Source organism: Glycine soja, chromosome 1, assembly GCF_004193775.1.
Source record: "Glycine soja cultivar W05 chromosome 1, ASM419377v2, whole genome shotgun sequence".
Taxonomy (NCBI): Eukaryota; Viridiplantae; Streptophyta; class Magnoliopsida; order Fabales; family Fabaceae; genus Glycine; species Glycine soja.
The window spans coordinates 53,955,004-54,060,533 of NC_041002.1; the positions used below are offsets into that span (position 1 = coordinate 53,955,004).

General features: G+C 31.2%; 10 protein-coding genes, 2 long non-coding RNA genes, 2 other non-coding genes and 4 pseudogenes across 18 annotated transcripts; 7 read left to right on the top strand and 11 right to left on the bottom strand.

Moving 5' to 3' along the window:
- Positions 1 to 5,804: 5,804 nt before the first annotated feature.
- LOC114422991 (tobamovirus multiplication protein 2A-like) lies at positions 5,805 to 11,003 on the bottom strand. Of its 2 annotated transcripts, XM_028389575.1 has the most exons (7): positions 10,852 to 11,003; positions 9,994 to 10,309; positions 8,947 to 9,046; positions 8,675 to 8,755; positions 8,479 to 8,583; positions 7,115 to 7,327; positions 5,815 to 6,246 (listed from the first exon to the last, which is right to left on the bottom strand). In XM_028389575.1, exons 2-7 carry the CDS (start codon positions 10,236 to 10,238, stop codon positions 6,139 to 6,141), a joined length of 852 nt encoding a protein of 283 aa, XP_028245376.1. In that variant the 5' UTR covers positions 10,239 to 10,309; positions 10,852 to 11,003; the 3' UTR covers positions 5,815 to 6,138. The 2 variants fall into 2 exon arrangements, with proteins under 2 accessions (XP_028245384.1, XP_028245376.1); XM_028389583.1 differs by lacking the exon at positions 10,852 to 11,003 and having other exon boundaries at positions 5,805 to 6,246; positions 9,994 to 10,265.
- A 4,986-nt stretch (positions 11,004 to 15,989) lies between these two features.
- Positions 15,990 to 22,644, bottom strand: LOC114423004 (two-component response regulator-like APRR2). Of its 2 annotated transcripts, none has more exons than XM_028389601.1 (12): positions 22,467 to 22,644; positions 21,583 to 21,786; positions 20,787 to 20,866; positions 20,339 to 20,405; positions 19,984 to 20,030; positions 19,792 to 19,869; positions 19,147 to 19,689; positions 18,264 to 18,404; positions 17,839 to 18,108; positions 17,667 to 17,735; positions 17,445 to 17,522; positions 15,990 to 17,008 (listed from the first exon to the last, which is right to left on the bottom strand). In XM_028389601.1, exons 2-12 carry the CDS (start codon positions 21,710 to 21,712, stop codon positions 16,835 to 16,837), a joined length of 1,677 nt encoding a protein of 558 aa, XP_028245402.1. In that variant the 5' UTR covers positions 21,713 to 21,786; positions 22,467 to 22,644; the 3' UTR covers positions 15,990 to 16,834. The 2 variants fall into 2 exon arrangements, with proteins under 2 accessions (XP_028245402.1, XP_028245394.1); XM_028389593.1 differs by having other exon boundaries at positions 22,369 to 22,643.
- A 10,024-nt stretch (positions 22,645 to 32,668) lies between these two features.
- TRNAK-CUU lies at positions 32,669 to 32,741 on the bottom strand. Its single transcript has one exon. It is a non-coding gene; the product is annotated as a tRNA-Lys (tRNA).
- Positions 32,742 to 33,934: 1,193 nt separating this feature from the next.
- On the bottom strand, positions 33,935 to 38,299 carry LOC114423017. Its single transcript, XM_028389614.1, has 10 exons — positions 37,984 to 38,299; positions 37,068 to 37,195; positions 36,873 to 36,944; positions 36,607 to 36,746; positions 36,385 to 36,499; positions 36,220 to 36,300; positions 35,716 to 35,853; positions 34,973 to 35,060; positions 34,563 to 34,670; positions 33,935 to 34,470 (listed from the first exon to the last, which is right to left on the bottom strand). The coding sequence occupies exons 1-10, from the start codon at positions 38,216 to 38,218 to the stop codon at positions 34,442 to 34,444; spliced, it is 1,134 nt and encodes a 377-aa protein (XP_028245415.1). The 5' UTR covers positions 38,219 to 38,299; the 3' UTR covers positions 33,935 to 34,441.
- A 3,024-nt stretch (positions 38,300 to 41,323) lies between these two features.
- On the top strand, positions 41,324 to 43,685 carry LOC114423024 (50S ribosomal protein L11, chloroplastic-like). Its single transcript, XM_028389627.1, has 4 exons — positions 41,324 to 41,629; positions 41,710 to 41,882; positions 41,981 to 42,044; positions 43,330 to 43,685. Exons 1-4 carry the CDS (start codon positions 41,428 to 41,430, stop codon positions 43,536 to 43,538), a joined length of 648 nt encoding a protein of 215 aa, XP_028245428.1. The 5' UTR covers positions 41,324 to 41,427; the 3' UTR covers positions 43,539 to 43,685.
- A 6,072-nt stretch (positions 43,686 to 49,757) lies between these two features.
- LOC114423033 (vacuolar protein sorting-associated protein 55 homolog) lies at positions 49,758 to 52,274 on the top strand. Its single transcript, XM_028389638.1, has 5 exons — positions 49,758 to 49,912; positions 51,111 to 51,245; positions 51,352 to 51,391; positions 51,506 to 51,587; positions 51,755 to 52,274. The coding sequence occupies exons 2-5, from the start codon at positions 51,147 to 51,149 to the stop codon at positions 51,945 to 51,947; spliced, it is 414 nt and encodes a 137-aa protein (XP_028245439.1). The 5' UTR covers positions 49,758 to 49,912; positions 51,111 to 51,146; the 3' UTR covers positions 51,948 to 52,274.
- Positions 52,275 to 53,739: 1,465 nt separating this feature from the next.
- LOC114423042 lies at positions 53,740 to 54,279 on the bottom strand. The gene has a single exon (XM_028389649.1). The coding sequence runs from the start codon at positions 54,223 to 54,225 to the stop codon at positions 53,911 to 53,913; it is 315 nt and encodes a 104-aa protein (XP_028245450.1). The 5' UTR covers positions 54,226 to 54,279; the 3' UTR covers positions 53,740 to 53,910.
- Positions 54,280 to 54,747: 468 nt separating this feature from the next.
- On the top strand, positions 54,748 to 58,649 carry LOC114423059 (annotated as a pseudogene).
- Positions 58,650 to 68,704: 10,055 nt separating this feature from the next.
- On the top strand, positions 68,705 to 71,252 carry LOC114423049 (annotated as a pseudogene).
- A 929-nt stretch (positions 71,253 to 72,181) lies between these two features.
- LOC114423077 (haloacid dehalogenase-like hydrolase domain-containing protein Sgpp) lies at positions 72,182 to 75,352 on the bottom strand. Of its 3 annotated transcripts, none has more exons than XM_028389706.1 (5): positions 75,203 to 75,352; positions 73,421 to 73,538; positions 73,112 to 73,263; positions 72,754 to 73,015; positions 72,182 to 72,672 (listed from the first exon to the last, which is right to left on the bottom strand). In XM_028389706.1, exons 1-5 carry the CDS (start codon positions 75,232 to 75,234, stop codon positions 72,487 to 72,489), a joined length of 750 nt encoding a protein of 249 aa, XP_028245507.1. In that variant the 5' UTR covers positions 75,235 to 75,352; the 3' UTR covers positions 72,182 to 72,486. The 3 variants fall into 3 exon arrangements, with proteins under 3 accessions (XP_028245507.1, XP_028245500.1, XP_028245493.1); XM_028389699.1 differs by lacking the exon at positions 75,203 to 75,352 and adding an exon at positions 74,887 to 74,937; XM_028389692.1 differs by lacking the exon at positions 75,203 to 75,352 and adding an exon at positions 73,661 to 74,187.
- A 3,601-nt stretch (positions 75,353 to 78,953) lies between these two features.
- Positions 78,954 to 81,827, top strand: LOC114423099 (expansin-like B1). Its single transcript, XM_028389723.1, has 5 exons — positions 78,954 to 79,878; positions 79,967 to 80,073; positions 80,613 to 80,794; positions 80,899 to 81,031; positions 81,428 to 81,827. The coding sequence occupies exons 1-5, from the start codon at positions 79,740 to 79,742 to the stop codon at positions 81,632 to 81,634; spliced, it is 768 nt and encodes a 255-aa protein (XP_028245524.1). The 5' UTR covers positions 78,954 to 79,739; the 3' UTR covers positions 81,635 to 81,827.
- Positions 80,305 to 80,430, top strand: LOC114368742. The gene has a single exon (XR_003657404.1). It is a non-coding gene; the product is annotated as a U6atac minor spliceosomal RNA (small nuclear RNA).
- Positions 81,828 to 81,836: 9 nt separating the features above from the next.
- Positions 81,837 to 84,067, bottom strand: LOC114423114. Its single transcript, XR_003668794.1, has 2 exons — positions 83,895 to 84,067; positions 81,837 to 82,419 (listed from the first exon to the last, which is right to left on the bottom strand). It is a non-coding gene; the product is annotated as an uncharacterized LOC114423114 (long non-coding RNA).
- Positions 84,068 to 84,274: 207 nt separating this feature from the next.
- On the bottom strand, positions 84,275 to 85,505 carry LOC114423091 (BON1-associated protein 2-like). The gene has a single exon (XM_028389710.1). It carries the CDS (start codon positions 85,203 to 85,205, stop codon positions 84,678 to 84,680), a length of 528 nt encoding a protein of 175 aa, XP_028245511.1. The 5' UTR covers positions 85,206 to 85,505; the 3' UTR covers positions 84,275 to 84,677.
- A 636-nt stretch (positions 85,506 to 86,141) lies between these two features.
- On the bottom strand, positions 86,142 to 89,189 carry LOC114423067 (annotated as a pseudogene).
- LOC114423108 lies at positions 87,083 to 87,669 on the top strand. Its single transcript, XR_003668793.1, has 2 exons — positions 87,083 to 87,197; positions 87,311 to 87,669. It is a non-coding gene; the product is annotated as an uncharacterized LOC114423108 (long non-coding RNA).
- A 1,658-nt stretch (positions 89,190 to 90,847) lies between the features above and the next one.
- Positions 90,848 to 94,371, bottom strand: LOC114423122 (annotated as a pseudogene).
- Positions 94,372 to 95,427: 1,056 nt separating this feature from the next.
- Positions 95,428 to 99,007, bottom strand: LOC114423130 (ras-related protein RABH1b-like). Its single transcript, XM_028389759.1, has 6 exons — positions 98,775 to 99,007; positions 97,880 to 97,950; positions 96,979 to 97,067; positions 96,441 to 96,552; positions 96,157 to 96,247; positions 95,428 to 95,857 (listed from the first exon to the last, which is right to left on the bottom strand). The coding sequence occupies exons 1-6, from the start codon at positions 98,889 to 98,891 to the stop codon at positions 95,714 to 95,716; spliced, it is 624 nt and encodes a 207-aa protein (XP_028245560.1). The 5' UTR covers positions 98,892 to 99,007; the 3' UTR covers positions 95,428 to 95,713.
- Between the last annotated feature and the right edge of the window lie 6,523 nt (positions 99,008 to 105,530).

The window sequence follows — 105,530 nt, forward strand, 5'->3', positions numbered from 1 at the left end:
AAAGAATGTGTTAAATAGAGTATATCAGCTCGCTACAATTTAAAATAATTAATTGTTTATTTTTTAGAGCAAAGAAAAACATTGATAATTTTTTAAAACAAGATAAGTTGTTTTTCAAACATGATTGAAATGTTATATTGAATGTCAATATTATTTTATTTATTTCATTTAATAAGAAAATACTTTTATCTTAAATATTATTTTTCATTTTAATAAATAATTAAGAGATACAATTAATGGTAATTATTATTTAATTCTCAATGTTTCTTAGTACAGCTAATACCTTTAAATAAATTAAACTTTATATAAAGAGTTAATAAAAAAAATTCAAAAAACCGCCGCAAGCAATTAAGAATTTGCATCTTCACATTAAATGATATTGTCAAAAGTCAATTAAACGTCAAAATTAAATACGTCAAAGTTTATTAAGAGACTGGATGCTCACATTGCATATTCAGTTACGCAACATCTTCACATTCGGTGAAAATGGAGCTCATCATACTTGCATTCATCTTCACTTTTTTGTTCATCTTCATAATGGTTGCTCTCCTGCGTTTTGCTATTGTTCATTTTCACATTTCTACTTTTCGACTCCCTTTTGTCCATACTGATATTGAGTGGCCTCAACCAACACCTATTGCAGACTCTATTGACTATGTTGCCAACTCCACCAACTCCATTGTTGATTCCACCAACACTGTAGTTGACGTCTTCTCCACAACATCTTCACCGCCAATGTTTGAACCACGAATTATAGCGGTTGGAGAAAGAATTTCAGCATGGGAGCAATGCTCGAACAACCCATATGAGGACTTTCGACAGTCCATCCAAGAGTTGATTGAGGTCTATCCCGAGCTGGCGAATTCTAACAACATGAACATGCTTTTTTTCCAATACCTTGAGTACAACCCAGAGAGCATGCACCCTTACATTGTTCGTGCTTTTACTGATTTCTTTTTTGACCTTACTTTACAAGGTGTGGTTTAAAGTCTTTGTAAACAATAATTACTCTTATGGGTAGGTTTTTCATAAACCTTTATTGGTATGTTTTAAATGCCTACCTATAATGTTGAATTTTATGGAAGTATTTTGTTATTTTCTTCTATGGTATTTAGTTGTTTTTTGCTCTGCCTGTGTGGTTTCTTTAGCGATTGAATACGTCAGTCGCTAACAACGACCAATTCAGCGACAAAAAATAGATATGATAATCAATAGAATTAGCGACGAACATAGCAACTGATATATTACCATAGAAAGTTGTGCCTTTATATCCGTTTTTGAATAGTTATATGTTTTAATCTTTTACAATCATTTAGTGACCGAAATTACACTGAATTCTAATTAAAATTAACAATAAAATTTAATCATTGGTAAGCTATTGACAATAATGACTAAAATAAATCCGGTCGCTAAATTGACATTAAATGAACCAATTTCAATCACTAAAATGAGTAACTATATAGATAATAGCGACCAAATAATATTCCATGTTTAATGACGGTCAATATAAAATTTCATAAATGACAATATAAAAAATAATAAACCATCTAAAAATTAAATACAATTTTTTTTTTATCTTGTGCGGTATGTAAAAAAATTGTTAAAAACTAAACACAAATTAATCACAAAAATTATAAAATGTAAAAAAACATTTATCTTGTGCAGTATTCAAATTAATATCTTAATAATTAGTTAATTTTAAATAGTATTTATTATCATAAGGGTATATATAATTTTTAATCTTAAATTGATCTAAATATATTAATATGCCTTTAATATGTTTTTTTTATCAAACCTTTAACATGTTTTTAGAACCTCAAATTTGGGGTAAATTTATTTTTGGTCCCCCCAAATTTAAAATTAGTATTTTTAGTCACTAAAAAAAAATGTTTTAGTCCCTTTGTCCCAATGACTTTAGAGACTCTGCTTAGGTGAGTAATGAATTGCAAATTATTTACGTGGCCACCCACTCTGATTTTGTATTTTTTTTTTTTACCGAATATCCCATCACATGTGTGTTTTCCTTTCCAAGTATTCATTTTGACCATGTTTGGGCATAGAACATTTGGGCACAAGGATTTTTTTTTCTTCTTACAAATTAAGGAGACAAAAAAAGATAAATTTTAAATTTGAAGAAAAAAAAAACATATTTAAACCTATAAATATTATTGACCTAGGTCCAATTAAGCTCATTATAGCATTGGTGATTGACAAGGTTCATGTGTAACACTAATATTGATCAAAACTCAATAAGATCAAAGTCTAACACTCATGATTTATCAAAATTCAATAAAACCTAAATGTAACATTAATGATTTATTAATGTCAAATTTCACTTAAATGTTATACTAATAAATTATCAAGACCCAATTAGATGCAACAATAATGATGGATCAATATTCAATTAAATTGAAGTATTTATCAAATATCTTTGATGAGAGTAACATTTTCAATAATAATATTTTCAGGAATATTATTTTCAACAATATAATTAAATTCGTAAAACAAATATTTCAAATTGTTTTTATATTTATATGAACTTGCATAAACTACATAATTGATGCTCATCCAGATACAGGCTAACTGGCTAAGTATGCGTTTCAATGTAATTATCAAACTCTAAGTTGTGGAATTAAGAATTTTTTTTTTATATAATTGTTTTGAGCTATATTAAAAGAGCATGTGTTTGACTGGGCATTTGTAAAAGTAAATTTGAAATAAATTGATTTTGTAAAACTAATCTTGGAGTGACATAATCTATGTTTGAATATTTTTATTTTCAAAAATTAATCATAAAAATAAATATATATTTTTTTATTTAATGCAAAATTAATTTCTCAACATGTGACCAAATAGGTAAAAAATTATTTTAAATCATATTAATTAATATTTTAAAATAATTTTAATTATCTAACGTGAATTCAAACAAACACTAACAACTAAAACAATAGGACTAGAATTCATTGTACATTCAAGCGAGAAAATTCACATCCCAAGCTTAGAAATATGCAAATAAGTTGATGATAATATTCTCTACGCGACTACGCATACTCATTAAGGCCAACCAATTAAATCCCCACTTGAAGTTTATAGAAAACAAAAACTTATAAATTCCAAATTTTCAAATTTCAATCAATAAAAGAATTCAAAAATTAAAATCATGGATTCTAAATCTAATATAACTTGGTTACCACATGTGGGAATTTATTGGATAGATATTAGAATTTATAACAAAAAATTTATATGTAGCTTTTGAATATAACTTGTTCTGGTCAATTTACATTAGTCTATATACTAATATATGTCATGAGCAAGATCTTTTCATTCAACATCTCCTTATACAATTGACTTCTTTGATTGAAAGAGTGCTTAGTCAGAATATGAAGAATGTAGAGGGAAATTTTATATTTGTGTACCTGCAACCAAATTGTTTTGGGGAAATGCATAGGTTACTGTATCACTAAAACAGGACTGGCCACAATTAGTGAATGCTTGACAATACATGAATCAAATCAAGATCTTTGCATAAACACAATTCAATCTTGACAACATAATCAACCATCATTAACAATATTAAACTTGAATCATCCTCAACTCTTTTCTCCATTTTTCCTTTTATTTATTTTTTAAAAAATGTCTTCCACAGTTCCACTTGTTTACGTTTTTGGATGCTAGCTAGCAACCCATACATAAAAGAATATTGGGATAGGTTTCAGAGGATAAAAATAAAATTTAAATTATTCAAAAAATGCAACAAAAGATATATAAGACTATGAAAAGAAAATTTGAAAGTGTTATTCAGCCAACTTGTCATTAATCAAAACCACATGAAAAATAAATAAATAAGGGGGTCAATATCTTCACCGTTACACGCGCAATAAAAAATGAGCATCTGTCCTTCTCTTACAAGGAAGAATCGCATAACATGATTAAAGAAGCCTAAGAGAAAACTAGTAGACTGGCTAGAAAATATATATATTGCTAAGATGTGATTCCTAGCTTTGAGTTACGTGAGTGAGTTCATTAGGAGCATAATAAATATTGTATTATGCATGCCATGGACATATGATGCATGGTTCGTGCAAAAATTAATTAAAAAAGTGATAACGTAAACATTCAGCATACTTGATAAATTTCTATATGAAGAGCAATTGTCTGTTTTGTGCATAAGATTCTTCTAGACCAACGCGGAAAGGAAGAGATGTTTAGAATAATAAGCAAATAACGTTCCAGAGCCTTCTCAGACATATTTAATTAATTCATAATCCAAAAGACTTATTTGATGGCATAGGGCAAAACTTCTAAACTCAAACGAATTTGCTTCTACCTGGACATTCATTTTCAACCTCATATTAATATTACTATTTTATTTTATTTTGGTACTTCTTTGTTTATTTTTCAATGTGAGATAGATAAAATCAATTAGACCTGTGTAATTTTAATAATCATTATACTATTTTTATAATTTGACATAAAATGTGATTTTATTGATTCAACCATTAAATTATATCTACATATTATCAAGATCGTTTGGGTCAAATTTTATTAAAACTAAACAATAATAAAAAGATAATCAAATGTTTCATATATTTTTATATTGTGAAATATTTATATTATGTTAATTTTGGTTCATATGAATGAGGTAGTAAATGATTTTGGATTAATATGAAATTTAGTATATAATATTTATATAAAAAAATTAATCCAACCGTAAATTTTTAAAAAATATTATCCAATTAAAAGTTATAAAATAATATAATAATTACTAAAATTAGATCCATATAGATCCATACTCCGCCACTCACACCTTGAAGAAAGAAACGGGAAATATTATGGTGAGACAACACAGCCCAAGTCTTTACCACTCTTAGGAGAACTAATTGTTCCTTCAATAATTTAATAGATCTCAACCCAATAAATTAAAAAATAGTCCAGAAGTTCACTCTAGTCTCCTACTACTCGATCATATTGCATTATTCATGGCCAGTCAGTATATGGACGGAGGTAAACCGTGGCATAATTTACTCCAAATTGTGCTGTTATAAAGCAGAAAATTCTTCCGTCATAAAAAAAAGCAGAAAATTCTTCACAGCAAGAAAAAAAAAAAGCAGAAAATCAACAACAAACATGCGAACGTAACCATTTTTTTGTTTTTTTTCTGTATATATATAAAAATACACTGTACGGAAAATGTAACCATTTTTAGGGATTTATCTACCTCATTTAAAGATAATCAATCTTCTCAAGTGAGATGAAAAGTTTGATGTCATATCAGACAACCTAAGCCAGTGAGGTGTAATGTACACCTCTTAAAAACCAATCATTATTACAAACAATTATAAGTTGTTTCACCAATTCTAAAAAGAAAATCTAATTTAATTGAGTAAAATATTTAGACGGCTATAACCTGCTTATATCTATTTTTTATTTTTACAAATAAAAAAATTTCTACTAATTAATTTTAGGAAATACTAAATTCTTTTTTAAAGCATCTTAATGTATAAATTTTTAAAAACGTTATACTAAACAAGATTTTTTTTTTATCACAACACAAATAAAACAGCTATCAGGTGGCATATTTGAAAATAGCCCCTTAAAATCACTGACCAAAAATAAACATTCATTCTACTTCGGAAAAGATTGGATTAACATTTTGAGTCCTATAAAAGATAGATGACTTCAATTTAACCCTTCGAGGCTTCAACTATAAAATATGTTCCTAGACTTTCTCAAATAGATAATACCAATTTTCTATAATTAAGGGACTAAATTGATGCTAGTTTTTTATTATTAAAAGACTAAACTAAAGTCAACTTTTTTTAGAAAATTAAATTGATGGTAATAGTAATGTAAATCAAATTAATGTCAATCAGAACTTTTAAGGACTAAATCATAGTTTTCCCAACTACCGAGTGATGGTCACTTAAAAACATGGGAGAAAGAAGACATTGGCTTCAAAGCGATAAAATGGGGCATCTAACGACTTCACTACTCACTTCCCCTAACTATGAACATAAGCAACACCAGAGTAAATTTTTGACGTCTCAGCACAATATTACACACTATCATGAAGATGTTGCCATGCCATGGAGTGATGCAGTACAGCAAGAATTGTGTACACAAACTCTGCAAAATATATCACATTATAGTGCAGCGGCTCTTTTCTTCAGTTGGCTGCGAGTTTACTTGCTGGAACCTGTTCGACTCAGATGGGTTGTAAGTAAATTCCGAAGTATCAAGCCCATACTGAATAACAACGGTAATAGTGTTAGACAGTAAAAACCACATATAACACCATAATCATCTGACAAAACGAATAATAATGTGTGTACACGCATGTGTGTTTTTCAATGAATCCTAGTACAAACAATAAGAGAGTTAAAAACCCGAAGACTAATTGAATAATATAAAAACACTGATTGCTAACTGACAGTTTATTGAAACATGTCCTATGCAAAAGAGGTGTCCTGCTTTGCACTTTGTGTGACATCGGAAAAACATTAGATATACAGGTTTAGCCAATCTTTTAAGACATGAATTTAACAGAATGATGTAGACTGAAAACATCATAGTCTCACATGAAATTCTATAACAATGCTATTTCAATACTTACAATATTTTTCTGACAATGGAATAATATTATAATCTGGAAACTCTTTTAAAATTAAAATGCTCAACAAATACATAGACCGAAAGAAACTTGTATATATAGATGATCAAAATTAAAGTTAATTGATAATCACATGACCACTTAAAAAGTAATGTACATTTATCTTTTAATCTTGATCATTCATAATAGACCCAATGATTAATATTCATGCATTATTTTCATTTCTTATAATATTAAAGTTATGTTATGTACTATGTATGTATAAACATCCTGGGTAAAGATCATATCTATTGGCTCTTATGACCTCAACCTAGATAGCCAAAAAGCGGTGTTTGTAAGGGGAAAATGTTTGGTAACGACAAGGCTAAATAGCCAGGATTGCACCAGACACACACAAGTATGGTACAATCCAGGAGCACTCAAGTGTGTTGAGACAAAAAAAAACACATGAAAAAAATGCATAACAATATTAGATAAAGTCAACTGAAGAGAAAAGGATTGCACCTTCTCCCTCATCCGTGTGCTCCATGCATCATTTCTGCTTGGACGCTGGTCCATTGTTCCAGCAACCGGTAACCCTGTTGCTGGGCTTGCTGCTGGTCTGTTGAGCAATGGCTGTCGTACTTGCTGCCTTGGATTAATGAACTCCTCATCACTATCATAATCTGCTGGCCTATTTGCAGCCCTAACAATAAGGGCTAACAGGAAAAGAAGGGCCTGCAATTTCATACACATTCCTTAGATAATACTCCTACTGTCCCAAAATAAGTGTCATCCTAGGTTGTTTTACACAGACCAAGAAAAGCTAATATATAGATGAAAGAGAGTATAGTTTTACAAAATTAACCTTATTAAATAGGCGAAATAGAGTAGTATTAATATTAGATTCAAAAACTAAAGTGACATTTATTAGGGATATTGGTGGAAAAAAGCAATTATTGTTAATGTGACACTTATTTTGGGACAATTTTTTTTTCCAAATGCGACACTTATTTTGGGATGGAGGGAGTATATGATAAGAATTCTACCAAATTTTATGTTCTACAAACATAATGTAGGCACATTACATCACACACATGTATAAGGCTCTTTCATTATAATAGACCCCTCCTCTCTTCTTCTGGTGGTAGGTAAGTGGGGATAGGATAAGACATTTTCAATAAGCTACTCAAGTACATTTTGAGAACTAGAAGTAACATTGTATTATATCACAACAGGAGGCTTCTCACAGGCACATTGTTTACAAAATTCCTGAATTTCAAAGTTAATTGTTACTTAACTAGCATATTTCAACCTTCTCAATCCCTGATATTTTCTCACTTTGTCTCTTCCGGACTTCTCTTTCTCTCCTAAATATGTTGGTATCAAAACTGCATCTTCATTTTTTTGGGTCAAGAAATTAAGTCCTTAGATATACCCCTATCACTCCATTTCTCATCAATAAAGAAGCATTACAAAAAGTTGGCTAATGAGTACTGGGCCAGATCTTAAAATCCAAGTATCCAAGAAAGGGGGCAGGGGAATCCTATTGTCGAATGTCGATGATGATTGACGAGTGACTCCCATGAAATTATTAACAGGATGGTGGTAATAATCAATTCATTTTCCTTGTCTTCCTGATATCTATATGTTCCTATCAAATATCAAATTATCAATTAAAAAAAAAGTGTATTCTCCTCATCAAGAGTTCAAGCATTCCCAATCTGTTATTGGCCCAATCTAGTTAAATCCTTTATAAAATGGATGGTATGATTAGTGAATTATAATCCTAGAGACTATTTATATGTGGGCACAAGCACAAAGACATATATGACTGCAAACACAATATAGCTTTCTTTCAAATGCCAATCATACAACTTCTTGCTTACCTCAAAGATAACAATTCCAAGAGCAACCCATTTCACGATATTCCAATTCTCAATCAGAAATCCATATATCGCATCAAAATCTCCAGTTTTGTCTGTTGGAATTTCCTGAATGAAAATTATGAAATATAATTATAAGATGACATATACATCTTTAATTAATTTTAGATCGCATATTACCACAGACAAATTTACTTACTTCTTTCCAGTTTTTGTCAAAGAATATAAAGGCTGCACATCCCAGCTCTACCAAGATCAATAATGCCACCAAAATTGAATACTTTATTGACTTAAGGAAACAATTCCTTTTATTAGTACAGATTAATGCATATATATATGCACACACAGCTGCACATATACACAGGGAAAGAAGAGCAGAAACTAATACTCATGTTTTCTTTGTATATGAGTGGAAATTTATGAGACCATGAAATATTTTTTACTGTAGCATAAGACATGCTAATAGGATACACAGCTCAGGCAGCATCCATTTCGTGTTGCAGCTCCAATACAACCAAAACAAGAAAAAAGAAAGAGAACCACTCCAATACCAATAAATAAGTAAATAAACCTGCCAAAAAATGAAATAATAAATTAGAGTGAGATTGGTCTTTTTCAACTTCAAAAGTAATGATATGTGTTGAGTATGTGTACTAACTGATTACTGATGTATTATGACTGAAAAATGGGGCAGTTTATTTTATATAAATGTAATATATCAGTCATAACTCAAGAACGAACAATATATTAGAAGAAATAAAAGGACAAAATACTACGTGTGATATTTTATTGGTCATTTTCTTTTTCTCACACAAATAGATTAGTCAGTAAAAAAACACTATACCATAACTAATAAAAGTTAATTCAAATTCACATTTTGTGCACCATTCTAAAAAGTGCATAAATTTGATTATAGTTTATTTTCTTAGTCAATGCCAAGAACAATCAATGATGGACCAATCATGCCAATGAACGAAGCATGCTTAGCCTTAAACTTTACCTTCTGAAGCTCCAATTATTTCATAACCACAAGTCCACATTCTATTGACCAACCATTCCAAAAGTTTCATGTTGTTAATCTCACTAAACATGACCAAATTCAAACATAATGATATAGAAGTACACTCTTAAAACTAGAGGTCATGCCTTAAAATCTAATTAAGAGGTCGATTCCAACTCCAAAGCCCTGTTATCTCTGGCATAAAGTACTGAATGCATTTTACCCATATTTTTTCTAAAGCAAGCTAAACTTGTTTTAACTTAATTATGCATTTCATACAATACTGATTATTACATGGTTACGAGTCATTCAAGCTAATTCCCCCCTACCCTTGAAAGAAAAAGAAAAAAAAAAAAAAGAAGCTTTGTCAGCATGAATACAACCTGCAGCCAAACTAGATAACCGATAGCAAACTGATGCAGCAAATATAACCAAAAACCAAACCATTAGCAAGTTAAGAATACACATAAATCAATCTATATGCCCCAAAAGTAGCAAGGAGAGAGCAGCATACATACCAGGCACGGGGCAAGTTATCAAAAAAGTTGTTGGATAGAGACACGGCCATAAGCACAGGCCGGCCAAGTTGAATCAGAGCAGAATCATCACTGACGGGAGAAATTGCAGGCGTGTTGTCATCATCCGAAGCTTTAGAGAATTCAACAAAAAGATAGATTCCGTAGCCCACAATGGCCAGACCAGTGAGGGTCAGTATGAAGTTAAACAGCTTCAAAAGGCACTCCCAGCACCCCCTACAAGCCATCTCTACCAATAACGGTACTTTAATCCCTCAACCACAATTCGAAAAGGAGACCAATGCACAGTATATATTTTCTGCAGAAACAGACAGGCACATTCCTATAGTATCAGATAAGAAATAAATAGAAACTATTACATCAACGATAAGTCGATAACACCTGCAGTTCAATTTGAATTTTAATAGACATGCTAACTTCAACTTGTCCGTTTACACTTAACAGTCTCAAAAAGACAAAAAAAAGTAATATGCATGTTTGAATTTCAATTGAGAGAGCTAAGAAGTACTTTTTACTCCGAAAATGGCAATGTTTGCCTTCTTCATTTTTCACTGGAATTCAGAAGAATTAGAAAAAGTAATTTCTCTAACTTTTATCCAAACATTACTTCAATCGTTTGATTTACAAAAGACAGAAAAACATTTCTAAAACGTAATAAATGCAAATTCACATCCCTAATTCCTTTTTTTTTTTAATGGTAAAGTTGATTAGAAAGCAATTGAGCCCTATTCGCAGTAAAGTGTAGCTCAGAAAATTAATAAGAGCTCTGGCGATTCATTAAACGAAAAATAAACAAAGAAATAATAGATGAGCGATTGGGTCTAAGCTGCGAGAACTTACAGAAGAAATCGACGAATTCGGGTTGAAAATTGCAAAGGTTGGCTTTCCAAGATTGAAACTGAAAATCACTACCCACACAAAAGAGAATAGAAAAGAAAAGAAGACACAGAAAAAGTGACAAAACACAAAATGCCACTCTGGCACGGAAAGGATCCTCTACAGTTTCCATAATATTGTAGCCGATCCCCACCTTTAATTTTACATAAAAATTGTGAACCATAGGATCTCTTAGAACGGCACGATTCGCTTCGCCCTGGTGAGTGGTGAATGGTGATTGTTACAGCCAACCCATGTGATGGACTTCCTCTTAAATGACATGTATGCCCTTCTTCTCTGTTCTTATGCCACACTGGCATAGCAATTTAATTTGTGTTTTAAATTATTTATAATTATAATCAAAAGATTTTTATAAAACAAATGTTTTTATTTCACAAAATACTGAAAATAAGAATAAAAGTATGTTTGTTTAAAATTCAGAAAATATTTTCTCTTGGAAATATTTTTGAAAACAAGCTCAAAATTAAAGATAACAAATCAACGTTTTTCTTTTATGAAGAATTAAAAACGCTTAACACCTTAAGATACTTTCTTTCTTTTTGATTTTCTAAATCATACAAATTTAAAAATGAAAATTATTTTCAAAGATAAAAATAAAAATGCAAAAGGAAAACAGTTAAACCCAGCCTCACCTAAAAAAATCCTCTTACCAAACGTAAAAGTTATTCATCATTCAAATCAATTTTATATGCTTGTTAATTATTGCTAGTGGGACTTAAGCTGTCGTTTTGAGTCGAGTAGTTTCAACGCATTCGTGCATACAAAAGATCTGTAAACATTCATTTTATACTTTAGAATTTAGATAGATTTGTACTCTTTTACATTCAACACATGCTGTCAGGACATTGTAAACATTCATTTCATACTTAAGATTGAATTGTACCTTTTTACTTTCTTGTTGTTCTTTTGATTGATAGCATTAAGAAATATTCATCCCTACAGAATATTTCAATCCATCAACAAGGATTATTAGGCAAACGGATCCTATATTTTAACTTCACTCTCTCTTTGTACTTTTTTTTTCTCCTTCAAAAATCATGCAATGCACATGTCACTTCGAAATCCTAGTTTATTAAAATTTCCTTACCTATTCTAGTATGGTATTGCTGCAGTTTTAGAAGACAAGTAAGACGTTGTTTGAAGGTAAAATAAATTAAATTACTCTTATAAACTAAAATAAACTTTTGCATTTTAATTTTATAAATGTTTTCTCGTTTAACTTCTTTAAAAATTAATTTTAATATATAGCCAAGTTAATTTTAATTTATGAGAAAAATTTAATTCATTTTTCTTCTTATTCTTTTATAAATATTTATTGAAAAATTTGTTAAAAAAAACTAAAACATGCATTATGCATGATGAAATAAAGATGTTGACGTGACTTGAAATCGGTCTTGTTCAATAATTCAATCAATTAGCTTACAGATTTTCAGTTATTCAGCCCCTAATTTATTAATTTATAAGCTAATTTTACCCAATCTTGTAATGAAACTCGAAAGTCCCAGGGCAAAAACCTAACTAATACAATGTTTAAAAACTATTCTTGACCCTCATTTGACGTGAAAAACGTATTCACAAAAGAAGCTGCATGTTGCTTCCACGTTTTTTATCCTGTGGACGTGGAAAAATGTGTCTTCGATTTTTTTTTCCAAACACCCACTAGGAGTTTGAATTCTGCAATCACATATCCGTATCTTTCACCTTCAATTTCTGTTTGAAAATACTAAATTATCATTTTCTAATCTTAACACTTTTTTATTTGTGTGAACTACTCTTAGGAAGGTATTTCTTTTACCCGCAATAATAACTTTTTCTCCCATGGTAATCTCGCGACCTCCTCCTCACTAGTCACAACGCCACAGAACATCCTCCTCCTTCTCTTTCCTTTATGCGTGTCACCATTAAAAGTAAAAATGTAATCTAAAACATAGTGTTTTGTCTTTCAAAACAATAATTCAGAAATATTTTTTTATTTTCAACCATTATTCTAGAGACATAATTCTAGAAGCTATTAGTAGTCTTATGGAATGGTCATTTCAGAACATAGACTAAGTTTCATAATAGGCTTTCCAAAATACATAAGATATTTTTTTATTCTCAATCATATTTTTTTTTACTATTATGAAACGGACATTTCGAAAGTTATTTCTTATTGTTATGAAACACCTATTTTGGAAGTCATTTTTTACTGTTATAAAAATCTTAACTTGAAAGACAAAATTATTTTTTAATGTTATGAAACACTCATTCCAAAAACTATTTTTTATGTTATGGAACACTTGTTCTCAAAGGTGATAACTATTTTTTATTGTTATGAAATACCTATTTTAGAAGTTATTTTTTTACTGTTATGAAATACCTTTTCGAAAGACAAAAATATTTATTATTATTATGGAACACATATTTCGGAAGGTAAAACTATTTTTTACTATTATGGAATACCTATTTCGAAATTTATTTTTTATTGTTATGAAATGCCTATTCTAAAAGCTATTTTTTACTGTTATAAAATATCTATTCCAGAAATTATTTTTTTACTCTTATAAAATTCTTATTTCAAGAAGATATAATATGAAAATAATAGTTTAAGATTTTAAAAAATTTGGAGTACAAACAGAACTTGTTATGGGTGTTGTTAGGTGCACCCACTATTATTGCTAGTGCACCCAGTAATTTAAGTGAAGTGGCAAAAATGTCATTTACTTAAATTTTAAAAACCATCCCTCCCCTGCATATTCCGTACGCCGCTGTTACTATTTTTATTCTTCCTTCCTTGAAGCGTTGTCTTCTTCCTTCACTGGTGTTTGGTTGTGTCGCACCGCCATTGTTCGGTGCTTCCGTTGCTGGATTTGAGGAACTCTCCACCACCGCCATGCCGTTTCCGCCATCGAGATAAGCTTTGTTGTTCTTCGTTAATGGCTTTAATGGATGCTTCGTGTTTGTTGGATTCCATATACTACATACGGATTACATAATTCGTATGAGTTATATGGATTAGGTAATTACAAATTAATTATCAATCTACACTTCTTTAAAAATATTTAAAATAATAATACGAATTAAATTTCAAATAAACATATAAAAAATAACTTTTTTTTGCACATTAATTTAATATTTTTAACAATCATACTAACATATTTATAATTTAAAAAAAAAAATAATACTTTTTTATTTTAATTTTTTTTAAAAAAAATCGTATAAGTCATACAGATTAGTTAATCTGTAAGTTATATTAAAACTTACGGATTAGTTAATCCATATGTTACACAAACAAAAAAAATTAACGGCGGCGTACCTCCGATGTATCTCCGTTAACAATCAAACTAACCACCACAACAATCACCATCGACGTATCTCTATAACACTTTCACCTCGACCAAAGCGACAATGTGCACCTCTCACAACAATGAAAAACCAAGAGGAAATGGAGAAAAAGAAGAAGGAATGAATGCATAAAAAAAAAAAAAAAACTTAAAAGGAAGAAGAAAGCAAAAGGGCATTTTTGGAATAAAAATAAATTTCAGGGTGCACAAGCAAAAATGATGGTGCATCTAGCAACACCTACTTGCTATTCATGTATCGTATATGGACCCGGTGTCTAAACCGACATGTAGTTGGGTTCTTCCTTGCAATTAATTCAAATTTGGTGTATGGGCTATCATTGGCCCACATAATTTGTGTGTCACAAGTAATACTGTTCATTTTGTTTGTCCGTTAATTCAGCCGCAAAAATTCAGTTGTAAATTCTCTTTCTACGTGTACGAAACATTTTTTGTTCTTTTAAGACCCAACTCTTTTATTTCAAAATTTTAAGAATTATAGTTAAAAGAAACAAAATTTATATAACTATGGTTGTGTTCGTTTGTAATGAAAGAATATGAAAGAAAGTGTGGATAAAGAAAATGAAAGAAAAAGAGTGAAAAATATAGTTGTTCCGGTGATGAAAGAGATAAAATGAGAGAAAAAAAAAGTGATTTAGTAGGTAATAAAATAAAAAATATATAAATACAGCATTTGTGAAATTCCAATTATACCCATGGGTTGGGTTTTTTTGTTTGCTTTAATATTTTTTAAAAAAAATTATTTTTTACATGTTCTCTTTTACAGTTAAATATAAAACATTTTTTATATTTCTTTTATTAAATAACATTACTATTAAATACAGTTAGACACACAAAATCCATTTGTAGGCATATTCGAATGTCCCATACCCATATTCGATTATACTCCAGCACATTCGATTATATAATACATTTTACTACCAAAGGACATTCGAATTTTTGCCAGCCATATTCGATTATTGCAAACCCATAATCTAATACGGGACTATCCAGTTTCTCGTGCATTTCCCACATCGGACAAGAGGATAATTTTGAAAAAAAGTTCGTCTTTACTTTCTTCGCAAATCGTCTCACTTTTGTGAGGAAAGATTTGGCCGTGGACCCCACGTACAAAAATTACTGTTGCTTTCTCCTCTCTCAAGCGGTAACGAACGAATGAAAGCTGCAATTTCTCTGCTTTTGGTCGCTCTTCTAAGCTTTTCTTTGCTTGGAAACGAACAGGGCCTATATCTTTCATAAATTAAATGTTTAAATAATTTAATTTGAAAATAATTAATTCTTTTTTTTGTTTGCTAAACACTATTTTATTCAATTGATTAATGGTGTCATTAAAGTTAATTTTTCCTTCTTTTTTTTCTTCTGAAATTACAGCAATGAAGTTTATAAATGACGAATCAAAACATATCAATGCTTAAAGCAAATTAGTATCCAACGAAAATTTTACTCCAAGCACAATTTTTTTTTTGCGACAACATTAAGCCCTTGGCATTGTTATGTTTCACTAGCATATTCTTTTGAGAAAATAGACTATACAGTACAAAATCATTTTATATAATATTAACTTTGAATTCAATTGAAATATATTGACCGTCAATCTATCATGCAACCATGAATTTTATACAATTGAAAATTATTGAGTTCTATAATAATTGTTTAAAAATCATACTTGGAATTATTTCTAATTTACTCATAGCAATGATACATCAAAATTAAACTTACTTTAAAAGAAAGTAATGATCATAGCTTAGAATTATTTTCAAAACGTTAAAAAGATAAAGTGAGCAAAAACAACTGAACATGCACAAAGTGTTGTTCTCAATGCTGAACTTAAGCTAAAATAGCTGAGTGAACAAATTGAATTGGGAAAAGAACAAGTTAGCATAAACCAAAGCCTGGACTCATTTTTTATTCACAACACTATCCTAACTATCCTTTTTTTCCATTATTAGACCTCAACTAGACCCCCTCCCCAACAACACCAACAGAACCAAGACACCTCCAGTCCCTGTCATGCTATTTTTACATGGACCCCGAAGCTGGTCACTTACAACCAAAAACCCCTCACCACCACAACCATCAAAAAGTCCACATTGTTATCTTTCTTTCAGCCACAATATTTTGTATAAAGCTTCAACAAATGCGTGGCCAGTCCTTAGTTTCAACAAATGATGCCATGCACTGCATTGAAACTGCTGAATGCTGCTGCATAGCTTAACCTTTTTTTTTAATGTTATTTTTAGCGTTTTGTTTTGGCAAGTGGCCATGGAATAGGATCAATGTATTGCCCATTTGTGATGCATCATGGTGGTGTATGACCTGACCTGATATCATATCATATCATATCAACCATCATTGCTCAGCAGCTTAAGGAGAGACATCTTGAGTGGTTGGTGTGGAGGCGGGGATGGCAAGGCAAAGTAAATGGTCCCAACTTCCAGCCAAATCTACCACTAGTTGCAACCTGGGAGGGAAATTTGAGAAACAAAATAATTACAAGAGTCAACAGGGCGTTGATATGTAACTGGCTGGCCCCATCATCAAAACCACTACTCTGTGGGACCCAGTGGTGGGGTCGGTCATACATGTCAGCGGAGTTTAGGAGTAGAAGAACGCTTGTTGCCAAGAGGGATGCCGGAAATGCCTTGTTTGGAGAGCTCAGCCAACACACTATCCATGGAAGGAGGTTTGAGTCCTAAGGGCAATGGTAGCCATGGCTTGCTTATTGCTTCCTTCACAACCTTGTCTACCACCTCCTCTGCCTGCATGCATGTATGGAACCACATTGTATGAGGAACACTTCATTTGGACCTTTTCAAGAAAAACCATTTATCTACATGCATAACTCAAACATTGGGCAAGTTCATTAACAAATGGTTCATTCCCATGCAAATTCAATTAGAATAACCATTTATGTTATTCAGCACTTGAATAATATTGATCTAATTACACACAATTGGTCACCAGGCACTCTACAAAGTATTTAGATAAACAGCTTTATACATGCATTGTGATTTTAAGATACACACTAGATATTTGAAATATTTTCTCATCTATGAACCTTGCTAGGTATTACAATTCTGTCAAGGCAGTTAAGAGCACTAAATTTTTCTTATTTTTTTCTTATTATTTGTCAACTAGAAAAACAATTTCATCATGACATGGTAGAAGGAAACTGAAAGGAAAGTACTGCATTACCGGATGATGCTCAAAGGAACTTTGTGGCATGCCGAATCTATAGTCCACTGCTTTAGGATTGTGCAATCCAGGTATATTCTGCGGTTTGATGAGAATATCTAATTAGCATCACTCTGGCAAATAATTTAATTAACTAGAAAAGTCAAATTATGCACATGTTATATTTAACATATAGATTTAGCATTGAGACGAAGTTCAAATGTTCAATTCATTGATACTTACTTGATTGTAAGGAAAACAAGGAGCTTGAGGGGCTGGCAACAATGGGCATCCCCAAGCATCCACATGCACCTGAATCATCAAGTTAGTAAACATTAAACTCAATCCACCATTTCTCCATAACAGACCACAATGCAAACTGCATCAAGAATTTGGTTCTGAATAAAAAGAATACCCCCTGATAAGGCTTCCAGTGCCAACTTTCTGTAGGATGCCATATGTGATAACCAGGATGGCCCCAAATCTGTACACCAGCTGTTTGACTACCAGGTTGTCCCCACATAGGATATATAGGAGCTGGAGAAAGGGTGTGATTTGAATGATATGGAGGGTATGCCATGATTGGTCTTTGCATATAATAGTTCCTTTGCATTGCATCCCTTTGATTATGCCATTTCCGATCTTCTTCCCCGGGTGCACTTTGTCTCTTGTGTATTCTATATTTCTGTTCAACACAAAGTTGTTACTAAATCTTACCAATGAGAACATATGTATATTAATTTTCTTTACTATCAGAAAGGTGTTGAAAATAAAATAGTCATTCTACTTGCAGCTTTGGAATAGAAACTGATATCTATAACCAGCAAGTAAAATAAGAACCTGAAGATGGCTTGCCACATTGTGCCTTGTCAAGCCTTCCACTTTCATTATCTCCAATATTCTAGAAGGAATGGCTTGATCGATACCTAGTTGTTCGACAGCCTTCACAAATTTTTTATGTAGCTCAGGAGTCCAGTCTACCTGAAACCGAAACCAAGTACCATAACTGTATTCAGATAATCATACCAGATCATTTGTACAGCCTTAACAAAAGTTATATGGAAATATAAGGATAAGATGCAGTTCATGGATATGATTTTACAGAAATATTAACTAAGACCCTGAGACCAAATCAAAGTCTTTCAGGTGAAATAAAAGTCCATGGATAAGATGCAGTTGAAATATATATGAAGTTCGATAATTGTGTCATTTTCAAGTTGAATAACTATTATGGATATATAGATCATAAGATACAGATCCAAGCTCCAGAATTTTGCCCTCACCAGCCAACACATTCTATTTAAAACTGAATACAAGGAAAGAAGATGACAATTAGAGCCATGCTGTTTTCTCAAGCGATTTTAGTAGGAAATCCATTGGAAATGTCCTTCTAAGATTAAAAATTATAGAACAGTTAATATTTGGCAAGTCCATTACAAAATTTCCTTTACTCACTTCCTGGTGATTGAGAGTTGTCTGGTACATATGCTTTCTTTAATAATTCAAAGCACGCAGATATAACACGTTGGAACATTGACAGGTTAAACAAAATTTTAAATATTTTGTAGTTACATGTGTCAAACTAGTGCCATTCATATCAACTTTATGAGCATGCATAAGAAAATCATACAGGGCAAGAAGGAAGGGAAAGGTAGTATAGTGCTAATGTTGGTATTTTGCAACTTATATGATAAGAAGAACTAATAGTCATAATTCAGCTTACTTTCATCTTCTTCCGATTAGCTTTAATCTCACATGAATCATTAAGTACGCCCGTTCTATTTGGAGATGTATTACCATCGGCATTGCTGAGAAACTTTTTATTATTTGGACTCAGTGAAACAGCACTCTCACCCCTGGAACCATTGGCAAAATCCTCTTCCTCCTTAATCAGAGTCTTATCAGGTTCCCTTGGTTGAGGAGAACTTTCAGCATTCAAATTCTCACACAAAGTTTCGACAGATTTACATTCCCCATCATGTTCCACACTTTCTTTTTCTGTTGAGCAATTAGTCTGATCATGGCAATCTCCATCATCCAGTAACCTTGTCCCCTGCTTTAATTGAGGGGTTGACGGAGCCGGATATTTATCACATACAGCAGACTGCTCATGGTCAATATCACTAAACCTCGACACATTTTCTAAATCAATTGAAATCCTACTTTTATCTTGTCCATTTTCTGTTTGAAGCTGCAGCATGGATTCTACAGATTCTTTGACAGGTTTTAGTGATTCAGACAGGACATTTGCCCCAGCATTAAATGCCTGCTTGAAATTCAACTAAATTAGAAACTACTTTTTTAATGTTATTTTAATAATAAATGCCATCATAATGTTGCCATCATAATGTTTCCAGTGCCAACAAACCTTGTGAACAACATGCTGCCAAATATTTTTGAGCTTGTCCTCAGAGAGTGGTTTACTGAGAAACTCAACTGCACCAAGCTTAAAAAGGAAAATGGATCAGTGATTAAAGAGGTATGCATCAACAATCAGGAGTATAAAATCAGATATTAACTCATACATACATTACTTGGGATAACTAAACCAAAATCTTACCGCAATGCACTTCATCATGGTGTTCAGGCACTGGTCCTTTGAAGTCACTACATGAAGAATTGTAAGTATCACTGGTTAGAAAATTTACAGCAAAGTGAAACGGCCTTAAAGTAACTTTTTTTCTCATATTTCCGATGTCATGCTACCTTGTAGATCACTCATCCATTTCAATTGTTTAAAGCTTCACAAGGAGAAAAAAAAGTTGCCAAATTATATAAAACTAAAGCAAGCAATGATCACAAAACAAATACTACATTAAAATCAAATTGATCTTTTTTTGTTAGGAGAGGGGCAAGGGGGTCATAAAAATTACAAGAATTTAAACCAGAAAAGTTAGGATTGGCTCTACGCTTACTAATGGTAGGCAAGTCCTTTGAATTCTCAAGAAATTTGAAACCTCCAAGGCTACAGCTTGTACTCACCTATAATTCAGATAGATGCACAAGGTTACAAATCACATCATCAAGGATAAATTACTATAACAACGTAAAAGAGATCAATTACAAGTACAAAGTGAGACAAAAAGTGCCAACATGTTGTTAGAGCAAAATGTATAAGGTGAAAAAAGTTTTCACTTATTATTAGCATTTCACAAATTACAAGATAAATGACTCTTCCAATGAAAGTATGTTTTACTTAGTAAAGTTTGGAAGCACCTAACTATAATCAATAGAACTATCTACTTCCTGATATTCACCTCATTTCAACTAGCACACTGAACAACATCTATTTTTCTTTTCTGTTCAAATTTTACAACTATAACATAATGATTTGTCACTTATACTGAAAATAAAGCTCATTACCTCCACTATAGCAACATGGAAGCCTTCAGGACTACTCGAGAGTGCTGACAAGGCTTCATTCTCATCGTAGAAAGTGGAAACTGTACAGAAATTCTGAGGCTTACTAACAAATTAAAGGAATAAACAACGGGCATAGAGAAAACAAGGGTGTGGTAGTAGATGAAAATAATGCTGTGAATTTAATTATATGAAAGTCAAATTATACTCAGGTTGGTTCTCAAGATTTAATTAATTAATTTCAATTACATTTGGATTTGTGGAAACTTTAGTTTTCCATTATAAATTCACATCTAATGCAGCCACCTAATTCATATTTGCTTGGAAATTAAAAGGCCATCAAAATCCAAATGCATCAAAAATAGAATAGATTCAGTAATTCAAAAAGTCGGATAGCTGGCCATTCTTTTATCCATAATATCTTTAGAATTTGGACCACTTCCAGTTTTCATAACACTTAGGGGCATATAGTCTAAAGCAAAAATGAAAAGTTTTACACCTTGACAAACCATCTAAAGAAATACCACAAATGGTAACATCAAGCATCGAGAAAGGAGGGCAAAATCTTGAATTTTTTTCTAACCTTCAATGAAATAAAACCTCAGGCCACAATGTCCCAAAGAAACAAATAAGGGCTATCTAAAGAAGTGCCACTTTAAAAGATGCCATTCTACAAGATGGGGACCAACTTTACCCACTAATTAAGGAAAGTGGGATTATCTAGGCCGTAATATCAAGTGGATGAGGAAGTGAAACATACCAAAAAAAAAAAACTAAGAGGGGATCCAAAAAGTCTCACCATTATAGTCCACGGCCTCAAGTTGTTCTCTTATCTCAGCAGCAGAACTACTATCTCCTTCAAGCAGAAGAACTCTAAGTCCCTTTGGGAAATCTTTCCATTCTTGTAAATCATTGGCAGTGCAAACCATAGCTGGTTTGGCATTCTTACTCGGTCCCCTAGTTAAGTAACAGATCAATATTGCTGATCAACACTGGATCCCTTCTGCAAGATCCATGAGATCACAAGTTTGAATTTTCCACAGAACACAGAAAAACAAAGAAAAAAAAAGAGAAGCAGAAATCCACAGAAACTTAAGCTTGTTCACAAGGTAAAAAGCTTCCAAATGTGGAACACTAGCATGACACCTAAACTCAGAAGTTAAACTTAAACCAAAACAAGGTTCAGTTTGAAAATCCCAAGTTCTGATCATTCATGAAACAACTCTGAAATAAATAAACAAAAAAACAACAAAAGATTCCTACTCATTTTCCAGCATGTTTCCTCCGAAGAAAGAAAATCAAAACTTGTACTTCATACCATAAACTGTAAAGATCTCATTTTCTTATGACATGAAACCTTCACAGAACACTAACACAGACAAAGACATGGGTGAGATAATTAAGATCTTCAACTACCACAGGAAAACTTGACAAGAAACCGGGTCAGACAGCAACACAAAACCGTGAACCAACCCAGAAAAGAAGCAAACAAACACCTCAAAGTGGCAAACATGGCATGCCATGCACATATTATAATCCAAAAAAGGCAAAGAGAAAAACCAAAGCAAAAACAAAACCAACTCACTTCTCCAAAACTGAACACATGAATCAAGGTAGAATCAGCATGCACACGGAAAGTGGTTCTTTTCCAAGCCTTTTTTTTTATTGTTTCCTAGCTATTACCTTGGCTGAAAAGAAAATGCCCCACCAACTACTCTGCCCAAAGTTGTGTTCTTTTCTTTCTGCTCTTATTCCATTGAAGACAAACAAAGCAAATAGAGTGAGGGAAGGGGAAGTGAGTTAGGAGGTTTAACTACGGTCGTTGAAGGGTGTCTGTGACTACTGAACAGTTGCCATCGCTCCTTAAGAACCACATAATATGCAGAAAAAGAGTCTCTCACTATGGTCAATCATGGTTCATTTTCCAAATCTACCCTCATTTCTTACCATTTTTTTCTATAAAAAAAAATTACATGTTGTTTCCTACAGTATAATTTGAGTTGAAAATAAATACATTGTCTTCTACTATATAAAATTTGAAACTTCTTTTCTTTGTAATGAAATTTAATAGTACTTTATTTCTTGAATTTTTTACTCCAAAATTAGTTTGTTCCTGTGCTCTATTTACCTCTTTCTGTCTTGCATCATTATGACATAGTCATCAATATATAATTTCCCTTCATTTCTAATAAAAGATGTATGTTAAAAGTGATAATAAAAAAGCATTTTACTCTTTGCAATTTGGTTTAAATACACTTTGTTACGAAACAAACCAACATTGTTTTTTTTTTCAATTTTGTACAAGCTTTTCAATTTTATTTTGTATTTTCTTTGTGATTTTATTCTTCCTAGAAAAACTAAACTTTATTTTTATTATATTTTTTGTTTATAAATTTGTTTAATACCAAAGTATTGATTAAATTGTTTGCTTTTTTCCTTCTAAATTTGAGATTATCCAGCACAATATTTATCCTACGTACGTAATCCAAAGTGTACGGTAGTACGGTAATAGTGAAAAAAATCAGATAATTGTATAATTTCATAACTCAAGAAATAAAGCACTTCCAAAATACAGTGCAATTGGGTAAAATACTAAAATGTAACACAATATGTCGTTATTAATGTGTACCTAGTGTTAGAAAATTGCAGAAAAATACACCAAATAGGGCGCCTATGTGGCAACAATGCAAACCACGGGTAGATAAGAATGCTAATTTTATAGCACAGACAAAAAGTTTTCAAATCAAACCAGATCAAATTTTATAACAGAGAGAAATGGTGTATTTGGCAAAATCAACACATGGTTAACTGACAGTTAAAAGCTAGATAAAGCTCAGAGTTAGCATGTTAATTAATTAAATTAAAATTGTTTAACAAAAATAGTTATAATTTATACATAGTTATAGTTTACACTTGAAAAACTATATATTTTTAATAATAATAATTTTTTATATTTTGATTTATTTCAAATAGTTTATCATTTTAAATCAAATGAGATAATATAAAAAATTCATATTATAAAATTTTTTGTATTATAGACAAAATATTTGATGAGAGAGAGAGATGTGAGAGTGTGTGCATGTGTTCTTGTTTTTTTTTTTTTTAACATAAGATTGAAAACTGAAATGTAAATTATGTGTGTCAAATACATTTTTAAGTACTTCTTGTTTTATCCAAATGACAATAGGATAAAATGCTAAATTCCATATATGAATTTCCATTTAAAAACTAATATTTGTATTTAATGAATTTGGTATAATTAGTAATATACATTTAGCTTGTGAGTGAGATTGAATTTGATTTTCTATATAAAGTATATTTTGATAGGGATGAAGAATTTTAAGTGTAAGTAAGTTTTAAACCAATCAAGATTAATGTTGCCCAATTTATCCAAATAAAAATGGGATTAAATCATCTTATTACACATAATTAGTCCAATTAATACCTACAAACCATTATCTTAGTGTATATAATCTCATTTTTACTGGGAGAAAGTTAAACAATTCTTTTATTAAACAAAAGAGTTAAACAATCATATTAAAATTAGTTCATGATCAATTCAAAGGACAAAACATCGATAAATTAAAACCCTAATAAAAAAAATAAAATATACATGTTTTTCATAAAATAAAAAATTATGAGACACTTAATTGTAATGTTGTTAGAATATGATCACTGAACCGATCAAGACAATAGATCAAGGTTTAATAATTCAACTGAGGTTAAATCGTTTTTAATAAAATACATTTTTTAAAATAACTATATAATATATTAAGCAATATTAAACAAAAAATAACATGATATGTATAAATTTATAAACAAATTTATAATATTAAAAACTATACTTCACTTTTGTGATAAGTCATAACATATAACAAAAGTAAGTTATATACAAAAGCAAATATAATACATTATAATATTTAAGTTTAACAATAACAAATAAAATCAATTAATCAAAAAAAATTGTGATTTTCATCAAACTGTCAAAACTAATATAACTTTCATTTTTTCTTAACAATTTTGCTAATTTATGACTAATTCAATTGCACATCAATTTTGAAATTTAAACCAATGGATAGGTCATCGATTTCCAATTGAACTGCATAATGCGATCCAGTTAGGACAATCATCCTTAATTGTGAATTTAGATGAGTTGGGTTGCCAAATTGAAAGTTAGGTGAATTTGGTCTGTAAGTTTGAATATTATACTATTTTATGTGCATACAAAATTAAAATGTTTTTAAAAATTTATAGTTAGTTTTTAAATTAAAATTAAACATAGTTTTTTTAAATGGAATAAAAATAGTTTAGACTTTGGATCATCACACAAGTAAAATACTTTACAAGAAATAAAAGGGGAAAACGTATAAAAATAGTTTAGACTTTGGATCAGCACACAAGTAAAATACCTTACAAGAAATGCATAATTAAATATTTTGTTAAAACACTAGCTTATACCAAATTTGGATTAAGGAACGAGTGGAATTGCATACCCACCACTACCCGTGGAATAACGTGTTTTTGAGTCAAGATATAGATTTGGAAATAGATTGTAATTGATTTAAAAATTAAATACTTCATTCACTTAAATTTTTTAATTATTAACTGAATAAAATTTTAAATGCTTTTATGTTTTTAAAATCTATAAGCTATAAGAGAATATTTTTGGGGGGTAAACGTTGGGAAGTAAATAATTTTATCTTAGCAATTTGAAATGAAAAATGATGATGATACAAATTCAACTACAACATCCATAATGCCGAGCATTTCACGCAATCCAAATGAAGAACTTTACACAAAAATACGCACATGCTTCTTCTTTTTTTTTTCTTTTCCTTTTACAAAGTATTAATTTTTTGTTTTAAAAGCTTAAAAACCTACTAAATATCAAACCAACTCCCCAAATTGAATTTGCCCCACCCCCAAAAGGTGCAAAAGGAGAATATTTTTTCCTGTGGCAAAGTGGTCTCCTCAAAAGACAATAATCACTATTTTTTCTTTTCTACTAAATCAATGTAACAATAATTGCAAAAAGAAAATTGATATGACTTTTCACCCGCCTTAACAGTGTTTTGCTATCCTATTTCGTCCCATGTGACTATGATGTAAAATTTCGAGTGAGGCCAATGCTAAGGGGGTTTCCCTTTTCCCACAAAATACCAGAAGACTTTTCTTAGAGTCTACTAAAACTAATCACGTCTCATAAGCCAATATAGATGTAAAAAATTGACTCTCTGCTGCACATGCAATAAATCATGAAGTTGATGGACGCTAGAACTAGATAAACATGCCATGGGACAAAGTTTTGTACTAGTATAAATTAATCATGATTTGTCACATTATATCAATACAAACACGTTACAATACTATTGTAAAACAACAATTAAAAAATACGGTACAAAGTATAACAGTTGTTTATAGTGTATTCTACGTAACTTGTATATTTTACATAATAAAATAAGAGAGTGTGTTTGATAAAATATTTTATTTTTAAAATTTTTTTATTAGTTAAAAAAATTATTTAACTATTTGATAAATGAGTTTTTTTAATAGTTTTTAGTGATTTTTAAAATGTTAATTGAAGTAATATTTTTAAAATGTTAGTTTTTAACTTCTAATTTTTTATATTTATTTATTTTTGTCCTTAAACACTTATTAGATTTACTTTTTTAGTCTCTTTTACTTAAAGTAAAATTTTATTATGTTTATCTTTTGTATAACTTTATAAATTTCAATTATTTCAACAAATAATTTTACTAAATACTTATAATTTAATAAGATAATTTTTTAACTTCTAGCTGGATTTTATCTATCAATTAGTTTTTCAACTTATAACTTATTTTTCAACTAATTTTTCAGCTACATATCAACTATCAATTAATTTTTTCAGCTAATTTTTTACTAACACTCATATTTAACATTTGTCTCGGGAGGAAGAAAATGTTAACCAGTTATACCGACACTTGAAAGCCATGGGTACGTTCGGAATAATAAGGGCAATTTCGTAATTGAAGAGCTGGTACTTGCTAGCCCAAACTTGAAGAGTTGCTTAGTTTGTTAATTATAATGTAAGTTAATTGCAGTAATCACATGCACCTCCTTCCACTTCACCTGTTTTAAAATTATTATTTTTTAATTACCATAATTGCAACATTTGATTTCTTAGGAAAATCTTAAAATATTTTCACAAATTTTCATCATTTAAATTGATTATATGACTAACTTTTAGTGTGAGATTTATTTATACTTAAAAGTTTATTGTTTTCTCTCAAGAATGTATTTGGTGGGAATGACTTTAAAACTACTTTAAATTTAACTTTTATACCAAATACAAATTAAAAATATATTATATATGATTTTTTAAAAATGATGTAATTATTTATTAAAAAATTAAAATTTAAGAAAAAAAATCCTTGAGGTTTTAGAGAACTTATTTAACTACTATAACTATTTTTAGGCATGTTCTTAATTAAAGGCTTATGTCATATGAGGGCCTTGAAAAAAGTTCTAAATCTAAAAGTTTTAAAACAATAAGTTTAAGTCTAAAAGTTTGAGATTACCTAAAATGAAAATTAACTTATTAATAATTTAATAAATAAATGGTATTAGTAGTTGTATGTTATTTAACCAATGGTTTATAGTTAAGTTGAAGAAAAATGAATTCGCAAAAAGATTAAAAAAATTAATTTAGCCCAAGAATGCTATATAAAAATTAAAATAGTAATTTTTTAATTCCTGTAAATAAAGTTAAATTTAGTTTTATAAAGAAGACTAATGATAATCCTCCATTCGGAGGGGGGAAATTGAAATCCTCGCTAGAGAGATATTTTTAGACAGTCCGTAGTGTTTGAAATTTTATTGTATGGTATCTTAAAGTGTGTTTGGTTTTGTAATGACTACAAAATTCAATTTTTCAATGTGAAAATCTAAAAATTATAAAGAGTTGTGGTTTCTTTAACGTGAAAAAAAAAACAATAATTGATTGTCTTTTCGCATATCACATAAACACAACCAAACACACTATAGTTAAAATGGAGATCATTTTTTGAATTTGGTCTTGTAATTTTTTCTTTCACATTAAGTATTTCACGTTAAAAAATGATTATGCTATATTCATTATTTACTTTTTTTTTCTCCATCCTTAATATGGATGGCAAGTAGACTCAAACTTAATAAGTGTCCATAAAAATCATTTGAATAGGTAAGCTAACCAATTAAATGATTATAGGTCTATGGTAATTATCTATATAATTGTGAATGTAAGTAGGTACAAATGTACAATGCTACCAAATCTTATCGATCCATACTAATAAGATAACTCTATTAGTTTAATAAATAGCGTTTTTAAAACACTAATTTTTACCTTATAGCTTTTTTAAGTTTATTCATCTTTTTTTTTCTTGAAATATTTATAATATTTACTTTTTTACTCTTTTCGATATAAGATGAGATTTTATTATATAATCGTTTTTTCATATATAAGGTGGGATTTTAATAACGGTAACTTAATTTTCGGTTAATAACTAACTTTTTTAATAAGATGGAATTCTTGTCAGTTTTTAACTAATTATTCAATTAATTATGCTAAACATAGCTTACCTACATAATTACTAACTATTTTTCTATAACTAAAATTAAAAAAAAAAGAAAAAACTAAGTAATCTAAAGAATTTTGTTTTTAATGTTTTATAATTAAGATTTGTCTTTAAATATTTGTCACTTGATTTATATATTTTATTTTTTTAAGTAATACACCTTTTATAAATTTATCGTTAATATTCATACTATAACTAGTAACTTTTATAATTTATTATTTTTTTAAATAAACACAAAATTGAAGTGATATTTAAGTTAATTAGTAAAGCTTCTATTCACCTAATGTGATTCATTGTCCCGGAATTAGATCGTGAAACAAACAGTGGAAACTCCACTGTATGAAAATACATTTCAGAGAACTCTGGTTTTTCCTTAGAGTTAGAAATTTGCAATAAATCGCTTGACTATAGTTCCACCCACTACGATTGGCTCCTTGATATCAATATTAAGCTACGTGTTCATCATCCAAGTCACAAACAGTCATACCAATTTAGGCATGTCACTTTTCGGTATTACAATGACGTACTAGAAATCCAGAAAAAAATAGATAAATGCTGAACCCTAGAGCAGTGACTTACTCATCAATCTCAGTACTAACCAATCCAACCATCAACTGTTAAACGCATCAATTAAATTGATATGAAATTATTTTAATTTGAATATTAATTATAAATAATGAAGAGTATTGTTTCGGTGAATTCAAATTTAAATCCTTGGTATTTATTATTATAATAATTTTGAGTTCAAATTTTACTTTTATATCTATAAAAATCAAAAACAGATATCAAATTTATAATAACTCATTCATTTGATTCAACCAACTTAGCTTAGACTTGCTTGGGTGAGTTCGAATTGTCGCACGTGATAAATTAATAATCTCACTCTATTAAAATAGAATTACCTTAAAAAACTCTTTACTCAATGAAAAAAGACCAAACCATGCATCGCCCACAGTTTGTAAGGGTAGATAAAAACAAAAGACTTTGCTTATCTAATTATCTTCTCTCTGTTGCTTTTCTTTTTATCTTCAAGGTAGTGGAAGTCCCACATACACGATCATCCATAGATCTTTGTCTCCTCCACCCCCTATTGTCATTGTTCAACATTGTCAAAGGCTCAATCATTTTCACTGTTTTGAGATCCAAGAGCGTTCTAGGAGCATATGCAAACACCCAGAATTCAAAATGGTGCCTAATTAAGGAACGTGTCCTTGTCCTTTCATGGTTTTGATAGTTTGAATAAATTAAAGAGCCTCGTTTATTTGGTTGATTTTCTTGCCACATAATTACCCTGCTTTTTATTGGGCTCTTAATTTCAACCTCTTTTTCCACTTTGCTTCAGAACCACATTTGCCATTGCCAACCGGGGGATTTTTTTTATCTCATGTTTGGTTTCCCTTTTGATTGCTTCTATCAGGAAATAATCTCACGGATCAAACCTTTCAATGTTGGCATAATAATGATATTGTCGATGATGCTAGGAATGTAATAAAAAATTAGTCTAGTTTAATTGAAGTATTTAGAATTGATGATTCATACTAGATATAATTAAAGATTCTTGCGTGAGCGTACATGTTAGAAGTATAATACAAAATTAATACGCAATGTATGGTTTTGAAATTGATGCTTCATGATACGACATTAATAACATATTAGAAAATGAATGAGACTTAAAGTTACTTTCGGAAGAAGAAAGTATCCAAATCTTGTAAAGAATATTTTGATCATATTCATAATTAAAGTAAGATATTTTAACACAAACTTCTTCATACCTGACTGAGACCGTACATCTACAGTGTAAAATTTGTAAGATCCGTTAGACATTTATAGGTGACTCAATATATTATATCAAGATTATAGAGACGGTGAAAATACATGAATTGTTTAATGTTATATTTTCAACATACTTAAAAGAGAAATAATCATGGCAGCTTATCCCTTATGCAACCATAAAGTTTGTCTTGTTTGGTGTCCCAATATGGGTAAAAAGATGAGTAATGTGTTTAGAAACGCGTTACTGAGTTACGTTAATATGCTATTGAGGGGAAAAAATAGAGATCATGAGCTAGAAGCTATAAGAAAATGTTAATTAATATTTTTAGAATATTTTTTAGGGAATTAAAAAGGAGAATTTTTTTTATTGAAATACATAAAATTATATTGTCTATAAAATTTATTTACATTCTTCTATAATTTTTATAATAAATATCTATTTATTTTAATTTTTTAACTAATGTTTTAAGATTATGGGGTAGTACAACCCAAGTTATAAATGTAGCGTAAATTCTCTCTCTCCAATTCCAAAAACCACTGAATAAGAAAAGGTTTGCTTGTTTCCCGAATAAAAGTGATATTTTTTTAGTAAAGTTTTTATGAATGTTTCAAATTCCATCTCTCTAATTCCAAACAAGCATTGAATAAGAAAAAGGTTTACAGGTTTCCAGAATAAAAGTGATATTTGATTTAAGTTTTTAGAGCATTTTTAATAGGATTCTTGAGCTGAGTTATTGAAGAACCAAATTTATCATTATACATGTTATGAAGATTTACAATATAAAGATTGAATTCTCCTTAAGAACTTTCAACAACTGTCATCTTTTCAAAAAAATATTTTTTATTTAAGTAGTGTCTATTGTGTAATCCATAAAAATGGTTCATCAAGAACCAAAAGTGTAATCTATCAGAAAAAAATTCTTATTATATCTTATGTGATACTATAAAACCTAAAAAAAAATTAATAACTCAAGTTTTACACTAAAGATACTGATATGAATGTTTCAATTTACGGTTTTTCACGCTCACGTTAACACGTTGTAGGTCAATGCAGCTTGCGGTTGCGAGATGTTTAGAAACACGACACGAGTTGAAACTTGAGAGAGAGAGTGCAAGAGTATAATTTTAAACTGATAAAAACATGAGAAGATGTGCGATAAAAGTCAATAATGAGTATAAAGTAGAGAAACTAATTAACTATAACTATTAGGTAACGCAAAATAAACTACTAACAACTTAAATATGTATAATTATCTAAAGTAATAAGTAGCCCAATTATACTATAATATTAGTGTAATATTCGTTGCCGTTGTACCAAAAAGGAAAGGAAAAAAAACTATAGTATAACACGAGGTGTTGATTTTGAGGTTGCATCCTTGTTAGTATAACACAAATTCTAGCTATTACATATCCTAAGAGACCTTGCAATATGAATGTTAAACATACTTTCAGTTTCATTGTCTGTTGGTGATGAAATAATACTGAAATTTAACATACTTTTGTGCTTTTCTTTTTCTCTATTTATCAAGAGTTTGTGCGGATTTATTGACTTGTTAAATTTCTTCATCCTTCACTTGTGGTGAATGAAGGTCATCATTTTACATGTTCCAAGCACGAGAACAAGTGTGAGAAGTTGTTGCCCGAATTTATGAAGCATATTTTAAACCTTTAGCATACATTTAATTAATGTCAGTTTTGTTTTATTATTCAATGAATTCTACCAGAATTCGAATTCTCGATATTTATTAAATTTCGCCCTCTCCTATTAGTCCACTTATGAAGATAAGAACAAGGTGTCGCACCCGTGCTTCTTCTTGTGTTAATTTGTAATTTATTTAAATTTATTTGTTGAAATAAATGTTTGTTTTAATAAAATAAATAAATTTCAATTTTTTTAATGTGTTTGTCTAAGTAGTATCAGCTAAGAAAATAATTTTTTATTTATTTTAAGAAGTAAATTTTATCTATTTTTTTTAAAAAAATACTTATATAAAAAAGATTTATTTTAAATTTTTTTTTTTTTAAAATTTAAACAAAATCACCCAATAAAAAAAATGGTAATAATAGAGAGGTTAAGAAATACGTGACAGGGTTGACGCTGCTATTGAGAATGGACCAGGCAATGTATGCACGTGAATGAATTAAACGGTTCATAGGATAGGAGTATATATGTGACCATCAGAGGGAAAATTAATTAATTGTCTTCATGTTTTTCAAACATTTAATGTCGTGCATTGGTTGGTTTGTCTCGTGGTGGTTTTATGGCAAGAGGGGGATGTCGATTTGCTTGGTAACCTATAAAGTCGAGAATAAGTTGGCTACTCCTACATTGTAGAAAGTTTTTTGGTAGTGATGCACTGAATACTGAATAGGTTGTCTTTTTATCCATTTGTTGGACATGCATGGCATCGAACGGATGATACTATGTAGGAGACAAATCAAGAGCAAAAAGACACTGTCGCGTTAATCACTTTTGGCCCTTTTGGGAAACTCACCGACGGGGTTTAAAAACAAAAACGCCCACCGTGGGGCTCGAACCCACGACCACAAGGTTAAGAGCCTTGCGCTCTACCAACTGAGCTAGACGGGCACTTATTTATAAATACTTGTTCAATACTTGCTATTCCTTAGTGTACTGTTAACTATTCGAGTATTTTTTTTATGCTCATTATGGATACTAATGATCCCAATTCTCTGTAAACTAGAAGAAATAAAAATCACATCAAATGCAATTTTAAACACAACAACTATTGTTTGGCATAAATTATTTAATTTACTTCCCAAAGGACCTTTTACATTTTGCATTAACAATTTAACGAATTAAAACAATTCTTACTTCTAGTGTCTTTAGATACCTCCTAAAATCAATTTTGACCCCAAAATTATGATGAAAAGTTAAAGTAACTATTTGTTACTTTGGCCTTCAACGTGCTTTTGGAATTAATTTTGGTAAAATTAAAAGCTAATCTAAACGCACATGAATCCCCTAATAGTTCTACAGTCTTTAGGATCTAAATTCTAAAAGAAGTCTGGCTTAAAATTAATTATACTTTGTTTGCGATGAAATACTTGTTACATTATATAAATACATTTAATCTAATATTTCTTTAATGGTCCTATGAAAATTATTTAAACAATATAAAAGAAAGAAAAGAGCCAAATGTTGATATTCACCACTACATACTTTATGAGTAATTTCAAATATAGGTAAAATATTAACAAATATAAATGAAAAATATTTTAAAAATAATATTCATTTAATATATGAAACATTGTTTTACTTGATAATATAACTAGAGATATTTAAAACCTTCAATTTTAAAAACACCCCAAAAATTAATTCAACTAATAAAATATTGATTGGTTAGTGATTACATATATTACTTTATGTTTAATTTTTTAAAAAAAAATCAAGCATTGATAAAAAAAATCAAGAAAACCAAAATTCTCATTTGAATTATTAACTAATTAAAGAAAGAAAAAATATTAAATTGAAACTAAAAAAGCGTATCATTAAATAATAAAGATAATAGTTACGTGAAAAGGAGAGTACGAAGGTTATCTCGTTTTTAGTTATAAGGATTTAAATTACTATGTAAAAGTAGATTAATTTAAGAGTAAATTTGTGAAAAGAACAATAAAACCAATCCGCAGATATTATAGGTTGTGTTTTTATTTTATAATAATAATAATAACAATAAAAGACCAAGTTTTTACGTAGATAATAAAATGAATGCTTAGGTTCATATAAAATTAACGGGCGGAACGATCAGTAAACAGGTCTAATATGCTAACTCCGCAAATATAATGGGTCCGAATTCATATACATTCGTAGTCACATCCATATGCCTTGACTTTACTACAATGTCATACCATATCATTCTTTATATGAGTTAACATATTGGATTGTCTTTCACAAGAAAAAAAATGCTTAATTAATTTAGTTAGCACCAGTACATGTTAACTAGTTTGTTAGCCGTCAATCCAGACCCGCAGATGTAAAGGAGTTTCAAGGACGTGATTTTCCACCCTAAGCTATAACTCTATAAGCACATTCCGTAATAAGCATGCAGGTCCCATGAATCTAACACTTGTTTTGGTGAAAAAATGCAGGTCACACTTACAACCAATGCCGCACATATTGCCCTCTGCTGCTGTAAACATAGACAAGATAAGCTTACCCAGAATTCTTTGTACAGACAAGGTAAGACAACACTTTAGTCTTCAGCTGAGTCACAAGTTTAGGCCATCACAAATACAAGGGAAAGTAGTCACCGTTGGGAGGAGTCTTCAGATAAAAAAAAGTGGTTCCATAGGCTCTGCATCAAATTGATGGCACAACAAATCAATTTTACTACATCAGGAAACAAGCATGATTTTTAAACAATATATTAGTAAGACAACCACTGACCTGTTCTCATTGCAGGGCGGTGTTGATGATTCAGGTCTGTGCTTTCGTTGACCCTCGTTTTGCTTGCATCTCTTCTTTTCATCTTTGAGAAGCTCAGGGAGCCTTCAACTGTAGAGTATGGGGTAAGAAAACAATATAATTAGTAATTCTTAAGACAAGTAACCAGAATGTTAGCTGAAAATACTGCCTCGCAGCAGTTCATTAAAATTTTATCAGTATATTAAATTGCTCGAATTACTGGATGCAATAGATTTTAATTATATTGTCTAACAAATTTATATCACAATTCAGCAGTGAATTGAATAATGAAAATAAATTAACTAAAACTCCCCATTTTAATGTAATTTTATTTGGATTCAGAACCTCTGCCTTGCATTGACTACTCTTAACATGTCAGCACATCCATGTACCTTGCCATTCCCATACAACTTTTGATTCACCCTTCACCAACTTAGGATAGCGATCTATCCGAGAATCTTCTTGAACCATTTTTTCTACCTGTAATCCCAAACAAAGTTATTAAACAACAAACATTAGTTAAGTTAATTGAAAAATTCTTTGAAATATTTAACTTTAATTACAGGACAAAGTGATTTTCATCAACAGCACCTCAACAAATAGTTGGGCTCAAAGATAACCGTCATCAATCAATAAGTGGAATGAGAGAAAGAAAGAAAGAATAACCAACTCTGTTGAGTTACAAGGATATGCCATAAGAAAATCCTTATTGACATCCTCAACAATGGAATGGCTATTTTCCACTGGAAGGTTAAGCAAAAGGAAAATCAAAACCAATGCCCTAAGGAATTTTTAATATTTTCTTAAGTAATTGAAAACAATTAATAAGATATACTAAATATTTCTTAAACAGATCCCATAAGGAATTAGCAGAACCCTAAACAAAATGTGAATAAGCATTGAGAGTGAGAAAGCAGAATCTCAGCACAAATAAAAATCCTATGCTGAAACTTGATTATAAAATCAGGCCTATGAATAAGGGTAACTTCTGCAGAAGTCCAACTGAAGCATGGACACGGAGTCAACTATACCAACAAAAAGAATCAACTTGTTCTGCTTTGATGATTGACTAATTATTATTACAATAAAACGGGATAATCAAGTGCAATGAATTCGAAAATAACTTTGAAGCAACCTTTTTCCATAATAAAGGGTTCTTCCGCTCTCTTGGCAAAAGCAGGTGATCGCGTAACCTAGAAGAAACAACCCAGGGTTCACATTCACCATTTGCACTCTTTGATGTCAATGCATTCTCTTCAAGTATTTCACAGACCTAAAACATCATCAACAAAGAAGTTTTAAACAGAGATGGAATCAGAATAAATGCAATTAGCTATCCAGTCAAAGAACCTGCCCACAACAAATGCAAATGTATTTGTACTTATACAGAGTGGGGACATATAAACCCTACGGTTGCTGCACACAGAACTTCCCTCTTAACAGATATCACACTATTTTGTTAACTCAAACTAACATAAGTATCCTATTAGAATATATTCATGTGCTTCCATAACAAACATTCTTAATCAAAGGCATTGCCAATCACAATTTAAAATCACACTTGTTAAACTGGGGGGAAAACCATCAATGAAACAAGTAATAATCACTCGTGCCTGTGACTGAGTGTATCTCACCATACCTTATTGTAAAGCTCCTCAATTCGTCTTGACATGCATAATTTCTGTCGTACACTCCAGAGCAAAGCTGTGCATCCAACAAGCTGTTAAATCTCAACACAATTAACATGTTTACTCATAGATAACAGAAATATATGCATTAAAGTATGCCTTTAGAGAAGGGATACCATGGCACAAATGGGCAAAACAACTAGAATATGTTGTGAGATCCACTGACGAATGCAGCAGGCATATGACTTGTAATGCTCTGCCAGCTGATCTGGACACTTAAACTCCTTCATCCTGTATGAGAAATAAGTGACATTATCAGCAGAAGTTTTGGCCTCTTAGGAAACATGTAACAAAAAGCCCCATTTTACTTTATTAAAAAGTAAAAGAAGATGATATACCCATGAGAGCTGTTTAACCTCGTGTCCAATAATTTGCCCATTGTCTCAAATGCCTTTTGTTTTGTATATTTATAAAGAGCATTGTCCACTTTGACATTTCCCACTGGCTCAAAATAATTCCATAAATCATCCTCACGAACCTGAGACGGGAAGTTGGAACCAGAAACACTAAGAACAACTCAGGCAGTAATGTATACAGGTAATCATACAATACAATAAATACAAGTAAACTACAGAATCCAAGGGTTAAAAGTGAGGAAACTAACCCAAATTGTTCCAGTTCCAGTGCACAAAAATTGAGCATATTCTTCACAGAGGTGATGTTCCACTCTCTCCAACTGTGGTCAAATGCCAATCAGAAAGATACAAATAAAATGCAAAGAAGAACATGGAAAATGTGATAGACAGTATTTATTTCCCAGAACTAGTAAACCACAACAAATCAAATTCTAGGGACACACAAGTTTTCGAGCTGATTCATTAATATCTCCATCTTCTACACACAAGTTCCCATGCCTTTGGTAACCCTGAAGACATTTCAACTTGCCATCATTGCATTCTCCATTACTTGGACAAGGTTCACAAATATCTGTAACAATTCCAAGTCAGGAGAAACTATACACAAGAAACAAATAATTTGCAGACTCATACACAATGAGACTACAATATGAAACAGTGGGGTGAGGCTTGCATTAGAAAGTCATCACTATCCCCACCAAATTAAATAAAAGAACAAAACAATGTATAACATTTGAAAACAATCATCAAAATACATAAGAATAGCAACAACCATGCATAAAACCATAGCATCTTACAAAGAAAAAAGGAAAACAGATGAATTTGTTCATTTTCGTTTGTAACAGCTATTTAACTCTTTATCCTTATAGTATTCAGTCCTGAAAGAAGGCTATCTTATTCTAAATTTCCTTTTCACGGTATTCATTCCCTCTTCCTAATATGCTTTCTTATTTAATAGAATAAAATTTCAATTTAACGAGTATATTGAATTGGCCATCATTGCAAGAAAACTCAAATGCACAAAACCGCCAACGAGAAACAAATAAACCAAAAAATAGGGAAAATGATACAAAATAGAATAAAATCGTCCTGAGAATAAATGGAGACTTGGCACTTGTCATTCATCGTTCAGTGGCAGACTGAAATTTGCTAAATCAAAGTTCAATTGAACAACCTAGACCTAGTGGAGTGGCTTGTTGAGTTGTAACAGTACATGGCAGAACAATAAGTCACCACACCACTAGACTTAACACATAACACAGTCACATCAAATGCATGACATTCACAGCACAAAAAGAAAGTGAGGGAAATTAGAGAAGCAAATGAATGAAAGAGAGAGAGAGAGAGAGAGAGAGAGACCGGAAAAGTAATCCGGAGAGTGGAGGTTGGGGTCGCAGAAGGGTTTGGAAGGGGTGAAGAGGAAGTTGCAGGTCCAAGCAACTAGCGATGCGAGTGCAACCACAAGGACAAGTCTGGGGAAGTCGTGTTTGGAAGGTAACAAATTCTGAGGGGGTTCTCTTCCCATCAATGAGAAAGAACAACTTTCTGAATTCGAATTAGACAAACACTCCCTTCGCCGATCATTCTGCTTCATGTTTCAAGACTCATCACTCAACAACAAAACTTGGAGTACTTCTCACTTTCTTCCGTGCTTTTCGCCAGTTGTTAACATTAAAACATGGCTAAACGGAAAGTTTGCTAAATATGTAATTAATAAAAAAAAATAATTATTAAGAAATAGGTCGGTTAATTTCAAATATACAAATTTGCCAATAGGAAGACTTACTTCTCAATTGCATCAAAAGACCGTTTATCTTATTGTTTTTTAATTAATTTTAATTCACTTTGTTGAAAAAAATATTTTTAAAGAAGGACGGGAATTCAACTTTGTCAACCGGAGGAAATGTTTTAGCTACCATCAAACCTATTTTATACATTCTTAGCAAAATTCTCAAGAATTGACTCTGTCCAAAATTATGATTACTTATATGAAAAACTTCTCTTTTATCAAACGTTCATAAATGTATATGTATCATGAAAGTTTTTTTTTAAAATAATATAAATAAATATTTTGGTATTTAATTAAAATTATTAGAAATTTTTAAAGAAAATGTCAAAATCTAGTTATATTCAATTAACCTTTTTATAGTTTATAAAAAATCTCCTTGGTATTTAAAGCATATAAATTTTGATAAATTATTTTATATGATGGATTTTGTGTGATAGTATAATGTATAAATATTGCACCCATTTAACAAATCTCATTCAAACTTTAGAGAATTTTCTAACACCAAGAAAAATAATGTTAAAAACGCATAAAGACTTTTGGATACTATCTTTTTTATGCTCGATCAAAACAAACAAAGACAATCTTCTACTTTATGGTTGGGGATAATTATTCTTACATTCTAATACTCTTTCTAAATAATCTTTCAAAATATACAAAACTTTATTGTGCAAAAATAGTTTGTTAAAATATCAATCCAAAACCCTCCCTTAACTGTAAAATTTATAATGTAAATTAAGTTAAATTGTATTTTTCGTCAATTATAACTTTCAATTCACAATTTTAATCCCTTATATTTTAATTATGCATTTTAATTTCCTAATTCTGTAAAATCCATTATTTTGATCCAACGGTTGAATATTTGTTCAATGTTCATTAAAATTGTAACTTTGAGGATAACAAACTGGTACCTTGTTGCACTTGGAGCTGTTGTGCCTGGTGTTAAAGCGTGGGTATTTTATATTCATTAAACAAAGATCGACTGTAATTATATAGCGGTATGACACTAAGTAGAAGACATATAAATTATTTAATAATGTTTAGATTAAATTATACTTTTAGTTCTATCAATATTTAATCTACAACTTTCGTCTCCTTTTTACTTACTCAGTCTTAATCCTCCAATGAGAATTATGATTTAAAAAATATTTAAATATATTTTTCCGACAATTTAGTGTTTTTTCGTCATCATTTATATACTTTTTATTAGTCCTTCTAAAATATATTTATTTTATCTTTTATCCTTAAAACATTTTAGATAAGGATAAAGGATGAAAATAAAAAAATGTTAAATGATAAGAAAAAATGTATTTATACCTTAAAAAATGATAAAAATGATTAATTAGAAAGATTTGAACCAATTTATCAATTCTGTTATATAAATAACCAACTTTATATGAATAGTTTAAAAATATAAACCAATATAATTCTGAAATCACCCACCACATCAAAGAACTTTCATGTCAACAAGAAAATCAAGGAAGAATTTTGGCTCAAAATTTGCATGGATTTGTATTATTTATTTATAATTTGTATAAGCTTATTTATAATTTTGCATGGAATTTACTCGTTTTATTCTATTTTATCCTTTAATATTTTCAATTCATGTTACCAAAAGTTATTATAACTAATTAGAAAGAAAGTGACATATCATTTCTTTTATATTTAATGATTTTCAAATAGAGTATTGCTATCATTTCTCTTTTCCAATAAAATTTTCTTTCCAAAAGCAAATGTTATTTATTTGTTTTCTCTCACAACTACATAACCAAATTAATAATAATATAACACAAAAATGTTCCATTTTACTCTCAATTATTTTGTATAATATAAGACTTTGTTTTTTACGTTAATGAGCCATGCTGTATCAACATTTTATTAAATCGGAAAATCTCTTAACACCATTAGCTGTAAGCAAACATCTCCTATATTTTTTTTATCACAAAATCTCTTATATTTAAATATGTAATACATTATTCATCATTCAATTCTCATAGAAGGCTGGATTTTAAGGTTAATTATAGTGAAAAAATTCTTATATTTATATTTAATAATATTGACATGCTATTTATTATTATCTCAATGACTACATTTTAATTAAATTGAGGTTCTTAATTATAATATGTAATTGTTAGTTTAGTATCCTTCGGTCTCAAAATAATTATCGGCCTATCAGATAAAAAATAATAAATAAATAAATAAAAGAGAATAATAATTTTATAAAATTAAGCTTATATCATTAGTAATTTGTTTATAGATTTTATAACTTGTCATTAATATTATAAGAGATATGTGTGTGAAAAAAAATAATGTTATATTAAAAAACTAAAATAATAATTATTTTGTAATAAATTATATTTTTTACACGACAATTATAATAAGATATAAAGAGTATAATTTATAATTATGAGGTGTTGATTACAAATTTTAATGACAATGCCATTGTTTATTAAAATTTCAAATTATCTATTACTAAATGAAAATTTTAATACAAATATTGTGTTTTATTATGACACAATTGCCAACCAAATAAATTAACATAACATTCCCGGATTCGAACCCATGATCAACAAGTCACCAAGGCACAACTTTAGCGCTGCTGCACCAGGGCTCGCCCTCCTTGATTATTCTGATTAAATATAAATAAATAGGTGTGCATGTGATACCTTATAAAGTATGATGTTTTGGGATAAATCTATCATATGTCTTTTATACCTATAAATAGGTTATTCTTGTTGAAAAGAATACATAGAGTTCTGATTCTGGTCATAGTGTTCTCTTCTCTACTTTTCTCTCTATTCTTATTTTAGTCAACAACTATTAAATTTTTATAGAGACTAAAATTAAATTTTGAAATAATTTTCTCTAGAAAAAGAAATAGGCATTAAAAAATAAGGCCCCGCCCCATTAATACGAGATATCGTTGAGAGTTTTTACAGGCCTGGTTCGGGAGACTATAGGATACGGCTTTTTATCCGAACTGAACTCTTGGGGAAGGGAATTCCACCCACTCATCAATGGCATCTACTCTCTTCGCTTGCCCGTCGTTGTGTTCCTCCTCTTCTTCTATATTTTCTACTTCCGTCAAATTCTCCTTAAACCCGAATAAAATTTCTCTTCCGTTCGCCGGAAACAAAAAACCTCTTTCGGCTCCAATTCGAAGGCGGTTCAATGTCATTGCTATGGCTCCCCCTAAACCCGGTGGGAAGGCCAAGAAAGGTGATTTCTCTCGTCCGTTATATATTTACATCACACTCCCTCACCTAAAATTAAGGATATTTTTTGTTTGGTGTGTGCAGTGGTTGGAATTATAAAGCTGGCTCTTGAAGCTGGGAAGGCTACACCTGCTCCTCCCGTTGGCCCTGCTCTTGGTTCCAAGGGTGTCAATATTATGGCTTTCTGTAAGGATTACAACGCTAGAACCGCCGACAAGCCCGGTTATGTCATTCCTGTGGAAATTACAGTCTACGACGTCTGTTCTTAGCTCTGCTCTGCTCTTTTTTATCTTCTTCTTTTTTCCCTTTCGTGAATCGCAATTTGTATCATATGTTTTACTTACAACCCTTGTAGGATAAAAGCTTTACTTTCATATTGAAGACCCCACCTGCTTCGGTTCTACTTCTTAAAGCCGCTGGTATGCTCTCTCGCCTCCAAGCTGTTTGATATTATGTTGTCCTCTGTAGTATAAGTTTGAAGGTTCAAAAGTATAAATTATTTTAGCCTCCTTTTACTTTACTTTTCAATTTCCTGTGATTTTAAGCTGGATTTGTACATGCGAATTTCTTGTATATTCTAGTCTAGTGTAATAATCTCACCAGTTGAGATCTGTTACGAACCAAGAATCACGAATACAAAATAAATGATGGATTTTATTGAGTTGCATGAAAGGAACTGAAAATAGAAATCTCTCCTCCAAGGGTTTACCTTTCACAAAGAGCCAATTTTCAATTTACAAATGAAATAATAATACATCTCTCTAAATCCTTCCATCCTTCTTCCCTTATTTGTATCTAATTAACCCCTCTAACTAATTAATATCCTAACCGTCTTATCTAACTCCCCTTCTCCATTTTTTCCTAATCTCTGGGACCAGGAAGTCAGGAATCAAGAACAGAATTGAAAAAGAAAAGAAAGACTTTTTTGAATAGGATGAAAAGAACAATGAATAGGAGAGAAATTTCTCATCCAAAGGGTTCCCATTCACACAGGGTCAATGTTCCATATACAAATGACTCTAACTAATTAATATCCTAGTCTCTTAACTAACTCCCCCTTCTCCTTATATCCTAACAAGATCTGATTTAAATTTTATATTTTATAATACTTTACATTAATCCAACAATGTTATGCAATGTCTTTCGTCTCATATTGCATAAAATTTTCTCCTACACTAGAAACAAACGAGTTCTTCTTTGTGAGGGTTTTATTTACTTATTTGTTTATATTGTGGTTATACAACGACGTGTTCTTAGCTATTACACCCTTTGAGTATTTTGGACTAACCTCTTGTCATGGGTTGACTTGCCTTGGCCACAAGGGGTGCTTTTAATGGGTGGAGAACTCTGCGTTGCAGTACCTAAAATCTGTCTATACGGATTATGGAACTAAGTTTGCCTTTCTTTGTGTGAAATTTTATTTTCATTATACTCATGATTGACTTCATATAGGTAGATATCGGTGATTGTAATAGCGTTCCTGGCATAAAATGAGTTTTACTTTCGTTAGCTGAAATTCAGTTTTTGAGCGAGTAGTCTAGCTTCGTTATCCTCATAATCAATCTAAATAAACAAAATGCAAGAGACATGTTAAGGTTATTATTTTGATAGAGCATCTGGCATTAAAATACTCTACGCCAAGCTTATTGTGTTTTTCAATGTTCAAAGTTTAAAGCCGTCTAATTATATTGATTTGCTATTTAGGGGTGGAAAAGGGTTCAAAAGACCCCAAGGCGGAAATGGTAGGAAAGGTCACGATTGATCAATTGCGTACAATTGCTGCTGAAAAGCTACCGGACTTGAATTGCTCGAGTATCGAATCAGCTATGAGAATTATAGCGGGCACTGCGGCAAACATGGGGATTGTGGTTGATCCTCCTGTTCTTGAACCCAAACAGAAGGAATTTGTGTAGAGAAATTTCAGTTTGGCCGAGTGTAAAATCGCGCAGGACATATTTACTGACTTGTTTTGTCTTCTAAACAGCAAGGGAAACAGTTCTTTTTAGTTATTTGTTATTTGCATGAATGATATTTAATTACATAGCATATCATCATAAAGAGATGTGGCAACTAGTGTTGTTCACTGGGTCATTAACATGGAAATTCAACTCAAACTAAATTAATTTGGTTTGTTTCGAATTAGCAAGTCAGATTAGGTCAAATTCAACCAAACAAATCAGATTTGATCATTAAAAAGTGAATATTAAATTAGTTAATATAAAAAGTTGGAATTTTGTAGATGGGTTTCAAAAGTGAGTTAAAAAGTGAACATTTTAAATCAGTTGTTAGGTGTAACCGCAATCAAACTAGAACATCTTTTTTTATAACATCAACATTAAAATGTCTTCCTGATTGTACTATAAGCTTATCTCAATTAGATAGGTACTTTCCTCCCTTTTGTGTTCGTGGATGGATCAAGTCTGGTTAGTGGGTAGTCAGGTGCAAAAGATGGTTTCGAACAAGTGTAGATGGACAAGTTCGGTTTGAAAATTTCATACTCATCGGTACCTGAACTGATCCGATTGCATAACATATATAAAGTGGATGTAATAGATTTGGAATTCATTTTACCCTAGTGCCATTGTGGCCTCTCATTCCGATAAATCTTAGCGTGCTCTGAACTCTTTTTCTCATGTTTGTTGTTCTCTGTCTTGTGTTGTTCTCCACTTCTCCTTGAGTGATATGCCCATTTGGATCATTTTTACAAACTTTTTATTAAAATGGGTTGATTCTAAAACAAATTAGTGGCATGGGTCTATTTTTTACTAAGGCAAAGGTGAAACAACTATTTTGACTTGCTATTCTATTGTCACGTATTTTTTTGGTTTAGAAAAATTGAGGAAAGCTTCCATGTAAACCCCCAATTTACAATTGTTGGTTTAAGATTGTCAAGTTAGTTGTATTTTGTTAGATAGTTGAGACTAATGATTGACTAATAATGCTTCATGAAAAAAAAAAAAAATACATAGCAGGTAGATGAAACACAAACAAACAACAGCCTTGAACTGCTGATTCAAGCAAATGCACGCTACCTGTCTCAGCTAGATATAAAGCAGCATCGCCAATTTGTTGGTTACATAATAGCAAATGTTTTGTTAGTCACTATTCACTTAATGTGATAGATACTTGAAACAACAAATTCATTTTACTGGTCACCATGTGCTTGCTTGCATGTATCATCAGAGTAGGAGGTCACTAGTTGTGTCTCATATTCTATTTGTTGCAAACAAACATATTATCTTATATGATATATAGAATGCTATGAAGAAGAACTAAAGTCAAGATTGATGTCATGTTCTACACAAAGTCATGCATCCAATTATTATACGAGAATCAAATGAAGATGAATCCGTCTTGAGAAAACATGCACGTAATTTATATTTGTTTAGAGTTGGTATGGTACAACGAAGAAGACTAACTAGATGTTGGTGTTTATCAAACTTGGAATAAAATTTAATTTATAATGTCCAAAAGCAACCATGACATAATACTTGTAACTTCTTAAAAGGCTAATGAAACTTGGTCATTTAAGAAAAACTAAACTTGTAGTCCAATGATAGAGACAACTTACTATAAACCCACTGAGGTTGAATTATACTTAATCTAACTTCAACCTCTTCCTGTGATATTATCCTTCACGCCTCGTTTATCACTCTTTTCTTTACCAACCATGCATGAAATCAATGAGATATACATTGTTAATTTGCTATCTAATAAAACATAATTTATCTTATTTTAAAATGATGATTTTTAATCAAATAATATGTTCAAATAACTCATTAGTTTTTCTCATAGTAATGTTTTCATGAAAAATTATAAGAAAAAATTTGCACAATTATATACTAATTCAAAGTGATATTTATTTATACAGTTTTAATTTCTTCAATATACAACACATTTCTTATCACACAATATGAATCAATACTTAATTCCTTTGCATTTTTATAAGAAAATACTATACTTCTTCTTAAGATGTCATAAAGTTTGAGTATAATTGTCATATCTTAAAATAGTCTTATTTTTATTTTCTTAGCCAACATTCCAAAAACATCCATTAAAGTATTATGAATCAAGGAATTTGCACTGATATTCTAAAGGATTATAAAACATTTAAAACGATTAAAAATGTAGGACAATGTCTTCGTTATGTGGTCATAAGTGTTAACACTAATGCAATCAACACATGATATGTGACCTAATTAACTTTCTTATCAATCCACCCTCAACAACAACTACAGAAGTAATAACAACATTAGAATATATTCTCTTTATGTCTGTATGATGTTTTTAGTGTGTTCTTGTAACAAACATTATAATGTTGCTGCAATTGGAATAAACACCCATACACCCAGAATTAATGAAACACGAAACTATATATTTACTTAAGTGATGTAAAGTTTTACAGTATATTTTGATTTAAACTTGATGGTTGCAAACTAGACATAGGTTAAATATATGGTTAAGAGCCTTGTGCTATACTAAATCAGTTAAATGGACATTTATTTTTTGTTACTTAAAATAAAAATATAGATAAGATGAACATTTATTTATATGGCATCTAAGATAATATTGATTTTAATTTTTACTATAAAAAATAAGATGCAAATGTAAACACAATGACATGTTTTATTTGGCTTAGATTCTTTAATTTGCATATTACTTTTTACATTTTACATTGATATTTTACAGAAGTTATTAATTCAACTATTACTCATTTCTTAGTGTTTACCTTTGATCCCATTGAAGTTGAATCACATGATTTATTATTAGATTTTTTGCATTTCAGTCGTAAAAATTATATTCTTTATTATATAAAAACAATGTAAGTGGCCTTCCTTTATTAACAAAAAATGTTCACTAAACTTTATATTTTTTTCATCTTGTATGAAACACTTTTTTTTTTAATAAATGTTATGGAGTATTTATTCTTTTACTTTTTTTTTTTACAGACACTCATATTGTTGTGACAAGGACAATTGCCCAAGTAATAGAGCAAAACTATCACCATTAAATAAATGTGAGAATTCCTAAGCTACATGTTGTTTGAAAGATAAGTATAAACATAGGACATGAAAATAAGTAATGGAAGGAGGGAAAACACTAAATAATGTATGTAATATTTTTTAAAGAAATAATCTTATCAGTGACACTTATCAAAATATGAAACCTCACTAAATATAGTTCATTTATTTTGTTTTTTAAAATGAAAACATGTATAAGTATAATATAATAAAATTTTTCTTCGTTGAACCAACATGGATGGAAATCATAGTAAAAAAAAACATGGATGGAAATCAAATTTTACGAAGAATTAAGATATAAGTCATTGTGGATTCAAACAATGATTAGATTAAATTCAAGTATACCTCAATTTAAATGTCAAATTTAAATTATCATCTTCTTTTTTTATATAAACCCACATACCATTACCTGTGTATCACTTGCAGTTAAAAAGAAAAAATTATATGTTACTTTTCTCTTTTCCAACCATGCAAGCACGGTTAGTTATGGATCCCATAAGGATGTTAGATTCTATGATTCTCTCATGCAGTTTAAAAGTATAAGTTCTTCAATCTTCTTTGTCTCAATTTATCTCTTTCCTTTCTGTTATTTTTCTCTCACTTGATGGTAATTAGAGGGAAATGCTTATGGCAGAGATAGAATCTTTTGCCTTTTATAAACCAACTTTCATCGAGTTAGTTATCGGAAGTTTAATAACTTCCCATAAGTTTAGCAAACTTCCATCAAATTATTGGAAGTTTATTAACTTCTCATATTTGCCAATATATCTCTTTATTTTATTAAATCAAGTTTAGGCCCTTAATTCACATGAGTCACATTATTCTAACATGCACAACCTCATGAGATTTGACTTCAAAAGTGTTCGTGATGCAGTTAATTTTGATTTTTAGGGGAAAAAATCTGAATCAAATATAAATTAAAATATAATTTGATTTGATTCACTTAAATATAATATTAAATCTAAATGAAACTAAATCAATTTTTTGAGTATAATTTGTTCTAACGTTTTTTTTATTTTTAAAAATCTATTATCATAAAGTAAAATCTATTAACTAAACTTATACAATTATTATACTATATTATCTAAAAAATAAATTATATTTATTCTATTAGATTTTGTTTAGCATATTTTAGTTGATTTTTTTTTTTACTTTTATTTAGCATCATTATAAATCTCATATTAGAATCATACAAAATTGAAAACAATACTAGCTACATAATGGTGGACATCCATTAAATAAAATCAATATAGTTATAATATGTGATTTGTTGATTTTTTTTATAATAAGATTCAAAAATTAAAATAAACTATAAAATATGTAGTTTTTTTTTATATTTTTAATATTTGTGATTTTTTAATCAATTTGGAGGTTGGTTCGTTTTTTAATATCCCTTGATTTGATTTATGGGGAGAGGTCAAATTATATTGATTTAACTTTGACAGCTATTACATCATTATTACAACTTGATATAGAATGTGTTTTTTATTGTTTCAATTGTTGAGTTGAATTATATCTATATATTATTAAGATCATTTGTGTTAAATTTTGTCAAAATTGAACAATAATAAAAAAAGTAATTAAATGATTCATATTTTAGTATAGTTGTCAAGATTACACCAGTATAATTTTATCTATCCTCTTGATTTATTATTCTACAACATATTTTATCTTTTTTTAAAGAAGTTGTATTTTTTAGAGAAAAAAAATGAGGATATCCGATAAAAAATTATCATTTATGATTAGTTTATTGACTTTAATAAAATTATCTTAAAAGTCACATCAACAATGATTTATGATTGGATGACATTATAAATTATTTTATACAATTAATGCATCACCATTAAATTTATTTTTTAAATCAATTAATATGTTGAAAATACTCTCAAAGAATTTATTAGTTTTTATTTAGTTACCAAGGGTTCTAGTTCAATCTTTTTGGAAAATATCATCTTTATTTTTTTTTTTTGTTTAAATCACATGCATCCTTCACTTGAGACAATATTGTTTAAGTCGAGTATGATCATTATGAATAATAAAACTCTTCTTGCAAATACTCAACATAACTGCATACTCAAACCTCAAAACTCGAGCCTTCTAGTTAAGTTGGAACCACCCCATGTCAATTTACCCACCTTATTGGTGGTGAAAAGTATTATCTTTAAAATTTTAACTAAAAATGAAATAAAAAAAATTAAAATGATTAATAATTATATAAAATATTTAAAAATTTTGTATAATTTTTTAACAATATTTTTGTTGGAAGTAAAGTATTCTCACGAACAAAAGTCATGAAACTAATCTTTAAGATATAGAGATCACCGAAGTAAATTTTATCTCTCCAAAGTCTTTTCTACATACACAATAATCAGGCGTATCAATATATTTAAAATGTTAAACTTTCTACCAAATGTGCTTAACAATTAAATTTGTCAACCAATCCAATTTTTAAATATTTTTTTACCTATTCAAAATCATTTTCTTAAAAAAAGTTAACAAACCCTTAAAATTAAAATACATAAAGTATTATTATCAGATTAAAAAATATGGAGAAAAGGGAAGGAGGGAAGATCATGCTATGATTGGACCGCAAAATAGTTTATTTTGTCTTCAATTCTTAAAATTAAATTAATTTGGTCATCAAAATCTTTAAAAAAATATTTTGATTCTTAATTTTTTAACAACTTATAGACTAAATTGAATCATTCAATAAAATGATTTAGATGATAAATTGATTCATTTTTAGAAATTTCAAGATTAAATTGAATCTTTTAAAAATTTGGAAACTAAATTAATTAATTTTTAAAAACTTAAAAATGAATTAAAACAAAAATGAATAACATAAAAAATTAACAAAAAATTATTTTTAAATGATTAGCGAAGTTAATTTTAAATAGATTAAAAAGTCAATATATTAAATGAATTGAAAAATTAAATTAAACAAAAATAATTAAAATAAACAACCAAACTAAAATTTTCAAAAAATAAAATATTAAACTGTATTTAAAAAAAGATAAAATATCAAATTAAATTTTTTAAAAGATAAAAATTAAACTTAATAAAATACATGAAGAAGTGAAGAACCAAATAAGTCATTTGTTTTTAAAATAATTTGGAGAACAATTTGATAATTAGGTCCTTTGTATCTGATAGTTCTGTTGAGTGGCAGATCCGCGCCGATGGTGTGACCTCTGGTGGTTACAAAATACAAAATCTAAAATCGAAATAAAACGTTATTGGGGCAGAAATCAAAACCATAGATAGAGGTACGTACGAATTTTTTCTTCTGAAACTCCTTTTTCGTTTCTGTCGCTTTATCCGAATTTCTTCATCTCATCGTGTATATAAATAATATTAGTGAAATTAGCATATTTTTCTAACTCTATTTTGTTTTCTGTTTATCCTCACGCTATCATCTATCTGCTTGGATGAGCTTCTAGTTCTGGGTTATGCATCTCTCGTAGAATTTATCGTTATCTAATTAATTTGCTTCATCGATTAAATTTCGTAATTTATTTATAGTATAAGGGGAGCGTTGCTGCTGGTTTTGTAGCTGTTAGCTGGCTATAGTCTAATATAGTACGAAATGTGTGAGAAATCTATTTATTGGGTTCTATTATCCAATTAATCAAACTGGGGAGAGTGTTTTAGAGCTGGTTTTGTATTGACTATGGATGTGATTTTGTAAAACACTATTATGCTGGTAACTGCAAGCTTACGCAATCTCGTGTATGCTTTGGTTTGAGCCTTTTAGGTCATTTGATCATTTCACGTTAGGTCTTTAAATTTCTCTGATATGGTCTGGCTTGTAAAAATATGTTGAAATGCCATTGGATTGTTAAATAGGGGGGATTCTTGTGTGCCAAATTATGGTTGAATAAATGTGTTTCTTACACAAATTGGGATTGCTTTTACTGGTGTTGGCTCGCAACAAAATATGGCTTTAGGTCTTTCTTTTTGACATTATTAGTTTACTTGGTTGATGTTGATGTCTAACATGGTGTTTGACTTGCTTGTTCTTGATCTTAAGCTGTGTACTCTGTATAGTCAATATATGAGTTGATTCTGATATTATAAAGACAAACTTTTGAGTGTGTTTGGATGAATGTATACAGAATTAAGTTTACAACATTGATTATGGTTAAAATTGATTTTGAAGTGAAGTGATTATGTCTGCTTATTTTATATTATAAGCAAGCTAGCGGTTAAATTCTGTCAACACAAGAGTTAATAAAAGTTGTTTCAACTCAATCATGTAAATATTTACCTAAAATCACGTTACATAGTATTACAATGTGATTTTGAATGTTGAAATATGAATCGATAACTGATTGAATATATATTGTCACTGTTATTTGACTCCATCTCATTTATCATGTATTTATTAGAGTTGCTTCTTGATTTGGTATTTTATTCTATTCTAACGCCCTTATAACTTGGTGCCAACGAAATTTTTTGCTTCAGTTATTACTCCCTATAACATGTGGTGGTGATTTGAAGATGGCAGACTTACCAGGGTATCTTCGTGCCTGTTTGAACACAGGGAAGCTTGCCTCCTTGGCAATTTTGGTGTCTGGAGGAATTGTCTTGCAAATTTTGGTCTGTATTGCATTTTCTGTTCTTGATTTATAAGTGCATAAATAGATGACAACTTATTGGTAATAATACCACTGTTTATTTACATCTGTCATCTGTGTTGTGTCAGGCATGTGCCTTGTATAATAACTGGTGGCCGATGCTGAGTGGTGAGTTAGAGCACCACTGAAATTTGAATCCAATTTCCAGTGTATCATGTTTTTATTCTTTTCATTGATGAGATTTTGGTGACAAGAGCATCCCTTTATTGTTTTCTCTTGCAGTGTTAACGTATGTGCTTCTGCCAATGCCTTTGCTGTTCTTTGCGGGGTCTGATGATTCTATATTTTCTGAATCTGATAATAGGTAAATTGTTATGCTTGAGTCTAAATTAAAAAGTAAGATCATTCAACTTGTTAAATTAGTTTGATATTCATTCAAGTTAGATTTGAATTTTATTTGAAAAGAAACTCAAGACGGGGGGGATTAATCTTTCAACATTTTGTTTTGTGGTCTTGTAAATGATGGAGCAGCTGGGTGAATTTTACTAAGTTCTTGACTGGAGCCTCAACTGTGGGAGGTATTGCCATTCCAAGCATATTAAAGCATGCTGGGGTTATCGGTTGGGGAGCCTTTGCAATGGAACTCTCTTCCTACTTTGTGTTTGGAATGGCCATAATATGTTACCTTTGGATGAGTGGTGATGATGATTACAGTATCCTATGAGATAAGACTTTAGCCGGGCTTGCTTCGTCAGTGTAAAAATGGATTTATTCCTTTCATGTGCTATTGATTTTTCTTGCTTTTGTGAGCTTTACCACAGCATATTTCTTTTCCCGTTTAGAATACTGGCTACCTCAAGTAATAGCGTTTAACAACGAATCATTGATGTACCAATTGTAGAGGAGGTTTCAGCCAAGTATACGGGAATTGTATGTAATAGACGATCTTGTGTCTGTTCAGGAATGAGGCAGCTTTGTTGCGCCTTCTTATTGTGATTGTAAGTTTGATTTTCATTAAGCTATTTGATACCATTGGTGGAGTTCTTCTGTATACCACGACGAAACTAGGATTTTTCAAATCTTGGAAAAAAATTCAAATCCAAGTTTTTTTTTCCAGATAAATAAAAACTCATGAAATTTGACTAACGTACACCTATACTCCAAAAAATAAATTTTGCTTTGCCAAATTAATTTTGAGATATTTTTCAAAATCATTTCTGAATGTTAAGTTTTGCTTTGCTTGGAATCGGATTTGATATTGCAATCGTGTTTGTGATTACATATTACAATCTTAATGATATTTGTATTCATGTTTGCTTGTTACGTTATTAAAGTCTGTCATTCTCAAGAAATCATTGGTAAATGGTTTGTTACTTTACAGCATGAATTACAGAAGAACAGGTATCGAAATAAACAATTTAATTAGTAGTATTTAAAAGCTCATCACCAGAGAATAGTATATATTGTCAAAGATTTATTCAATAAGCCAAGTTTAATAAGTTATTTTAATTCATTTTTTTATGGTGGAACTTAAACAAATGGACAGAAAGAAACAACTAACCCCGAACACGAACAAAGGTCACACCCATACAATCTGCAAGCGGAAAATTCCTAATCTTGAGGAAGGATAACTAGAAGTAGGAGGCACATCCATTCTTCTTGCTTTGCTTCCATTTTGGCCAAAAATTTGTGTGCCAAATTTAACAAATCATGTTTTTTTTTAAAGGAACTTAACCAACCATGCTATTACTTCATAAACTTAACCAAACTTTGTAACTTATAAATAAGTTCCGTAGATTATAAAGTTCTTTTAGACGCTCCTAAAATCTAAGGACATCATTGATTTGAAAAAATAAACATTTTCTATTTGTATTTCATATTTTATTAATTTTATTGATAGTTATAAAAAAGCTACACTACACTTTATTGTAGTATTACTTAATCTTTTTGTTTTCAAGCATTCGGAGTAAACGACAAACGCAACAAAACAGAGAAACTATACTCTAACTAGAAGGATGGCCCTAAATGTACATATCCACTATTGCATCAAATGAATGTCAAGAGCTTCTATTCTATTTTATTTTTACCTCCACAGCTTGGCTTTTCAACAAATACTGAAGCACTAGGTTACTAAACCAAAAATTAGAGAATGAACTGGAAAATTAGAGTTTTGGGGCCAAAAGCATTTGGCATTTGGCACGATAAATCTTTTTTTTCCAACTAACCCATCCAATTTGTTCTCCCTTAAAAGTAGAATCAGTTGTTTTACTATTAGTAGTATCATAGATCCTTATGCCAGAACTGGGAAAACGGTGCAACTTAACACAGCATTCCCAAGTAAACCGATACATACATAGTATTATTAGTCTGTGTGTGTTTTCCAAAGTAGTTTGAACCCAAGTGATAGGTATTTTGGGATCCTAACTCCATTGGGACTGTGGTAAAAAAAATGTCTAACCCAAATGAGAAGGAAGGATTTATAATAATTCATCAACCTGAGAAGTAGTTACTACTAATTAATGGAACATAACAGTATCTTATATTGGGAGTAAGAAACTGAACAGGCGAAAAGAAAAGAGATACATAACATTAACAATAAGAAAAATGCGAATTTCCCTTAAACTCGAATGTTTTATAGCAAAAAGTACATTCCATAAGCGGCGAAGGATGAGATAAAAAGTTGGGTATCAAAAGACTACGCGAAACTGGGGGGCGTTAGACTGAACGGCGGGGAGAATCTCCCAGCGGCAGGGCTCGAGGTCTTCGGAGACGGGGCAATAGCCGGCGAGCGTGACCTGGTCGTTGGAGGCGGTGACAGAGCCGAACTCAAAAATCGAGACGGTGGTGTTCGGGGGACGGGGAACCTCCACGGCGCCGTTCATCCCTGGGGCCTCGGTGAGGGGTTTCGTTGCGTCTGTGCCGTTCGACTTCGGAATTGACGATGACTTAGCTTGGAGTTGGGGTTGGGGTTTATTCCCCTTTCGCCACCACAGTAAACCCATGCTTCGCTTTGCTTTGTTGTTGGCTAAGGTTGTGCCTTCCTAGGGATTTTGAACATTTCATTATGTAATGCAAACACATCCTAATGCCTCACTCAAATGACCTCATTGCCCTTGCGGTAACTTTTGTTTTTTTAGTAACTGCTTACCTATTTTTTTTTTAAGTATTACATTAGAACACAAATATATATATATATATATATATATTTTAATACCCATTTTGCTCTAAACATTTAAAATTCAAATTTAATAAATGGGTAAAAAATTAAATTTAAGAGATGATTTTATCATTAAATTATAATATTTAAAAATTAATTTGATAATAAATTATAATTTTTAGAATCAAATTAATATTAAATTATAAAATTTAACGTTAATTTATTATTAAATTATTCACAGACTAATTAATCTATCACACTTTCACTTATTCAAAAAATAAATTTAAAGTTTTCTATGTTTTAGAAAAAAAAAAAGGGTATTTGTTTTTTTTTTAATTTATTTATCTTTCAGTAAGTTGTTACTCTGGACATAAAGTAGAGAGAAAGAGACATTCAGAAGATCTGTGTGTGTTCCGGCATGAACGAAGAACAACAGTGTCTGCTTCTCAGCTCAGCTTCTCGCTTCTCGCCCCCCAAAGGAGTGAAGCTATCGTACGGCACTGCGGGCTTCAGGGCCGATGCATCACTTCTCCAATCGACGGTGTACAGAGTGGGAATCCTTGCAGCCCTTAGATCGCTCAAGACCCGCTCCGTCATCGGCCTCATGATCACCGCCTCACACAACAAAGTCTCCGATAACAGAGTCAAAATCGCTGACTCAAGCGGCGGCATGCTCTCTCGGCATTGGGAACCCTTCGCCGACGCCCTCGCCAACGCCCCTTCTCCCCAACACCTCCTCCTGGTTAGTTAGCTTAGCACCAATAATTTCTTCCCACACTAGCCTTTTTGTTGAAACCGTGTTTGGCGAATGTGGTTATGTACAGTTGATAAATGAATTCGTGGAGAAAGAAGGGATCTTGGTGGATGGGGACTGGCAAGTCGAAGTGCTTTTGGGAGAGACACGAGACCAAGTGGAGATGCTTTGCTTCAAGCAGCTAAACAGGCATGAGCAAGGTTTTAAATTACAGTCACAGTTTCTTGGCGTTCCTTGACATTGCGTGGACAAATGCGGCCAATGTGGTCACAGTTGGGTTGCAGACAACCAGACACCCCAAAAATCGTGACGTTGTGGCTGAAATCACTGTTGCAGACCCTTTTTTATAACCTTGAGGGTATAAGAGTCATCATAATTTTAAAAAATGGTCCGCTACTGTGATTTCAGCAACAATGTCAAGGTATTTGGAGTATTTGCGACCGCAATTGTGGTTGCACGAGCTGCATTTTTCTGCTATTCCCTGCAATGTCAATAAACTCGATGAAACTACAACCACAATTTAAAACCTTGAGAATCATAAATGATTGGGAAATTCTACCATCTTTTATTTTATTGAGTGGATTTTAATTACATATAATTGGATGAAAATGAAGGGGGTCACTTCAATTGTTGGAGCTGTTGCGACGGATATGGGAATCTTGACAACTCCACAATTGCATTGGATGGTTCGTGCTAGAAATAAGGGTATGAAAGCTTCAGAGCAGGATTACTTTGAACAACTTTCAAGCTCATTCAGGTTAGTCCAATCCTGATATTCTTGTGGTAGATGAACATTGCTTCATGTTGTTCCTTTCTTCTGTTGATTTTTAAATCATCACTGAGCACATCCTTTTAGGGTCATTGTGTGATTGGATCAGGTGCTTAGTGGATTTGATCCCTGCTGAAAAATGTAAGTTTGATGGAGAAGGTTCTTCCAAACAGCTTTGGTTCTAAAGACACTGGGATAAGGTTAGTCTGCTGATAATCTTGTGTTAGAAGTGAAGTTCATGCAGGCATGCTGCTTGACATTTCTATACTAATATGAAATTACGAAGTGTATATCTGCATCCCAGTAATATTCCAATAAATAAGTCGAGATTTTCTTTCTAACAATTTAATCAGTCTGCAATTCTGCATGGTTACCTTACCGCAAGTAATTCCAACCACAATTGTAGAAATGGAAGGCTTGTTGTTCATTGAAACTTACAAATTTGTAACCATGAATTGATAGTTGTTAACATAATCCTTGAAATAATTTCACTTAAAAATAATAATAAACAAAAACATTCGACTTAAAAGGACTAGGCTTCTGGCTTGTAAGTATTTTTTTGTTTCCATTTTTAATTGGTAGGGGGGAAGGTGTCTGTGATATGTGCAAGTTTGGGGAAGTAGGAGGTCTTATTGAAAGCTGGATAAGTTAGCCCTACCATTTTAGTATATGTATTCTTTTAGTGTTGTTATATTGATGTTCTTTATTATGGTCTTTACTAATGGAGCTAGTTCTAGTTTGTAGGTGTGTTAGTTTGGATGGAGATGCTGATCGGCTTGTTTATTTTACTGTGCCACCTGAAAGCAGTGGTAGGATTGACCTTGTTGATGGGGACAAGATACTATCCCTGTTTGCCTTATTTATTAGGGAGCAACTAAGCTTTCTTAATGAGAAAGAAGACATGAAAAATTGCCACCAAGTCAATCTTGGTGTCGTACAGACTGCTTATGCAAATGGGGCATCTACTAATTACCTTAAACTGTTGAGACTTGAAGTCAATTTTACTCCAACTGGAGTGAAATATCTGCATGAAAAAGCCACCGAATTTGATATTGGTATCTACTTTGAGGCAAATGGCCATGGAACTGTCTTATTTTCAGAATCTTTCATAGAGTCGTTGGAGGCTAGAACTAATGAGATTTCTTTAGGATCCAAAGGTTTGTTCTAAGGTTTCTGACTATTTTCACTTCACTTACAAGATTCAACTAAACAGAAATGTGTGATTGTTAGTTTCAGGTTCAGAAGGGGAAAAAGCTGCTCTGAGATTATTGGCTGTCAGTAAGTTGATCAATCAAGCTGTTGGAGATGCTTTGAGTGGATTGCTCTTGGTGGAAGTCATATTACAGCATATGGGATGGTCAATAAATAAATGGAATGAACTTTATCATGATTTACCCAGCAAGCAGCTCAAGGTCAATCATTATCATCTTTTATCTTTTCTGTAACTAGAATTTTTTGCACTGCTGTCAGAAGCTTATATATAAGAAAATATAGTGTGGTCCTACTATACCTGAAATGTGAATCATAATTTCAATTATGTTAATTAACTGTTTAAACTCTGCTAGCTTGAATGTTTGTTTTAACCCAAAATTTCACATTTCACCCTTGTTATGAAGTTACTATTCAATTTAAATATTTTAATCTTCCCTCCCTTAGCATGCATGTGCCAATGTAATATATGTGATTATCATTCTAGTGTCAATTTATTTGTTTTTACTAATTAATTCGTGGAAATTTAGAAATTAATGCTTGGTTTGGCTTTTCTCAACTGTCAGGTCAAAGTTGCTGACAGAACAGCTGTTGTTACGACAAATGCAGAAACTGTGGTTGTGAGCCCCCCGGGTCTACAAGAAGCCATAAATGAAGAAACTGGTATCTTTTTTTCTCTTCCTTCTTTTCACATTGATGCAATAAGTGTCTAAGATTAATGAAAAGAAAAATGTAGTAACATAGTATGGCACCACTCCTTCTGACATTGAGGCCAGTTGCACTTCTCCCCACTGATTGAAGGAGGCCAGAGGGAGAGGGAGGCTAATGACATTTCTCGACACCAATTTTGCAAGATTTGTTGGAGGCTTATTTTTGTAATGTGTATATATTGCATTGTTTTGTTCAAAGACAACATTATTTTTTGGTTTTATCATTGCTTGCTTGCTTTTATTTGTGAAACCACCAAGAATGGGCAGAGTGAGGGAGGCAAGGAGGCCTAAATAATACAAAAATTGAATGTTATATTCCTGAAAAGTTGGTGTCTTGCTGTTTATGGGATTATACTATTACTGTTATCAAGTCCAAGTGGCTTGGCAAAATTGCACTGAGTGCGAGATATTTGTCAGTTTCATCCATCCATGAATACCTTTTAGTGTGAAAGATTAAAGTGCAGAATTTCAGTTTACTAATATTGCAGCTTGATACTTTTTTCTCTTCTGCATTTACAGCTAAGTACCCCCAAGGTCGATGCTTTGTGCGACCATCTGGCACTGAAGATGTTGTTCGTGTGTATGCTGAGGCATCCACACAGGAAGCAGCTGAGACACTTGCCAACTGTGTGGCTAAGCTTGTGGATCAATTCTTAGGGTTCAATAGCTCCTGACATCACAACAGCTCCTCCTTCTGTGCCTTTTTAATTTCCATTTGACATTAGAACAGAATGTGCTTGGCTTTGAAACTTAGCTAGCCATCGTGATTTTCCAATAAATTTTCTCGTGCATTTTACTAAGCTTATGCGAGAGTATTTGAAAATCTTGCTCTGATGTGTTTATGGTCCTTCCCAACTTAAGAGTGCTAACTAGCAAAGGTATAATTTTCGACATTTAAGTCGTTGAAAATAAGTCACTGATTTGAGCATGACCCATAAATGAAACACTCACGCTCACGACTATTTGGGTATACCATACCCTTGGATTAGTGAAGTATATTTTTTAAATGGACCGAAATATATTAATAAGTGTTAAAATGAATGATAAAATATCATTAAATATTTTCAATCACATTCTTATTTTATTTATTTATAAATATTTTGTGCATTTATCTTAGATTTAACCAAAATAATAACAAAGCAATATTAAAGTATTAAATAAAAGAAAATTATAAGAATTTTTTTTTATGTATTTGACTTTCCGTTATTAGTACAACGTTCTGACCAATTAAGTTAATAGATCAATTATGTTATAAATTAATTAACATCGTCATATATAACATTAATTTTTTTAATGTATATTTAATGTACATGTAAATTTATATAATAAATTTTATAATAATAAATTTTTATCTAATAATTAATTTGTTTACATATATAAATTGTAAATAAAAATCATATGTTTAATAAAAATTTACATATGTAACAAAAAATATCAAATTTATTTAATGATCAATTGTTGCAATAAACATCTAAATATATCATTCAATTAAATATCATATTTGTTTAATTTTCAATCACTGTAATAAACATCCAAATACATCATTCAATTAAATATCAAATTTGTTTAACTATTAATTACTATAATAGACATCTAAATACAGCATTAAGTTAAATATCAAATTTGTTTAATTATCAAATTTTGTAAATAAATTAAGTGTATAAAAAAATTCTAAAAAAAATTCAAAACATACGAGGTGTGGATGACAAAGGCTAATATTTCTTAGTTTCAATAGGACTCCTTACGACTGTTGTTTCTATCTACTATTATTTAAAAATAATCAAGTTATTAATGACTGGACGAAACCAAGAAATAACTCCTCACGTGCGAAATTATCGAAGGTCCCCTTTAAGATCAAACAATTCCATCGAATTAAGTATGATTGTATGTGTGATAGCATCTACTATACCGGGAATATCAATGAACCCTATTATTGAAATTGCTAAGGATACCCTTTTTTAGCTTCTAGAATCTATTTCTTAGTTCAACTCTTACCTTACTAACTGGAATCAAAGAATTAGTAGATCTGCTCCGCCCAAAATGGGAATGGGCTAGGGTTATGAACTTATAATCGAAAATCTGATGATCGAGTCAATTCCATGATTATAAGTTCATTCCATATAGGACCCGACTAAAATGAGGTTATATACATTCTCATTATAAGAAGGGGTCATTCGAGCGTATCTAAATAGATACTATGTTTACATATAGATCCCGACGTTGTTCCATTCTATTTAGGATTAGGAATAGGCATAATCGGACCTGTTTTTTACATATATCTCATTATTTAGGACCCTATTAAATTCACCTCTTTGGGCTTCTATTGAATCGAGAAATAGGTTTAATTAGTCCTTTTTTTTTTTTATAGAATATCTATCTATATAGATATAGATAGATAATATATCCTTTGAATAATTCAAATCGAACCAATTGGATGTCCGACTTGAGCCCATATGACATGACCAATCAATAAAAAGACTCTAACAGTCTACCTTTGTCATATATTCCATACATCACACTAGATAAATATCATATTCATGGAATACGATTCGCTTTCAAGATGCCTTGGTGGTGAAATAGTAGACACGCAAGACTCAAAATCTCGTGCTAAAGAGCGTGGAGGTTCGAGTCCTCTTCAAGGCATAATATTGAGATCTCTTATTGAATTGGAATAAGTTCGGCAGCAAATCACGAAATCTTGGTGATCTTCTCTATCAAATGAATGGGTAATCTGTTTTGAAATCGTCCGCCTTGCACCCTCCCCGAGGAGTATATGCTTCAACAAGAATCACACAAGGCGAGGTCTTTGGTTCAAGTCCAGGATGACCCAGCTACGTCAAAGAAAATAATAGAAAACTGACGACTTCATGCATTAAGATACTAGTTTTTACTGTTCATATGTAATGATTTGAATATACCACACCAATTTGTTATGTATGGATGATGAGATTCCATTGATACAGAGCTACTCGTTCTTTTTTCTCTGACAGATGGTCAGAACTTCATCTGAGTTCGAATCCTACTGAAAGGTCTACTAGAGATCAGAAATTGTTGAAGAAAGAATAAAAGAAACATCTTGTTTTTTCCAGGCGATCGAAAAATAAAGAAATAGTGAATTTATTCAAGATAATTATGTACTTACAAAATACCGTCTCAATTCATCCTATTTCATCATATCCGGGATGTGATATGGTTCCAAAGGGTGAACTGGACAGTTCCAATAAGATTTCATTCTTGAACAAAAATCCGATAGACTTATTGGAGGGAGGGCCCCATTGGCGTGCATCTAGTAGGAATTGAACCTACGAATTCACCAATTATGAGTTGGGCACTTTAACCATTCAGCCATGGATGCTTAGCGGGAATCCTCGTACATAGTGAATAACCAAATTCTAATTGAAGTGAAATCTTTTGGATAAATCAATGCAATTAGGAGGATTCGATGAAAGGACGTCAATTCAAATCCTGGATTTTTGAATTGAGAGAGATATTGAGAGAAATCAAGAATTCTCGCTATTTCTTAGATTCATGGACCCAATTCAATTCAGCGGGATTTTTCATTGATATTTTTTTTCCATCAAGAGAGTTTTATAAAACTCTTGGACTCCCGAATTTGGAGTATCCTACTTTCACGTAATTCACAGAGTTCAACAAGCAATCAATATTTCACGATCAAGTATGTAGTACTCTTTGTAGTAACGGTCCTTATGTATCGTATTAACAATCGAAAAATGGTCAAAAGAAAAAGTCCCTATTTGACAAGGCTTCTTACTATACCTATGAATTCCATTGGACCCAAAAATGATACATTGGAAGAATCATCTGAGTCTTCCAATATCAATAGGTTGATTGTTCCACTCCTGTATCTTCCAAAAGGAAAAAAGATCTTTGAGAGCTATTTCCTGGATCCGAAAGAGAGTACTCGGGTTCTCCCAATAACTAAAATGTATATCATGCCTGAATCTAACTGGGTTCACGGTGGTGGAGGAATTGAGATTCTAGTTGTAAGATATCTAATGAAACCATTGCTGGAATTGAGATCTCATTCAAAGAGAAAGGTATCAAATATCTGGAATTCTTTTTTGTATATTATATGGATGATCCGATCCGTAAGGATCATGATTGGGAATTTTTTGATTGTCTTTCTCCAAGAAAGAGGCGAAACGTAATCAAATTGAATTCAGGATAGCTATTCGAAATCTTAATGAAAGACTGAATTTATTATCTCATGTTTGCTTTTCGTGAAGAAATATCAAAGGAAGTGGAGGGTTTTTTCAAACAACAAAGCCATTTACTATTGTTTTTTCGTTCAAATCAATTCTAATCGCATCAAATAATATTTTTATTATTTGTTTTTTTTCTTCTTCATAATTAATTTTTACTTGTTCATGATCTGGAAATAAAGAAAGTGCTTCAAAACTCAAGCTTGATACTAATTTTTTTTGAAAATTTACTAATTAGATTGAAAAAAAAAATGCAGTTACTAAAGATTTTCTATCAAATATATTTCTTTTTTTTTCTCTAATTCTGGATAATTACTATTATTTTTTATAAGTATTATTAGAAATAAGGATACCATGAATTTTATTTATCAAAATGGTATTTTTTTGTCATTTTTTTCATATTTGGATTCAGGTTGAAAAAACATTTTCTATTTGTCCACGAAAGCGTCCGTTCATGAAAGGATCATATTTTTTAGTTAAATATTTTGTTTTAGTTTCATCATTAGACTGATGGGTACTGTAGTTGCCCTTTGGTTAGGTATTGGAGCAATATTACCTATTGAGAAATCCCCAACTTTAGGTCTTTTTTAAACTTATAAAATTGATTCAATTTTGAAATAAAATAAAATAGAATGCCATGTGTATTGTGTATCTAGGGAGAATTCTTTTTGAAATAATTAATCCCTAGATACATCTATTCCATTTTAGGTCTATTCCAAACATATGAATTTTTTTTAAAGATCTAAATTACATATTTTCATCCCTATTATAAGTTTAGAAAAAAAAAATCTGAGAAAATCCTATGCCAATGGATTAAAAATTTATGCAAAATGCTTTTTCTGTTTCTAAAAAGTCCAATATATATATGACATCTTCTACGCGAAAATGTTCAATTTTCAAAAGGTCTTTTTGACTGTTATTCAAAAGTTCTAATAATGTATGAATATTGGATCTTTTGAGACAATTATACATCCTGGGAGGCAATTCTAATTGGTCAATAAAAATGGATTTCAATGCTATTTCTTTTTTCTTTTTCCTTAGTTTTTCCTTAACCAATATATCATGAAAAGTAAAAAGGGGCAAAGTAACTTTGTGTTGATTGTTTTCTAAATGAAAGTTCTCTTCTTCTGCGTGTAAAAAGGGAATAAATAAATCAATCAAATTCTGGGAGGCTTCATAAAGCGCTTCCTTAGGAGTTAAACTTTCATTTGTCTAGGGATAGGAGATTAAAAATGGGAATGGGCTATAGATAGGAGTTAAACTTCCAAAATTAAAAAAAGGGATAGGAGATTAAAAATTGAAAAAAAAAACAAAAATTGGGTTGCACCATACATATAAAAGAGTATACAATAATGATGTATTTGAAAAATCAAATACCATTGTTTAATAATAACGAACCTTGGGGATTAATTGATAATATTAGTTTATTATTTGGGAAAGATTCATGTGAAATGAAAGATTTCATTAACTCCTAAGTCATGTCGAGTAGACCTTGTTGTTTCGAGAATTCCCCGGTTTAACCATAGCTACCCAATTATTCGGGAGAACCTTTCCCCTAAACCCCATGCGTGTTTCGGTAGGCAACCGGTGGCTTGTCTGGAAATATGCGTACCCATATTTGTCCACCTAGGCGAACATTTTGTGACATTGCTCACCACTTCTATTTGTCTAGATGTTATCCAAGCTGGCTCAAGTGCTTGAAGAACATATCTTCCGAAGCAAATATGATTCCCTCAATAGCATATTCCTTTCATTCTTCCTCTATGTTGTTTACTGGTTCTTTGGGGGTTATAATTGATGATTGTTTCTCAATTCCACCTCATACGGCTCCTCGCGAATGAAGCAATTCAACTAGATATCTATCCATCTATATATATAATCTATTTAATCTAATCAATAAAATAATGATATTCATATGTTTAATGAATAATTGAATAGCCGGATTTTTTGAGATTTCATAGAATCTATTCAAAAATTTTATATTTTGTTTTGATATAGAATGGAATATGTATTCTTATAAATAAACCATTTTTGTTATACATAAATAACTAAAGAATCTTGTTTTGTTCTATTATTTGTTATTTTATAATATTCTAATGAATCTTTATTTTCCTTTTTATTATTAGTTATTAGAATATTTTTATTATTTGAAAGAATAAATAGAATTGGAAAAAATAAAAAAATTCAATAAAATCAAAATTATCGCGGGCGAATATTTACTCTTTTATTATCAATAAATTCAGATGTAATGTAGGGCACAACTCCTAAAAAAAAGATTTTTTTTTGGTTTTTTCTGCCATCCCGCCTAATGAATCATTAAGATTTGTTTTTAATAAAATCTTAAGTATTTGCAGGTATTTCGTCGTTCCCATCACTTCTCGATTAATGGTTGGGTCTGAATTCGACAATGGAGCCTTTCTCATATCTAAAAATTAATAATATTTTTTTTTTGAATATTGATTTGTTTTTTCGTGAATCAATATTCTCAGTTTTTATTGATTTAGAGCTCTTAATTTGTTTACGTTATAAATTAATTCATATATAAATAGATATGAATTGATTTAGATTGATGCTTTATTACACTACCTTTTATGAGATAACCCATAGACCTTTACATATTAGAATTCTATATCATTGATATTTTTTTCTCTTTTTCTTTCACCTCTTCATTTATCTGTATATTTTTATTGCTTTACAACTAAATAAGATTTTTGTTCTTTTATGGTTCACAATAGTTCAGTTGCTATAATATATCTTTTTTTGTAAAAACACTAGCCCTGTTCAGTTAATGATGAGAATACTGCAATCTTTTTTGATTCTATGTATTTTTATCATTACACACATAAGGGAGGAGCCAAATGAAATGAAAATCTCACTTATGGTTCTGGAGCGGAGATTCTTTGAACCGAATGACGACTGTAACGGATGTCAACTCAATCTGAAGGAAATTATGCGGAAGCTTTCCAAAATTATTATGAGGCTATGCGACTGAAAATTGATCCCTATGATCGAAGTTGTATACTTTATAACATAGGCCTTATCCACACAAGTAACGAAGAACATATTAAAGCTTTGGAATATTATTTTTGGGCGCTCGAGCGAGACCCATTCTTACCCCAAGCTTTTAATATGGTCGTGATCTGTCATTACGTGCCACTATCTCCACTATAGAAAGAAAACAGAAAAGAACAAGCAAATCCACAAATACTAATATAATAAATATTAGAAATAAAGGCTTTCTACATATACATATATTGTCCAAAACAACGATTTTTATCAGCTGTAGCAAAGAATGAAACTTCATAGAAGTCAAAATATGAAGAAATCAATATGTCTAGATACCCCCTTTTCTATGGATAAAAGATCTAATTGATAAAGGAAGCATCGTAAGGATCCATTAACGCGGTTTTGAACCGATACAATAAAAACTGCTTACTTATCTTATGATAGAAAAGTCAAGAATCCACTTATGTAATAAAGTAGATCCCCCGATATTTTGAGCAGCCGTGTAGTATCAAATCCCAAAGATAGAAAGTCTTTTCTCTTTATTTTATAAATAAGAAAGAAAAGACTTTTTCCAAGATTCTATAGAAATGGATATATTATAAAGTATATGATATATAAAATAGAGATAGTTACTTTTCAGAAAATTCTAATGAGGGTGTTAATGCGGATGCTTTATTCCCTTTTCTAAAGGTAGGAGAAAAGATAAAACTTAAAAAGAAATTCTTTATTAGTCTAAATTCAAGTTTAAAACTTATGTAAATAACTTCTTTTTTTCTTTTAGTTAACTTCAAGATAATAGAACAAAAAAAGAATTGACTGCTGAGCCGTATGAGTCAGGAAATTCTCAAGTACGGTTCTAAAGAAAGGAATTGACTCACCTATTCCGACCGAGGAGAACAGGCCATTCGACAAGGAGACACGGAAGTTGCGAAGTCTTGGTTTAATCAAGTTGCTGAATATTGGAAACAAGCTATAGCCCTAACCCCTGGTAACTATATTGAAGCCCAGAATTGGTTGAAGATCACACGACGTTTTGAATAAGAACACCCTGTTTATTTATCTTTCTTATATTTTCTTATTAAATTATATCTATCTATCTATAATTCTATCTATATAGATAGATAGATATCTATAGTTATAAATTTTTGTTTGTTGTCCCCATCAATCAAATCAAAAACTCTTTTCTATAGGAACGATCAATCACAAAAATTAATTATATCCCTTTCAAATTGTTAGATTAAGTACATAATAATACTTTTTCTCTATAAAAAAGGTAAAATTAGTTCCATCTAGGAACTTCTGAATAAAATATGAATACATTAGATTAGGCTGCACAATAAATTATTTAACTTTCATTCAAAGTTCGCAAAAAAGGTCTTAGAAGATTAAAAAGGTCCGTTGAGCGCCCCACTGTTATGTAATAATAGATTCGAACACTTGCCTCAAATTGACGACTTCGAGATCATAATTGTTCTAGTGAATAACTAAAGAAAATAGATTAAATTAAAGAAAATATAAAATAGATAGATGTGAGAGAAAAGAGAACAAAACTCAATAGAAACATCTCTAATAAGTTCACAAATTTTGTTTTATGTTGACAAGTCTCTTTGTATGTGTTGTCTGAAAAGAGGAGGACTCAATGATTATTCGTTCACCAGAACTAGAAGTGAAAATTTTGGTAGATAGAGATCCCATAAAAACTGCTTTTGAGGAATGGGAATAAACTCGTATTTTATCTTCGTTACCTTTTCTTAATAATGAAAAACAATTTGAAAAAAACGAGTCAACCGCTAGAACTACTACTTTAAGAAAAAAATATACAGAAATTAAGAATTCGAAATCCAATTTTGAATTGAGATTTGAATCAAATATTGATTGATGTTTTGTTTGAAAATTACAACAATTCAATTTGGGTTTTTATGTTGTAAGAAAAAAGATAATAGTAACAAAGAATATTTTTTTTATTCAGCGTGGTTGTTTATTTTGATAGCTTTATCATATGATAAAAATTCATATGATAAAGCTACCACAATAAACAAATTTATATTCTATACCTCCCCGGAGTAAAGTCTAAGGGGATTTTTGGTTTTTATGATATCATTGGCAATCATAAAAAGACAACTTTGTTTTAATATAGCTATTTGTGCAACTATTTTAGGATTAAGAAGCAATTGCCTCGTGTATAGACTATATACTAAATTACTATAAATATAATATACTTTAAGATTCCCGCGAATTACTGCATTTATTTGACTAATCCATAAACCACGAAAATCTCTTTTTTTTCCTATCTTTATCCCGATGAGCCGAAACCAAAGCTTTAATTTTCTATTGAGTAATCGTTCAAGTAAGTCTTGAATGAGCTCCTCGAAAACTTGATGTAAATAAACGAATTTTTGTCCTCCATTTCCGAGCTATATATCCTCGTTTAATTTTGGTCATTGAATAATTGAGACTTTGATGAATAACTATTTGATTTTTCAGTTATTCTTTTCTTCTTCCTAGTCTATTAATAACAAAAATGAATTCTTTCAATGTATAAAAAAAATTCTAATGGCTCTTACTACTATAACCTCCCCAACCATGATTTTTTATATATATATTTTTCTAAATATTCAACCTCAAAATAATAAATTGTATTGATACTAGATATAAAAAAACATAGTAAGTAATAGTAAATAAAATAGGACATATATAAAAAATGGGTGGGTTCCATCGTTTCTATGATTTATTTTAGAAACGGGCAGGTCCTCCCTATACGCGGGAGCCTTTCTTTCTTTTCATTTTTTATTAATTTAATTAATGTTATTGTTAACTTGTACAATTGACACTCTTTGGCTCTACCCATCCAATATTTAGTTTAGTAAGTAGAATTTTTCACAACGAAATATAGTCCTATACAATAACCTTATTTAATTATGAAAATTAGCTGACCTTCTTATCCCATTTGTCCAAAATCCATCCAAATTCATTCATTAAGGACATACTTTATCTTTAATTGAAATAATATTTTCTCCGCTTAACGGGTAACTTTATATTTGTTTTGTTACCAATGAAAAAGTCCTTCTCATCTTAAATTGTAAATTAAGACTATTGGGTTTGCACCAATCGAAATCATAAATTTGATACAAGATAAAAAAATGTAAAGAATGTATATATATATAAGTTAAGATAGTCTGAATGGGAAAATTACATTTACACTATCTTAATTGATCAACAATACTGAAAAAATAAAATTGATTTTTTCTTCTTAGTATATGATCTGAATGAGTCACACATACATCCTGGTACAGATTCCCCGTATGTTTTTGAATTTTTTAATACGCACCTCTTCTTCTACGACGATGAAAAATCACTGAACTTTTGTATACCCGTGAACAACACACACATATACCACCGACGACAATAAACATTCACAAAAGGACGTTAACGAAAAAGTTACATTAAGAGAATACGATTTTTCAAAAAAATAAAAATAAAAAGGCACTGCAAAAATAGAAAACTAATATGTTATTTATAACTGAAAATACCCATAAAAACATTTTCAATATTTTAAAAAAACTGCTGGGTGTAAAAAAAAAATGATGGATACCAAGGAGTTCCCTTTAGTTTTTTAGAACAAACAGTTAGGCTTATAATGACAGCCTTACTGGTTGTGAAAAAATAAAGTGGAATAGAATGGGAAAGTGCGTGTTTTTTCTGCGCAATGCTTCGTCACCATTCGTCAATCTTCTCGCGGATTTTGAAGTCTTCATTTCGCAATGGGTGGCACGACGAGTCTCTGCTTCTACATTACCTATCCAATGGGTGGCACGACGACGCGCGAAACCTCCTCCAAAATTCCTCCGGAGGTGACCTCCACTCGCACGTCGTTCGCTGGACCTCGCTACTCTCCAACTTCTCCCGCCACGGTTTCGTGGCCGAAGCTCGCACACTCTTCGACATAATGCCCTACAGAAACCTCGTCTCTTACAACGCCATGTTGTCCGCGTACCTCCGCTCCGGCATGCTTGACGAGGCTTCCCGCTTCTTCGACACCATGCCGAAGAGGAACGTCGTGTCTTGGACCGTAATGCTTGGTGGGTTCTCAGATGCCGGGAGGATCGAGGATCGAGGATCGAAGATGCGAAGAAGATGTTTGATGAAATGCCTGAGAGAAATGTCGTTTCATGGAACGCGATGGTGGTGGCGTTGGTTAGGAATGGGGATTTAGAGGAAGCGAGGATGGTTTTTGAGGAGACTCCTTATAAGAATGTGGTTTCATGGAATGCTATGATCGCGGGGTATGTTGAGAGAGGGAGAATGGATGAGGCAAGAGAATTGTTTGAGAAGATGGAGTTTAGGAATGTGGTTACTTGGACTAGCATGATATCTGGTTATTGCCGTGAGGGAAATTTAGAGGGGGCTTATTGTTTGTTCCGGGCTATGCCGGAGAAAAATTGTTGTTTCTTGGACTGCTATGATTGGTGGCTTTGCTTGGAATGGCTTTTATGAAGAGGCATTGTTGCTTTTTCTTGAGATGTTGAGAGTTTCTGATGCAAAGCCCAATGATGAGACCTTTGTTTCTCTTGTTTATGCTTGTGGTGGTTTGGGTTTTTCTTGCATTGGCAAGCAGTTACATGCTCAGCTGATTGTTAACAACTGGGGGATTGATGATTATGATGGTAGGTTGCGAAGAGGTCTTGTTAGGATGTACTCTGGATTTGGTCTTATGGACTCTGCACACAATGTGTTTGAAGGTAATGTGAAAGATTGTGATGATCAGTGTTTTAATTCCATGATAAATGGTTATGTTCAGGCCGGTCAGCTGGAAAGAGCTCAAGAGTTGTTTGACATGGTACCTGTTCGGAACAAGGTTGCGTCCACCTGCATGATTGCTGGCTATCTTAGTGCTGGCCAAGTACTAAAGGCTTGGAATTTGTTTAATGACATGCCTGATAGGGATTCCATTACGTGGACTGAGATGATTTATGGGTATGTGCAGAATGAGCTCATTGCTGAAGCCTTCTGCTTGTTTGCTGAGATGATGGCTCATGGTGTTTCTCCTATGAGTTCTACATATGCTGTTCTATTTGGAGCCATGGGTTCAGTTGCTTATCTTGATCAGGGGCGACAATTACATGGTATGCAGTTGAAGACAGTGTATGTATATGATTTGATTCTTGAAAACTCTCTAATTGCAATGTATGCAAAATGCGGGGAGATAGATGATGCATATAGGATATTCTCTAACATGACTTACCGGGACAAAATTTCTTGGAACACCATGATCATGGGCCTTTCAGATCATGGGATGGCCAACAAAGCTTTAAAAGTGTATGAAACTATGCTTGAATTTGGAATTTACCCAGATGGCCTAACATTCCTTGGTGTCCTGACAGCATGTGCTCATGCGGGTCTTGTTGATAAAGGCTGGGAGTTATTTCTTGCCATGGTTAATGCTTATGCTATTCAACCTGGTTTGGAGCATTATGTTAGTATTATCAGTCTTCTGGGCTGAGCAGGAAAGGTGAAGGAAGCAGAGGAGTTTGTCTTGAGGCTACCAGTTGAACCAAATCATGCCATTTGGGGAGCATTGATTGGAGTATGTGGGTTTAGTAAAACAAATGCAGATGTTGCTAGGCGTGCGGCCAAACGACTGTTTGAGTTGGAACCTTTAAATGCACCAGGCCATGTGGTCCTTTGTAACATATATGCCGCAAATGATAGGCATATTGAGGATACTAGTTTAAGAAAAGAAATGAGGATGAAAGGTGTGAGGAAGGCACCCGGATGTAGTTGGATATTGGTGAGGGGGGCAGTTCATATTTTCTTCTCAGACAACAAATTACATCTGCGTGTTTAAGAGATGTTATAATTGTTATTTGCGACTATTTGGAAATGAAAAGTACAACATAGTTCACCTGGCATCCACTGTTATAGAGTTCGGGGAAAGTAAAATATTTGTAGTTTTATCCTCGTAGAGGATAATAGGATCCCTGAAACAGAATCCTATGACAGAAACCAAAAGTGTGTCAAAAGCAGATACAGAACAAATTATTCTTCAAGAAGGCATTACAAAAATGCAGACCTCAAATACAAATGTGTGGTCCTTTGATGCCTTCAGAGCTTCGAGACCTTTCAGGTAGGGGTCTGGATGAGGCTTGGCATGGTCACATTCACCACCAATAATAACAGCTTCAAAGAAATTTGATAGACCAAGTTTTGAGATCATGAGTTCTGCATTTTCTCTTGGAGCATTGGTGACTGCAGCTCTCTTCAGACCACGATTTTCAACCCATTTCCTCACTTTATCAAGGCCTTTCAAAGGCTTCAGTTGCTCTGCTGCCAATCTGGATTTTTAAGTAGTAAAAAATTTAACATAAATTGGAATAACTACATGCCAATTAATCTACTCATTTAATGGTGGTAAAAAATTAAAGTAAATGTCTTTTGTAGAAATATAAAATAAAATATTTTTATGAAATTAAAATCCATGTAACAATACATCCAAAAGAAAAAAAAATCCAAATAAGAATGTCCTTTCATACTTTTTGTAGTGCTAAATAGTATAACGAATCCTCTAATTTTAAAACGCCCTCTCATGTAACAAATTTGAGTACTTACATTTAAATAAGACAATTGGGTAAAATGTCTTTTTATTCTCTCTAAAGGTTTTAAGAGTTGTCACAGTGTTTCTTGAAAGTTGAAACTATAGAAATTCTAAACAAATTCCTAAAATTGTCAGATATTTCTTTTTAATTCATGCACTTAATAGATAATTTGTCCAAAGAAAATTTGTCATTTGGGTTCAATTTTCAAATTTTCCTAGTTGATAGGCGGTGATATATAATTTCCACTATAAATCTTCGCTAGACTTGACAGTCTTTCCTAATCTTCCGAGAGGGTGTGCCTTCTTCTAATTTGAACTTTTCATTAAATTTTTTTAACCATGTTGTCAATGTGAAGTTTTATATTTTACTTTTTTCTAAAGACATGATTAGATTTGTTTTTTTTTAATTTTTTATAAGCATGTTAGATTCTTTCCAGAACAATTTGGTAAATTAAAATACTAAAATGGGAAAAAAGTTATTGGACAGTTGTGTGATAAAACTAAATTATAGCCCAGCTCTTATGTAATGAGTAATGACTTTTAAACAATATATATTGTAAATTATTTGTGATAGATTTTATATTTTGATTCTGTCAAGTGTAAACAATATCACTTGGGCTCAGCAATCTGCTTGGCTTAACCCGCGAGTTCATACTGATAATGACATTATTACAAAACATAAATAGAATATAACTGTCTGCTCTCGGTTGCAAAGCAACACTAATTATGCACTAGTAGTATAATGTGGCCACCTACAACAAAATTATGCAGGCGAACCTCTGAATTTAACGTGAATCCCGCTATTTGTTTTTATCAGAAAATTCTGTCAGTTGCACTAGTAATTCAAACTGAACGAGCACTGGTAGCCTTGTCAAGTTCTTCCAAAGCTGCCCACAATTTTGGATCCTCATAATCCTTAATCAGAAAGGCAGGTTTTGCTTCCATCAATAAATTTTCTGGGTTTCGAGTAGCTAAACCAATAACAGGCATCCCAGCTGCAACTCCAGCTTTGATCCCTGAAACAGAATCCTATAACCAAAGAAGAAATGTTGTGTCAAAAGCAGATACAGAACAAATTATTCTTCAAGAAGGCATTACAAAAATGCAGACCTCAAATACAAATGTGTGGTCCTTTGATGCCTTCAGAGCTTCGAGACCTTTCAGGTAGGGGTCTGGATGAGGCTTGGCATGTTCACATTCACCACCAATAATAACAGCGTCGAAGAAATCTGAGAGACCAAGTATTGAGATCATGAGTTCTGCATTTGCTCTTGGAGCATTGGTAACTGCAGCTCTCTTCAGCCCATGATTTTCAATCCATTTCCTCACTTTATCAAGACCATTCAAAGGCTTCAGTTGCTCAGCGGCCAATCTGGACAATCCATCAGGGAAATGGCTGAAGCTTCAAATGGACTACATGGGGGAAGGGTCGAGAGAGAGAAAGTGCAAGAAAGTAAGCATTGTTTACCTCCGGAACATGGCTTCCTTATCATCCACAAACTTTAAACCTCGTTCCAGATCACCAGGAAAGAGAACCAAGGCTATATCATCATTGTGTTTGCCAGCAACAGTGTCAATAAAGAATTCCTCTGATATAGGAACACCTCCATTAAAACCAATCTGACAACCACAGAAACTTTAGTTTTTTAATAGCTACTGATTATGTTCCTAGTTATGGTGATTTATAAATACTATAAAAGGAATATTGCAACAAAAAAATATATTTATTTTTCAATATGTTGTGTTAAAACTTTTCGACTAAGAAAAGACACACTACCTCTAGAAGCATTTCACGGAAGGCATAATAGTGGAGCGGATCAGAATCACAAAGTGTTCCATCTATATCAAAGAGCACAGCTTCAAGTGGAGCAAGACCGGTGAGAGAACTCTGGCCGCTGACACAACAAGAAAGTAATGAGTGACAAGTACAAGTTGACTGTGAATGATAAAGTAGGATATGCCTATAAACTAAAATTTCTATCACGAAGCATGTCAAGAACCCAGTAGCCAACTATACCAAAAGCATAAGCCATAGCGTAAGGCACATAAATGGTTTATATGTCTAAGTAACGTGTCCCCGCAAGAGTCCTTTTTATTTAAAACATAGATCATACACCGAAGTACCTTCCCTTATCCTGAAATTTAACTTCTATTTAGAAGAATGAAGATAACAAGGATCGAGTTCTGAACTAAGATGTAATTGTAGAGGATTTCATACCTTGCCATAAGCTAACTGTTTCAAAATCATAAACTGTTGGGTGGACGTGAAGGACATAACAGTTTTTATGTCTAACAATGCAAATCATATCTCATCTATAAGTATGTCTTTACTGGCTTCTTGTTTAACTGATCAGCCGCAGAGGGGCTGGCCAGTTAAACAAAAGCCAGTAATGTGAGAATTATAACAAAGAATTTGACATATCACACACATGCATTATTCCCTAGTTTGGGCATTGAGAGTTAATTCACATAGCTGTAATAGTAAAGGCATGTAAACCAATGCAATACATAACCCAATAACTGATTATTGCCTCTTGGATATTTCTTTGAGAACAAAACTTAGATACAATATCATACGCATCAAATATGGCTATTGGTATTCTGGCAAACCACCACTACTGTTATGACTGCTGCCGTGGCTGGCTCTGACCAGATCACCCCATTGCAAAACCTCCCAGAACAGGACATAGCAACCAACTTGGACTTTTGTCAATGTAATGACCTATGACTTCTTCACCTGAGATGGGTATCCAACATCCACACACCCACCTTCTCCTTTGAATAGCTCAAGAGGCCAATTCATTGCAGACCAAGGGGTCACAAAATGGATTCAGATATTAGGGGTGCAACCCGGCAAACTTGCTCTGGGATTACCCTTCTAATGTTTCCAATAGAGTTTGTCAGATCCAAACATCGATGGACTTTTTGCACCTACCATGCAGGGAATTGGGGCAGTGAAGTACCTTAACACAACTTAATATTATAGCAGAAGCTTAGCTAATAGTAATTGGCCCTTTCCACCTACAGTATATGTATATGACAAATCCAAGATTCATGCTTCTTTTCTTGATTTTTTATTTAAGGTTTTTCCCGAGGTTCAAAATTATGAACAATCGCAAATAAGGGCTTTTGTTTTAATTTCCAAGACAAGAAAATGCAACTCAAACAGGATATATAATTTTGGGTGCAAAATCCTTCTTGATCTCAGCTAGAAAAAAGTGAATCGCAAATCCATCCATTCACCAAATATTTATATTCGTAAGAAAGGATTGATCCATGTGTCATGTGAAATGCTATCACGACAGAACAAACCTGAAGAAAATGAGAAGTATAACTATGAATCACAATTACTCATGACAGAATGATGAGTGATTCAACAAACAAATATCAAGCGAGGTTTCTGAAACACATGCAATTGACACACAAGGACATAGAAAATGGGGAACTTTTAGCAATCATTCCACACAGACGTGTAAAGGAAACACACAACACCATGTCCTTGAAAATTTGAAAAATTCCTCTGGGTATAGCAATGAAAAAATAATGAATACTTAGTTACCTTGAGACGCCATTCTCAGAAGAAACTGTCATTGTTAGTGAAACTGAAAGGTGTGGTGTACAGAGAAAGATGAGCGTGAAACAGAGAAAGAGAGCGAGAGTCACTTGAGCATGTTATGCTAATCTAATGGAATATGCCAAAAAGCATAAAAAAAAAAAAGAAGTAAATGGCGAATATGCCCTGATGTGCTCCACCTTAACGAATAAAAATTGTAATTGTAAGAGTTAATAAAAAAAAAAGTCTGTGCACTTGCACTTATGTTCATCCAATTATCATAAGTTATCTTTTGAATTGTTTTAAAAATTAATAAATTTATCTATTATAAATTATTATTTAAATTATTTTAAAAATCAATAAACTTAATAAATAAATTATGATTAGATAACTATATAATTCATACTAGAATGCATAATTTATTTTCTTTAATAAAAAATAATTAATAAAAATTAAAACTAAATCAACAAATGAAAATTATTAATTTATAATAGGATGCAAACCTTTATAATTGGAATCAAATTTTTAAAAAATGAAAAAATATAAAACTGATATTAAAAAAATGAGAAATATAAAAATTGATAAGTATCATAAGTTATTATTTTTAATGATATGTATGATAAGTAAGTTAATTTTTAATAAAAATGATGTATTTAATATTATTATTATTATTATCTGATCATAAATAATAATGTATAATATATTTGTTAACTTTTATAATAATTATTTTAAAAATAAAAAAAAAATTGAGAATGAAGATGAGTCAATCCTAAAAATATATTTTATCTTATATTTTTTTATTCTGAATATATATTATTAAATTTCAATATGTCACTCACCTAATTTCTCGGAAAGCAAAGGGATTTGCTATTTTGCTTCTTCCCATCAAAAGTGGCGAACGTGGGAAGCAACCAGGAATCCAGGATACACCCTCCCTCTCCCTACTTCCATGCGTCATATCACATTTTTTATATAGTCTTTGACTGCAGACACAAAAGTACAAAACAGTGTAAACCTTTTTGATGCCGGACAGTTTTATATGTATTATTGATTATACGTACTCTCACGAATTTAAAGAAATTACATATATTTTTTAATTTTTTAAAATTTACACATATTTTTAAAATTTTTAAAAAATTATTTATATATATATATATATATATATATATATAAATTCTCTAAATATTATGTAAATATTTGATCTAACACGTCATATGCATTAACGATTTTAATTAAATAAATTAAAATATATTTTTTATCTTCATAAATATTCAAGTATGTTAATTTTTTTTTAGAATTAAGTTCAGATATATTCGAATCTGTGTATTGTTGTAAAAAATATTCAATTTTTTAACTTTTGACATTATTTATATATATAACCAATGTAAAAATTTTGAAAATTTTCATATTTTTTATAATAACATACACACAAGTTTAGATATATCCAAACTTAACTTAAGATTAAAAAGTAACAATTAAGTTTTGTGAGAATGAAAAATAGACAAAAAAAATTACACTTACAAATCCAAAATATTTTCATATTAAATATATTTTAATATTTTTTTAATCAAAATTATTAATGCACATAACTTACTAATCAAATGCTTCTAAGATATTTAGAGAGTTTGTTTTAAAAATAGAGGAAAGATATACCTAATTTTCTAAAACCTCATAGGTGACATGTATAAGGAGGGAAAAATCTTTGTATTTTTGTTAAACATGTGTGATTTATTTTAATTTTTTTATGTCACATACTAACACTATTCAATATTCAACATAAAAAAAAGTAAATGATCAAGATCATCTGGTCTATATCCTTGAAGCTACTCCATCTACCCTTCCAGTAATCAAAACTCAAATTCGCCACTTTTTCACATGCTATTAAATATCTCCCTACCCTCAAATTATATCCTTGAACCTACTCCATCTCCGCCTCCACTAATCAAAACTCAAATTCGCCATTTTTTCACATGCTATTAAATATCCCCCTACCCTCAAATTTAGAACATCTCAGTTTTTTTTCATCCTTTGATTTAGAAATAACTTATTTTACACTATATTTAATTTAAAGGAGACAAAGTAAAACAAAAGAAGAAAGAAATAGAAAATAAGATGATCATTTATGTTGTTGGAAAAAGAACAAAGTGAAAAAAAGAAAATAATTTTTAACTTAATAAATAATATTTTAATCATAATTTTATTATTTTATTACTTAATGCCGAAAACGTAACTGTTATATCTGATGATCTTATCTCATAATTTGTGTATTAATTTTAAGATACTTTTTTCCCTTTAGTTGTTCAATTTTGTGCGTGTTTGAATTATTGGTGAGTTAATTTCAACTTCCATTTGCAGAAATATGTTATGTGTTACTTTTGCGGTGGAGGTACCTTAGGTCTTTAATCATAAACAGTGCTATACTTGTTGCTAACATGATTAACAACATCCATGTCATCATAAGTTATGAAATCATCACGTCACATAAAAATATTAAGTATTTTTTTAATAAAAAATTTTTTTGGTCCCTAAATTTTAAAATGACATTTTTAGTCCTCAAATTTAAAAATAATTTTTTTAGTTCCTTGAAAATAACTCATTTTAATTCTCAAAGTTGATATTGTTAAAAAATTTACTGTCATTGTTAATGTTGTATTTCTTGATAATTTAAAAAATATGATTTATGTCAACTTTAAACCCAAGAATATAGATTCAGAAATAATGTTTTAAAATACATTTTATCAAGGTTGAGTTGTTAGACATGGATGTAGAGGGAAATGCCCTTGTTGAGGAGTGTCGGTGTTTTTGTGAAGGTAAAAAGTGGTTTTTGCCTATCCTTTAACTTTTCTCTTAATTCTTTTCTTCTCTTATTTTCTTCCCTTTTCTCTTCTTTTTTGTCTCGCTCTCTCTGGTGTTATCAGAATCCGACTAGATTAACTGGTAGGTCTAATTCTTATACCACTATTCTCATGGACGGATGTATGTTATAATATTATTCATCCTTTGTTTGCGAATAATTTTCAGTATATTTTCATATATTACATTCCTAGAACATGTTATTTTGTTAGTTAAACTAATAAATGTCTTTTTTGTCTGTTGTATAATTTTTTGTAACAGAGACAAATAACAAATAATTACTCTGTGTTGAACTTTAGCTCGTTCCGTGAAAAAAAAGTAGAAAGAAAGAAAAAAAAAAGAATCAAAACGCATGCCGAAGCAAAGCCCGTTTTAGGATCAAATCCGCATGGAAATGGGATAGGCCAGTTTTTCAGCGGGCAGCCACAGCCAGAGTTGAATGTTATGTTACCCCAAACCATAAGAACTTGAACTATGCACTATGCAAGTTGAGAATACACAATTATTCTGGCTGCTTAAATTGATCCATGACCAAATAATAATGATAATAATCTTAAATTGATCACTCGTCCAAAGCCTCAAAGTGGATTCCATGTCATGGCCGATGTGGATCAAGAAATTTCTCGTACCAATCTTTGTGTGCGCTCAATATATGCATCTTTTTTAAACGGAGAGATGCTTAAATATTTGTGTATATTATAGGAAGGCTTTCTTCGTACACTGGGAATAACTAGAATTTTTTTTTTTGGGTGCTACAAACTAAAAAGTATATATATTAGAAAATAATTGTTATCCCAGTGTATGAAAATCAATTCATAACAGAAAAATTAATGGATTTTCCCTTGATATGACCATGCAAATTACAAGGTGCTATATGGAAACATGGAGAGGAACCTCAGCAATTTCGTTTTCTTGCCCTTCCAAGGGACTGAAGGGAGTCTGCTCCTTCTTTTGCATTGTGTCCCCCTATAATATGTACCTTGAAACAAATTACCTAAATTTGATTGATATTATTCATGCTTTTTATTTCAACATTATGTGATGGCTTCATGGCCAAGTGGGAACACTAGAAGATGCCTACATGTAGGGTTATTATATCAAAGTGCAGAAGGGCCTAACTTTTCTCCTATTACTGCATATATATTCTCACATTCAGAACAATTGAGTCTTTGGTTTTACGCAGCTGTTAGGTGTTCAAAGGTCAACTGGCTCTCACATTCAACCTGACTCTAGCTTTGGTTAATGCCATTTGAATAGCATTAGAGTTTCTTAAAGCATTTTTCTCTCAAATTTAAAAATAAGCCACCAGAAGCTTATCTGCTTAGGGGAATTGAGTCCATACAGGATTTCACCTATCTGGAAATATCATTTCTATTTTGTCAACCAAAAATATTAATAGATCATATAAAAAAAAGAAGAAGAAAATATTGCAGTTTTGAAAGGTCACAAAGTGATTTTCAACACCATGTACTCGAGTATGTGCCTTGTAGTCTAATTAAACGGGTAGCTGAGAAACAATTACATTTCTCATTCAGATTTCAGAATGTGAATTTTTTCTTGTTTTTGTAATGCTTGTCAAAGTTGGTAAATAGACCAAGTTCTCTATAAATAGTAGAAATGTGATTCGTTCCATGCATCACCTAAGTGTCCTTAATCTCCACTTGATCACTTGCTTTCCCCTTCTTCACATATGGCGCTTTATCTTTTCTGTCTTCTTCTTGCTATCACCTTCATTTTCATGCAAACTCTGGCAGATACTTCATGCACTGATTGTTTCATTCATTCTCGGGCAGCTTATTATCCAAATTCTGAAGAACACGGAACAGATGGCAAGACGTTAAACTGATAAGACGATATTTAAAATAAAATAAAAAAATTAAACTGTTATCTGACATGTTCTTGTTAAATTCATTGCAGTTGGTGCATGTGGGTTTGGTTCCTTTGGTGCTACAGTCAATGGTGGAGATGTATCAGCTGCATCTTCTCTTTATCGAAATGGTGTTGGTTGTGGTGCCTGTTACCAGGTGAGTACCCAACTGCTGATTAAGCTAGCTACCATTGCTACGTTACGTTTGAAGAGAATTAATGCCATAAAATTTATGTATAAGGCTAGCCGTAAATTGTGGTTATAAGCCGTAAACTTATATGCAAGTTAATTTTCAAAAGAAAAAATGAAACCCCCTCCTTTAGTCCCACATTGGACAATATTGGGAAAATTTTCCTCTTTATAATTATTATTCAGCCAACGCCTGAATGTGTTCTTTAAAAGGAGAGATGATTGGCATCTCCCCTAGTAGGGACGGACGGAACAGTTGTATTTTCCTGATAACACTTCTGGTTAAGGCTACCAACTCTCGGTGGATCTCTAACGCAATTTTTTTTCTTACCACACCATGTTTTTTACCCATATTATATTATTATGGGATTATTTCTGTCATTTGGTTCGCACAAGTAATTCTTAAACAGCTCTCTGTAACTACTCATCACTCATGAAAAGCATCTAAAGTTTGAAACTAATTATTAATCTCATGTTATACTATGGACTTTGGTCAATAATCAATAGGTGAGGTGTACCAACAGTGTATATTGCTCAGAAAATGGTGTGACTGCAGTTATAACCGACCAAGGTTCAAGTGATAACACTGATTTCATTCTTAGCAAACATGCCTTTAGCCGGATGGCTCAAACCACTGATGCAGCTGCTTCTCTATTAGCCCTTGGCGTGGTTGATATTGAATATAGACGGTAACATAAAAAAACTCTCATCATCATATAACCCATTTTGCATCAATATTTGCCTTTTTTTTTTTTTGCTTAACTGAGCCTTTTATCTTTCTATCTGTCTCCAGTGTTGCATGCAGCTACCCAGATAAAAACATAACAATCAAGATAGATGAGAGCAGCAACAACCCATATTACTTGGCTTTTGTCATTTGGTATCAACAAGGAAGGAGAGACATAACTGCTGTGCAGCTCTGTGAGGTACTATCTATCTGCCAATTAACTCCTTTGTTTTGTGATAACTAAGTTACAATTTTGTTAAATTTTTAGACAGACTTAACTCAATTTTTTAATCTGATAATTTTAGTAGGAAGGACGTAGGTAAAACGTTTACTAAATTATATTTTCAACTAAATAACAATTGCTTGCTATATTGAAATCACTAGAGATCAATCACCCAACTTTTTACCAAACCATTGGAAACTATTCCTTTCTTAATTTCTTTTATTACAAGTACAAAATCTCAATTGAATTATAAATTTATAGTACTATTAGTTGGGGGAAAGCATTGAAGATAACCAACCCCTTCAACATTGGGAAACAGTGCCAGTGCATAGCAATGGCAATTAATGACAGTAATTTCTTTACTGTGTGCAGACTCAAAACTTTGTGTGCCAGTTACTGGATAGGAGCCATGGGGCAGTGTGGACTACTACCTCTCCACCGAGTGGACCCTTGTCTTTAAGGATGTTATTTAGTGATGAAGAAGAGGGAGAAGAAACATGGGTTGTTCCTGTTAATAACATACCCGGAGACTGGAAGGCTGGTGAAACATACGATTCAGGGGTACAAGTGAACCAATAGAGAATTTAGCAGCAAAACAAATTCATTAATATGGCATACTATTATGATTTTATTTTTCTACGAATAAGTAGTGATGGCATAGTAGGGCAGTACATACTATGCATGTCACCCAATTCCATTGTATTGAAGTAATTTTTTCATTTTTACATCTCTAATCATACAAATTTAATAACAATGTTGAAACGACTTGACAGATCACTTGTTTTTTTTTCATGTAGCATTCATTTGTTGATACTGAGCCACTAGACTCGTCATATTATTAATAATATAACTCAGAAGGTAGACCAGAGAGAAATGTCGTCATTGCTTCAATGCATCTCAGTATGGAAACCAAGAGAAACGAAATGAGTATCAATACCTTGAGATCAGAATTAACATCTGCAAAGAGAATTAGTTAAAAATTAACGAGACAACAAATTTTATTTTTAAAATCTATGCAACATTCTTAGAACACTGATTAGGACTTAGGAGAATGAAGCATTTTCCAAGTCCACCAAGTCAGGAAACAACTTGAGCTTTTAGGAGAGTTCTTTGACATGGTTCAGAACTGCTCAAGAGCTTCATCTTTTTCCACCCCATTGATCTAAACAAAGTTGAATTGGGCATGTTAGAGATTAAAAGCCAGCCATTCATGGGCCTCTATCTACAACTTCAGCTTTGTTCATTGACAAAAAGGTCACATTTTCCATCCACTTAGATACCATAATTGAAATTATTCTCCTTCAAACTCTGAATTCGCTCACCTTTCTGTCCTGTTTCACCCCACAAGCTCCCCTTGCATTGCTCTATGATTTATTTTACATTAAAAAATAAATATACATCAATAATAAATAGAGAAAAAAAAGTTTGTGTATCCGGTTATGCATCTTTAAGCAACAAAATTTTCCTTCAATAGTATAAAGAACATATATTCACATTGAGATCAGTATCTGCTATCAACTTTTTAATAAATGAAACTCTAAAAGAATAAATTCAAATATCTAAAACTAACTTAACCTTTATAGGGGTTGTGTCAGATGCACTTTGCCTTTGTAAATGCTTCTATTTATAATGTTAAAGATAGATGGATTTGAGTCTTTTTTTTCAAATAAAAGAAAGAAATTTTTATTTAAAATAATTTCATATCTCTCTTTATCTTTATAAAAATAAAAATTATTTCATATTTTTTCTTATAAGAGATTCACAAAGATCATTCATAATTAATCACATGACTCATTATGATAATTAATCACATAATTTGATTCTGATATGTAATAATAAGATATTATTCTTATTTTATGGACAAGTTCCACATTTATAAAATAGCACTCCCGTTTTTATGTTAATTATATTTTTAGTGTTAGCAAAAAATATAACAATATTGTACTAAAATATTTAATTGATTAAATTAAATTCTCTAATTTAATTATCAAATAAATTATTTTCTTTTACAAAGATTAAAACGCTCCTTTATGTGTGACCTTGTGAGTTCAATAGTAAACCAGTAGTAAATTCATCATAATTAGGTATTAGGTGTCCAAAATTAATATATAACAAATAACTTGTTAATTGTTATAGTAATCTTAGTTAAAAGAAAACTATTATATTTTGTATTGAAAGCTTTCTATTAACATATTAAGATAATATTAACTATTATGCATACTCAATTAAATCAGTTCAATGATGACATCCACATATACATCATTTATATATATAATTTAATAAATAAGATTTATTAATTTTTATCTAATAAAGATCATATTTTATATATATATATATATATATATATATTGATCTATCCGGATTATTGATGTTTTATTTATGATAATCTTATGATCAATAACAATTTAGATTAAAATTATAAATAACTTGTTTCTCATTATTATAATTTCTATCATGATAACAACTTTCTAATTTTAATAAAAGACTTACTAAATTAATAATTTAATAAAATAATAAATATTATAATAAAATAAAAAATATTTTTTTATTAAAATTAATAATATAATAGATGAAATCTTAAACATCCATATTTATCAAGAAGACAAAATATCATCAATCATCTTATCATCATAGACAGAAAACCCATGATCCCACATGAAAACCGTGATCTGTTAAACTTACTCCTCAATACCAAAAACACATGATAGACTCAGGTCAATCATCATAATGGTCAGCATAGTAATTCAGTGCGGTGCAGCATTTGTTGTCATTTTCTTTGCCCTGATCAATGCAAACACATTGAAACTTAAAAAATAGCTGAGAAAGTGGATCTGATCACCTGATAAGTGTTGTCAAATTTGTCATTACTGATCTCCCAAGAACACCAGCTTGTACTTTTCCAAGAGGCGCCATTTTCACTGATGCCCCCAAGATAACACACCTCAACTCAACAAAAACGCCGCTTCTCATTCAGATTTTCCTCCATCCTCTCCATTACGCTAAACTTATTTTTGTTACTATAATTTAACCAAAAATCTAACTTTTGGGGGTGCACTACTTCAAACAAATTTATTTTTTCTATGTGTAGATTTAAAATAAGATGAATAACATTAACTTTCACATACATCAATTTAATAATATAAATTTCTTATTATAATTAAATATAAAAAATATATTCAATCAATTAACGAGTATATATATATATAGTGACAGTCTTAGTTAATCCAAAAACACTTAGCAATTTCTTTTCATATCTTCACTGTACATATATACTACTGGAAAACTCATAAGTCGTAATTGAGCCAATAGTTTGCCAGATATTTGCTCAACATTTATTTTACTTTTTTTCTGAATCCCTCTTCAGCCTTCATGCTGTTTGTCACAGTTTTTCTACAGCAAGTCGAGAAGGAAAAGCAATGAATAATGCTTTCTTTTTTCAGTACATAACAAACCAAACCCTTCAAATATTTCTTTTTTTTGGGTACAGATTACTAGTGTCTTTCACTGTAGATAATCCTAATCATGCCAGATAAGACCACTGTGAGCGATAAATGCAGCTATATACGTTTGACTCAAACTTGAGACTAATGCTGTTGAAATAATTTTGGGCTAGTTGATAGTTTCAAAGATTTCTTTGGTAGTTTAACCAAACAGCTGGAATCCCTGTGACAACTCCAGTGGGGCCATTACCGGCCACCGGCACCCCAGTTACCGCTGACAATGACATAGAATTCAAATTACAAGAAGAATGTTCAGCCACTTTCACCCTCACCGAAATGTTTATAACCCCATTTCTCCTAACTTTGCCGTCCCACAACCTATAGCTCAAGAAATGCAATTGGTTTTCGGGCATATACCCTCCAATGAAATCAGAAACCGGAATTTGTGCCACGCCAACACTGTTAGACCCTGATGATGACGTTTTGCACTTCACTTCAACGGTTATGAACCTTGCATGCAATGGCACGTCCATCACAACCTTCTCATTCCACGAAGGGTAACTTCCACCCTCTGAATCCACTTTGGTAGCAGCACTTGTGTCGCTGCTAGTGTCGGATTGAACCGTCACAAATGTGCTTCCTCTAATGGATTTTCTATTCATTTGGAGGTTTTCTGCGGACAAAATTGTCATCTCTACAGTTCTTGACATCGTAATATGTTAGTATGAGTGGGAATTAATGTTTGAGTTGAGAAGGAGAAAGAGTACAGAGTTAAATATAGGAGGTTTTGAGAAACATGAGAGAAAGAAGAGAGAAAGAAAGAGGTTGCTTCTGTTTAATGTTGAAGTACTTTCCCGTGTCTTTGAATATGAGCCGTTATTGCAACAACATATGGCGCGTGTTTTGGAAGGTTGACGGAGTAAGGATTTTTTACGAGGCCGACGTTAGAAAAAAGGCTGTGGCCGTTAGACTTCACGGCAGAATCTACGAGGAAGTTTCAACCCTGTTGGGAGGAAGTTTCAACTTTCAATAGTTGCCGCAAATTTATATTAATTAACTATTATACTACACCTCAAGACTCAAGGTCGAAGGTTCCTTTAATCTTTGTTTAGTATATTTAGCTTAAGAATAAAGAAAGATTCTAAGGTAAAGGTAGGTATCTAACGGGTAAGACTTGATTGCAATTTATTATATAATAGGTTTAAATTAAATGTGTTTGATTTTTAATAATTTTTTTTTTGTTTTTAATAAAAAAAATTATATTGATTTCTTAATAAAATAATAATTTTATTTTTAATTTTTGACACTTATTTTTAGTTTATGATAAATTAACCAATTTTGTATTTGTTTATTTATAAAAAAAATTCATTTATTATTAGTTGAGACTAAAACAAAATTCATTAGGGAAGAAATGCAAAATTCACTGATTATTAGAATTAAAACAAAACATCAAGGTCTAAAAAATAAAAATATTATTTTATTAGGAAACAAACACAAAAATTAAATATTTATTAAAGATAAAAACATAAGTCTAAATAATATTCTGATTTAAAACAACTGAGTGTATGTGCTAAAAAAAACTGGGTGTATAATTATGTAATTTATTTGCTATTTTTGTATTAATTATGATACTCTCAAATAAAAATATCTAGAAAAAGAATCTTTTTTTAGTTGACTGTAAAGAAAATTCTGATAGTGCACTAATTATATTTATTTTTAATTGTAATGCTTTCTGAAGTTGGATAACTTTTTAACGAAAAGTCGAAAATCCTTGAGAATTGAGATGTTTGATATGCTGGCAGATAACTTGTTTTTAATTGGTTATGGTTCTACTCCAAAATCCCTTTGCTAAGTAAATTCCAAGGGAGAGAGTTCCATCTTTTGTTTTGTTGTGTTTTTTAATTTTTCTTTAATGGGAAGTTTCTTCTAAACCAAGTCAACTGCCCTTGTTGCTCTGAAACACAACAGGCTTGACTGTTTCTTTGTGGACAACGAAAGATAGGTAGAGAGAGAAACACACAGGAAAGATGGGAACACCCTGGACCCTTCTCTTTAACTCTTTATACACTTCTTCTGCACCTTCCTCATCAGTCTTATTTGCAACTATCAAGGATGGTCGTTTGGATAAACCGTCTTGATGGTACTCTAGCTCTAGAATTAAGTCTCTCAGCTGTTCCCATGGTGGAATTCCCTTTCTTCCATTTAAAGCAGCAGCCAAGTCTACCACATAAGCAAGAACCTTTGTGCGTTCTATGTGGCGCAGAAATGCATGTCCGAGTCCACGATTTTGGTGTGCGCCTTTTATAAGTCCAGGAATATCAGCCACAGTTATTGAGAGATCATCATAGTTTAGATTCCCCAAATTTGGCCTGAGAGTAGTGAAGGCATAGTCACCAACAGCAGGCTTAGCCCTTGATATAGCCCCAAGTAAAGTGCTTTTACCAGCATTAGGCATTCCCACAAAGCTCACATCAGCAATACTCTTTTGAGTTCTAATATAAGAACAGTCTCAGAACCAGGTGAACCTGCTTGCTGAGAGGAGAGAACACTGTCAGGGTCCTGAACATTGTCCATGTGTTGGCATGAAAGTGCCATAGTCACAGGCTTCCTTGAATCTTTGAAACAAGCATGTTGCCCAGACCACCCTCTCCTCCACGAGCAATGACAATTTGTTGACCTTCTTCTGTTAACTCAGCAACATTGTATAGTATCTCTTGTTTCCCTCCTATATCCTCTGTTCCAAATTCAGGAGCTCCATTAGAAGTGGAGAGTTGAGAAAATACATCTGTTAATGCAACTTGTCTTGATTTTTCAGATTTCTTAACATCTGTTTCTTCATCTTGTGATGAGGAGCAGCCAGTAGAATGCATTGCTTTGACTTCCCCACTAGTAACACCGGAGGTAGAACCATTGCCAGGGTTAGGAAAATCATCAACAAGTGCTCCGGGAATATCCCAAGGGTCTACATCTGTTGCGAATTGAGTTTTGACAACAGAAGGAATATCACCATTAACGAGATGTACTACAGTGCCAATCGGTACACGGGCAACCTAGCATATGATTTTGGAATGAACTTGCAGTTCTGTATTGCAAACATGGCCAAATAAGAGAGAAGAAAACTATGAATTGTTTTAAAAGAAAAAGCACAGGTAAACATCAATTACCTTATCAGCATCCCTGCTACCTATCAACTTTTTTTATGATCCAGGTCCTCCTTTCTCAGCTATCTATTGGACACCATTACCGTCACCAATCTTTTAGACATGAAAAATCTCATCATTTCACAAAATATTTTGGCAGAAGATACAAGTGCATACCAGGTGACGCTGCAAACCACTGAAGTCCCAAACTCTGTGAGAGCATTCAAGAATAATATCACCACCTCTCCCCCCATTGCCACCTATGTTAAACACAGACACCAAAGTAGAATCGTCATAAGCTCCGTTGCACACTATCCACATTTCTTAACATCAATCTCATAATAGTACTCGTGATAGCACATTTCAAACTGCTCAACAATTACATTATAAAAAATAACAAAAATGATGACAACAACAAATCTGATACCATAAAACACTCAAAATTAAAAATAAATACTTAAACTTTGAATTATGCTAAACACATAGTTTCAAATTGTGGTCTTCAACCACAACTACAGCTGCAATATTACCATTTTGAAAGTCTCTACCACCTAATTGCAACCACAACTGCAGTTGAATTGGACCGCAATTTCTGTAATCACAACACAACTGCATCTGCAGTTCAAAACTTGGTTGTACATCAAAACAAAGAGAAGTAAAGAAAACACACCATAAGGTCTTCCCTTGCGCAAGCTAGAACAACCATTACCTCCATCACCTGCTTTTGCAAATATCTTACACTGGTCCATCATTCTTCTCTCCTATAAACAAATACCCAAAACCCCAATGCAGTGCTCAGCTAAGAAACTTTAAATAAATCACAATTTGTCCTTTTTTGTGCATTAAGCGAGTGGCAGAAAAGAGTTGAGGATCAACCTGCAAAGGAGCAAGCTTAGACTTCTTCTGAGGAGTATCAGAGTAACGAGCGTAAAGTGTAACGGACCATCTAGATATAAACCTTTGAGTAAAAGCTTCCATGTGTTTAATGCACTTTGCTTGAAAGACCAGCATTGTGTTTGTTGAGTTATATTTGCATAAACTAGTAACTTGTAAGAGTGGAACCAGGTTGGTACTCAATGTTTTGAAGCTTCACGCCTTCAAAAAAATTGCCCAAAGAAAATGCAAGATTTATATTAGACCAACAACATTACCTTCAGTGAAGAAAGTTATTTCCTATAGCATTAGCCGAAAAAGATTTAATTACAAAATTTTATGGCATTTCCCGTTGGGGAGTTTTCTCAAGCAAGTTTCGTGCATGGCAGTGTGTGTTACTCAGAACATGCTGAGTTATTTTTAGAAGAAAAGTAAAAACGTGAGAGATCACCAAACCTTGATTCAGCAAGATGCAGTGCAGAAGCAAAACCTTCGATTTGAGACTGCCTCCAAAGTAGTGGAGTTTCAGGGTTTTAAAAATCGTCCCTGAACACCAAATGTCGCTTCTTTGCCAAGAATCCCGTTTGAAACCCAAAAAAAATTATAGCAGGAACCAATAAAATGGATAATGGAGAATCAGAAGAAACAAACGTGAATAAAAAAATTGAAACTTGAAAGTGAAAAATACCCTTAAAATTTAGAAAAATAGAGGGGAAGAATAAAGTTAAGCACTGCAGCAATTTCACGGTTTTATTTTTGCATAAAGTTACAAATAATTAGGGATTTTCTTAATTTATTAAAATATAAGAAAATAATATGTTAATAATAAAGCCATAAATGAACAAAATTTAATACAATTTAAACAAAATACACTACTAATTAAGCATGAAAAAAAGATAAAATATATTTACATATTCCATTGTCTATATGAATAACTATCACAATAATATCTTTTAATTTGACATCTTGAACATTTTTCAAATTTATTTAAAATTTATTCATCTATTTCATTATGAATTTGATTAGTACTTGACCTTTCATGTTGTTGTTGCATTTTAGGGCTGGGAATAAAATTTGGTTCAGTGTTTTTTAATTACCCAAATTTATTATTACAGTCATAATTTAAAACAACTTTTATTTTATTTTAATTAAAGTTTAAATACCCTAATTTCATGCAAAATATAAAAAAATAAAACCCATTTTAAATTAATGAAAAATTTTAAAAAATGAATAGCCAAAATCGTCACTCCAAATATGATTTTAGTTTAATATTATAATATTTCAATGAAATCACCAATCCAAGCACGATTTCAATTAATTTACGGAAAAAAATTGAAAAAACTGAAATCGTGTTCCTGTACACAATTTCTTCATAATTCATAAGAAAGACAAAAAAATAAGATCGTGTTTGCAAGCACGATTTCTCTGTAAGTGAAATCCTCTTTGCAATTACAAGTTATCCATTTTCATAATTAATTCAAAAAAAATACTCATTCCAATAAAAAAAATTCAAAAAATTACGCTATAATGGTAATAAAGCCCGCACATAGAATTAACATATCGACTTATGCTTTTTTGTAATACAATTAATTATTTCATATAATTTGATTTCTGGAAACCAAAACTATGATTTACTGACAGGTTGTCAAGTTTATAAGATTATCACTAATATAACATTATTTATATTGTCTGTTTGTATTATCAATTAGTTGTATGAAACTTGTGACTATAATTATGAGGAGCATACCTAAAAAAAATTCTTATTTAATTAGTATGATTGTATGAACACCTAATTTTATCCTAATCAATTATTAATTCATTTGAGTAGGTTATATTTTTTTTATCCTTGAGAATAAAAAAATGTTAAAAAGTTTACAAAAATTCACTTTCTGTTCTGTCCGAACTAAATATCCTTGACTGAAGAGGCTATGTTTTAGTGTAACTTGTTTCGTCTTAGAAATAAAAGATTAACAAAAACCAACATGAATAAATAAATGGTAGAGAAAAAATAAAGATAAAAAATCTGAAAATAACTAGAGAATAAGAGAAGGTTCCTTGAACTATCATTTTCAACGCATGCTTTTAAGAAAAAGGTAATTATTGGTTTTGCATTTCCTAAGTTGCAAATCCTTTTACATTTTAAACACACTTTGAAAAACACATTTTGTTTTGCAAATCGTTTTGCACATTTAAATCTAAGCTGTTTGATTTCTGGATCTCCAATTGTTAGGCTGAGATAAAATGGATTGGAGATGTCCATTTTGGCTTTCCTAACGAACTTATTTACAATGTTTAAGCATCTATAGCTGTCTTCAAGCAGTCATGAAGAAGAAAGTGAATTTCTCAAGGTTTATATTTCAAATTACTAGCATAATAAAATTATAATGAACAGTCAACTAAACAGCCAACTGACTGTATCAATATTAGTTCTTAGTTCTTGAATCTTGATTAAGTGTTTTATCATAAAATGCCGTTAAAAGTCTAAAAGACAATGAACCTTTACAGATCTGAGAAACGTACATTTAAAAACAAATATCACAAAGCAAAAAGGTGCAGAACTTCAACATAAGACACATTCAGCAAGCACATCCGCCGGACTGAGGTTGAGATTGATAGCCACCAGAAGATCTTAGGTTCACGTCAACCATATCTTCTTGTTTTGTGGAGGATAGTGTTTCCATTCCAGGTAATGCAGCAGCAATTTTTCGAAAGAGGGCCTAAATATAACAATAAGCCAAAGCAGGGAAAAATGTAAAACATGCATGGATTGCATGCAAATGAAGGTGATCTGATAACTGAAACAGTTAGCCTTCTAATGATAGTTAACTTTGTTTGACAAGTAGATAATAATATCTCAAGGTTATTAACCATCACACATAGTTTATATGGATGTGATTTACAATCCCACATTTGAACCATTTCCAAATATCTATCCCACGACAATGCAAGAGTAATACAGTTCATGCAAGAAAAAAAATTCCAACTATTTTTCCAAGGTTAATCAGAATGACAAAGTGCATGTGTGCAGGGCTTAATGGGCATAGAATTTCTCTTAACCATCACATGATGACGGTAAACAAGTAAGTTATTGCATAATTATGCAAAAGAAGAGGGAGGCTTACCTTTATATTAAACCCAGCTTTGGCACTAGCTTCAATAAACATGACGTTTAGTTCACGAGACTTAGCTTCCCCTTCCTCTGTAGAGACTTGCCTATAGACGCATGCAAATAATATTGCTCATAAATATAAGGTGACACCAGAAATGGGCTGATGAATCGAAATTTAAAAGAACACTTTCACAAGACATGAAAACAACAACGTAGAGCAAACATGGAACGTCTCAAGTTCCAAACAATTCAAGCAACCAAATCATTCTACCATTATTACCTCTTATCGACAAGGTCAGTTTTGTTCCCAACAAGAACAATAATAACATCACTGCCTCTCTCACTGCGCACCTCTTCAATCCACTTTGATGTGTTCAGGAAAGTTTGGCGGCCTATTTCATAAGAAAAATGAGTAATTAGAAGCAACCTTCAAAGTCTTCTAGAAAATGCCCAAAAAATTTAAGCACGGACAGTTGGCAGACTATTGCAATCATGTACAGAGATACAAGAAGGTGACTATGGATAATAGACTGCCAACAGTTAGAGAAGGTTAATATTAGAGAAAGTTCCAGTTCTTCACAATCTTTCAGTTAATTTGCGCAGGTAACTCCAGACTCTGAGGAGCATATCTTGTTCTCCAGGCTTTAGGAGTCTTTGTATTCACTCATTTGGTCATATGCTCAGAAAAAGAAACCAGGAGGAGAGGGATTATGCTTCCTAGGATGTGGAATATAAGTATTTTGCTTCTGTCCAAAATAGTGATGTTTTGGACAGATATTCCCTTGAGAAAACTTAAATTTTATAGCAAAAAGAAAGGAATATGTGAAGGGAAACACCCTAAGTAGCATACTTGCAACATCATAAGCGATGACAGCAACAGATGAGTCCCTAATGTAGCTTGGAATAAGACTTCTAAATCTTTCCTGTCCAGCTGTGTCCCTGTTGCCACACATCAGAGACATGTAAAAACATAAAGCTTTTGTGAGGGAAATGATTAAAAACAAAATATTAAATGATGAAGGAATCCTGTAATGCTAATATATGTACCCTAAAAATTGCAACTAGACACATCAAACTTAATGGACCTCACTCTGATTAACTAATACGGCAATTTTTTTACAAATAGTAATTGATATTAGAATTCTTTAAAATACTATTAACTGACTGAGAAAATTACTCTCAGCCCCTAAGAATTTATATTTAAATCTGATTGCAAGTCAAATCCCTAATAAAAGATAACTCCTAAATTATATGATAAGGGATCAAGATAAGGGAATCCCTTCCCTTTTCGTCCCCAATACCATTATTTCCTTTCGGATAGAATTTCCAAGATGCCACATCTTACCACAGCTGCAGCCGAACAGTTCGATCTTCAAGATACATAGTTTTTGATAAAAAATCAATACCAATCGTGGCCTGTTCGAAAAATTAATAATAAGTTTAAGAACAGGCAAGAGAAAATGACAAAATGGATATGGAGCAAAAATTTCCAAGAGCATTATGCTTATAAGACAACCTAGGTGAATGATAACCTTATTGACAAGACATGTATATGCACAAATGAGGAAACAATTGACAAAAATGCCTTACATAATGTGGATTGATTGAAATATGCACCGCAAGTTGGTAATATGTACTGTAAACTATAATAAAGTTGAAGAATAACTGGATCACACTGACATACATAACATTTAAATATATTAATTGCTGATTATGATTTCACCTTGCAAATGGAAAAGGAAGTAGGAGAATACATATATTGTTTTGCATCATTGTAAAATGAACTAAAGAGAAAGAACAAATATTATCAAACAAAATTTTCAAGTGAATCCTATATCCTCATATGAACAGTAAGAAAAGGCAAGCCAGACAAGAATGGGTATTTTACTGTTAAATTTTAAATAGAGAAAATATGCTATGCCCTTACACTGCCATCCAATCACTTTTATATATTTAATAGCTTGAGTCTCAAGATATAAATATTTACAGAACTTAATTCATAAGTTTTCACATTACTCCCTTACTACAATACAAATATCAAAATCAGTAGTATTGGAGACATAAAGTCGTTCATGGGCTTTTATGGTTCTACCTAATAACTTAAGCTTTTAGCATAGTTGAATTGGACATATTAGAGATATAAAGCCAGCTATTCATTTCATGGACTTCTACCTACCACCTCAAGGCTTGTTCATTGATAAAATGGATACATTTTCCATCCACTTAGATACAATAATTGAAATTATTCTCTCCCTAAAACTCTCAATTCCTTCACCTTTCTGTCCTGTTTCACCTTGCATTTGTTATAAATTAGCAGTTTTTATAGGTGACAGAATATCATCAATCATCACAAACTGAAACTCATGATCCCACAGGAAAACCGTGATCAATCATCATATGACAGATTCAGATCAATCATGATTCATAATGGTTAGCAGTGCAGCATTTGTCGTCATTTTATTTCCCTGATCAAAGGAAACACATTGAAACTTAAAAAGTGGCTGAGATAGTGGATCTGATCAGACCTGATAAGTGTTGTCAAATTTGTCATACATGAAGCGAGTGATGATGCTAGTTTTTCCCACAGACTGATCACCCAAGAACACCAGCTTGTACTTTGCAAGAGCTGACACTGACGCCATTTTTCACTGATGCCCCCAACACAACACAACACAAGACACCTCAATTCAACAAAATGCCGCTTCTCATTCAGATTTCCTTCTTTCTCTCTCAACCATGATCAAGTTTTTTTTGTTAGTGTAATTTAACCAAATATCTAACTTTTCACTATAATTAAACTTCTTTTTGCTATGCGTAGAAAATAATAATAATAATAATGTTTAATTTATATGCACCGTAACCTAAATCATCAACAAATCAAAAATCATGTTAAAACTAAACTTTATTTTTGTATGTGTATGTGTCGAATTTTATTTGAATTAACGATATAAAAATTATTTACATTTATTTGCACATAATGACGACAAAACTCCCATTCCCTCTCACTTAATGTGTCTAAAGACCTAAAAACTAACTGTAGCAAAACTCTCGTATTTCTTTTGGTACAGTAGCAGCTCTTTAATAACAGAATTTATTGAGTTATTATTTTACTTTTTGTTCCTTAAAATATAAGTTTGTGTTTAATTTCACGTTAGAAAAGTAATTGAGTTGATAATTAATTTTAGATAAATTTTCACAAGTTGAAAAATTTTGATTCTAAATCCAAAATTGATTTTGAGTTAAAATAAATTTAAATAATTTTTGCGTTTGATTAAAATTTTATAATAAATTTTATAACAACACATTTAAATATAAATTACATCATTTGAATGAAAATCAATTTTAATCGAAATTAATCTTACAAAATCAATTTTAGATTCATAACTGATATCCGGATCCTTGGTTCCTATGGTAATTGTTCTATGACAATAGTCATAGTCATATGGGACTGGGACTGGGCTCTAGTCCCGTGCGCAGCTATATATCAGAGATTCAGGATTCAGTACTGGATTCAATTAAACTGGGTTGTTACTCAGTCTTTTAGATTCAATCGGACCATAGTATCTAATAATAAATTCAATCACTGTTTTCCCCGGGGAACGTCCATTTAAGTATTGTAATTGCATCGACGCAAGATCAGTTGTCATTTTGGTCAGATTCTGCCGTTAAAAAATAGTCGGTACTTGATAGTGTATTCAAGCTTACAATGTACCGTTGCCTTGAAGCAGCATCATCATTATTATTTATGGATAGAAAGCGCTAGCAAGATGAAAAATCGTGACACAAATGAACAAGTTAAACACAAACATATGTCAATCCAAATGAACAAGTTAAATTTTAAACTTATAACACGTTTTACAGGGTTACAATGAACATAATTCAATCTTTGGTTGGGCAGCTTTACTACTTTAGTACACAGTATCACGGGCAAAACCAACTAACAACAGAAATTTTCTAGACACAACTTGTATCAACCCCTACCCCGATCGCTTATATATTCTTTCATCTTTTCATATAATGATGTAGAAGACTAGAAAAATCTGCATAAAACAAAAGGAATGACACAAAAAGGTGGACCGCACATGATAAAGTATATTTAACAAGCACATCCACTTGGCTGAGGTTGAGACTGCGCACTGCCAGTTGTAGACTTTAAGTTTACATCAACCATGTCTTCTTGTTTTGCAGAAGATAGTGTTTCCATTCCAGGTAATGCTGCAGCAATTTTTCGAAATAGGGCCTGTACAGATGTCGAATAACAGAATACATGGTAAGTTAGAAGCAAGAAAAATATTAGAACCATATAAGGATCTCAGTTTCTTCCACGAAAGAGAGGGGGAGAGGGAGACCATGCAGGTTGAAACAAAATTCACAAATGCAAGCAATTTGAAGCAAATGATTAGAACGGTAGTAAGTAGTAGACCATTTCAATATTCAAAGGTACTAAGTAGATCACATCCATGACTCATTTCACTCTGGCCAAAAACGGAGAATTCAATGATAATGTATAGAAAGAGAAAAAGTGGGAAGCCAGGTTACCTTTATATTAAACCCAGCCTTAGCACTAGTTTCAATAAACATGACATTGAGCTCACGTGCTTTTGCTTCTCCTTCCTCTATAGAGACTTGTCTGCAGACACACAAAGAAGATGGCGGTTGGTTGGTAAAACAAAACAGTAAATTTCAGATTGTAACACTAGCATGTCTCCAGAACTATATAGCAAGAACATAGTTCACTATGCCTATGAATTGTTTTTGCCAATAGTTCATAATTTGAGTCTCCCTAAAATCTTTCCAACATTCTTCTCTTCGTTACTAATTACCTTTTCTCAACAAGATCAGTTTTGTTCCCAACAAGAACAATAATGACATCACTGCCTCTTTCTGTTCGCACCTCTTCAATCCACTTAGCAGTATTTAAGAAAGTCTGCCGGCCTATACAACAAAAATATCAAATTTATCATAATGTTTTCTTGACAGAGCTCGTAACAGACACTTATGCCAACACATTATTCAAATCATGTAGAGAGATAACAAATAGAATTTGGATGCCATGGTTTGCTATAAAAGGTTATACAGCAAGAGTTATAGAGCCTATTCCCTGTATCATTCTGCTACTTACCTATGGTCCAAACAAAAAAAAAAATGACATCCTGCTACCACAGCACACGGTATTTAAAATAATGTGAAGTTCATAGCTTAACAGGCAAACTCATAGTGTTTCAATATGTAAACAGTATGAAGCAAAATTAGCAACTTCGATCAGATTAACTTTTATTAAAAGGCAAAAGCCATGTAAGATAGCATCAAATAGTGGGCAACAGTAAAAGGTGAGAAGAAAGCAAACCCCAAATGACGTACTTGCAACATCATATACAATAACAGCTACAGATGAGTCCCTGATGTAGCTTGGAATAAGACTTCTAAATCTTTCCTGCCCAGCTGTATCCCTGTCATAACACATGAAAAGATGAATATTAGGGGGGAAAAAAAAACTCCACCAGTCAAATAAAGGGGTGTCATTAATTGAACCAAAACCCAACGATGCACATCCAATACCAATACAAATACATTTTCAACATATGAAAAAGCATGAATACTGAGGAAACACTCGAAAAAGTACAGATGGTAGAAGCATGAAGTATGCATAGAAGTTTGAGGTTTAGAAATAGAAATATATCAAGCTAAAAAATATTTTGATTCAGTAAATATAAATATAGTAAAAGCTTAAGAACAAGAATGGTTAAAACTTAATAACCAAAAAAATGATGAGACGCAAAAGGATATAAGATATGAAGGATAAAACTCAGCACATGATGTGAATCATTGAAGTCGAAATATCCACATGTAAACCCTGTTGTAAGTAGTAACATGGTCCTATTAGTATTAATCATTATATAACTTCCAGGGAAAGAAGAAACTGAGGGATCCCACCCTATATATACCCACAAATTTAAAACACAAATCATTTGGCTCCTATTTGGGATGAACATAAGTAAACTTAATTCATGTCAGCAGAAGCAGAATGAGAGCATTGAGACCAACTGGAAAGTGAACCCCCACATTCAGGTGAAATATAATATAATTATAATGTCATTAAGGACTTTCTCTCATACTATCATCACCGGTATTCAGAACAAAATGGGGGGAAACTATCCCAACCATGATCCTACTTCTTCCAATCCTTTCCTAAAAACCTTTTCATTTCCTGACCATTTTATAATTTATACTATTACTATGAGATGCTGGTCCCATATCTTACCACAACTGCAGTCGAACAGTTCGATCTTCAAGATACATAGTTTTTGATAGAAAATCAATACCAATTGTAGCCTGCATGAGGAAAAAAATCAAAATCTATTTGAATTCAACAAATATATGTTAGTAAGAACAAGCTAAGGAAATAAAAATACACACAGGCCACAGTCAAAGAAGCTGCATGCATATTTATTATGCTTGGAAAGAAACCTCAACCTGAACTAAACTGGATTGTAAGCAGTTAAGCACACCATGAAAACAAAACTATGCATACAGAGTATGAAAATAAAAAACATAATTCTCAAGACAAAATTGAGCCCAACAAGTCAGTAACATAGTCATAATTGATCAAATTAAATGACTAATAATAGATATAAAGCAGAAATAGACCGCTAATTCATATTGTTATACACAATAATATAGCAGCCCTAGTTCTCGGTAGTGAGTTAGTAAATAGGTTGCGTATAGTCAATTTTGGTTGAATAATTCCTTGGTACAAGTTTTAGCTTGTGTTCATCAAAAAGTAGTCTAAACTCTAAAAAGCAAAGAGGAAAATACGAAAAGTCAAAGTGCATAAGCTGAATCAACAGTAGGATTCACAATCAAATCCAGATCATAGAGTTGAGTTCAACCTTATTCTTTTGAATAAAATAATCATAATCATTATTATTGCAATAATCACTCAGCATAACAGTTTAGTGGATAGACTATACAGCAAGGAACGGCAAATCAAATTCCAAAAGCAGGGATAAATCTGAATCCAACGAAGCCAATATCACTTAATCAAGTCAAACAGCGAAGAGTGAAGGTTTAAGAAGTGATTTTAGCCTTTAAGAGCTAACTTTATAGTTTTCGATGCAGTTTTGGATTGGATCTGAGGGATAGGGTTAGGGACAAACCTGATAGGTGTTATCGAATTTATCATACATGAAGCGAGTGATGATGCTGGTTTTGCCCACGGATTGGTCACCCAGGAAGACGAGCTTGTACTTGGCTAAAGCTGAAACAGGCGCCATTTCAGAAATCTGAAGAAGCCGAGAAAAACCCCTTGCCTTCGTCGGGGTTGATCTCGGATTCTGGGCGAGAGGAACAAGAAGACGCGGAGCAGAAGGATTTAACTATTTCAGGGAATGGGTTATTTAATGGGACGAAAATAAAAATAAAAAAAAATTCAACCCCAGCTCCGCAATTTTTTTTTTTAAGCTAATAAATCTAATTCTTTGTCACTTTTCGTCTATTCTCAAATTAAATAATAACATATCTGTACCAAAAAATAAAAATAAAATAACAGATTAATATGTTTTCGATTCATAGCATTTAACTATATTAGAGAGTTTAGTAAAAAAAAAACTATATTAGATAGTATGTATTTTGTTGAGAAACAATCAAAAGTATAAACTTTTTTATTTAAGAATAATCTAAACATATTTATTTCCTGAAAATTAATAATGAAATATATACTTGTTTTTTTATTCATGCAAAGTATTTACTTATTAGTGGTCATTTAGCTGCATAACAGAACCAAAGAAAAAGCTTCATGATAAAAAAATTGATTGGATCAATTAATATAAAATGCAAATCAAATAAAAATATGAAGATAAAAACATGTACATCAATCTTAGTGTTCACTTCTTATGATAGTATCTTACATTATTTTCATGTTTACTTTCTTTCTTATTGATTTTTTTTAATTTTGCAACCTAATATTTCCTAAATTTTCTTTCATTGAAAAGATTATTCCCCAACCTGAACAATGGGTTATCTGTCTTTGGAAGCAAACTTAACATAATAAATCTTCTGAAATTTAAAAAAAATATATAGAAATGATACTTCTTGACGAAAAGGTAATCAATCTTCATTCATCTTTTTTAATCTTAGATAGTTGAGTTTATAAATTCAAAGATTGTGAGGTTTCATTTTCTGATTTTGTAAAGTTACAAAGAATTAGATTTATTTTGTAGAAGAAGAAAAAATAGATTTTAACCTTATCAAATGAGAAACCTTTTTTTACCAATTTGAAAGTATAGGAGAAGGTTTTGCTTATATATTTGGTAGAAAATTTGTTGGTGAATAAAATAGATCTAACATTGAAACCAACGAAACACACATACAAAATGAGTTTTATAAAGACCACAGAATCTTTTAAGATTGAGACTAATATAATATACCTAAAGTATATTTTGATTTTATATTATTTGTAGATATATTTGGAGGAGTAAACATGAAATTACCTGATTAATAGTGAGTCAACAAATAATACAAAACCAAAATATGCTTTAGGTATACTATTAATCTTAAACTCTATACATTTTGTCGTTTTTTAGGTTTAAATAATTTTTTACTTAAATTCTTGTGATTTAATTTTTTTATTTTTTTATTTTTGTAAAATTATTTTTTACTTTTATTTTTTATAAATTATGTTTTTTTTATTTTTAGTCCATAAATTACTTTAAATTATGTTTTAAACAATAAAAAATATATAATCTAAAATGCTATAAAAACAAAAAATAAAACAAATATAATTTATAAGAACTAACAAAAATTACAAAGGCAAAAAAATAAAAAAATGTTAAATTACAAGAATAAAAATATACTTAATCCCCTTTTATAAAACTCATGTATTTACATTTAGTTGGCTTAAATCCTTACCATTTTTTTATAGCAAATAAGCATAACCTTCGTCTTCTATGAAATGATAAAAAAGGTTTTTGTTTGATAGTAGGATGAATTCGTCTAGTATAATTTGAAACAATTTTTTTTAACATAAAATTAATTATAAATATTCTTATCAATGTATCAATGTCTGCATATCAGCTATTAAATCATAAACAATTAAAATCATAAATATGTAACAAAATTATGAGTATAAACAAAAAGTATGAAAAAACAGAAACCCTAGCTAGAATCTTAAAATTTTGAAACTCAATGATCTAAGATTAAAAAGATGAATGAAAATTGATTACCTTCTCGTCAAGAATTATCATTTCGGTACTTTTAGATACCAGAAGATTATTATATTCAATTTGAACAATTTAGCCAATAAAAGGCTTCCAAAGACGGATAACTCAAACTCTTGTCCTCAGTCTCCATGAACAATTTTCCCAATGAAAGAAATACTAGTAGCCATTAGACCGAAAAAATAAAAATAAAAAGGAAAAATAAAATTATAATAAGCAAAAAAAAAAAAAAAAACCACTAAGAGAATGTAAGATAATAAAAGCTTAAAGCAATGACTATACAACAAACACGGAAAAGTTAAACGAGTTAATTAGATTTGGTACAAATTCTAATTTAGGTATTTCACTTTTCAATTTCTATTTTAATTATTTAAGATTATAATTAAGATAATTTTATTGAATGATTACTGAAATTAAGCATTTGAATTAAATCAATTTCGAGATCACGAATATTTGAATTGCGTTAATATATTTCAACTGAATAATTTTTCACTTCACGAATATAATTATCTTTATATTTTAATAATTATAAAGATAATTTCAATCAAGAGTTTGTAAATTAAGACTGATAACTAGAAAAATATAATTAAATTTAATCAGATTTGCTATAAATTCTAATTTAGGTATTTTGCTTTTCAATTTCTAATTTAAGTTATAACAAGAAAAATATAACGGAATGTAAAATGCAATCCAATCTTATTTTTTCCTGAACACAATCCAAATTAGTATTTTTTTTTTATTAACACTCCGATGTAGGGGGGAAAGATCTTAAGTCTTAACTAATCTAACGTTTGGTTAAAAGATAACTAAATTCTAGTCAAATCTAAATATATTACTATTCATTTGTTTGTTTAAATTCTAAAATTTATCATTTATATTTGTGAATAATTTTTTTAAAATAACCAAATATTGTATCACAGTTTAATAGTTATATTTGATTTGTATTTATATTTTAATTTTAATTCGTTGAATTTCGACGTTACCGAATAACTTTTTTATGTTTTTAATACTTTTCAAACATAATTTCAATTTAGAGTTTAGCAACTAAAATCATATGTATAAGTGTATACGTTTAAGATTATCTCTCTTTTTTTTTCATTTCTCTATTTTTTCTGCTTTCCCTGGTATTATTATTATTTTAGCATGATTTTTTTTTAATTTTTTTCAGCAGATTAGTTTTTGTTAGTGAAAAGTTTGAATCTACGGTCTCTCTTTTTTTCATTATTTTTTTACAATTAGATCAATCTTATATATGTTTTTTCTATTTTAGCATGAAGTCTTCTTAAATTTTTAAATTTTAATAATATTTTTTAAAATAAAAGGAGTAAAATATATATAGATTAAAAAAAGAAGCATCAAAATTGAAGTAAGGGGGTTAATTTTAAGTGACATGTAAAACACATATTATTTTAACGAATAAGTTTTGTTTTCTAAGAAAAAGAAAGGTGACTAAGTTACACAATTTGTATAATCTATATCTATATTAAATCTGTCTAAATCCATGTCATTTGTTATTGTATGGTGCACTGCAGATCCACCATATTCTCTATATTTTCTCTCTCTTCTGCTGTCCGCAAAAACACATGTTATTATTTATCTAGTTAGCCTAAGTAGTAGGAGCTTATTGTTTGTATGGTAAAGCCTCACGGTGCTGACACAAGGAGAAGACCAAAAGCTAGGGGTCAATACACTGCAACGTGTCATTACTAGACTACGCCGTAAGTGTAACTAGAAAGTAGACAACGTTTGTGCATTACGTAACGCCTATATATTCAAATTCAACACACTCATATATGCATATATATGGGGTTTTAGTTTCAAGCACAAAGCAAAAGCACACCAGAGAAGAAACATGTCGGTAGCGCAGAGACGTGAACAAAGTGGCTCGGGGTTAACAAGCTCCAAGGCCAGCTCATGAATTTGGCACCGTTTCTCCACCACCTCCTCCCTCTTCAACTCACTATATTGATACCAAGAGGAACAAAAAGGTAACCTAGCTATACACATCTTATCTTACTTTATGTAAAAGTAATAAATCATAAACATTTTTATGTTATCAAACCCCTTATTAACACTTATTATTTCTCTTTATCTATTTTTTTATATTTTTTATGCTATACGTTTTTCATGTATAATAAGTTTAAATCAAGGACGCATGTCATGCAAACTACTAACCAGCCCCATCACTAAACTGATTATAATGGATTTATTAATTATACCTATATTTCTTTCTATTCTATCTCAAAGTTGATCTATTGTGGTGTTCACAAAATAATTTTTTTGTACGCATAAAAATTATTTTAAAATTTTAAAGTACGGAATATACTAGATTTCATACAATTAATTATATCAAACACCAATTTTTTTTCAACATTCATTATACAAAAATTTCTGTACACCTCTGAGTTTCTAATAAGGAAAATTGATACAAAAGTTTGCAAGTATAAACACTGGCACAGGAAGACTTTCCTGTTTGGAAGTGTTTCATTGTTATATTTTTTTGACAGTGGAAAGTGTTTCATTGTTGATCATATTATTTTAGCAAAACATACTTTAATTTTGTTCGATTGTGAAGTGTTTTCATGAATTTTGAAAAAAGGAAAAAACTGAAGCATTACAAACATTAAAAAAATTGATGTTATTCAACATCACTCCCATGAATAAACATTTTTTTTTCTAATTTACATTAAAATAGTTTTATTTTTTTTCTTTCAATTTTTAATAGAGTAATACGAACATAAATAGTAATAGTTTACAGCTCTATAGCATACTGTGATTTTGATTGTGTACAAACAGGATGAAAAGCCAAGCATAGCTGAAAACGGTGCAGAATTAGCAAACGGTACTGATTATAAAACTCGTCAATGTTATGTAAAATATGTGGAGTATAAAAGGCAAGTTAAGATGCTATAAAGATATGTATCTAATTATGTAGCATGTGTGGTGTAATCAGATGCATTCAACACTCAACAGAAGGGCGAAAAGGCACCAGAATGCGAGAAACTTGGCACGCATTTTAGGTCCTTCTGTCCAACCGAATGGGTGAGAGTGCTGAGCAACAAATTAGAAGTCAAAACCTCTTTTCTCAACTTATTAATTAATAAAACAAATTTTGTTGTATCATTGTGGTGTGAGAGTCTCTTATAGTGTTGGCACGTATTTTAGGTCTTAGCCGGCTAATTAATTAATTTTCTTTTCTTCTTTTTGGTGTTTTGCAGATTGCAGAATGGGATAAATTAAAGAAAGAGAAGAGGGGATATTCCCTGCAGGTGGGAAACATCCTTTTTTTTATTTGATAGGAAAAAAGTTGCGAATTGACCATTGACAAATAAGTGAAATTACTCTGCATCTTCTTTCTGTGTTATGCATTTTTCTTTTCACTTGTTTCAGAGTATAGTGATGCATAATAATAGTATAGTGATGCATCCGCCTCGCACATCTTATAACTTGTGTTTTGATCCACGTTGAATGGAAGTTCTAATGCATAAACGTAGAAGCAAATTAGTAAGACCCTCTCGTTAAATATGTATGAATTCAGTTGAACTCAAACTGATATGTGTAATTAAACACACTTAATAGTCAAACTTGGTTATATAAAGTATTAAGGGTCTCCAGTTATTTAACCGTTTGAGTAATAATTAGATAAAAAGGAGCAACTTTCGTGTAGTTTGTGATTGGATGTAAATGTTCACATTGTCGTCACGGAAAAAAATTCATGTAAGGAGAACTCTTAGATTAGATTCTAAAGTTGCGTTTTCGCCACCCACCTAGCTGCTGCAGTCACCAACCACCCAAACGTCGTTGATCACCCACCTCCAGGGACGGATATCTAGAGGGGGTGGATAGGGGTTCAAGACACCTCCCTTCCTTGAAACTTTTTATTTCTATATATATATAAATATAAAAGTTAATTAGTATAAAATTAATTTCAGATGTTATTATTATAATAATGGTTAATATTAATTAGTGTAAAATAATGTAAAATTAGTTGTGTTTGTTGTTTTGTTTTAATTGTTAAAGTAATATTTAGTGTAAAATTAGTTGTGATTTTATTGTTATTATGATAATAATTAAGGTTATTGTCATTTAATATAAAAATTAGTTAAATTTATTTAATACAAAAATTAGTTAAATTTATGTGTAAAAGTAGTAAAAAAAATTAAAAATTATAATTTATTAAAAGTTAAACATTGAAATAATTATAAAAGAAAAAAATTTCAACCCCCATTTATAAGATTTCTGATCCGTTCTCTGTCTTCGCCCACCCAATCACCACCGCTGACCAACCAACCAATGTAGATGTCGAAGACTCCTTCATCCCTCAACATTCCTTTCTTCCAATTTCCAAAGTATCCTATGAAGCCACCATTGTTGCCACAAAACCAGCTGCGAAATCAATTGTCGGCAACAACCTCCAATGGTGGCAATTGTAATCTCCACAAGCATCGTAATCCTTGACAGAAGTCTCCTACTCATCTCTTTTGGTTTTGCATCTTTCTTATAAAGAGTTGATGCAATAGGATTAATCTTGTATTATCCAAGGCATAAAAAGATACAAACCAATGCAAGGCTCAGGAGTGACTATTGTTCAAATCTTTTTTTCGTCCAATAAGACCATTGTTCTAAAATTGACAACAACTTGGAAAAAAAAAAGAAGTTAAAACTATAATTTGAAAACAGAAAATTAGTTTTAGTTTA

Coding starts and splice junctions, on each gene's coding strand:
- LOC114422991 (XM_028389583.1), bottom strand. CDS start 10,238: ATGGCTTGTAGGGGGTGCTGGGAGTGCCTTTTGAAGCTGTTTAACTTC. Junction 8,584..8,674: donor TTGACAAAAACTGGAAAGAA/GTAAGTAAATTT, acceptor ATTTTCATTCAG/GAAATTCCAACAGACAAAAC. Junction 7,328..8,478: donor TTGGAATTGTTATCTTTGAG/GTAAGCAAGAAG, acceptor ATGAAATTGCAG/GCCCTTCTTTTCCTGTTAGC.
- LOC114423004 (XM_028389601.1), bottom strand. CDS start 21,712: ATGGTTTGCACTGCCAATGATTTACAAGAATGGAAAGATTTCCCAAAG. Junction 19,870..19,983: donor CCATGATGAAGTGCATTGCG/GTAAGATTTTGG, acceptor TTCCTTTTTAAG/CTTGGTGCAGTTGAGTTTCT. Junction 18,109..18,263: donor ATGTGGCAAGCCATCTTCAG/GTTCTTATTTTA, acceptor TGTGTTGAACAG/AAATATAGAATACACAAGAG.
- LOC114423017 (XM_028389614.1), bottom strand. CDS start 38,218: ATGAAGCAGAATGATCGGCGAAGGGAGTGTTTGTCTAATTCGAATTCA. Junction 37,196..37,983: donor CTCTCCGGATTACTTTTCCG/GTCTCTCTCTCT, acceptor GAATTGTTACAG/ATATTTGTGAACCTTGTCCA. Junction 35,854..36,219: donor TTGAGGAGCTTTACAATAAG/GTATGGTGAGAT, acceptor ATGATGTTTTAG/GTCTGTGAAATACTTGAAGA.
- LOC114423024 (XM_028389627.1), top strand. CDS start 41,428: ATGGCATCTACTCTCTTCGCTTGCCCGTCGTTGTGTTCCTCCTCTTCT. Junction 41,883..41,980: donor TGGAAATTACAGTCTACGAC/GTCTGTTCTTAG, acceptor CAACCCTTGTAG/GATAAAAGCTTTACTTTCAT. Junction 42,045..43,329: donor TCTACTTCTTAAAGCCGCTG/GTATGCTCTCTC, acceptor TTTGCTATTTAG/GGGTGGAAAAGGGTTCAAAA.
- LOC114423033 (XM_028389638.1), top strand. CDS start 51,147: ATGGCAGACTTACCAGGGTATCTTCGTGCCTGTTTGAACACAGGGAAG. Junction 51,246..51,351: donor GAATTGTCTTGCAAATTTTG/GTCTGTATTGCA, acceptor GTGTTGTGTCAG/GCATGTGCCTTGTATAATAA. Junction 51,588..51,754: donor TTTTCTGAATCTGATAATAG/GTAAATTGTTAT, acceptor ATGATGGAGCAG/CTGGGTGAATTTTACTAAGT.
- LOC114423042 (XM_028389649.1), bottom strand. CDS start 54,225: ATGGGTTTACTGTGGTGGCGAAAGGGGAATAAACCCCAACCCCAACTC.
- LOC114423077 (XM_028389692.1), bottom strand. CDS start 73,755: ATGATCTATGTTTTAAATAAAAAGGACTCTTGCGGGGACACGTTACTT. Junction 73,264..73,420: donor TCCGTGAAATGCTTCTAGAG/GTAGTGTGTCTT, acceptor TGTGGTTGTCAG/ATTGGTTTTAATGGAGGTGT. Junction 73,016..73,111: donor AAGGAAGCCATGTTCCGGAG/GTAAACAATGCT, acceptor TGGATTGTCCAG/ATTGGCCGCTGAGCAACTGA.
- LOC114423099 (XM_028389723.1), top strand. CDS start 79,740: ATGGCGCTTTATCTTTTCTGTCTTCTTCTTGCTATCACCTTCATTTTC. Junction 79,879..79,966: donor TGAAGAACACGGAACAGATG/GCAAGACGTTAA, acceptor AATTCATTGCAG/TTGGTGCATGTGGGTTTGGT. Junction 81,032..81,427: donor CTGCTGTGCAGCTCTGTGAG/GTACTATCTATC, acceptor TACTGTGTGCAG/ACTCAAAACTTTGTGTGCCA.
- LOC114423091 (XM_028389710.1), bottom strand. CDS start 85,205: ATGTCAAGAACTGTAGAGATGACAATTTTGTCCGCAGAAAACCTCCAA.
- LOC114423130 (XM_028389759.1), bottom strand. CDS start 98,891: ATGGCGCCTGTTTCAGCTTTAGCCAAGTACAAGCTCGTCTTCCTGGGT. Junction 96,553..96,978: donor TATTGTATATGATGTTGCAA/GTACGTCATTTG, acceptor TTTGTTGTATAG/GCCGGCAGACTTTCTTAAAT. Junction 96,248..96,440: donor ACTGATCTTGTTGAGAAAAG/GTAATTAGTAAC, acceptor GTGTGTCTGCAG/ACAAGTCTCTATAGAGGAAG.